This window comes from Ailuropoda melanoleuca, chromosome 2 (genome assembly GCF_002007445.2).
Source record: "Ailuropoda melanoleuca isolate Jingjing chromosome 2, ASM200744v2, whole genome shotgun sequence".
Taxonomy (NCBI): Eukaryota; Metazoa; Chordata; class Mammalia; order Carnivora; family Ursidae; genus Ailuropoda; species Ailuropoda melanoleuca.
Window position 1 is genome coordinate 193,112,964 of NC_048219.1, and position 131,917 is coordinate 193,244,880.

At 46.3% G+C, this 131,917-nt stretch overlaps 1 protein-coding gene across 1 annotated transcript; it reads left to right on the forward strand.

Moving 5' to 3' along the window:
• Window positions 1–40,259: 40,259 nt before the first annotated feature.
• TRPM8 (transient receptor potential cation channel subfamily M member 8) lies at window positions 40,260–117,875 on the forward strand. Its single transcript, XM_011223321.3, has 25 exons — window positions 40,260–40,376; window positions 44,556–44,629; window positions 51,031–51,187; window positions 52,146–52,323; window positions 54,932–55,104; window positions 59,880–60,054; window positions 61,112–61,179; window positions 63,065–63,262; window positions 68,377–68,479; window positions 69,585–69,703; window positions 74,110–74,400; window positions 76,160–76,255; window positions 77,067–77,196; window positions 78,742–78,887; window positions 81,387–81,499; window positions 81,888–82,104; window positions 88,193–88,284; window positions 89,423–89,564; window positions 90,627–90,798; window positions 92,129–92,306; window positions 101,977–102,167; window positions 106,540–106,639; window positions 107,656–107,689; window positions 112,094–112,186; window positions 115,222–117,875. Exons 1-24 carry the CDS (start codon window positions 40,260–40,262, stop codon window positions 112,142–112,144), a joined length of 3,315 nt encoding a protein of 1,104 aa, XP_011221623.1. The 3' UTR covers window positions 112,145–112,186; window positions 115,222–117,875.
• Window positions 117,876–131,917: the final 14,042 nt, after the last annotated feature.

Below are 131,917 nucleotides of genomic sequence, written 5' to 3' on the forward strand. Positions count from 1 at the left end.
TACGCAAACTCCTCCCTCACCTCTCCCGTGTAACGGGAGCGTCACAAGTCAGCTCCTTCCCTGGCAGCAGAAATGGCTGGGTGAAGCACCTAGGATCTCGCAGCGTTTCCATAGCAACAGAGATGAAGTTGTGCTCAGCCCTTAGGTAAGATCTCCACCTCCGGTTGCTTCTGCACAGCGCCCTCTGCTGGCCGGGACAGAATTTTCAAGCTTCTAANCAACTAATGAAGCATCAAACTTTACATCGGAATCTGGGGATGTACTGTATGGTGATTAACATAATATAATAAAATAAAATAAAAACAAAAAAACAAAAAAAANCACCTCCGGTTGCTTCTGCACAGCGCCCTCTGCTGGCCGGGACAGAATTTTCAAGCTTCTAAATGCTGTTTATAATTACGAGCATGGGAAATAATTCTCACTGGAATTATTTTAGGACTGCTCTCNCACCTCCGGTTGCTTCTGCACAGCGCCCTCTGCTGGCCGGGACAGAATTTTCAAGCTTCTAAATGCTGTTTAAAATTACGAGCATGGGAAATAATTCTCACTGGAATTGTTTTAGGACTGCTCTCATAAAATGTGTCTCTTAACCGCTGTGCCACCCAGGCGCCCCAAACTGAAGACTTCAGAGGGGAGGGGGTGGGAGGATCTCGCAGCGTTTCCATAGCAACAGAGATGAAGTTGTGCTCAGCCCTTAGGTAAGATCTCCACCTCCGGTTGCTTCTGCACAGCGCCCTCTGCTGGCCGGGACAGAATTTTCAAGCTTCTAAATGCTGTTTATAATTACGAGCATGGGAAATAATTCTCACTGGAATTATTTTAGGACTGCTCTCATAAAAATGTGTCTCAATTCTATAAAAATTTTAAAAATAGGTGGGTATTTATTCTGCAAAGTTTTCATGCATATCATTCTGTGTTGGAAAGGTGTGGAAATGTCACCACCACCTGTGGTTGGAGGAGCACGGCTTTGGGCTGGTCTCAGAGTTGACATAGCAACTGCTATGTAACAGTGAAAACGTCAGTCCGAGATGAATTATCAACCACAATCATCAAAGCTCCATCCGTTAGGCTGCCAAGAAAAGGGTTCACTCTCTCCCGTGGTTCTGGAGCTGATGGAAAGAGACTGTAATGGCTGACAAGTTGGCTTTCCAAAGGTGTCAAAGTTCACAAGGGGTGTATAGTCTTTGATTTAATGAGTCTACTTTTTGTCGATTTAATGAGTCTACTTTTTGAAATCTATTTTAAGTAATTAAGGATGTTGGCAAAGATTTAGCTGTACGACCTTTAGTGAAGCACTGTTTATAAAGTCCAGTCGTAGAAGGGTGGTTGAATAAACAGTCATAGATATGCAGTGTGTTTCATTCACGACAATTTTGAGAAACTGTATATTGACATCTGAAATGTATATCATTTTTTAAGTATAAAAGGTTATGGGCCCCTATTACATATCTGCATTTAAAATATACATTGTATGTTTTAAAAATTTGACTATGTATGTATCAAAATGTTTCCAGTTATTTCTGGATGATGGGGTTATGGATTATTTTTAATATTCGTTTTCCTTAGCTGCGTTTTCTAAAATGAACAGGTATTCTGCAATTATGAGCGTGCATGTAGTAGAAAACACAGCAGACCCAATCGTATGTTTTTACCTTGGCTCTACAAAATTAAAGAACACTTATCCAAACGAGACATGCATGGCTCCAAACATTCTAAAACTTCTCTCATACAGCTGGACAACGTTTTATCATAATGATACCTCATCTCCCAGCTTTTACCCAGAAATGGTTTTTTTCCCTAGGAAAAGTAGGACTCCAGCTCTCTTTGGTGATGTTCCCTCCGCAGCTTCATGTGGTGGGAAATGGCTTCTTATTCTTCACCTTAGGCTTTTTGCAATTCAAGTACAATTTTAGGGTCATGATTAATGTGTTTTAATGGACTATCCATTTTAAAAATCAATGAAAATAATTTATATTAAAAATAGAAGGCAATTAGATTGATTTGGATGACCTATTTTTAATCAATCCCATTATTTATGGATCTGAAAACTCTGAGGACATCTTTCTCTGAAGCATTCAAGGATCAGCTCATCTGTTATTATGGCTAATAGTTTTAAAACAGGAGGCACCAGGTTAATTGATAATTTGCTAGATACTTAAAATAAAATCACTTACCTTAGAAGTGTTCCAGGATTATCTCTCTTCTTTGACAAGTCTTCGCAATTCTGTCTTTCCTCCCAGGGTTGACTGCGGTCACCCTGGCACAGAAAACACTCTGTTCTGGTTTTTGCAAAGTTTTGGTGCATCCAGTCCTCACTTAAAGCTCACTTTTATGTTCATAGGGTTAGCTCTTCTCTCAACTATTTTTATCTTTTTATATTTAACTACTGTCACCATTTTTGTAAGGTTATTTCTTGCAGGAGATTAGGATTATTTCTGTGTCTCTCTCATTTATCACAATGATTTCTTAACATTGTTGTAAAATGCACAGAATGTAGGCTTTTTAGGAATTCTCACCTGTTTTCTCATCTTCCGTATTTTGAATGTCTTGCTTAATATCCCAGTTTTTTTTTTCCTATTGTTGAGTAGGATGTGTATTTTAGAACTCTTTACGAATTCTCTTAATTCTATTGTTTTGGAAGTATTTAGCAAAAACAATAACTCCTATTTCAATACCTACTCCTTTCCATGGTCCATGAGCAGTGTTTTTTTTTTTAAACCAATGTCTCCTTTATGTAGAACATTTGTTAGTTATTTGTAATAAGTGTCCTTGAGCCTGACTGTTCATCCCTGAAGGAACTGTAAACTCCTCATATCCTAAGCTGTTGACACAAAATGAGCAAGCCTTTTAGAATCTCTAAAAGTAGGAAAGAGAGTTTTATTCGAGGCCAAGTGAGGACAGCTTCCGGGGAAACACGCTCTTCACAGGAGGAAAGTGCTAGAGATGAACAGTTTTGACAGGATTATACACTTTTTACATCTTGTAATATCTCAGAAGATTATAGATTAACACAAGGGCAGTAATCAGGAGTTTTACTGTCAAGGAATGCAGGGAATAGGAGCATTGATCCGTATCTCAAGGACAAGGTGGTTTTCCTTAAGGCTACTCCTTCACAAAGCAGAGGTATTACTCATGCATGGCAGGCCATACACCAGGCTTTTGGTTTGAACAAAGTTTATATATAGTCATGTTGACTTGGAAAGGAATCTAAAGCATCCCTTGTATATGAGAACTTTAGAGAGTTTTTCTGTCATCATTATTTGAAAAATCTTAGTTTTGGTTAGGTATACTTCATATATAGTAGTATTTATTGACTCAGTGTAGGGTCTGTGAGTTTTAACAAATGCATAGTCATGTAAGAGCCCCCACGATCAAGATACAGAAGAATTGCATCAATCCCCAAAATTCCCTCGTGCTGTTGTTGTCAAACCCTTACCCACCCCCAGGCCCGGGCCACCACCTTAGAGTTAATGATTTCAAGTGTAATTCTGTTATTGTCAGAGAATCACACTTCATGTGATTTCTGCTCTTTTAAATTTGTTGACGATTTTTTTTTGGTCCAAAATATAGTCAATCTTGTTGATTGCACACTTGAAAACAGTATCTATTCTGCTGTTGTTGTATGTCAATTAAGTCAAGTGTGATTGTATTATTCAGGTCTTCCATACCCCTATTGATTTTCTGTCAACTTGTTTTGCCCATTATGGAGAGAAGAGTTTTGAATCTTCCAACTAAAATTGTGGAATTGTTTGTTTCTTCCTTCAGTTCTATCAGTTTTCACTCCATGTATTTTGAAACTCTGCTGCTGTCTGCATTTAGGATGGTTATGTCTTCTCAGTGAATTGATCACTTTACCATTTTATAATGTCCCTCTTTATTTGTGGCACGTTCTTGCCCTGAAGTCTAGCTTGTCTGTTACTAATATAACCATCCCATCTTAGTTTTGATTAGTGTTTCAGTGGTATATCCTTTTCCATTCATTTTCTTTTAATTTATTTATGTCCTGATGTTTAAGGTAGATTTCTTATAGACAGCCTGTACTAGGATATTACATTTAAAAAAAATCAATTTGGTATCTCTGCTTATTACTTACTTGGCTTAGATCATTTACATTTAGCGTAATTATTGATATGGTTGGAATGCAATCTACCTTCTTCCTGATTGTTTTCTCTTGTCCCATCTCCTTTTCCTTTATATTCTCTTTTCCTCTAACTCAACTTGCTTTTAGATTAATTATTTTCTACGATTCCATTTTATCTCCAGCTATTGGCTTAAACGTTTTTAAATGGTTGTCCTACGGTTTACAACATAATTTTTGATTTCTCACAGTCTGCCTTCAAATGGTATCACAGCACTTCAAATATAGCATAAGAGCCTTAAAATACTTCCAATTCCTCCATCCCATCCTTTGTGCTATTATTATCATGCATTTTGCTTTTACACATTATAAAGCCTATAATACATTGTTTCTTTTTTTTTGCTTCAGACCGTTAATTATTTTTTAAAGCAAATGAGAATATGAATTTTTTTAATCTGCACTTTCATTTTTACCATTTCTGGAGATCTTCATTTTTCTAAAAAAAATCTGTTGTCATTGTCCTTTTCACTAAAGAATTTCTCTTAACATTTCTTGTAATATGACTGCTGGCGATAACATTTCTTGGCTTTAAAAATATATTTTTTTGGCTTTTTTGTTTTGTTTTGTTTTGGTCTGAAAAGCTCTGCATTTGGTTTTCAGTGTGAAAAATAATTTTGGTGGGGTCTGCAGCATAGTGTAGCAGGTGTGGGACTCTGGGCCAGTCTGCCTGGTTCAGAGCCTGCCTCTGTCACTTCCTAGTTGTGTGAGCTTGGAAAAGTATTTACCCTTTTTGTGCCTCTGCTTTCTCATCTGGGGGTAGGAAAAGCACCCTCCTCATGGGGTCTTTAACAGCTGCTGAGGGTGGCAGAGCACGCACCTATCACCCTTTGTCTAACTGACTCACTACTGATGAGTAGATGGTTCTCATCTTTGATCTCTAACTGTTGGAAAAAACAGAGCTCTGCATTTCCTTGTGCCTGCATGCCACAGACTGAGAAGTGTGTGGAACTGAGCAGAGTTAATTCAGAGATAACAGACCGGTAATTGCACAGAATACTTGATAGGCTTTGCCAAACTGCCTCCTTTCGGGCCTACCAGTTAACAGTCTGACAAGAAATGTGTTCCTCAATGTCCTGTGTTATCAGAATCTTTGACCTTTGCTCCTCTGATCTGCTTACCTAGATAAACTCTTACCTTGTGTTAGTTTTCCTTATTATGTCGAGCATATTTTTATAGGTTTAATGGTCTTTTTTTTTCTTTTTTCTTTTTCTGTAAACTTTTTTTTTTTTTTTTTTTTTTTTTTTTTTTGGTTCTTGGCGGGTGATAGGCTCTGATTAGGGGATCAATGGGCCTCAAGGATGGCCATGAATGAATGAATCTTTGAAAGGGTAATGTCAGGGGATACGGAGGTGGGTCCTGGGGGAATCCATTTCTTATAAATTAGTAGTAACAATAACCCTGTTCAGGGAGCAGACTGTGCTAAGCAGCTTACGTTGTGTCTTTCAAATCAGCTCAGCAATGGAGGGGGACAATCCATGTTGAAGTCCCAATTCTTCAACTTGTGACTAAGGCCACCTTGGGTGATTTATCGGAGCCTCAGTGCTGTCATCTGGAAAATGGGAATAGTGTTTACTGCGTAGAGTTATGGAAATTCAGTAAGATAAACTATGTAAACGCACCTGGTCCAGTGCTTGACTTGAACTGTGATGGTGGCCAAGGAGCAGTTTGCTGACTTGCAAGCATGGGGCTGGGCAACAGGCAGAGGAGAGGGGCTACTTCTAAGAATCCTCGCAATGCCCTGAGTGGCCGTGACAGGATCCTATTGATCCAAGGTATGTAGTTAGAATGGAATCTGGGTGGAGGCGCCATTTTCCAATTAGCATCCCAAATCTCGCCTGGAAAGAACTACCAACTTATTTCAGAGAATAGCTCTTGGATCTAGCTTTAAAGTTTTAGAGAGCCAAATGGAAACCAAGTAATTATTAGTGCAAGTATAGAGACAGGGATTTCTAAATGGCTCTGGAGACGGGGCTTTAGCTCAATTACTTTCCTTCCCCTCTTTTTGGAGGGCAGCCCTTTTGCATTTTCCAGGTATCTGCTTTGTGTTTGCTTTCGTGGCTTTTATAGGACACCTACCCTGTTGCAGATGGAGTCTAATGGACCATTTTGCCTCAAAAAGGTCTGACAATATCACACTTCTTTGCCGCAAACTTGAATGGCTGTGAGCGGGCAGTGTTGCCTTTCAGGCTGTGGCTTTGCTCCTTATCGGAGCGTGAGGGTTGTACTAAGCTTTCTGATGGCTTTAAGGACCATAGCAAGGAAATTTCTAAGCCGTCGTGTTTCCTTGGGTTGCATTTCCTTTAGCAGCTCATCTGTTGGAATGATGGGGTTCAGCTCTGCTCCATTTGTTGGGGATTGTTACATCCATTTGGAGTCCACTTGTTCTTTTATTGAATAGAAGCCCCAGGAAGGGGCAAATGTCCATTAATGTCACAGAGAGGGTCAATTGATGTGAAACTCACATCCTGGAGTTGGGCTCATACACGCCACTGCTGGGAAGAGCAGGTAAGGAGGCCCAATCTCATTATTCATGGAAGCAGGTCAAGAAGGCAGGCATGACTTTGTCAGACCACCTGAAAAAGCCTTCGTTGCTACTCGCCTACACCGTTTCTACTTAAAATTCCTCTCTGTTGGGAAACCTGGAGGCCAATGTTTAGGAACGTAGTTGTCACATAGCAACGGCTACACGTTATATTTACAGGGAAGCCTGAATAAATGGTCTTTCCTTCTTCCTACTTATTGGGGGGGACAGAATCCAGAACAGTGGACAGCACCACAACTAAATGATAACAGTGACAGTAATGATGAAAATAAGTATACTATTTTTGTTGTTAAATCTTTTTTTTTCATGTAGATTTAGCATTACAGAGGACAGCATAAAACATCCATGTATAGTGGAAAGAACACTTGTAAAGCAAACACCACTGGAACCCCACAAAGATTAAGAAATGAGACATCGCCAGCCCCCCAGAAACTCACTGTGTGCCCCCTCCCACTGAGGGGACCTCTGTTCTGATATTGTGATGATAGCACCCTCATCTCCTGCAGTTTTGCAGCCTGTGAATGCACCCCTAAATGATAGATTCTTCTGACCTGTTTCTGAGCTAAAAATATGTAAGTGTCCTTTGTATTGTGCTGCCCTATCCGGTGGAAAGGAGGATTTTTGAGATGGAGTCTGAGACAGGAGGTATATTTGGGGTACTCAGGATTGACCCCTGTGGGAGGGGGGATGGAGATGGAGGTGGGACATGTTGGCTGCCCCCATGGCAATTCTGGTGCTAGATGGGTCTCTGGATTGCCCCAAGTTGGACCAAGATGGCCAGGCCTTTCAACATCCATCAGTTATTGGATCTGGACACCCCCCCCCACCCCCAGGAAGGAGCACAACCTTGGGCCAGGCAGCTGCTTTCTAGAACTGCAGTGAGCCCAGAAGAGGCTGCAGCTAAAGGAGCTTACACACCAGGGAGCTGGAGGGGTAACTTCCCATCAGCACAGGAAGATGCTGCTAAGGGTCACCATACTTTTAAGGGCCACAAAAACGTTTTAATTTCTTTTAAAATCAGAAGAAAAAGAATGGATATAGCCCAGCTTGGATTATATTAGTCTTTATTCCCATGCAGTCATAAAAACATACATTTTAATATATATGCATGTTTTTTGTTTTTTGGGTGGTTTTTTTTTTTTTTTATAGAGGAAGAGGCTCATGAAAGCAACATTACGTAGGGCACATGAAAGTCATAATCCTGCCTTGCTGGGGCCTGTGTTACAGGAGTCTGGGTGGTACAGCACAGCATCCCCTATAGTCACTGAGCGTGGCATTTGCTTTTGGGACCAGAGAATTCTTTTATTTGATTAAGACATTTCCTCACCGCCCCACCCCCCAATTTTGCTGAACATTTTGAGCTTTAATTTTATCAACTGCCATTTTGGTGTCTATCAATATGATTGTGTCCGTTTTCACCTTCACCCACCTAGTATCGTGAATTGTCTTTATTAATTTCCCAATGTTAAGTAATCCCAGAAGATACCCCACTTGGTCAAAGAGCTTTGTTCCTTCTCCTGCTGCTGGACTTTATTTTTATCCATCGTTGTAAATGAGCACCGTCCGTGATTTTCTTTCTTTGTCTTATCCTATTCAGGTTTTTGTTTTCTTAGCAACGGCTTGTTTGGCTGAGTAAATTAGGACCCTTTCCATCTCTTGTGTGTCTGTGTGTATGTTTTGAAAAAGCGTAAATGACATGGGGATTACTTATTTAGCAAAACTGGTAGAACTTTATGATAAAGCTCTGTGAAATTTGAGACATGTTTAGCGTGCAATAAATGTCTCCTGCCTAGTTCTTTTAAGTTATAAATCCCAAACGGTGCTTCATGGAAAACTTGTTTTGCAAGATCTGAAAAAAAAAAAAATTTCCCTGGTAGAAAACACTGGTTTAAGCTAAGTTAAACCACTTTCTTTACAAGATTCTCAGGGCATTTGTACTCTAGTTACATCTTTAAGAGGCACTAACATATTTCTCGCTTCTCACAATTGTAAGACCCTCATGTCCTGCAGAACACAATCTAAGGAATACTAAAATATGTTTGTTTTTTGTCTCTTCCCTAGAAAATTTAGGTTTTACTCCTTGTTGTCGTCAACATGCCAACTTTTGCCTCGCATTTTCAATATGCCACTTTATTATTTTTTTTGGCAGACTGGAAGCCATATATCAAAACTTATTAGAAGTGTGTCAAAAATAATCATACACGGATTCTTTATGATATCCATGAGAGTTTGAGGTAATTTTCCATGGAAGAAGGGTTTTTATACATAAATATTGGAATACCCATTTTGACTGCCAAACAATCACTTCTTCCTGGGTTCTTGCCATGTTCTAGACCTGAGATGTCCAGTGCTCTTGCGTACAGCCATGTGGCTATTAGAATTAAGATTAATATTAAAATTTCAGTGACTCAGTCACACTAGTCACATTTCAAGAGCTTAATAGCCAAACGTGGCCTAGTCACTGGCTACCATATTGGACAGAGCAGATGGGGCCCATCTATCACCACCAAGTTCTGTTGGACAGGCTGTTCCAGATGGTCGATCATGACAGATAACTGATGAGTCTGCATGTTAAACCAGGACGCATCACTTAACTTGGAAGAGTATCTACTAATGGTCTTATATCATAACTAACATTTTAATCTCATTTAGTCTCACTTTTCTGAAATAAATTCTCCAAATAGAAGCAAGCACATTTCTTTATCCAAAAGGGAGGACGGGCTTTCAAGTTTCATAACAATGTTTGATGTGAAGAGTTTCAGACTCAGTGAGAATTTACTTTCTAAATGCCTTAAAGATTAATTTTATCTCCCCATGAGACTGTCAGTGCTTACAGACAAGGACCACATCTTCGTGCCCATGGTACTAATCCCACGGCTGAGCATGTTATGCTAACGATTGATTTTCAGGATGATGGAGTTCACAAAGGCAAGTCATTTCATTTGGGCCAGAGAGAACTTCTCCCGACAGAACTTCAAACGATACTTTAGTAGATGGCTGTATCGATGGCAGCTCTGTTAATGTACACTGGCCCAAGCCATCACACAGATATGGTAGAGCCCATTGCTTTGATAAAAATCCGAAATCCTTAGCACGGTCCATGAGACACTGTGATCTAGATCTGCCTCTGCGTGGAGCCTCATCTCTCAAGACTCTTCCCTTTCTAGAGTGCTCCGTCCATTCTGGCCTTCTTCCAGGTCCTGGAATGCTGACCTCTCCCCTGGCTCTAGTGGATGAGCTCCGCAACACGTTATTTCAGAAGGAATTGTTATTCTGGTGGGGCTGCCGTCATATGGCCTCCCCTCTGCTGCAGAGGTGAGGGTGTGACTTAGGATAGGCAGGGGACATTCCTTTATAGAAAGATGCTGACAGAAGCCTTCTTCCTGCTACAGTTGCCAGCCCCCAAAGCTGTCTGTGGCTCACACGTGCCCAGGCCTTGCCCTCGGGCAGTAGGGGAGAATGAGGGCATCGCTCAGAGAAGCAAAGCTGAGGGGCGAAAGAGGTGAGCGGGCACAGAAGGGCTTCTTAAGCCAAGCACACACACAAAAATATTAACAGTAAAAAGAAATAGATACATTTGACTACATTAAAGGTAAAATACACATGACAAAGCGCTCTGCATAATCGTAGGGAAATATAAGATAAAACGACAATGGGATACCACTATGCACTATTGGGTTGGTAAGAATTTAGAAGTCTGGTGCTAATACCAAGTGCTGCGAGGATATGGAGAAGTAGAATTTGAACACCCTGCTGATAAGAATGTGAACTAAGTCCACTAGTTCAGGAAGCACTTGGGCATTACCTACACGCTTTCAAGCAACGGTTCTGTGCCTCCTGGAGTATATGCCCCAGAGAAGTGTATGTGCCCTTAGGGAAGCTTGCGAACCTGTGCAGCAAAGAACACGTACGAGAACCTTAGTAGCAGCCCCAAACCGGGATCACACTGCATCCATTCGCTCCGGCTGCCACAACAAAGGGCCACAGGCCAGGTACCTAAAACAACAGAAATTTATTTTGTCATAGTTCTGGAGGCTGGAAGTCTGAGATGAAGGTGTTGGCAGGATTGTTTTCTTGGAGCCCCTCTCCTTGGTTTATAGACGGCGGTGTTCTCCCGGTGTCTTCACAGGGTCATCTCTGGGTGTGTCTGCGCCCTAATCTCCTCTTCCTAACTGGATTAGGAACGATCTCATTTTAACTTAATTACCTCTTTGAAGGCCTTATCTCCGAATAGAGTCGCGGTCTGAGGTACTCGAGGTTAGGACTGCAATGTTTGGATTTGGGCAGGGGCAGGGGGGAGGGGGGCACACAATTCATCTCATAACCGCAACCAAAGGTCAATCAACAGTTGACATGTGGCATATTCATACCATGGAAACCTATGACAGTACAAACAGCTGATCTATACATAGTGAAAAACAGAAGAATTTTTACAGAGACAGTGTTGAGCCAAAGGATTTTACAAAACAGTATTTTTTTAATTTTACAGAATTCAAATTTTACAAAAACAGCGTTGAGCCAACGAAGCTGTGTTGCACACTGTGACGTGCCACTTAGAGTCTGTAGTGAAGGGCTCGTGCCTCAGCCACGGGAAGTGCTGCTGGCAGATGCCCCCCCCCACCCCTGCAGGCAAGCAGCTCCTCCAGGGGTCACCTCAGATACCGAAAGCTGCCTCACCCGAGGGCACACCCAACCAGGATGGCCCACACCCATGACTGACCACTGTGGCCATCTTGACCCAATTTGAGTCAACTCCAAGGGTCAGCCAAGGCTGCTGTTGGACCTGAGTTGTGGCTCAACCCTCTGTCCACTCTTGCTTCTGCCCCCGATCGTCTCTTGCACAGATGTCGGTTCCATGGGCAGTCCTTAATAACTATTCTGTGTTCTAAACGCCATCTCAAAGTCTGCCTCCTGGGGAGCCCAATTTGAGATAGTTATTTCTAAGGGTGGTTCTAGAAAGAAGATTATGTTAGTTTCCTAGGGCTTCCCTGACAAATGATCAGGAACTAGATGGATTAAAACAACAGTCTGGAGATTAGAACTCTAAATCAATGTGTTAGCAGGGCTGGCTCCTTTTCTAGGCGCTGGGGCAGAGTGTGGTGGCTGCCGGCAATCCGCTTGGCTTGGCTCCAGTCTCTGTCTCCATCCTCATTACACCTTCTCCTCTGTCTTCTCGCCTTCTCTGATAAAGACACATGTCATTGGCTCTAGGGTCCACTGTAATCCAGGATGATCTCATTTCAAGATCTTCACCTTAATGACAACTGCGAAGATTTTTCCCATACAGTTCACTTACAGGTTCCGGGAGACACAGATGAAGGGGTTTTGGGCTCTGTCCTGATGGGAGCCAGGTACCGGGTGGAGGTCCAATTGTTGCCTCTTTTTCTGGTGGTGAGTGGGGATGGTGCAGTTTTGGAAGGGAATGTGTTAGCTGGTGTAGTGTTTCAGGCAGTCGGGACATATGGGGGAAATAGCAGTCCTAAGAACAATGGAACAGGATGGCTATGATAACTGGACTGATGTTCCAGGCATAGATAATAAGCTGAGAGCAGAGGTCTCCTTGGTAGCATAGAAAGAGGCTCATCTCCTGCAAGAGGGAGGCAGAGAGAGCTGAGGTCCAGGCCCAAGACTGAATGTTCAGTGTGGCTGAGCTCTGGGAAAGGTGAAATCCCCAGACAAAGCAGGTGTGCTGTGCCCAGGTCAGGGTTCTGGTTGGGAAGTTCAGGCTGGTGTCTCCAGCAACCTGGCATTCCCAGAGCCTGGGAAAGAGCTCACTGGTCCTTATGAGTGAGCACCTCCTCCCCTTTTTACTTGGACACGATGCAGAGGCTTCATCCTCTCCAGACAGCACGTGCTCCTGCCGGCACCTTGGCTCTGACTAGGGCTAAGTCAAAGCAAAACCAGCAGGTGCCCAGGCTGGGTATGCCACGGGGTGCAGCACCAAAGCGGCATGTTCCGAAAGGAGCCAGGAGCCCACAGCTGTAACGATGGCAAAATTACAGGGGCTATTACTACTATTTAGATGGAGAAGAGGGCAAGGATGTGTGTTAGTAACATTACAATTATATCCATGCAGCATACAATTATATCAATATTAATATAAAGAACTACCCAGTGTATTACGTGCAAAAAAGAGTTTAAACATCAGGAAAGAATAAACCAATGATTTGCAGATGATATAATTGTCTACTGAGAAAATTCAAGAGAATAAAACAACAGAGAAGCATGTAGAATTAATTGAGGATTTTATCAAGTAACTGAATTTTTCTTTCCTTAGCCTCCCTCCTTTTCTAGGTAACTGAAATTTTAAAAAATTAGTACATAAAATTCTTTAGTTTTCTCACATATCAACTACTAACTATAATATATAATAGAAAAATTGGAATATAAATAATAAGAAATATATAGAGTCTATATGATTGTAACCACAACATTTTTTGAAGGATGTAAAAAATTTTAAAAAAATTGAATGATATACCATGTCCTTGAATGGCTACACAAAATATGGTATACTACAAATGTTAATTTGGGATTAATGAATTAATCGGTCCTTTGGATATTTAACTATATAACTTTTTGTTGTTTAAAAAATGGCTACTTATGGGGCGCCTGGGTGGCACGGTGGTTAAACGTCTGCCTTCGGCTCAGGGCGTGATCCCAGCATTATGGATCGAGCCCCACATCAGGCTCCTCCGCTTTGAGCCTGCTTCTTCCTCTCCCACTCCCCCTGCTTGTGTTCCCTATCTCGCTGGCTGTCTCTATCTGTGTCAAATAAATAAATAAAATCTTTTTAAAAAATGGCTACTTATAAAAAATTAGTCAAGTAATGTAGAAAGTGCAAAAAAAGAGAAGGTGAAGAGAATTATGTAGAAATAATTATAACAGGTTTAATACTCTTTCAGACAGGTGTCTCCGAATATGACATATATAGATGTATGTATTCACGTTCATATCAAGAGAATACTACTAAACTGCATATTTCACAACTTGTAGTCTTCATTCAATAATACATCATGGACATCTTTCCAGATTAAATAAACGCACAACCACATCATCACAGCATTCCCTTGGGATGTACCAAGAGTTACATGAGTGGTTCTCTATTCTTCAGCATTGTTGTTATTCTTTTCCGTTATCAAAAATGCTACAACTAGTTTATATATTTATCATAATTCCAATAAATGTCCTAATGGATTTTTTTTATTTATACAAGGGATAGAAAGTGCATCTGGAATTACAAATGTGCAAGTTTAGGCAGGAAATATTTGAAAGAGAAAACCGATGTGGGATATTTGTCCTACAAGATGTTAAAATACCTTCCAAAGCTAAAATGATTAGAATATGAGTAGACCAGCCAAGTTTCAGAAACAAAGCAATATAACTATTTAGAAAAAAATTGAAATTAGATTCTAATCTCTCACCATGAGCAAAAGATACATTTCAAATTAAGTAAATATTTAAATGTAAAATGTATTAGGACAAATTATAGGCCATCATTAATATAATTGTGGGGTGTGGAGTATATAAACCTGATACTGAAAGCCAAAACCACAAAGGAAACACCAGATAGATTATACTTTAGTAAAGAAAATTAAGAATTTACATACACAAAACATTACATCTTTATCCTATAGAATGGTTCTATTTAACAGAAATACGATGGGAGCCACATATATGAGTTATATATGTAATTGTAAGCTTACTAGCAGATACATTAAGAAAGTGAAAAGCAGGTGACATTATTCCAATGACATATTTCATTTAATTCAATGTGCCTAAAATATTATCATTTCAACATGTAATCAATATGATTTCACTCTTAATGTGTAATTTAAGAAACAAAACAGATGAAATAGGGGAAGAGAAGGAAAAATCAAACAAGATGAAATCAGAGAAGGAGGGAAACCATAAGAGACTTTTAATCATAGGAAATAAACTGAGGGTTGCTGGAGGGGAGGTGGGTGGGGGGATAGGGCAAAAGGGTGATGGGCATTAAGGAGAGCACATGATGTGATGAGCACTGGGTGTTATAGGTGACTGATAAATCACTAAATTCTACCCTTGAAACTAATAATACACTATTTTTTAACAAAACTGAATTTAAATAAAAAATTAAAGAAAACATTATTAATGGAATACTTTATGTTCTTTGTTTTCATGATAAGTCTTCAAAATCTGGTATGTATTTTATACTAACAGCACATCTCACACAGGTCCATCCATATGTGAAGTCTCAATAGCCATAGGCAGCTAGAGGTTACTGTAACAGGTGGCGTAAATACAGGGGCCCCTGGCTGGCTCAGTCGGGAGAGCGTGCTACTCTTGATCTCGGGGTTGTGAGTTTTAGCGCTACGTTGAGTGTAGAGATTACTTAAAAATAAAATCTTAAAAGATAGTACCAGTATAAACTATTAAAAATTAAAAGCCAAATGAAAACTCAAAAAGGTAAGGTGATTTCTTTTTGTGTGTATGAGTCAGTAAGGGCAAATAGACCCACAGAAAAATGGGTAAACGATGGTTGTTCCGATCGTAATTCACATAAGAATCAGTGAACATGTAAGAATGTCCAGGTACTAGTGATCAAAAAATACAACAAAATAGGGTGCCCGGGTGGCTTAGTTGGTTAAGCGTCTGCCTTCGGCTCGGGTCATGATCCCAGCGTCCTGGGATTGAGTCCCGCATTGGGCTCCCTGCTCAGCCTGCTTCTCCCTCTCCTCCCTGCTTGTGCTGTCACTCTCTCTGTCTCTCTCAAATAAATAAAATCTAAAATAAAATAAGATAGTTTTACCTATCGTACTGTGAAACGTTACTAAACAAACTGGGTTAGTAAGAATATGATAAAATAGACCCTCATAGATGCTGCAGTTGGAAATATAAATAGATACAACTCTTTGCGAGAGCAACATGTATCAAAAACCTTAATAGCGGTTTCTATGAAGTAGCAATTCCGCTGTGGGAATTTATCCTAGGGAGGTGGTGTTGGTTGCTAGGGCCGCTGTAACAAAGTGCCACAAACTAGATTTAAACAACGGAAATGTCTTGTCTCCCAGTTCTGGAGTTAGACAGTTCATGTCAGCAGGGTTGGTTCCTTCTGGAGGCTCTGAAGGAAAATCCTGTGTCACACCTCTCTCCTAGCGCCCGGTGATTTGCTAGCAGTCTTTCCCTTGGCTTATAGAAGCATCACCTGCTCTCTGTTTTCATCTATGCATGGTGTCCTCCCTTGTGTACCTCTCTCCCCAAATCTTTCCCTTTTATGGGACATCGGTCATATCGAATGAAAGACCCACCTTACTCCAGTATGACCTCGTCTTAACTAATTATATCTGCGCTGACCCTCTTTCCAAATAGGGCCACATTTTAAGGTACTGGAAGTCAGGGCTTCAACATAGGAATTTGGTGGGGTCAGGGCACAATTCCACCCATCACAGAAGGTAAAGGTGTGAACAAAGATGTGGTTGCAAGAACTTCTCTGCGCGCCCACTTTCCTGGCCTTGGCTAAGCCACCACCATTCTCATTTGGGTTTTTCAATTGCCTCCAACTGGTGATGGTACTTTCATTCTTGCCTTCTGACGGCCCGTTCTCCATAAGCAGCAGCTGTGAAGAACACAACTCAGCCCTGTCCCTCCTCTGTTAGGAACCCTCCACGGCTCCCCTTTTTCTCGGGGTAAAATCCCAAGTACTGACCTGTGTTCTCCAATCTCTTGTGTCATCTACTTCTCCCATCCCCCCGCCCCTTGCCTGCTCTACTCCAGGCACGGGGCCATCTTGGTGTAACTTGAGCACCTCCTTCTGACTGGATGCCCCTCCCCGGGGTACCTGCTTGGCTCCCTCCTTCAGCACATGTATGTCTCTGCTCACATGTCAGTTCTTCACCTGGTCACCCAGTGAACATACCAACCTCCCCTCTGCTCTCATTCGATTTCCCTTGTGGCCCTTGTCACTGTCCCACAGATTATATGTTTGCTTGTTTACTGTCATTCTTCCCCCTTTGGAAGGGATGGAAGGGATTTTTCTTGCTCCTTGCTGTGTCCTTATTGCTTTGAACAATGCTTGGCATAAGGCAGACACTTAGTAGTATTTCTTAAAGAATGAAGAAACACATGAATGAATGTTTACTGCAATGCTATTTATAATATACAGAAACTGGAAACAGGTATTCAAAAAAAGAGAGGGCGTGGCTAAATATATTATGTTAGCTTCTAGAATAGATTAATAAGTCTTAGAAATATATTTACCAACAGGAAAATATTCCTGAAATGTTACAGGAGAACATGTAGATTTTAATAGAGTATACCTCGAATGATCTTTTCTTTTTTTTAACTTGAGAGAGAGAGAGAGGAAAGTGGGAGGGGTAGAGGGAGAGAATCCTGAGGCAGACTTCTTGCTGAGCAGGAAGCCCGATGTGGGGCGAGCCCAGGACCCTGAGATGATGACCTGACCTGAGCTGAAGCCAGGAGCCAGCTGCTCAACGGACTGAGCCACTCAGGCTGCCCTTGAATGTTCCACTAATGGAACATATACCTGGTTACTAAAATCTGGACAAGCATCCAACGACATGGGAACAGTAGTTTTCTCTAGTGTGGGATTATAGGAGATTTAAGGGTGTTTTTATGGACTGCTCTTTTCTAATTTCTAATTACCTATGTGAATTTTAAAAAGTTATAAATAGAAAAAAGAACAAGGGAAAGTATGCAGCATATTTTAAAGAGCTTTCCCGCAAGAATAGCTAAAAGGCCAGGAAAATCAATAATTAAAAGTGGTAGTCAAAAGTCATCGGCAGTCCCGTGGCACGATGATGCAGGTAAACCCGCTGGTGACTGCAGACGTCAAGCCTGGCCTCATGTACTAAACATTATGTAACGTGTGCCAGGCCCTGCACCAGGTGATTTCATCATTTAACTTGGGGGGAGGGGTGTCTCAATGCTGCCTGTGTATTAGAATCACTTGGGGAACTTTAAGAATACTGGTGTCTGGATGGCCAGGCTCCAGCCCAGATATTCTGCTATCATTGGTCCAGGGTGGCCTGGGCATCAGTATTTTAAAAAACCCTCCTGATGGGGACACTGGGTGCCTCAGTCGGTTAAGCAGCTGAATCTTTTTTTTTTTTTTGAAGATTTTATTTGACAGAGAGAGAGAGACAGCCAGCGAGAGAGGGAACGCAAGCAGGGGGAGTGGGAGAGGGAGAAGCAGGTTTCCCACTGAGCAGTGAGCCTGATGTGGGGCTCGATCCCAGGACCCTGGGATCACGACTTGAACTGAAGGCAGATGCTTAATGACAGAGCCACCCAGGCACCCCAAGCAGCTGAATCTTGGTTCTGGCTCAGGTCATGATCTCAGCGTCATGGGATCGGGCCCTGTGTCTGGCTTTACACTCAGCAGGGAGTCTGCTTGAGATTCTCTCTCTCCCTCTGCCCCTCTGCCTGCTTGCTCTCTCTCTCTCTCTCTCTCTCTCTCTCAAATAAATAAATAAATAAATCTTAAAAAAAAAAAAAACCATTCCCGATGGCTCTAATATGCAGTCCAGGTTGAGGAACACAGCATTAACTCATTTTATATCTCACAACAACCCTCAAGGATTCAACTATTGTCTTCATTTTATAGGTGAAGGAACTGAGGTTCAGAGAGATTATGCAACTTGCCTAAGGTCACACAGCTTGTCTGTGATGAATGTGATTGGAACATAAGCAGCCTGGCTTTAAAGCCACCCTCTTAAGCAAGATCTATATGGCCTGTGTGCTATGCTGAAATGCCAGATACCTGGATTTCATTTCATCCAGGCTAGCATTTAGCTGAAATATGGGTAAATAAAAAGGTATAGTATATTCAAAAGTTCTTTATAACTGATAAGGAACTATTTAAATATGAGAAATTATTATTTTAGGTCATGTAATTTCCCATTTGAAATCTTATTCTTTTACTGAATGGAATCTATGATTTGACCAATATCAGGTTTTTCAGTCTTTTTTAGGAATTCAAACCTCTTCTTTTAGTAGATTATTTTTACAAACTATCTAAATTTGAGATGAAACCAAATGGTGAGAATGTTTGGGGAAGGAATCTAGCGTGTGAATTATACAGAAGAAAATCATTCATATCCCAAGCTTTGAAACTGACAAGGCACTTCTAAGTTTGTCGACAAGGATCAGTTTCCCCCTAGGTAAATCCAGAATTGGTTTGTTTGCTAGTTTTTAATGCAGTTCATTAATTACACAACATATACCAAGAACTCTCTGGCTGACTGTCCTGGGCATTCCAGAATGCCTTGAGAATGCCAGAAGACATCAGCCCTGTCCTCACAGAAGTCACAACACAGTGGCAGACAGATGTAGTGGCGGTGATGGTCACATGCGGTTTGACTCAGGGAAGCAAAGGGCGGGAACTGAGAACAAGGTTCTTGACATAGGAAATGCACGAGTTGGGCCCTTTGAGGCTGAGTGTAGGCATTAGCAGGGCAGAGAAGGTGGGAGAGAAAATGCCCTGTAAGAAAGCAAGCTAACATGCAAAGCTTGGAGGAGAGAAGGCATCAGGCCATGGTTGTTCAGCCCAATGGGGCATGAGGTCAAAGGCAGTCATGAAACAAAAGGGAAGGGATGCATTGGTCAGCCTGCTTGCTGGTATTTAAATACTGCCAGAAGGCGGGTTGGGCTTTATCAAGTTGAGCCAGGCTGGCAAAGAGTTTTCCCAATGAGTGGGCACCTGCAGCTGAGTCTGTCTTGGAGTGAAAGTGTCCTCCCCACCATTGCCACTACTTCTATCATGAGTCACCTTCACCACTTTCCCTACTTCTTCCCTGGCACCGGGGAAGTTTCCGTTCTGCATACAGCAGTCACTGTTGTTATCGCTAGGGATCCAAGAACAGGAAACAGCACAAAGGTAAAAAGAGACTAGAACAGCTGTAAGTTAAATACCATTACCTGGACTCGACTTCTGAGTTCATGTTCCCTGGGTGGGGTTGGGGGTTGACCAGATGTCATAAACAAACCTGGGACAAGTCTGATCTCATACTTGTGGGCATGGCCTGGACATCCAATGGGCCATCTAATCAGGACTCTATCTGAGCCAGGACACAGCCTAAGATGCCCATTGTGTCGGACCACCAATTCTTAAGAATAGCATCATCTCTGTAATCAAGGAACCTAATGGCACCCCCCACCCCCAAAAAAGTTGTAAAAATTTTCACCATAACTTTAGGGGGTAGAGGGAAGGAGAAATAACTTCCTTGTAAGGATGAGGTTGATTTTGATCCCAACAGCTTATTCTTTCTTTCCATGCCAGTCACAGGAGAGAAAGCCCATCTTGAAATGGAATCTATATTCTGTCCCTTTAAAGAACACATTAAAGCACCCAGTCCTAAGTGGTTTTAAGCTCACAGCATCACAGGACTTGATAAATAATTGATATAAATTAATGGCCAATGAAAGAAACATATCCGCACTGATCTATAATTACTGGAAGCAACCTCATCTATTTTTCATAAAAGTGTCATTTCATTGCAGTTTTTTTTTCTAAAATTCAGTGTATTTAGAATTTAAATTGCTTTCAACTGCTTTCAAATGGCTGAGCTTCTCTGTCAAAACGGGCATCAGAGAAGCCTGTGATTTGGGTGTTCCTTTCTTATCTTCAGAGTCTGCCTGGCTCTCACCTGGAACAGCAGTACAAAAGAAGGAGCTTGGGTTCCCCAAGAACACCTGTGGGGTGCTTCGCTGCCTGTAGCCCTGAACGCGGCACCCACCGAGCCCCAGGGGGAATGCCGTTGTTTCAGAATTTTGTGGGAGCAGGAGCCGAGTCCAGGGTTGGCACGAGAGCAAGTTTACAGCCTAACTGGCTGACGGTTCCATGGGGTCCATTGTAGACATATCACTTCACAATGAGATGAACCTTTTAAGGAGTGCTTGAGATTTCCACTAGTGTTCTAAATTAACTGCGCCCAAACAATCACTTAGACAAAACTGTAACAACCAACACCCGGTCCCGATCTGGAAATTGACTTTTGTTGTTAAGAGCACGGTCTCTGGAGCTGGACGGACTGCGGTTCGGTTTCTGGCTCTGACACTTGTGGCCCAACGTGGGCACATTACCTCATATTGTTGAGCCTCAATTTCCGCATCTGTGGAATGGAGTAATGATGCCCACTCCATGGGGGGATTCAGAGACCAAATGAACTCACGCAGCCAAAGCTTTTGGTACAATGACTAAAAGCTGGTATTTGACAACCAATCAGGACAATTGAAATTGGTCACTTTGAGAAGAGCTGTCTCCAAAGTGTGCACGTTAAGTATCAGGTGTCATCTCGAGGGCCGCCTGGGCGGCTCAGTCAATTGAGCTTCAGACTCCTGGTTTCGGTTCAGGTCATGATCTCAGGGTCATGGGATCAAGCCCCGAGTCAGAGTCTATGCTCAGCAGGGAGTCTGCTTGAGATCCTCTCCCTCTCCCTCCTGCTTTCTCTCCAATAAATAAATAAATAAATATATCTTTTTTTTTTTTTAAAGTGTCATCTTGAGGGATAAGGGATGTGGAGACTGTGATCCAAGTGAATGAGGCCCTTCCTTTGCATTATAGCTTCTCGAAGATTCTGGGTAGCTGTTCACAGACTCTATTTTCTTTTCTTCCTGGTCACACAGCTAGACTACATTCTCAGCCTCTCTTCAAGGTAGGCGTGTTCACAGACTAGGTTCTGGCTGGTGTAATGTAGCCGGAAGCCATATTTGTCATGTCGAGGACCAGCCTCACGATTTCCCACTTCCCTTTTGTCTGCTGAATTTCACAGATGATCTTACAGAGGACTCCAGGGGCCAGTGGATTCCAGAGCCACAGAATGGTGGAGACTGGTCCTGCATACCGTGTAGGTAGCTGCCTGCTGGATGCCCCCAGGTAACTTAAACATGAGGAAGAAATACATTTTTTAAAAAGTGCTTTTTTTCATTAATCCTCAGAGATAAAACGTGTTGACAAGGGGTTGCTATTGCAGAAAGTCTCCAGGCATTTTTGTACACCATCATTTTATCCCTGCGGGAATCTGCTGGGGCACAGAGATGTGCCCAAGGCCCATGGTTACATCTGGTTAAGTGAACCCAATCCCCAAGTCCTGTAGATTCTTGATTAAGAAGGTAACTTTTGTTTGTTGATTGGTAGATTGATGAGTCTAATTCAATATTTTTACATGCTCTAAAGACATAAGATGAATCGGTGCTCAAAGATCATTAGTTCAGCTACACTGAATTCTCGAGTTCCATCTACAATAGTGCCCAAAATCAACTATCTGCCAGGACCAGGCAATAATGTCAGTGTGTAAGTTAGGCTTATGTAGGAAACCAGAGACTGAGGGAGTCGGCTAAAGATGCCCAAATGGAAGATCTTAAAACTCTGTACTGGCCTAACAAGAAATATATTTGGTTTGGGTTCAGCCCTCCCAGCTGGTGACCGCTGTTCTANCCCCCCCCCCCCCCCCCGCCATGAATGGGCTTGTGATCTGTGCACAAGCCAGCCACTGAACTGCATTTGCTGATAACAGTAATTGGCTAGGGAAGACACGTGACCTCGGTCAGGCCAATCAGAAATCTAAAGATTCAATTTTGAGACCTCTGTTTATGTGGTCTGGGAAGTGGACACTCTTTCCCTCATGTTCTTTGCCCAAGAGATTGATGCAGGTCTCGCTACGTGGCCCATCCTAAAATCATGAGTAGAAAAACATGTCTGAGAACAAAGCCCGGATAGAGAAATACATAGACAGAGGCCGGATCATGGTGATGTTTTCTGACACTTAAGACGGTCTGACCCTGTCACTTTCAGTTTCCTGAGCCAATAAATCCCGTACTTAACATAAGCTAACTTGAGTTTAGGTTGGGTTTTCATTTCCTTGCAGCAGAGAGTCAAACTGATTGGCTGATCTCTTTAGAACATTTGGTGAATAAAATTTCTCCAAGTCTCTAATATAATAGATATGACATGGAGGGTAGAGAACGATCTGGCAACTTTCAAGTCTGAGTATCAGTGGTTGGGCTCAGAGGTGATCCTGGAATGGCCAAGAGTACTGACACATTGGTGAAAGAGAAGGTACAAACTGACGAGTGAAAAAGGCAGAGAGAGACAGAGAGACAGAGAGAGACAGACAGACAGAGACAGAGAGAGACAGAGAGAAGGAAACGTCTCTCGCAGTAAAAGAATCATGGCAGGTAGAGAAGTCCTTGTATGCATTTCCGTTCCATTTTGCAGCCTGAATGGGATGGGCTCGTTCTTCGTCCACAGCTCATGACTTCCTATGACTTGAGCCTAGAAATAGAGTTGTTGGCAAACAAGGGTCTCTTGATGAAGGAGACTTCTTTTTTTTAATTTTTTAAAAGATTTATCTATTTATATTAGAGCAAGCGAGTGAGAGAGAGAGAGAGTGTGCATGGTTGGGGGAGGGGCAGAGGGAGAGAGAGTCTTAAACGAGACTGCAAGCTGAGTTCAGAGTCTGGTGCTGGGCTTGATCTCACGACCCTGAGATCGCAGCCTGAGCCGAAACCAAGAGTTGGCTGCTTAACCAACGGCACCACTCAGGTGCCCCGAGACTTCTTATCTTCAAATGAAGTAGGAAAGGAGCCCATGTTCTGGGGAGGTGGGAGCCCAGGAAGGGACCCTATTGGGCCTTAGTTTCTCTTTAGAGAAATGCCATTCAGAGGAGCTCTGGCAGTGTGCCGAGGAGCCCAGCCTCTGTGTATTGGGCACTGGCCGCACCAGGAGCCATGGGAGGCACAGGTATGATGCCGTTGTCCCCTCTCTAAACTTGAGATGCAGCATCGCACAGCAACCAATTTTCCATTTGTTTGTAGTTTATGAGAAAACGAACAAGAAAGTGTTGAACGTATTTGAGTCTTAAATATTTTATCTTGTTCTAGGATTAGGAAAAAGTCAGTCAGGGGCCAAAAAAGCAGAAACACCCACCAACGCACCTGCAGTTCCCAGGACTCCAGGTCGATGTGTGGCCAGTCTTTGCTGTCACTAGAGTTGTAACCTTCTTTGTGTAAAGGCTGAAGGTGTATGTGTCAGTGTTGATCCTTGATCCACAGCCTGTAATTGATCGAAGATGACGTGTTCAAAAGGAAGTTCGAGGCTTTCTTCTGTGTTTCATGGTAAAGAAGCTAATGTAAGTAGTGATCAACACAATGATGAAAAACAAGACAGGGGATGTGACAGAGTGATGGGGGGAGGGGATCAGGCTAGGCTTCTCGAATGAGGGGATGGTTTCTGAATGCTTACTGTGTGCCAAGTACAATTTAAATGCCTTACATGTGTTAACTAGTGAAATCCTCACAAAATGTCTATGAGGATGGTGTAATTATTACCTCCCTTTTACAAATGGGAAAAGTGGGCACAGAGAGGTCAAGTAACTTGCCCAAGTTCACACAGGTCCAATGGTGGAGCTGGGGTTTTCACCTGGGCAGTCCCCTTCTGAAGCCTGAGCTCTTAACCTTGCTCTAGGCATCCTCAAAGCAGCCACATGCTAGGAGACCTGGGGGAAGAGAGTTCTAGACGTGGCAGATGGAACACACCAAGAGCCTGAGGAGGGACAGGAGGGAGGGTGCTGGGGGAGGAGGTGGCAGGTGGCCGCCGCCACAGTATGGACATGATTTTATCCTGGCTACAATGGGAAGCTACCTGAGGATTCCACAAGGGGGACTGATGCCATCTGACAGGGGCTTTGAGGAGATGGCTTGGGAAGAGGGGTGGAGAGCAGGTCATGGAGCACAGGTAGAAGGGGACAGACCAGTGGATGCCGGGTCAGCTTCCAGGAAAGAGACAGTGGTGCCCTGGGTGGAGGAGGCAGCAGAGGAATGGCTGGATTTGGGGTACACTGAATCAGGACTGGAGGCAGAGCCCACAGGAACTACTGATGGATTGGGTCATGTGGGAAGAGAGAGCCAAGAACCGGTGGAGGGTGGTGGGTGACAATCACCAGCCACGTTGTGGGGGGGCGCAGGGTAGGGATGGGGTGGTGTGGAAGCAAGCGCTCTGGTTGCGACTGGTTAAGTCTGAGATGCTTACGAGACATGGAAGCAAGACATCAAGCAGATTCCTTGGAAATTCCTGAAAACAGAACGTGTGCCACAAAAGTGTGGCTGAAGAGGACAGCTGAACAGCCCTGCCTTTCTTTGATTTTATTACAGCCAATCTGCCTCTCTGTGCCTCTTATCTGAGTAACTGTCAGTGTGTGTGTGTGTGTGTATCTGTGCGCATGTCTCTGTGTGTACATGTGTGTACATGTGTGTACGTGTGTGTGTGTGTGGTGTGCCTGTAGCACGGAAGTTACGCACAAGGACCCTGGAAACAGGCTGGATTTCAAACCTCGCTCTACCACTTGCTAGTTATGTAACTTTGGGCGAGTTCCTTCCCTCTCTGTGCCTCAGTTATACTCCCTGTAAAATGGGGCTGATGATACTAGTGGCACCTCCCTGCAGATTTCTTGGGAGGTTCCATGAGTCGGCACATGGAGAGTACTTAGACCCGTGCTTGGCATAGAACAATAAATGTCAGCCGATATCCAAGGTGCGTGTGGACACGTGCATATGACAGGAGGGGGTTTATGATTGATTGCACACTTGTTAAAAACAGGACTACTTTATTGGGTGAATGGTCCAATACTTTCCATTTGGAGATACCATCGTCATAGGATGGATNCTCTGTGCCTCAGTTATACTCCCTGTAAAATTGGGGCTGATGATACTAGTGGCACCTCCCTGCAGATTTCTTGGGAGGTTCCATGAGTCGGCACATGGAGAGTACTTAGACCCGTGCTTGGCATAGAACAATAAATGTCAGCCGATATCCAAGGTGCGTGTGGACACGTGCATATGACAGGAGGGGGTTTATGATTGATTGCACACTTGTTAAAAACAGGACTACTTTATTGGGTGACTGGTCCAATACTTTCCATTTGGAGATACCATCGTCATAGGATGGACATGAGGGAAGAAGCAGACCGGAAAGCCCATCCTTGGTCTCTGGGTGGCATGCGTCCCTGAAACAGATCAGAATCCCCCACCACAAAAGACTCCTTTTTCTTCATTACCTACCACGATTTTTACTGGCCTGCGTCCCTCGTGTGCCAGGCTTTGCCATCAGCATGTTTGAATTCGCAGCCCCCCGCCCAGGGCCCGGCAGCCAGCCACTCTGGCCTGATGCGCGTGGATGGGGCTTCTAGGGGCCAGCATGCTGTGGTGCCCACTGTCCCCTCAGAAAACCTCTTTTCCGTCACGTGACTTTTGGGGCAAATGCTCAGTTATCATCTGGGGTCTGTTGGCTATTTTTATTTCTGACATTTGAACCCTTCTCCACTCAGGGCCCACTCTGGGGGACGGCAATACTTCTAATAATGCTAATTGTTCACCGCTTTTCACGCTGTCTTTCCATTATCCTCCATCGCCCGTAGCCACCGCGCGCTTTTAAGTAGGGTTCGAGCGTCCTTCCTGTCTTGGGGTGGGTTTCTCACCCCCGGAGCCGAAGGAAGGTGGGACGGTTTCTTCTAACCCAAGCGGGTCTGCTGCTTCTACCCACGCCATTCGTGACCACATAAAAGTGGTCAGAAGTCACTCAGAACTTATTTCGTCTCCTTCAAGCAAAGTTTCGGTAATTTGGAGAAAAGGGAAGAAATGGGTTCTTATTGCCCTGAGCTCTAAAATGGGACAGAGCGGGTCATATAGGCCAACTGACCACTATGAATTTTGCATATGCAAAGTAGTCCTACTTTCTCTGACACGCGGGAACTGAAGCGCCCTGGGGCTGGGGTCAGGGCAGAAGCCGTTCCTCAAAGGACGTACCCTCCCACCTCACCCCGCTGTGGGCTTTGTTCGAATTGCAGAATTTTCAACGCAGTTTCCACAGAGGCTCTTTGAGATGATCTGCTTTAAGTTCTCAAATCCGCTTGCGAACTCCTTGCTCGTCAGTGTCAGGGGCACGCTCGTCGGACAGTCAGGGAATGCCGAGCCTGTGGCCAGAGGGTACCCAGCCCCGGGCACACTCCCTGTTGCTTTGCTCCCATCGTGACGCCCGGGCTGAGAGCTTTACAGGCGATGATGTTAGAGGTGAGGACACAAGGCTCAGAGAGGTCATTTTCGACCCTTGCCCCTGAAATGGGGATGCAGGTGGTCACGGGCCACCCACGGAGGAAGAGCCGTGGAAGCATGTGGGGCTCACTACCGATAGTGGGGCGGCGAGCACCCACCCCTCTCTCAGTGGGGGCTGCGCAACAGGAAGAGAGCCCCATCTCCCTGCCTTAACATGTGGGCGCTGAGTTGGAGGGACAGACGAAATTGAAGGGAGAAAGGACAGTAATAGGGCTGTTCCATCCACCGTGGACTCCTTCCCCCAGTCCTGCCACAGCCTGAGATGCAGGCGTTAGGATCTCACGTGACCGAGGGACTGGGGCTCGGGGCTTGAGTGGGTATCCAAACCCCCACCGTTAGTAAAGGCCCAGAGCCAGTGCTCAGACCCTCAGTGGTTTCCTTCCATATTCTCGAGAATTATTTTTCACTGTGGCGAAGCACACGTAACATGACATTTGCCAACTCAGCCGTTTCTAAGTGTACAGTTCGGTGCCATTAAGTACGTTTACCCCGCGATGGAGACAGCACCCCCAGCCGTCTTGGGTTCGTCCAATGCCGACATGTTTGTTCCCAGCACGGAAAATGGGAAAGCGAAGCTGAAAATCCGGGCCTACGGATCTGGCCGGGAGTGTGCTGACGGGCTTTGCTTATCTGATGGGGCAAGGAAGCGTCTGGAGGGACACGCGTGGCCCATATCATTATTCACCCGTGAAACCGGCTTTGCAGATCCAGGGCCATGAGCCCGGCTCCCCCGCAGCCCCTGATTCGGCTCAGAGAGGCCACCTTCTGGCACTGAACGATAATGCAACCGCATCGCATTTAAAAATTCTTTTAAAAATCTTCCCGCTTGCCTCGGTAGAGGGAATTTGGGCATTTTGTTAAGTCTTGGATAAAATGGCAAATCTGTGGGTTTTATGTCTATCTCTCTCCCTGTACGTGTCCCATACCTATACCCACGGACCTATACCACACCTGTATATCCCTGCCCATTCATCTCTCTGGCTCCGTCGCTCCCGGTGTGTGACAGCATTAGCACTGACTTCCAGCAAGGATCCGTTCACTTAAGACTTTCCAGACGTACTGAAGACATTTGATTAGAACTTGCTGAGGCCAGATGATACTTTGTTTGTTACGGATACAAGTTTGGATCAGGGTGAACATTGGGACAGAACAAAAAACCTGCCGGTTTAAGAATCAGGAAATGAATGAGAAAAGTCCACACTAACTTAATTCATCTCACTTGGAGGGCAGGACTGGGCCACTGGGTTCCCAACATTATAGGAAAAGCCCCTTTTGCGACCCCTCAGAGGAACATGCTGGGCTGGGCCGTGCTGAAGTTGGGGGCTGGGGGTGGTGGTGGGAGTGGAAGTGCCACAGGCTCCCGTGGGAATTCCCTGCTCTTCCCTGGCATATCTGTGGTGGTCCTGGCTGTTCCTAGAGATGGGTCGTCAACCCACACCTGACCTCGGGCGCTCTATTAGTCTGCGAGGGCTGCTGTAACAAAATTCCACAGACTGGGTGATTTCAGTAATCAAAACTTTTCCCTCACCATCCTGGAGTTTCAAGATCGAGCTGACAGGTTTGGTTTCTTCAGAGGCCTCTCTCCTTGGCTTGCAGATGGCTGTCTTCCCCTGTGTCCTCACATGGTCTTCCCTTTTTGTGTGTCCGTGTCCCAATCTCATCTCCTTATAAGGACACCAGTCATATGGGATCAGGGCCCACCCTGAAGACCTCATTTTGACTTGACTACCCCTGTAAGAAAGACCCTGTCTCCAAGTATGGTCACATTCGGAGGGATGGGGGTGAGCGACACAATTCATCCCAGAACAGGGGCTGAATCCAGCCTTCTGGGCCCAGAAGCATACAGTAGGCGCAGCTACCAGGCCTGGAGTTTGGACCTACCCTCTTCATTCTCAGGAGGCACCGGCTTTCCCTGGACCTCACAGGGACTGCGTCCACCTGGAGACTCTCCTCCTTGCCATACCGACTCCTCCAGGCCATGCTGTGTGTGACCTTCAGCACGGGTATGACTCCTGCTGTCACTATTAAGGACCTACAGGCGACTGCCTGTCAAATCAAATCTGAGCCCCCAGCCTTGAACTCAAAGCCCTGTCTTTCTTTTATTCCTCGGTGCCATGACATCCTCGCATGGATTCTCCCAACACCACCCCCCCCCCGCTTCAGTCCCCCCCAGCCTCCTTATCCCTCGGTCCTTCTCTCCAAGGATATTTTAAACTCAAGATGAAATTGTACGCCCAGTTTTGCAACCTATGCCAGTCACTTGACGGCATGTGTTTTGAGTCTTTCCCTGTGAATATGCTCTAAGTCAGAAAGCTCCCTGGCTCTATCATGTGTCATCCAATGAAGGGCCATGCTCCACCCGTCTCTCAGTCCCACAGCATGCTCTTCCCCCTCTGCCACCAGCTTTTTCTCTGCCAGCCGGGGATGCTTGCTTTGTCCCCTCCCACCGGTATTCCTGCAGAGCCCATCGTTGTGCACTTTGTACTTCAGTCGATAATTTTCTAGCTTTCTAGTCCTTTCCACCTCATTTTCTGGTTTTCAAACTAGATTTTAGGTTCCGCCTTCTGATTCCTTTATCTCTGAAAATCCCTGGAAGGATGCCGTGTAGGCTGCAGGCTAAGGCAAGAGAGGACGGGACCTAGGGGCTCTGTCTGTGTGTGGATGTGTGTAGGGGGCAGGAAAGGACATTGTAGGAGTGTGGGAATTCTAGTCCTAGGATCCACATGAAGGGTGATTTTGAGATCTCTTGGATTCTGTCTCTGTTTCCTGCTAGATCTCTTCACAAGGGTCCTTATTCACGCGTGGCACCTGTCATTCCCAATTTCCCAGAGCCCCCACTCTTGCCCATTGCCTTACACTTGGTCACTCCATTCATTTCCATGACCTGCCTGACCCTCGGAGTTTGTGGTCCTATCTGAACTTTTTGTTTCTCTTTGTCAAAGGGGTTTTCTCCCTTTGAACTGGATACGCTCTCCATAGGAGCTGCCACTCTCGCTAATCGCATCTTAATCTTTCCTTTCAGATCTTGCCCAAATCGCTCTGCTCTTACAAAATTGCCCCTTGACATTCCTATGTTTAATCTCTAACCCTTTTTCATTTGTTTGTACTGTATAATCAATTTTAATTTTATTATTTTTTATTAATTAGTTTTTAAAAAATATTTTATTTATTTGAGAGAGAGCAGGAGCAGGGGGAGGGACAGAGGGAGAGTGAGAGGGACAAGCAGACTCCCTGCTGAGAACAGAGCCAGACATGAGGCTCTGTCCATGGTCATGATCCAGGACCCCAGGATCATGACCTGAGCCGAAGCCGGACGCTTAACCCACTGAGTCACGCAGGCACCCCTATATAATCAATTTTTTAATTATACTATCCTCTTTCTTCTTGCCTGTGGCATACAATGCATATATAAATACATAATAGAAAGAATAAGCAGGGTGCCTGGCTGGCTCTGTCGGCAGTGTGTGCGACACTTGATATCAGGGTTGTGAGTTCGAGTTCCACGTTGGGTATGGAGATTACTTAAAAATAAAATCTTAAAAAAAAAAAAAAGAAAGAAACAATAGCTAACACTCCAGGAGCATTGACTGTGAGAAAACCATTGCAATGATAGCTGTAGTACATCATTTAAAGAAAACGACCAAAAATTGCCTCCTGGTGATTATTACGTTGTCTCTGCTAGCAGAGTGTTCATGTAGACAAAGTGTAAGGAAGGCATGGAAATTACTAAAAATTAGGCTTCCTGCCACTCCTCACTACCCCCGCCCAGCTAGCTCAGTGCTGAATATATGTCAGTGTGGAGAAAGTTAAGAGTCTTAAAAAAAGGAAAGTTTATTAAATGTCCTCTATTTATGATTTTTTTCTAATCAATTAAAAGCTTTTACTCTGTTAATTAATCTTGTCATTACCTTCCATCGTGAGCATTTCCTATTTCATTTGTGGTTTTTAAAATGTGCCACAAATTGTAGAAATTAAATTTTAGTATGACTTAATCCTAGGACTGGCAGGCCAAGAGAAGGAAGTTTATGTTTACTTTATTAGCCTTTAAAATACCATGTTCTATAGTTATGCCTTCGTCATTCATATTCAATCACCAAATTGCTGCAGTATGCCATGGCTTTAAGAGTCTTCTCTCAGAGGCTTAAATTTTTTTGTTCCTCCTCTTCAAAGAGCCTCGGGGAGGAGGGCGGGGCTGAGGCAGCTCCCATATAAAAGCCTTCTCCCCCGGCAAGAAGGGGAGGCCAGCAGGATCTTTCCAGGGAAAGCAAATCCTGCCTGACAAACCCAACTGGTATGTTACCAACTTTTGCTTTTTGTGTCTCTATAAATGTTGTAATTGTTGTAACTTGTAGAACTGGTATGAATAGAGTGTGTTGGCAAGGACACCATTTAGATTTTCTATGAAGATTTGAAACTAACAAGACAAGAGGTGAAATTTCTCAAAGAGCTGTTGGGATAAGCAATAAATGCTAGTTCACAGATGCTATAGTACTCGTTTGGACTTATTTAGAGATGTAGGAGCCTGTGCTAGGGTTTTGAATGATTTAAAATACAATGGCAGCTTTTTTCCCCCCTGATTGACAGAGTCAGAAATTTCCTCAAATGAGCTTTATTAAAAAATTCACTGGCATCCGAACTCTGCAACTGACTGTCTAAAGCAATCCTATGTTCTCAAGCCTATCGAGGACATCACAAAACAGGTTTTTCTTAAATCAAGACTATGATGGAGCGTAAATTAGCATCAAGAAAGAATGTATTCAAACAGTCTACAGTGTTGGATAAAGAAGAAAAGTGTATTTGACTTATTTTTCCATACAGCTTCTGAAACATGCTCATGGCTTGTATACTTTAGAGGCGAAAGGGAAATACTGGGGGTTGGATGGATAATTAAAGGTTTTATCTCTATTTAATTTTGAGGCCATGATTGCCAATGCTGACTTCTTCAGAGTTAAGATTCTTAAGCAGAATACAAATACACTCATGGTAGGGGTTTCAGCTCCTCAGTGTCTTGCGAGTGTAAAGAACTTTCTTTCAAGGTTGTGGCTTTTGATTTATAATTCTTTAAAATTTGGAACAAAGTTAGCATCACCCATTATTCATCTTCTTTGTCTCGCTTAAGAATTGACGTTAGTCTTGGCACCTGTGAAGACAAGAGGATCCAGGCACCGAGGGACTCCCCCAGTCGTTCCCCTGATTCTGGGGGGAGAGGAGCTCTCAGCACATAGCACCTTCCAGCTCGTTTGCTGCCAGGACTCACCTCCTGTCTCTCACCTCTAGTCTTTAGGGCAGGAGTCACTGGAATCAATGACGTTAGGAGTTCCCCTGGGCTTTTGCCACTGAGGCAAACTTCAAAACTGTAGCTGACAAAAATAGGGCAATTAGAAAAGCGGGATAATTCCTACAACGAAACGCATCTCGGCTCTCCTGGGTGAACGAGGTGGGGGAGGCGAGGTGCACCTTGACCCTCGCAGGTCCACTGTGGCTCCTGTGCGCACCTCAGGCCGGAATGGGAATCGAGAAGATTTCTCTGATGGTGTCATTTCTATTTGAAGCTTCTGCAAGTGTCACACTTACCATTATAATGAATAATTGATGGGAGCAAAGAGTGGAGATGGCTGGGGTTTGGTACAGGCCCTTTGGAACATTCTTTCAGAGCATGAAGGACACAGCTCCTCTCATTCAGTGTTTTGTAAGGAAAACTAGCCCTGTCTGCTTTACCGTAGGGAGACTTAGATATACATCCTGATTGAAAATGACATCTCAGGACTGGTTTGACTGTGCAGGTAAACTCTAATGTTGAAAACTTGCCACACGCCATTCTTGTTTGGACAATAACAGAACAGATTGATTTTTGATTTTGGTTTTGTTTTTGCAATGGGCTCACAGGATACAAGTATTCTGTTGTGAATGGGTGATTTCTAGATTACTTAAAATTACTTATGAGCATCAGTAATAAAAATAATATTAGGCCAACCGCTCCCCTGGCCCACAAAACCAGGTTTCTAATCCTTGATTTAAATGTTAATGGTGTATTAATATAGTATAAATGACAATCTGTCTCTTTCCAAAGAGGTATTAAAGTAGCACACAATAGCTACTCATTAAATTTACAGCTTCAGTTTTAAGGATTGGGCTCTCAGACCAGCCTGTTTGAGTTTGAGTCCTGTATTGTCTACTGATTTGCTGTGTGACTTTGGGGAAGTTATTTAACCTTTCTGTGCCTTAGTTTCTTCATCCATTTAAGTGGGGAAATAATAATCATATAATTCACGGGAGGGCTGAGGGTTGATAAATGTTAAGAGCTGAATATAGTACCTGGAACATAAGGGGCATTACATGAGACATGGCCTTTATTCACTCCTGGTGTTAGGGTGCCGTTCATGGCCCGCTGAAATGTGTTTCATGGGCTCGCAGGACAAACTGTATTGTCCGTAAGTTCAAGCTATGACCACAGAAGGGCACTAAGCCCACACTGACATGATCTGGTCTCTGAATCATCCCAGTTACGTGCTTTGTGTTTTTAAAAAAGATCCAATGACAAGTTCTGAAGAGCTGGGATTGCAGCTGGGATTGCAGCTGGGATGAGAAGGTCGTTGGTGCTATTGGCAGAGTCCTGGGTGAGCCCTGTGGTTCTCTAAATGGGGGTCTCCTGACCTGCAGTACCAGTCACACCTGGGAACTTGTTAGAGATGCAGGGTCTGTGGGCCACCCCAGAGCTGGGGAGCACTGTGGGGGGCCCAGCAAGTTCAGTTTGTGCAGAGAATATGTGTTTCTCCGGGAGGGAAACTGGAGATGCTGTCCGTCTTTAGGTTGGAACTGCGGTCCCTTCTGATGTGCGTGGGAGTATCTCCACAAGCTTACTATGAAATTGTGAAAATGTGCATAGCAATCCAGAGTCCATTCTGGCTTTATTTTTTACCAAGGAAATCTCCATAGCAAGGTAGTAGGATTCCATTAATTTCATCAGACCCCTCCACGGTCTTTGAGAGTAAGGACCATAAATAAAAAGAATTGAGATATTGATAAAAACATGAAAGCAAACTTCATACACAGGTAAACAAGTAAGTCCTAAATCTGGCCAGACTCTCAGGTATCTGTACCCTGGGGCCCATCCCTTGGCCGACCATGGAATCCCTTCCCCTGAGGTTGACATGACTGATGTACCTTCCACTTGCCTTCAGAACTTTACAGGGAACAGGCATACAGGTTGGTGGTGTAGGCGACATCGGTTCCGTCTAGGATGTCCCCTGCCATGTGGCCCGGTGTTCTTTTTACACAGGAGTTATTTTCCTCTTAAATTATTATTTGGAGATAATGATAGATTCATAGGAGGTGGGAAACTAGTAGGAGAGGTCCCATGTACCCTTCACCCGTTTCCCCCAATGGTGACACCCCACAAAGCTTTAGCGTAATACCCAAACCAGGAAACTGACATTGACCTTATTCACCGTGGCAGCCTTTGCCCCGCTCAGCCTGCGCGCCTGGCTCTCCTCACACACCCCTACCATCTCTCTCCTCCTCCTCCTGTTTCTCCACCTCTGTTCTCCTATGACTGTCTCTGGGTCCTTTTGAATGTAAATCTTTTCAGTGTTTCTAGGCTACCCCCCATTGTCACTCCACTCGGCCCCAGGAGCTCAGCAGATGGAATGGGTTTCCCTGGTGGGCAAGGCAGGGGAGAAGGTGGCGAGGCTTAGGTGTCAGGAATCTTTTCTGCCACTTGGCTTTTCCCGAGACACCTTATTCGCTCTTCTTACGAAGTCCCCACTCTAGGAGTGGTAGTGAGGACAGGAGCGCTGATGTTGATGTCACCCCGCTGTCACGAGCTGCTGTGGGCTCATCCTATGTGACGGTTTCCACGGACAGGGTGACGCTGCTGGTCAGAGGGGCTTTCCGGACCTCAAGCCCTTGAGTCGTGTTGTTGTTTTCTACCACACAGTCATCTTTCCCTCCAAGTTAGGTCCTATAAACGGATAGCTCTCTGTGTGTTGATTTGCATTCCTCTTGACATTGAATTTTTCATTATTAAAGGCAAGTATTTGGACAAGTCTTTTGGTTTTTGTTTTTGTTTTAAAGATTTTACTTATTTATTCGACAGAGATAGAGACAGCCAGCAAGAGAGGGAACACAAGCAGGGGGAGTGGGAGAGGAAGAAGCAGGCTCATAGCAGAAGAGCCTGATGTGGGGCTTGATCCCATAACGCCAGGATCACGCCCTGAGCTGAAGGCAGATGCTTAACGACTGAGCCCCCCAGGCGCCCCCAGACTGTCATTTTCTTGATTTGGTTTTCCAACTTTTAGTTGAGAGTTCTATTAGTTTAGAGAAATACACTCAGAGTTAAAGATAAAATAAGGGGATGGTCCTAGACTTGAAGCTGGTACTTCTAAGCATCATTACTCCAGTGCCTTCCAAATGGGTGGAATGCCGGTGCCTCTTTCATGCGAATGCCAATACTGCAAATCGGATGCACAGAAAGCAGCAGTATCCCAGTAGTAGCTCCGGAGAGGCTTCAAGACCGTATACTTACATATGGCGACTATCGAATGCTGTATTGTGTTACATTGCGTTACGGTTTTGAAGTTATGCAATCATGTTTCCCGAGTCGGGTGTGAAGTTCCAACTCCTGATTGTTGGGGTTGTCATGAATAAATCCACCACCTTTGGAGACTGGTAGACCATCTATAAACTTATTCTTCCTCAAGGGCAGTAGTGTGGCTCTCTTATCCATTCCGAGAGACTGAGGCTGCAGGCATCCCCCATCTGCCTGTTCAGGGGGGTGAAGGGAGCAGGTGTGCAGAGCAGACCTAAGCTCTAGAGAAGATGTTTCAGGCTGCTCTTTGGAAGCCAAAATCTTTCCTCAGAAGGCACCTTCTAGGACCTTGGGCACATGAATGTGATAAAGGCAGGTCTGTGCCCACTGATGTGGGAAGGGGTCCCTGAGCCCCTCTCAGCAGGGAGGCCTTGAAAACCCCCTTTTACTTTTTAAATTTTTGAATTATTTTTTAGGATTTTTTTGAGAGAGAGTGAGAACGAAAGACAGTACGTGGAGGGGAGGAGCAGAAGGAGAGGGAGAGAGAAACTTCAGCAGACTGCCCACTGAGTGTGGAGCCCGACGCAGGGCTCGATCTCACGATTCTGAGATCATGACCTAAGCTGAAACTAAAAGCGAGAGGCTTAACTGACTGAGCCACCCAGGTGCCCCTTGAGGACCCCCATTTTTTAATTTTTAATTTTTACAAAAGATTTATTTATTTATTTTTAGAGAGCAAGAGTGGGGGAAAGGGTAGAGGGAGAGAGAGAATCCCAAGCAGGTTCCACGCCCAGTGCAGAGCCCAACACAAGGCTCCATCTCACGACCCTGAGATCATGACCTGAGCCGAAATCAAGAGCTGGGTGTTCAACTGACTGAGCCACCCAGACGCCCCCAAAACCCCTTTTAAAACCACACTTTAGACTTGACTGTTGAGTGAGGCCCTGAACACTTATGTGTTGTCCCCATTTTTTCTCTGGAGTCAGAATCAGGCAGACCAGGTAGGACCAGGTGGTGTAGGAACATCAATCAATCAGTTCCTTGTCCAGGAAGGATTTCAGACAATATAATGGGAGAGGGAAAAACCATCAAAGTTTATTATCAGTATTTATTATGTTATTGTTGGCTTTCTTTTCTTTTTGATCTTCAATTGGTTATCTATCTTCGATCGATGACTTTAGGGGGGATCTGCCTGCCCCACAAAGCCCTTCTGCTCCTTGCTCTGTTATTCTTACAAGTGTCACATCTGCCCTGTGCTTTTATCTCTTCCTGCCTGCTAGTTCTCTTCTTGCAAGATTGAAACAGTACCCAACAAATCAGCTGTCGGCCCCTCCTCCCATTTGCTCCTGTGGAGGGGAGGTCCACACTGGTTGTTCACACTGGTTGTCTACACACTTTCTCAACCCCCATCGCTGAAATCCCATTGCCATGGTCACTGGTTATCTTCCCCTTGCCCAGCCTCTAGGTGCTCATCCGGTTTATTAAGTATATTTTCCAGATTACACAAGCAATGTATTTAATTTTGGTAAATACAAAAAGTAAAAAAAGAAAAAAAAAAGGAATTACTCACCATCCCACCCCCTACGTTAGTACAAGGTGGTTAGCATTTTGGTGTATTTACTCCCGGGTGCGTTCTATACCTTATCCATGAGGCACTCACCTTCCCTACAGCTGGAGCTGCCTTTCCTGCGGGCGCTGAGCCTCCTTTACAAGGAGCCGGCGGGGGGGGGGGAAGGACTCACTCAAGGTTCACAGCTTAGTGCTTCACCCAAGCCCCAGTCTGTGAAGCCGGAGCTCTTCACTGCCAGGATTCCCCGCCTTCTGCTTTTTCTTTTCCTACTTGAAACACATCATAATAATTTCTACATGCCATTGAATGACACCCTCCTAATGTCACCACCCTTTTATTTCTTTTGGGTGGAATGTTCTATTAATGGAAATTTAGGTTGTTTCCAATTGTCCCTATTAAGAAATAACTCTGCAGGGGCGCCTGGGTGGCACAGCGGTTAAGCGTCTGCCTTCGGCTCAGGGCGTGATCCCGGCGTTGTGGGATCGAGCCACATCAGGCTCTTCTGCTATGAGCCTGCTTCTTCCTCTCCCACTCCCCCCTGCTTGTGTTCCCTCTCTCGCTGGCTGTCTCTATCTCTGTTGAATAAATAAATAAAATCTTTAAAAAAAAAAAAGAATTGCTATAATTTAAAAAAAAAAAGAAATAACTCTGCAATGAATAGCTCTTCAGTACAATTTTTTTGTGTGTTTCTGACTATTTGTTTTATTTAGGGTCTCGAAAGCCAGTTCACGGTCAACAGTATTGAAGTGCTTGCTACATCATTGCCCAGTTGCTTTGCAGGCAGTAAGATGGTTTCCACCCCACCCAGTCAACTGTCTCATCACCCTCTTCCCAACATCAAATACAATCATCTGAAAATACATCCTCTCGGTGTTTCATTGTTGTTGGGCTTTGATGACAAGGGAGGCTTAGTCTGTTTTCGCGTTTGTTAGTGATCCGTGCTCTCTTTAAGGTGGATTTGGATTTTAGCCCTCAGCCTACTTTTCTACCGGGTTTTGTATTGTTCCGCCTGGTGGGACGACTTTGTTACTTTTTCTTAGCACAGGATGCATCAACTGGTTTCTTCCTAGTGTGACTTTCTTTTTTTTTTTCTTTAAAGATTTATTCATTCATTTGAGAGAGAGTGAGCACGCGAGGGGAGGGGCAGAGGGAGAGGGAGAGAGAGAATCTCAAGCAGACTCCCTGTGAGTGCAGAGTGCGATGCAAGGCTCGATCCCGGGACTTGAGCGGAACCCGAGTTGGACACCCCACCGACTGAGCCACCCAGATGCCCCTACCTGGTGTGACTTCCACTCCTTCCTCCCCTTCTGGCCATGGTCCTATCCAATTTACCTGCCCTTTCCAAGGTTCCCTGGGGAGGGGGGCTGTGGATCTTCTCCTTTCTCACTCCAGGCCTTCCTCTGTGGCCTCTTCTGAACTTTGCCCATGGCCCTCGGTCCTCTGTCCCTTCCCCCGATGCCCCAGCTCGTCTCTTACCCATGCCTTAACTCCTGACCACGTCCAGGTGGCAGATGAAGGCCCGCAGGCCCTGTGATGTAAGACGTCCTAAAGCAGGCCCAAACTCATCATCAACCAACCTGACATCAGCTGGGCTCAGGAAAGCCATTGGAAACGAATACCTGATGTAGGCACTTGACGTGTCAGAACAGGGCAGCTCACTTCACATCTCATGTGACTCTTCTATTCTTGTTTGAAGTGTGACTGAAAAGCAAAAACACACCTTTTCCCATTGCAACAAAGAAAGCAGTTTTTCATTGTGAGGCAAATGAAATCATTTCCTGACCCTTGGTGCCCTGCTTGGATGCAATTTGCTGTATGGGGATCACAGTAAATACCTTGCAGGATTGATCTGTGGTTTTACAATAATGTATGTAAAGTACCAATTAATACTAGGAGCCTCTCTTTGAAATGTCTGGGGAGAGAAGGAAAAGAAGCACTTGTTTTAAACAGCCTATACCAGCTGCTCTGAGTGGTTTCAAAGAAGCTTCTAGTCTCTGTGGAGTGGGAGAGTTTGGAGGCTACCTGGGAGGGGCAGTCCCACTGAGAAGTCAGGCTCCCTGGGTTGAGGGTCAGAAACATGTGGCTGAGCGGCGGGTCTAGGCCCTTCCACATCCAGGGGTTATGGGAGGCTATGTGGAAGCAGTTTGAAAGCTGGAAGAGGATTTAGGGTTTGGGAGGAGTGTTATTTATTTGTTTAAATTATTCACTCAATAAAAAAAAATTATTCACTCGATAAATATGTGTACAGATCTACTCTGCACACCTTGCCGGGCCTGGGACTATGGTGCCGAACAAGAGAGCTCCGGGCCAGAGGCCAAACAGATCATTCAACAAATCAGGGCTTCCACGGCTGGGTGGAGGGGGAGGTGTTGCAGGACCAGTGACCGGGACATGCCTTCTGGGGGGGTCACGGAGCACCTCCCCAGAGAAGTGGTGCACACGTGAGGCCTGGAGGAGGAGCAGGAGATGAGCAGACAGGGGGTGTGGGGAAGAGGGTTCCAGACAGAGGGTGGGGCCCCGGGGGCCACTGGAGAGGCTGGTGAGGGGGAAGGAGGGGGGACTGGCTCTTGGACATGGCGTGACTGGAGGGCTGTCACGGGTAACTGGGGGAGCTTGGTGTCAGAGGAGGAGACTCAGGGAGACCGGGAAGGATGATGCTTTCGTTCTAGAAATGTTGTGTCTGCTGTGTCTGCCAGACAACACAGGGATGTGGATGGAGTAGTCACTGGTGGTTTTTGTCTCCAGCCCCCCTGGGCTGACAGTCGGAGCGCCCCTGCAGTTTGGGACGGGAGGGTCTGGGCGTCAGGGGAGCAGGGGCATCCTGAGAAGCCTCCCCGTGGTGGTTGAGGCCTCTGTGTCTCTCGGGCTAACGGCCTGACAGGGAATTGCCTAGTGTCCCTGGGGCCCAAGTGTCGGTTCTGAGTTTCAGGGTGACCCGGACACCCAGGCCCTCGGCCCCTGCCACCACAGGGTGGATCAGGGCCAGGAACCTTCTCACAGTCTGGCCCCTTCCTCCAGCTGACACAAGCCATTGTTAGGGTTTGTTCTTTACGTTCCCTTTACCCCAAATCCCTTAAGTTGGGAGGAGCTATTGCAAACCCCAGAAGTGTGGTGTGTGTGATGCGGGACCCCGCCGTGGAGAGGGGCACCTGGAGGGGCCGGGACCGGTGCTGTAAGGACGGGAACTCAAGCAGCTCCCAGAGGATGAGGAGGGGTGAGTCCAGAAGAGTAGGGCAAGGGTGCAGTTAGTGGTGGGGGTCCTGGGTCGGAGCAGGGGGTGGTGGGGACAGAGGGCACAGAGACAAGGCTTTCTGTGAAGCCCTTTTACTGTTTGCAGCTCAAACTAACCCCCTGCCCTGCCCCATTCTCCACAGACAAGATGTCCTTCGAGGTGGCCAGGCTCAGCATGAGAAACCGAAGGAACGGCACGCTGGACAGCACCCGGACCCTGTACTCCAGCATGTCTCGGAGCACAGACGTGTCCTACAGCGAAAGCGTGAGTCCGCGGCGGGTCATCACGTCACAAGGCAACGCTTTGGCCATGATGTTATTTGGGCACCCACACTGCTGCTTTAAAAAGATCCTCCCTCACTGTATAGTGTTTTGTTCTGTGGATTGTTTTGGTCACTTATGAAAGCATTTTCTCTTCTGTGTTGTTTTTTAAACGTTGTAAACTTGATACGTTGTTATATGATGCCTTTGTTAACTGGCGCTCATGCAATTTACAATACTGAGCTGTTAACACTCGGTTTCCTGCTTAGTGCTTCGTGTTCTTGCTTCCAGTCCGGCGGGTTCGCTGCAAATGAGCCTTGAATCTAAGTCCTCTTTAACTCTACAGCTGGGTCTCCGTTTGGGTCCTCATTTGTTCTTGCAACAGCTTCTAACTGTTCTCCTGGGCACCTTTGTCTCTGTTCCACGCCAGAGCCCATGCTGCCCTGCAGTCGTGGGGACCGGCCAGTCGTGCTTCCTGGGGGCCAGCACGTCGTTAATGGTGCCTTTGTTAACTGGCGCTCATGCAATTTACAATACTGAGCTGTTAAGACTCCTTTTCCTGCTTAGTGCTTTGGTGTTCTTGCTTCCAGTCCCGCGGGTTCACTGCAAATGAGTCTTGAATCTAAGTCCTTCTCTTTAACTCTATGGCTGGGTATCGGTTTTGGCCTCATTTGTTCTTGCAACAGCTTCTTTTTTTTTTTTTTTTTTAAAGATTTTATTTATTTATTTGACAGAGAGACAGCCAGTGAGAGAGGGAACAAGCAGGGGGAGTGGGAGAGGAAGAAGCAGGCTCCCAGTGGAGGAGCCTGATGTGGGGCTCGATCCCAGATCACCGGGATCATGCCCTGAGCCGAAGGCAGACGCCCAACGACTGCGCCACCCAAGCGCCCCAGTTCTTGCAACAGCTTCTAACTGTTCTCCTGGGCACCCGCGTCTCCCGTTCCAAGCCAGCGCCCATGCTGCCCTGCAGACGTGGGGATCGGCCAGTCGTGCTTCCTGGGGGCCAGCAGGGCCCTCTTCCTTCTGTGGCACCGCCTCCCCGGCCCTGTCCCCTGCGCTGCTGCTTGGGCACGTCCCACTGGCTTCGTGGCCCACCCACCCTGCGGGCAGATCCAATCTGTTCGCTTGTCAGGAAATAAAGATAGCATCCAGTCTGATACCAAGGGCCCCCCTCGGCTGCGGTGTTGGAAGTCAGCATGGTGGCTCGCTGTGGAGACGAGGACGGAGGAGGGATTGGGAGGGGTGCTGGGCATGTCAGTGTTTAGGTCTTGCTGGTGGTTACATGGGGCTGGCTTTGCGATTTATCAGTGAGCCCTAAGGCAACAAACGAGGGGGCAAAAGGGACCCCATACCGCGTACATAAGGCAGTGCTGGCTCTCAGGTGCCGCTCCCAACGCAGAGTGCACCCGTAGATTTTACACCTGGTCTCACCTTAGCCCTGGCCCTGCAAGACACAAACGATGGGCAAAGACGGCGGGGGCGGGGGGGCTCTCCTCCAGCCTAAAGCAAGCAGAGGCCTCCAGGAAGGCAGGAAAGGCACTTTCTCGTCTCGCTCTTGGACTCGGGCTGTGATGCCCCTGGGAGATGGGCAAAGGCTGACTCTTTCTCTTGCCACACTCCTTGGCTCCCAAAAGATTTCTGTATGGATTTCCTGCTCACGGCCTCAGAGGTGCTGGCTGCCCCCGGGTAGAAGTTCTGAGACCGCCCAAGATGCCTCAGTTCCAGGGGGTCCTGTTTGCAGCTCTCCCTGCCCCCCCCCCGCAAGAACACACACCTCTGCAAAGTGCATTTTCAGAGGGAATTTTTAGCCACAAAGCAGCGCTTACACAGCCGCTCTTCCGCGATCACTGACCTCATAGACATAGACACCTGTTGAGTTCTCTTCATTTGGTTAACTAGACTTAAAATTAGTTAAGACATTAGAAAATATTACCAGGGAGAAAGGGCATCATAGGCTTTCAAAATTTTTGCATTCAGCTGAGTGTAGAAATTGTGGTTGCTTTCCACATTTTTATTGTGTGTGGAAGAGAATGTCCAAGTGTAAATTTCCAGCTTATGAAAGAAAAATAAAACAAACACTTTTGTACCCACCACCAGGTTAAGGAACAGGATATCACCAGGACGTCAGAAGGTGCCACGTGCCCCCCCATGTCATCCCCTCCCTCCTGCCAGAGGTGACTGAAAGCCTGCATTTTGTGTTACACATTCCTTGCTTTTGTTTATAAGTTTATTATTTGGCTATATATATGGATATATAGATAATAATATATATATGTTATTTGACTTTGCCCATCTCCCAAATAAGATACATATATATATCCCCAAACAATATATTGTTTACTTTTTAAAAAGATTTTATTTATTTATTTGAAACAGAGAGAGCAGGAGCAGGGGGAAGGAGCAGAGGGAGAGGGAGAAGCAGGCTCCCTGGAGCCCGACACACGGGGCTCGATCCCAGGACCCCGGGATCATGACCTGAGCCGAAGGCAGACGCGTCACCTGCTGACCTACTGAGCCACCCAGCCCTCATATTGTGTACTTTTATCTGCTTTTGATACACATGGAATTCTACAAGTATTCTTTGGGAGTTTTGTTGTCCACTGCTGATCCGTTTCACCGCTGTTCAGCGCTCTGTCCTGGGCACGTCTACCCAGCCTGAGGGGAGCATTTGGGGTTTAGGGCTTTGCTGTTAGGAGCAATTCCATGTGAACATTTCTGTATGTGTGAGCTGGGGTTCGCTGGGAAATGTTCTTGGGGTGAAGCCGTGTGGGTGAAGGTAGACACCTCTCCCTCATGGGGTCTGGGTTTAAGATACAGGACTTACGGGATCACGTTTGTTCAAAGGGCCAGGAAGAGGAGGCGTGTGGTCCCTGTTTCTCTGATGTCTGGGAATGAAGGGCGGCGGGCAGCAGGGGGCTGACTGCTGAGTGCACCGTGGACTTCATTCCTGGAGACTGCCTGCCCCCTGCTTTTGTGGGGCTCAGCTGGTGGCAGCCTCGCTGTCAGGGACAGGGAGGCAAGGCTGGCTTTGGTACCAGTGGCCTGGCCTGGGAGGCCAAACCTGCATGAAGTTGTTGGAGAACCCAGTGGCCTGAAGGAGGGGGTTTGGGCTGCCAGCCCCACCTCCCCAGGGCAAGGCATCACCGTGAGGCTGACAACCCATTGCCAGGCCTCCTGAGCTTGCGGGCTGTTCATGGGACAGACCTACCTCTCTCTCCACAGGAGATGATTTCTAGGGGGATAACTTCACTGGCTGTGGTCGATAATTTTCCAGAGTGGTTGTACCAGTTTACTCACCCACCCCTAGTGGACGCGAGGACTCCCCCCACCACCCCCCTACCCCCCATTTGTATTTGGTGTCACCTGCCTTTTTGATTTTTCCAGCCCGGAGGGTTTGCAATGGGAAGTTACTGTGGTTTGCCTTCACACTTGCCTCATTACCGGTGAGGCTGAGCCTCTCTTCACACATTTGTGGGGTATTTTTGTGTCCTCTTTTATTCGATGCATGCTCATGCCTTTTGTCATGTTTCCCTTCGGTTGTCTGTCCTAGGTTAATGATTTCAGATAGTTTATCTACCAATCCTGTGACAATTACTGTGTATTGCAAGTATATTCTCCCACTCAAGGAGCGTAGTTTTTTTCAATGTTTTCTTCATCTCTTTCCAAATAGTTTGCTTTTGCATCTGAAAGGAAGCCTTTGGTGTATAGAAACTTGTGGTTGTTTATCAGAATGAGGTTCCGGATATGCCTTACCACCCTGTCCGTGGGGGAGCAAACATAACCCTTGAAGGAGTCTTTGGAATATGTCTTCTTTTGAAGCAAGTGTAAGAGGAAAGAGTATCTGCCTTGATACATTATTTATGCTAAACTATCAACAAATGCTTACATTCCCTTGGTAGTCCTAGAGACGGAAAAACATAATTTGTGTGTGTATCATGACATTTATTACAAGATAACGCCAAGTTAATTTGTAGAAAAATTTGCATTTAGTCATAAAAATTTAAATGTAAGCCTCTTTTAAAAGCCACTGCGGGACTCTAAAAGCATGAACGATGCTGGTGCTATGAATATGTGGGAAATTCTTGAAACCTTTGAAGTAGGCGTAATCATATTTAGTATTCGTTAATGACGCAGTGTGTGAGAATAAATTAGTGATATGTTGTCCTATGTTCTTTCTCCAAAGGACTTGGTGAATTTTATTCAAGCAAATTTTAAGAAACGGGAGTGTGTCTTCTTTACCAAAGACTCCAAGGCCACGTAAGCAACGATTTTCCCTCCGTTTTTGCTTCCACGTTGGAAAATCAATTATTGACAACCATTACAACAAACAAACGAATGTTCACTAGTTCATTATTAAAGTTGTTTTCATCTTGCAATTCTCAGAAATGGTGTGCGAGCAGGAAGAATTTGGCAAGTAGCTTGGACTTGGTTGCTAGAGCGAGTCCCTAGAGCGGTATCATTTCGTTTTATATTTTTGGCTTTGGCGATAGTTGGTAGAGGCTCCAAGAGAGGCTGTCGCCCCGTTCGGTGTTCCCATGAGCCTGGGAGCCCCCCGAATGGGCAGCAAGGAAGGTTGTGGTGTTAGAGTGGTTGGTGGATGACCCCTAGCGTGAGCGTGCGTGTGGCAACCTGGCTCCTCTGTTAGGCCGTTGGCTTTGGGCCTTTCCATCCGGTCGGGTGTTCATCTACTCCGAGTCTTAAGTGTGTTGGAGCATCAAGGCTGGGCTTCAAAAGCTACGGGGAGCAGCCCCCAGCAGCTGGACACGCAGGGGGTGTTCCATGAGTGTCAGCTAATGAGCGTGTGAGTGAATGGACCGACTGCTGATCTTTCCCATAGAAGATGCGCCTGGACCCAAAGGGATAATTTTAGTGCTGCCCCCCTCTCGTCCTGCCCCTCTGCCTTTTCTCTGTTGCCTGGGGCTGAGAGAAGAAAGGATCTAGCTAGTAATTGGTCGGATAGTCGCTGCTGTAGTTTATAATTAAAGCACTGACCTCCCGCGGAGCGGAGGCAGGCAACAGAGGAAGGATGGAAGAACAAGCAAGAGCAGGTGCGTCAGAACCAGCCCCGGACCCACCTTGGCTCGGCTGCCTGCTCACTGCATGACCTTGAGCCAATTATTCTTTTCTTCTGAACCGAACTCTCTGATGCTAAAACGCTAGCGAAGTGTACGCCTCATGGGTGGTGGTAGGAGTTCAATGCAGTAACACATTAAGTACTTGCTGTAGTTAGTGCCTTAGAGCATAAAAGGGCTTTAATGAAGGCATTTTCTTGCTTTGTGTGAATTAGAAAATGAACATCAGAAAAATGAAGAATCTCTATTTTGTCACTGGTGTAAACTTACTCATCACGAGTCATTTTGACCAAGTACAAACTTCATGAGTCAGCTATTTATTCCCTAAATGGGTTCAATGAAAGACTTTGCTGTTAATCTATTGTTTGGGAGAAAATACAGTTTGGATTCATTCATTCACTCAACAGCTATTTATTGAACATCTACTATGTCATGGGGACTTATATACCTGTTTGCTAATTCTACAACCACCCCCTTTTCAAGGTAGCTGCTCCTTAAAAAAATTTATTTATTTATTTGAGAGAGAAAGAGAGTGTGTGTGAGAGAGAAAGAGAGTGTGTGTGCACGAGCGGGGGGAGGGGCAGAAGGAGAGGGAGAAGCGTGCTCCCCACTGAGCAGGAAGCCTGATGCGGGGCTTGATCCCAGGACCCTTAGATCACAATCTGGGCCGAAGGCAGACATTTAACCAACTGAGCAGCTGTTCTTGTCATTTGACAGACAAGGCATGTGAGCCCCAAGAGTTCAGTATTTTACCCAAGGTCACAGTGCCGGTGGGAGATGGAGGAGGGACTGGACCCAGGTTTTCTGATTCCTAGCTTGTGTGTTCTTTTTATCTCCTGCCCCACCCTTTCTAAGAATGACAGTGCCTCAGGCAGACTGTATTCAGCAGCAATTTCTTGGGTGCAGAAATCCAGTCTAATTGGTTTAAGTGAAAGGGGTATAATGGGAACTTTTGGCTGGAAAGCACAACCAGAGCCAGGGCTTGATGGCACAGAGCTTGTCTCTTCCCACCTGTCATTTCTGTTGTCCTCTGGGTGGGCAGGCTCTTCACAAGTGGTGGCAAAGCGGTCACCATATCTGACACGGTATCAGCTTACCACTTTACCAGTGGGGGAAAGAGGGCCTCATTCTTAGCAAATCCTCCAAAAATTCTGGAGCGATGTTCCTGGCTCTTCTTGGCCTTAGTGGGCCATGCACACACCTCTAAACTCAGCCCTGGGGCTGGGGAGTAGGATATGTTGACTGGCCAGGCTTGGTTATTGTGTCCACGTGGACCCCGTGTGGAAAGGAAGGATTCCTCAAAGGAAAATTGGGTGTTCCTACTAGCAGAACAGGAAATGGATGCAAGGTAAGGAAACCTATAGCTGTCCACCTTAAAGTGCTTGATTATAGCTTGGGTCTGGCCCAAAACAAAGGGGGATGTGGTGAGCAGCCCCCATCTTCAACAACGCAAGCAGAGGACAGGAACCCCTCAGGGTCTTCCGGTTCCCTTCTAGAAGGGCACAAGGTTATAGACCAGGGTCAGGACTCTATAGTCTTTGAAATTCCCCATATTTAGTACTGTTATCTCTCCATAGGTGGTAGGAATCCTCTGTGTCATCCAAATTACCCATCGGACAAGGAAATCAAATGAAGTGACTAATAATATTGATACCCTGAATTTGCTTGCTTGCCACACAAGCTGACATAGGCTGTCCAAGTCTCCCTAGAGAATCCCTGGGGTTGCTTGTATGTGGGAGGCCCAGAGAGCTCAAGTCTCTCTGCTCTACCCCTTGTGGCTGTCTGTTTCTTGAGTAGTCACCGGAGAGTGACGCCCAACCACTGCCCCTACTGTCGAGGGCCCTCTGAAACATTGCTACCCAGCTTAGGGGCTGAGTTCTGGCACTTCTGAGGCTGTAAGCCCTGATCTGGGTTTGTTCTCTTCTGTTCTCACTGCCTCGGCCATGCTGCATGCATTAGGTAGAAATAGAGAGGACTCTACTTTCTCCCTAGCTGCTCTGTGCGATGGAACTTTCTGCCATGATGGAAATATTCTATCTGCACTGTCCAATCCGGTAGTCACTAGCCACAGGTGGCTGTTGAGCATTTGAAATGTGGCTGGTACAATCAAGGAATTGAATTTATGTAATTTTAATTTTAACTAATTTAAACATAAAATGACATTGCCACATGTGGCTAAGGGCTACCTTATTGACAGTGTAGCCCTGTAAGACTCAGATTTGATCTGAGAGGGTCCTGATGTCCTTCTGTCTGCTCCATCTCTCTTTTCTGTCACCCCTATCCCTCCCGTAGGTATCTGCACTCCTAGTGCCTTCCCGACCTCCTCTCCATTTGTAAATCAATTCACGCAAATTGGTGTTTAGAGGGCTACCAGCCTGCAGCCCATCAAGATGGAGCCGGACAACTCCTTCAGCCGGGTCACCTGAGGCACACCCCACCCCTACCTTAGAAGGGAAAGGGGCTTAAGAGTCTATCTTCAGTTATAGTAAGGACAGGTGGGGCAGAGACTTCTCTTCCCCATCCTGCAATGAGCTTTGGTGGGTGTGCACAGACCCCAGTGGGTAGCAGGGTGGTAACAGCTGAAGAGAGAGGAGAGGAAGCCAACTTGGACCCTAGTAGGGAGGACTCTGAGACGACTGGGGAGCAGCCTTGGCTCAGTAAGAGAGCTGAATAAGTACCCCAAGTAAGGCACCGAGTAAGAGAAAGGACTGAGGAAGTTGAGATAAATTCTGCTTGCCTTTCTTTTCTTGGCCAAACTGCGTGATGCCCTGAATACTCTTCCAGAAAGGATATGAGATTGCTGCTAAAGGTGGGATTTTGGATCCAGGCTTTACCTCAGTATTTATAGCCCTGGAAAATACTGAAAGTCTGATGTATTTTGAACACAGATCATTTCCATACTCTTTGGTAATTGAGACTTTGAGTTACAAGGAACTCAAGCCAGCTTCGCCTGAAAGGGTTGATTTACTATAAGGAAACAGTAATGCCACGCAGAACCCCAGAAAAGGCTTGTCTCCATTCAGCCGTGTAGATGGGATCGTAGAGCAGGGACAGCCTCACGGGGGTCCATGTCACACATGTCCCCTCCAGCAGGAACCCACACTATGTATCATTCACAGCCTCACCCTTAGGAGGAAAATTCCTGCCGGGATGTATATTCCTTACGATAGACGGGCTTCGTTGTGTGGCTTTGGCAGTTACCCGGGGCTTCCGGCACTTAAAACAATCTCCGTTAGCAGACTAACTCATTTCATGTCACACAGGTGAGGCCACCTGCTTCCAGATAGCAGGATCTCGGTCACAATTAGAATCTGTCTGCTTCTGGAGCTTTCATAAAACCTCCTCCCCAAACTCGTTTTTGCTCCATTGTAGTTTTAGAGGCCGCCACAGAAAAGCACACCACTATTATTATTTTGTAAAATGAAAATGTCATCTAGTACGAGTGTTTTTAGAATTAATTCTACGTTTTGCCATCTGTCAAATAAGCTCATCCGTGAAGACCTTGAGAACATAGCCCTTCCTATGACAGCTATATAACAGCTATGTATGCTTAAGCCCACCTTCCAGAAGGAAAAAGAAATTACACAAATTGCCGGGGAACGATGAAGATTCGAACTATTTACAAGATGACTAATCAATGTATTCATTCACTCATTTATGCCTTCATCATTTGGATGATATCATCAGAATGCCCTTATGCACCAAGGACAGAGAAGCGAAGATAAACAGAGTCCAGGTAGAAGCAAGCCCTAACAGAGTTTCCCAGCTTGCATGCCCTCATTTGACCCAGGCTGCACAGGGAATCCTTGCTTCAGAGTCACCACAAATAGTTACCCAGGCTGTGCACTGCACAAGTGTGCCACGGGTCACAGGTGTAGGTCTGCCAGAGGGGGCATCTTCTCTAGCATCTTGGTGGTTAGGGTGACTCCATACCTTGTTTTGAGACCTGGAACCCTGACAAGCGTGATGGAGGCTCTGACCCTACTCGGGCTTGGGAAGCAGGTACAAACTGGGATTGTCTGGCCAGGTGAGGATGTTTGGCTTCTCACTGGTGGTGGCTCTGTCTTGCCCCATTATTCCTTTGCTCTCTCTCTCTTCTATCTTATTTCAGTGGCCTAATATGTCTCTCCCTTTGCTATTCTCCAGCCTCTTGGGACAGAATGTTCTTCTGTTTCTCCACCGGCCATGGCTCTCTTGAATTCTTAGCACCTTCTGACTCTTGTCCAAAGACTGGTGGGAGAGAGACTAGGGGGAGCCAGACAGAAAGAAACCGGGAGAAGGGTGAGCAGTGTGGTTCTTGTTCATCTGTCTCTCTTTTTAAAAAAGATTTTATTTATTTATTTGAGAGAGACAGACTGAGCAGGGGGAGGGGCAGAGGGAGAAGCAGACACCCCGCTGAGCAGGGAACCCCACGGGGCTCCATCCCAGGACCCTGGGACCACAGCCCGAGCCGAAGGCAGACGCTCAACCGACCGAGCCACCCAGGCGCCCCTTGTTGATCTCTTTGGAGACCTGATGGTCAGGATGCAACACAGCTCTGGATGGGGGAGCCAAGTAGCCATGGCATGTATTTTTAGAGTTTTTTTTAAACTGCATTTTTCTTCTTTTCTGTTGCCATTGCCTCTGCTACTCCGTGATTTGCACATACGGCACAGCCTCGATGGAGGGTGTGTCGTTTCCAACCCTCTCAGCAACCCCGAGAGGAGCGGGGCTGTGCTGGGCGAAGGGAGGGGTTGGCTCGTTCGGTACTGCACTGTGCTGCCAGGTGTCATACTGACTGTTCCCGAGAAGGTCCCCAAAACTGGAGAGCAGGCGTCCCATCCAGCTAATCCCTGGGTGCGATGAGCGCAGCCCAGGCCTGCCTCGGAGCAGATTTTCAATCCTTTACTTCTTACCGCCTATCTTTTCATCCTCCTCCAACTTTGTATACGCACACGTGTCCCTTAACAAGCACATACATTTTAGTCCTGTGGCATTTTTCATGGGAAGAACTAGTGTTCGTTTCTTGCCGTTTGTCCTTGTCTAGCCCAAATGATTGAAAGTCTCCCAAGCAGCTGATGTTCAGTTCGGACAGCATAGTCTCTCTAATCTCTGGATCGCTTTGGATCCCTGCCAGGGGACCCACTGTCGCCAGTGAGTACCGTCCCTGGGAAGGAGGGCTCACCTCACCTCAGGAGAGCATTACTGGCCGGGCACACTAGGAGGGCTGGCACTCGGAGCTCCTGCGTGTTATGAACCATGTGGGAAGCCATATAAATGGTCCCCAGATTTCTACAGCTTAATCCCATAATAACCCCATGGCTACGTTTGCAGAGAGAGACTCCATGAAGGCACTCCCATATCCCCGCTCTCAATACAGAGCCAGCTTTTTGGCGGATGGACAAGAGACAACAGGGATAAAACACCAAGATAGCTTTTAAACAATCCACTGAGATGATGAATATAGTCTGAAAATAAGACTTGATGGTCAGATCTCTTTTTGTGTTTATTTAAGCTAATGACGTGTAGTTTATTCTAAAAATGTGACTAACGATTCAAGTCGGCTTAATGAGCTCTGTTCCTTCCTGTCAATATCATCCCGCTCAGGGACAACGTGTGCAAGTGTGGCTATGCCCAGAGCCAGCACATAGAAGGCACCCAGACCAACCCAAACGAGAAATGGAGTTACAAGAAACACACCAAAGAATTTCCAACCGATGCCTTTGGGGATATTCAGTTTGAGACTCTGGGGAAGAAAGGGAAGGTGAGCAGAGGTTTTGTACTTCAGCTGATTTATATATTCACACGGCCCGGACTACCCCCGAGCTACCTTGAATGGGCCCCTCGTGTGGAGGCAGGAGAGATGGGCAGTCAGTGCAAAAACGATGGCAGCAAAAGACAAACCTTGTAAACGTCAAAAAGCCGTGATTAGATTCTGCGCAGCTGGAAAACTCAGCTCAGGACCGGCTGCCGCACAGAGGCCCTTCCCTGAGCGCGCAGCAGGCGCCTTACATCTGCGCTGACCCCCTCTGCTACAAAAGGGGGTCTGCTACAAAAGGCCCGTGAACATCTCTGTGCGCTGTCCCGTATAGTTTAGCGTACGGCCTTCTTGAGAATACAGATGGCCCTGAATAAAGTGACATTTCCCTCTACGCACCGACATTTCAGGCTTGTCCACCGGGTGTTACAACAAGGTTTAGTGACTGGGAAGCGGCATCCTCAGATGCGCCGGGGTCTTCTGTCTCCGTGGCAGCCCCATCCCCAGGCAGCTGGAAGCCGGGGCCTGTACTCCTCGCATCCCCAAGCCCTGTGTTGGCAGCCCCAGAAGGTGGCCCACTGCTGTCTCTTGCCAGGGCCCCTGCCCCAGGACGGGCCACCACCAGCTCTTGCCTGCCCACAGCTCCCCTACCTTTCAGTCTTGGCCCTCCGTCCGCAGTCAGCCCCGGCGCTGGAGGGCTCCTGACGTGGAATCCCATCCCGTTTCTACTCTGCTTCAAACACCTCACCGGTGCCCCACGGCCCTTAGGATAAATTCCCGAGTTCTCCAGCTGGGTGGGATGGCCTGTCGGTGGCACCCCTCTCCCCTCCCCCAGCCTACTGCTTTCCTTCCGTGACCGGTGGGGACCCGCCTTAGCTGCTGGCCCAGGCGTCTCGCCCCTCCCACAGGAGCAGGTGTTTGCGAGGACAGGTGCCGACCCTGACACTTTCCCTCTTCCCCGCAGTATATCCGCTTGTCCTGTGACACGGACGCGGAGACCCTCTATGAGCTGCTGACGCAGCACTGGCACCTGAAAACGCCCAACCTTGTCATTTCCGTGACCGGCGGCGCCAAGAACTTCGCCCTGAAGCCGCGCATGCGCAAGATCTTCAGCCGCCTCATCTACATCGCGCAGTCCAAAGGTGCGCGCGGTCCCTGCGGGGCGGGGACACTGGGCCTCGACGGGGCGGGGACACTGGGCCTCGTCGTCGTCTTCGGAGACGGAACCAAGTCCNGGCGGGGACACTGGGCCTCGTCGTCGTCTTCGGAGACGGAACCAAGTCCCCAATTGCAGTTCATGCGCACAATCTAGACGCTCTAGAAGTACACGACTAATCACGATCTATTTGAAAGCAAGGTCCTTAACTGAATGGACAGACAGGGAGTTCTGGCTGGTGGTGGTGGTGGCTGGGGGNGGTCCTTAACTGAATGGACAGACAGGGAGCTCTGGCTGCTGGTGGTGGTGGCTGGGGGAGGGGTCACAAGGTAAAATCAGCGTCAAGGCGCTTCCTTGTGGGTACTTTCGTTTCCTTGAATCGTCTAAGGGTTTCATTGTGTGGTTTCTACATATAAAATTTTACCCAGAAAATACTCAGGCGAATCAAAAAGGAAAGTTTCATTTCTTTGCTCTTTAATTTTGAGATCAATAATGTGCCTTTGGAAAGAGCGATAATGCTTGGCAGGTTGTAAGCTCCAGCTAAGTGATTGATTAAGATCAAGACGAATAACTGTGGCTTTGTTACTGGAAATATTCAGCTTACTGCTGCCTTTCTTTTATTTTTTTTTTATTATGAAAAATGTCAAACCTACAGAAGAGTTGAAAGAATCATATACACTCTTCACTGGGAATCACAGATTATTAACATTTCCCCACACCTGTCTTATTGTTTTCCAAAAACAGTCACATGTTATGATTTTTAAGGACTCATTTGAGAATGAATTGCAGGCATCGGGACCCTTGGCCCATAAGTATGCCAGCATGAATCTCTCGAGAACAGGGGTGTTCTCTCACATACTCCAGTACAATTTTCAAACCTGAGCAAGTTAGGACCAATGCTGTTATCTAAAAAACAGCGCATATTTTAATTTTGCCAATTATTCCAACGTTGTCCTTTTAAGCAAAACAAAAACAAAACAAAACCCCAAACAAAACAAAGCCCCAAACAAAAAACACCCCCCCAAAACCAAAAAACAAACAACCCACCCATTTTTTTCTTCAGTGGACTCCATTGAATTTAGCTTTTCATGTCATAGCAAACTAAAAAGCTTTTTTTCATCTGGGCTTGCTCTGTGGAGTTTCTTGGTCTTTCAGGACATTTTGAAGAATATAGACGAATTGTTTTTGCAGACTGTCCCTTCATTTGATTGGATGTTTTCTTACGACTAGGTTCAGCTTATCAAAGCCTAATATTTTAAGAACTTTTTCATTAAGAAAAACGCACATGTCTTATTTTAGGTAAGAGTTTTCTTTTAATGTCAAGAAGCCTGGATGTTGTTCCCATTTATTCTCCATTTCCTGACCCACCAGAGGGAGCGTGGTAGGCGGTTACTTTGTTATGGAACTGAGCAGCTCGGTTTCTTTACTACTAAATCCTGAACACACATCGTTCATTCAGAATACTTACTAAATGCCTACTGTGTGTCAGGAGTTGTTTTCATTGCTCTAAGTATCACAGAACAAGACGGATAAAAGTCCCTGGCCTGAGTACCTCCAGTCAGACGGAGGGAGGGGCTGGCACGGGATCTTAACAGGATCTTAACAGTCTCGTGTCCTCTGTGTTGGCTTCACTTCCCCCTGCCTGGTGTGAAACGGGGACGTTGACAATTAAAATCTGGAGAAAGGAGACCGGGTGCTGAGGGTCTGCAATTCATGCCCTGTGAGAAATGGTTGCAGGAATCGGGTAGGACCACATTGCATTTACCTTAAAATACTGGAAGGGCTTTTATCTAGGAGATGACTAAACTCATTCGTTATTGCTGAAGACAGTAGTACAATTACAGAATGGAGACAAATAGTGAACAAAGGGACTTTCTAACAACCAGGGGAGAGGGCTGCCTGGAGACTCTTGAGCCTTCCATCACCAGAGCTCATCTAGACTCGCCAGGGACCATCCTCGGGCTGGACGCCTGCCCGCGTTGTGCATTAGATCAGGGTCGCTTCCAAATTTCGACTCTATTATTATGCTAAATAATATTTTATAACTATTTTCTTTACTTCATCTCTGAAAAAAAATGTGCAAAGCCCTTGACATTGTGAAGATCATCAAATATACACCTTAAATCCCGGTGTGCAAATGTGTGTAATTATGAAGTAAAGCTACACTGTAGGCACCAGGGTCATGGCTGCGGGGTAGGGGGCTGGCAGCGGAGGGCTCTGCTTTTCATGGCGACACCGCCTTAACTTGCTCGCGAACTTGCGCCCGGCGCTTATCATCCATAGCGAGATTTACCTGTAAGGCTGGTTAAAGATGCAGATTCCCTGGCTTCACCCCCCTGGAGGATCTGATGACTTAGATCCTAAGAGTGGGGCCCAGAATCTATATCTTTTTTAAACCAACATCTCTTAGAAATGCCTCCAAAGAGCCTCTTCTTTCTCTTTATAGGGTCCATGGCAAGGCCCATGGTAAGGTGTGCCTGGCAGTGCTGCGTCCTAGTGCTCACACGGTGGGGGCTTCTTCAGGGGTCTGTGAGCACAGGACAGGAGCCTTACTCAGAACCAGCTGAGCGTTCACTCTCCTCCCTCATTGACAGGTGCCTGGATTCTCACAGGAGGCACCCATTATGGCCTGATGAAGTACATCGGGGAGGTGGTGAGAGACAACACCATCAGCAGGAATTCAGAGGAGAACATCGTAGCCATTGGCATAGCGGCTTGGGGCATGGTCTCCAACAGGGACACCCTCCTCAGGAATTGCGATGCTGAGGTATGGGACAGGAGGAGGGATGGGGCAGGAGGAGGTCTGCGAGGTCACGTGGGAGACAGACCATGGCATGGGGCTGTGGCCTGAACACTGTGGCTCTGTGATGCAGCCAGCTCATGGGGAAGTTGGCCTTTTGTGCCCCTTTCACATTTTTGAGGTGTATAAGGGACAGAGGAGAGTGGGGAGACATTTCCAAGCATCTCCCAGGGGGCAGCATGATGGGGGTGGGAGGAGGAGGGCTTTGCAGAGAGAGTAGACTAGGCGTGAGGAACTTTTCTAGCTATATAGTCTAGAGCAAGTTCTCTCAGTTTTTATAATGACAACCTTTTATTCTCATGGGATGGATTAATTATGCAGAGTGAATGGCAGCTTTTATTGTTATTTCTAGATGCTCAGTCAGGGATGGCAAAATCATCTCACACCAAATGCCAAGTTCTGGGGTGAGAAGGGCCTGGGGTAAGTAAGATTCTGAGGACAGTGGCAGGCTGAGTGGGAAAGAGTGCAGTGTTTGTCTCTTAGCCATGCTTGTCCTGGGCATTGGCTTAGTGTTGCGTAGTCACCGTTGCTGCGGTGGATCCATTCCATATATGAATGCATAAAATCACAAGAGCAACCCTGTAAAGTAGGTACTTTCCCCCCTGGATTGGAACAGCAACAACAAAAGACTTCAGTATTTCCCTGGTGGCATCCTCTATCAACAAGTAAAACGTGAAATGAATATGTAGAGATTAAATAAAGAGTTCCAAACACTTGGAAATTAAGAAAGAAACAAATGAACAACATCTTGTTAAATAACTATTGGGTCAGAAATGAATTTTCAAAAATATAATTGCAGATCACTTAGAAAGCAATGGAAAGGAAAACCTTATTATGTTAGGACTGACAATATATGGCCAAAGCTGCACTCAGAGTGAAGTGCATAGTCCGATACCTTTATTAGCAAAAATCAAGAAAATAATGCAATAATAATAATAATAATAATAATATCTAACATTATTTAATCTTCACAACAATGAAGTTAACAGTGAGTTAAGTGCTATTATTACCTTCTTATTACAGATGAGAAAACTAAGTCATAGAGAAAGTAAAAAGCTTTCTTTATTCACTTGGCTAGTAAGTGGCAGAGCCATGGTTCATGCTCTTTTAACCACCACTTTTAACCACCCTCAAATTAATAGGTTTGAAAAATAACACCACTAACAACACTCGAGAAGGAGGAAAAGAATTATAGTTCATCAGAAATAAATTAATTAGAAAATAAAAAAGAGAAAGTAGAAATATTCTTTGTTCTCTGAAATCATTTTAACAATTTAATTAAGGAATAAATAGAACTAAGAAACCAAATATAATAATAAATACTGAGAAAAATTGTACAGATGCGACATATAACTGTATGTCAAATAAATTTGAAAATATCATGGAAATGTATTTTTTCTGTAAAAGTATAATTTCCAAAAGCTGATTCAACAAGGAGAATTAGAAAATCCTACCAGAAGAATTATCAGTGAATGAGCTTAAAGGGAAATAAAAGTCTTCAAAATTGCTCTGGGCTAGATGATTTCACCCAGAAAATTTTTTAAAAGTCTAAGTGTTAATTTAAAAATGTCTGTAGTCTCCAACACATACAGAAGCATGAGATCCTTATAAATTTGCTACAGAAAGAACAAATCTTCACCCTTTCTGGAAAACCATTTCAAAATTTGTATCAAGTGCATGAAAACTGTTCACACCATACTTATAAATATATCACTAGAGAATTTAATATTTAGACAAACATTATTAAAGTAGTTCTGATAATATCGAGAATCAACATAAGCGTAAATGTCTAGTAATATCAGTAACAGAGGGATCTTCAGTAGATCACTGTATAAACATGAAGGAAAATTGTGCAAAGTAATATTTCCAAAGATTTTCTGATAGTATGGAAAACATTTGCAGTTTCAAATAGAAAATTATGAGAACTACCTTAATTCATCTACATGCCTAGGAAAGACGTAAGTCCACTAAAATCTTGGTGGTGACTATCATTGTGTTATGGAATTAAGCATGATTTTAATGTTTCTAGTACTTTTCTGCATTTTCCATGTTTCCTACAATGAGTATGTATTATTTTTTAGATATTCAAATTATAGCACTGGTTTTTATTCCTTTTATGTGTCTGTTGATGATAATCTCAAGTGACTTAGTAGTTTCATAGCAAATCCATATGATCTTGTGGTCAACTTCTTTGTTTCTTTTCTGTCTTCCCTGGAAAATAATGCTTGGTCTTTTGCATAAGTTGAACCCAGTAATTGTTCACAGTAACTTTGTCGACCATATCTTCCCAGGTGGTTTCTATTCATGGCTTCATTTCAAACCCCACTACTAGTAGATAGCCTCCTGCAGGACCCAGATTTAGCTGACCTGGAACAATACCAGGTTTCACAAACACTGAAGTTTTATTCATCTGGAATCAGGGCTACACTGTCAAAAGTATTGTTGCATTACATATGCACACACACAAAAAAAAGAGTTCATGCCTCTCCTTATTCTTGTTATTAAACTTTAAAATCCCTTTGTCAAAGTATAAGCACAAAGGCAAACCACAAGGCAAAACAACACAATAAAATTTCACATTCACTGGGTGGGATCATGTAAAAACCTATAAACTGATGCAGGAAAATTGAAATTTTTGTAATATCAAGTCTTCTTCCAGTGATAGGATATGTCTCTCAATTTATGCACGTCTGTGCCATTGAGGAAAATTTTGCAGTTTTCCTCTTAGGACCTACATATTTCTTCTTAATGTCATTTCCAGAGATTATGTATTTTTGTTATTATTGTGAATAGGGTCTTTATTCAATGTAATTTTGGAAGCAATTTTTATGTAAAAAGGGATTTATTTGTTGTTTTGAATCACATGTTTTCTGAACTCTTTTTTTTGTTTGTTCTAATAGTTTTTCAGTAGATTCACTGGGTATTCTGTTTGCAACCATATCACTGATAAATAGTGTTACTTTTAAACATAACTCGTCCATTTAATTATACCTTGCATTTTTTGCTTATCTTGATGCCTGGGCTAAAATGTCCATAGTAGTGGTAAATAACAGTGATGATAACAGGTATCCCAACAGGCATCCAAAATACCTGGTATCATAGTGGTGGGAATGAGACTAGTATTTTCACTATGAATAGGATTTGGTGAAAGCTTCAATAAACATATATTTTAAGAAAGTACCATAAGGCATCATCCTTTTATTTTTAGTTTATAATTTTTTAAATCAAGAATGAATATTGAGTACCAAATGTCTTTTTGCATCTGTTGGGTTGCTATTTTTTCTCTTTAAATCATAATCTAATGGGCTGAGTCCTGGAAACAATGCTAATTATTCCTTAATAATCCTATGGGTTTAATTAGCCAATGTTAGGAGTTTTATATCCTCATTCATGAGAGAGTATGGTCTTTGGCTTTTCCTTTTGTGATTCTTTCCTTGTTAAGGTTTTGGAATTCGTGTTATGTTCTGGAAGAGTGTAAATGCAATAGGAATGCTTTGTTCCAGGCAAGTTTGTGGGGCTCCTCTGTAATTGTCTGGATGCCTGCCCTGCCAATATTATCCTATCGGTCATTTCCAGGACTCTCCCGATTAGAGCTCCTGGCTGGGCGAGGACCACTTTGAGAAGAGAACTGTAATATTTGGATTTTTTTCATGCTTCCTTTGTTCTGATTGAATATATATGCCATTAATAGAGTCAGCAACCTTCCTCTCCTCGTTGAATTTTCAACTTCACTTGTATTCTTAGAATTCAGATTGAACATCTTTTAATGCAGCCGTAAAACTTCAAGAACTAAACACCTTTGAATGGGACAGGGGGTCAGGAGCTCCTTTGTTTATGCTCCCCCACCTGTTGTTTATTCTATGGTATTAAGTATTAAGACAAAGTATCTGTTTAATTGTTTCTTTTTCTGGTCCTGTGACTATGGGCTTCTTTCTAAAAGGCAAAGACCCCATCTTGTTCATTTTCTTATTCATAGACCCTGGCAAAGGTCTTGGTGTATGATAGATTCCAGACAAATATATGTGTGTCTGTATCAATGCCTCTCTCTACCTGTATCCAGACACACACATGCACAAACGTGTCTACGTATGTATGTGTATGTGTACAAAAATACATGCACGCACACATATATGTGTATGTATCTGGATACACACACATACACACATAAAAACACATACACACACACTTCCTTGAATGCTGTCAGTTTCAATGAATTTATACAAATGAGCACAGGGCAATGGAATAAGAACTGAATTGGGAATCTGATCCCTACACAGTCACTGGCCATTTATGTGACAATGGGCAAGCGACCCAACCATTTCGAACCTTCATTTCTTCATATTTAAAATGAAGTCCTCGGGGCGCCTGGGTGGCACAGCGGTTAAGCGTCTGCCTTCGGCTCAGGGCGTGATCCCGGCGTTACGGGATCGAGCCCCACATCAGGCTCCTCTGCTGTGAGCCTGCTTCTTCCTCTCCCACTCCCCCTGCTTGTGTTCCCTCTCTCGCTGGCTGTCTCTATTTCTGTNAAAAAAAAAAAAAAAAACTTTAAAAAAAAAAAAAAAAAAAAAATAAAATGAAGTCCTGCACTATGAGATCTCTAAGACCCTTCTGAACTTAGGACTCTGGGACGAGGCATCAATCTAGTTGAACCTGAAGGGTTAGCCTTAATATTAACATACAAAAATGTTATGCATGTTGGCCAACAAATAAATCTCGAAGACAAGATTCCCTGTCCTTTTCAGGGATATTTTTCAGCTCAATACATAATGGATGACTTCAAGAGAGACCCTCTGTATATCCTGGACAACAATCACACCCATTTGCTGCTTGTGGACAACGGCTGCCACGGACATCCTACAGTTGAAGCGAAACTCCGGAATCAGCTGGAGAAGTACATCTCCGAGCGCACTATTCAAGGTCAGGATTTAGGACGTGGATCTTAGACAGACATGGTATAAAGAGCGGCAGCAGCAGGACCAACCACAGTAGCCACCAATCATTGAGTGAAGCATGGAGAACCCACCCAGTTAGTTGTCCTATGGCCAAAGAGGAGCTGTTATTTCTCTTTCTTTGGCATCCTAGGAGTGTTTCTGCCAAGCTTCCTGTGCATGTACCTTCAACGTGCTGCGGCATGAATGCTGCCTTGTCGCACTCTGGTTTGTCAGTATAGAAAACTTGCTGTCCCTTCTTCTGCTAGACAGTATTTAAGAACAAATAAAACCCATAATGGCAAATCTAAGCTTATGAGGCCACGCAGTTACTTAGGGTAAAAACGATAAAAACCAACCCGTTAGCTCAACAGCTGGATGGGTTCCTTGTTTGAATCTTGGCTGTTTCTATATAATAGAACCACCTAAAACATAAGTTTCAAGGGAAGAATGCAGCCATTGAGTGAAAGCCTTTATTTGCCTTGGAAGTGACAAATTCTCTCTCTCTTACCACTGCTGAAATGTTGGTGTTGAGATATGTCCTGTGATGGAACCGGAGTATCTCACCATGTAGTGACAGCCTCCGGAACAGGGACATTTTGGAGATGTTTTCAACCTTTTTCCTTTTTCAGCGGGACATACATGAAGGAAGACATTTATATATGTAATACTCTTTCTTGAGAGAATGCATAGTCATGCAAATTTTTCACCCACTCAAGAAAGCATAGGATTATGCAAATTAGCGAGAGTGTATTATTATAAGGATAAACTTGAACCTGGCCTAATATATGTTAGCAAAAGTAAATCATTCACAAACTTTAGCATTTTAAATATCAGTAACGAATCACAACATGGCCTGTGTCGTACTGGTTTGGGGTGCAGACGCACATCCGTCATGATCAACAGGGAGATAGTCAAGTCTGAGATCTGCAGCCATCACCCCACACCCTGGGCTTATGGAGCAGAAGCTCCTGGTCTGCTTCTTTTTGAGGTAGGTCAGTATTTCTAATGAGCCCAGAGTAAGTTTTACATTTTATGCCTTACAGATTCCAACTATGGTGGCAAGATCCCCATTGTGTGTTTTGCCCAAGGAGGTGGCAAAGAGACTTTGAAGGTGAGTCTTGGTTTGGTTTTCTAGAAAACTGATCAAAAAACTAACCCATCAAATTTGCATTTTCAGGGCTTTGGAACTCATGTAACCTAACCTGGCTAATTTCTTTTACTACAGCAAGTAGGTAGGAGTATTTTCACCCCACAATGTTCCCTAACAGTCCAGAGGAGACTTCGGAAGAACGTGAATAGCTGGTATACCTTAATGTTGGCTTTGGCCATCAGCCCACCAAAGAGAAGGGTTGACATTAACTCCTAAGACTTACGGATCACGACCAGCATGTGTATTGGAAAACCATGGCCACCCCATCGGCATGGAGATGAGCTGTGATCATGCACAGACAGGCTACCTTCAAATTGGGGTTCCCAGACCACTGAAGGCCCATCCATGTGCTTAGTGGGCCTGCAAGGACTCCACCCGTAAGAAGGAACCCCGAGCCCTAACTGACTCTGGGATTACAGACAGCTTTCTGGACGGTTCTTCACCTGCAGGGTTGAGCAGTGGAGCAAGAATTCTGTTTCCCACCCCCTCCGTGTTACTCGGATGTTTCTGAGTTCCTCTCATCAGCAGCCAGGCTTCTGCCTGACCTTTTAGAAAGCATCTGTGTGATTGCGTTCTTACCAGTATTTGAAGGCATGTGCGTCATGTTAAAGATCTCACTGTTTTAGCCGTAGGGTTTCACTAGAAAGTGATTTTTGACTCCTCCTTTTAACTAATTTCCATGTTGATTTGCCTACCCTTTTTTCTCCCCTATCCTGTATGGACACCACGATTCTGGATCCTTTCCCCTCCCTCCCAGAGTCCCCTCCTGGAGTGACAAGTAATTCCTGGTGAAGTTATTTGGAATTGTAATCCAGCACTTTGATTATTCTTTTATATAACAATGGCCTTTTCATTCATTCATTCACTCACTCACTCACTCACTCACTCACTCACTCACACGTATTTATTGAGCCCCTGCTGTGAGATCTACTGCTGAGACCATTGTTAAATGAAAAGTTTTCAGGGAAAGGCTTTTCAGGGAAAAATTAAAGATTTTTTTGAAATTGTCAGTACGTGAATGCTTGAAGAGCAGAAGAGGAAGAGAGGAAGAGACACGGGGAGAAAGGAATTGAAAGATGGTAATGTTTACTAGCTCTCTTTCAAATTTTAGATTTGGAATTCTTTGATTTCCAGAGAACCACTGTGGGCCCAGGCACTGCCGTTGTGTGGCATTTTCCCCAGGTGCCTGTGCAGCCGGTTACCACGCCCAGGACAGGGGACAGGAGGGGGGGGGGCAGCTCCCTGTCTGGTCACCCTGCTCCGGCCCCAGCATGTGGACCCCCGTCCGCGGGGCAGGTGGTGGGGAGCAGAGCTGGAAACACACCCCTCCACCCGCCAGGGTGAAGTGCCACACGCTCTATGGGCAATGTGTTCTCAGAAAGGCGCTCAGTCTTCGCTAAAGGCAGGGGCTCCACAGTTTCTTCTGTGCATATGGATAACCGTATCTTGCTGTCAAGTGATTTACAATTCTTAAGACCTATAATAGCCTCTGCGGTTTTTATAAAGGAAATAATAAAAGTGTGGTGTGTATCTATCTGTGAAACAATTTGGAATGATAGATTTTGTATATAGAGGTATTTTAAGCACTTATTTCTGGAGAACTTAAGCGCATCACGCATGTCCTTATTTTGGGAATTGACATTAGCACAGGATATAATACAACTGGCTTTTGCTGCTCATTCATCGACAGTTGCAAACATTTGGTTTGCTTCTGATTGAAATAAAACCCCAAAAGAAAAAGTGCAGAGATGTGTCAGGGTGTCTGGTTGGCCAGCGTGGTTCCGAACACGTTCGGTCAATCATCAGTGTGTCTTCCGTCTGGCCAGCTCTGTCTCTCCTCTCCCAGGCCATCAACACCTCCATCAAAAGTAAAATCCCCTGTGTGGTGGTGGAAGGTTCAGGGCAGATTGCGGACGTGATCGCGAGCCTGGTGGAGGTGGAGGACGCCCTGACATCTTCCGTGGTCAAGGAGAAGCTGGTGCGTTTCTTACCCCGCACGGTGTCCCGGCTGCCTGAGGAAGAGACTGAGAGTTGGATCAAATGGGTGAGCTGTAGGGGGTTTCTGGGGGCTGAGAAGAGAGCAGCCAAGTTCATGGGGAGGGAGGATGCCTTAAGTGCCCAAATACACTAGAGTTGCCGCTGTTTTATACATACTCAGTGACACCGAAGCGACTCTCTGGCCCAAACCAGGTTTCTTGCTGGACATTGAAGCTCACATGAGTTAAATAAGTCGCCAGGTCTCCACACCTGGTAAGGGGTAGCATTCAGGTTCAGACTCAGGTCTGTTTGCAAAGCTGGTAATCCTTTTACACCATGACTTCAACAACCGTTGAGCTTCTCAGTTTTGTGTGTGTCCGTGGAGCAGAGGAAAGAAATCCCTGGTAATGATGTTTCAGAACTGCAGACACTTAACTGAGTCTACATTCATCGGAGAAGTTGTTATGGCGGAATAATTGCCTTTCTAAATGAACTGGCCCATGATTCAATTCAGAACTTCTCACCTTTCTCATCAGATCATATAAGAAACATGGACTTTTCAGAATCTCTATTACACTTCTTCTGGCTAAGCCTATAGAACTATTTTGACGTAGTACCATGGCTTCTAACTACTGTTTTGTGACTGCTGTTGACTTGAGCTCATTTCCATTTCTTGACTGCTCAGTTCATTAGAAAGCCCACATTAATATCAGTGGGTGCATTCACATCAGCTCATTCCAGAATGGCCTTCGATGTTTGGATATTTTTAGGAGTATGTGCTGCCACTTGGGCATTTTTCCATAAAGGAAATAACACGCTATAGACAATGATAGAGTTATTTTTTTTAAAGATTTTATCTATTTATTTGACAGAGAGAGACAGCGGGAGAGGGAACATCAGCAGCGGGAGTGGGAGAGCGAGAAGCAGGCTTCCCGCTGAGCAGGGAGCCCAGTGCGGGGCTCAATCCCAGGACCCTGGGATCATGAACTGAGCCAAAGGCAGACGCTTAACGACTGAGCCACCCAGATGCCCCAATGATAGAGTCATTTTAGTCATAGAGCCCATTTCGTTATGAAAGTTCAAGGTTGAATTTAGCATAAAAAATACTCTTTAACTAGACTGGCATTTTGACAGTATTTAGTTGTGAAAGCACCCCAAAAAGTCCAGTGCGGCAGACTGCGGCCCTGGTACGTGGAGGTAGTCTCGTTCGTGGTAGCCCCTGCCGTTGTTTAAGGCATGCCGAGATGAACCAAATCCTTGTAAATCATGAGAAAAATCGACCCCTTCTAGGCTGCCCGGTTCTCTGTGGTAAATTAACACACAGTGGGACCTACTGGTCTTATTTAACTTCAGATAAATGGACAGTTAGCTGACAATCCTGGTGGGGTGCAGTGGGGTCGAGGTGATTGGGAAGCACGTCCTTTCTGGATTAAGCCTTATTACCTAAAATTCAGAATTTAAAAACTCAGGTATATCTTCTTCCAGAGTCAGTGTTGGTGCTGAATGATGGCCTGCCCCACAAATGCTTGTGTGATATTCCTACTTGAATTATTGCATTTTCCAGATTTTACTAACAATACAAAGCTGGGGGTTTTATATGGAAGTTCATGCTGGGATTTTCTTGTATCTTGGCCAAGTCCAGTTGAGAGTCAGACACAAGAACCACGCAAATAGAGATCAAGTTTTATCAGCTTCATTGATGATGAAGGCAAAGTTGACAGATGCGGCTTAGGGGCGGAGTCGTCATGGGCTTCCTTGTGCCGAGCCCCGGAATGAGACGAGTGAGCCCGCCCAGACCCAGGCAGCCAGGGAGAGCGGCTGCCTCCCCTCAGGCTAGGTGTGCGGCTGATGGCAGACCAGAGACTAGCGCTCTGCAAGGAGCAGATCCCAATGGAGAAGCAGAAAATGGCTGGCCGAGTAAAGTGAAAATCACCAATCAGACATGTCACTCCCCGACCCTGAGTAGGAGTAAATGAAGGGGTGGAGAATATCAAGGGGCTTAATTCGGATGGAGCCTGCTCTGCATGGAAATATGTGGGTAAAGAAAAGTATTCCTCCCTCCCCAAAACGGTTATACAGTTTTGATTCTCCACATACGGAGACCTAAATGGTCTGCGTCAATTCCGAGCATATCAGCAGAGCAATCCCAGAGACATTGTGTGCTGAGCTGTACTTAGGGTGCTTTCCAGTGATGGATGGAAGAAATTCAGTGGTTGGTTCAAGGATATCCACAGAGAAAGGAATAGACAACTCTTAGCTTACCCACCAAAGACGGCCCCGAACCCTCTCCAGTGGCTTTCCTCTCACTTGCGCTGGCTTGAAGAGTCTGAGCCAGGTCGTGTGCAAAGAACGGAGGCTGTCTAATGGTCCCCCACCCTCAATGAGGGATTTTGATTTCTGCTTTCAGGAAACTGTTACAGATAATCCGAAACAAGCTAAAAATCAGACACATCTCACTTATCCTTTCTGGGATTCATACCTCATTCATATTCATATCTAATATGCTAATGATGCATCATAATTGTAATCGTGTCAGAAGACATCCATCAATAATAAAAATTAGTCCGGCATTTTAATTATGCACTTATATGAAGTTTTGCATTGGGTACAGATTTCCCCAAAGACCAAGCTCAAGAGAGGAATTATTGATTAATGAATATATACAGCCAGTCAGATATTAATTGAGCACCGCCCCCAAAGATAATTAGAGGTGATCTCACTGACCTTGTAGACAACCAGCGCCCAACTCTGAACTCATGGTTTCCTGACCTTTCCAGGAGACTCAGTTTACCTCTCCACTGGGATCATGCTTTCTCTTTCCACCAGTCCACCCGGAGTTGTTCCCCTCTGCCTACTCACCTTCTCAAGAGCCTGACTCTCCAGTCTGCCGGTCAGCCTGGGTGCCATTCATTTATTTCAAACTCTTTCATCTACTCATTTATTCAGTTGATATTTATTGAGCATATACCATATGCCAGGTTCTGGAATAGGCATTTCAGAAAGAATGGTATACACGATAGGAAGAGTCCTTGTCCTCCTAGAGAAAACAGAAATTGGAAAAAACAGTGTATGTTCAGTGATTATAATATATAGCATTGTATAATATCACACTAAAATGGAAAGGTACCATGGATTCTGAAGGGCATGAGCCAAGGGAGCCCAGCCTGGTATGAAGGGCCTCTCAGGGGAAGACTTCTGACAGGAGTGTGATGTGGGAGCTGTGATCTGAAGGCTGGGTAGTCAGGGAGGTGAGGACTGGGATTGTAGTGGTGAGAACAGCATGTGCAAAGGTCCTGAGACGCAAGGCAAGCATGGCCTACTGAGGACCTGGAATACGTCAGTGAAGGTAGAAGTTTCGCGTGGAAGCTGGAGAGCTTACGAGGGGCCAGGCCAGACAGCTTCTTGAACACTATTTTGAGGTTTGGGTCTTGTTCAAGTGGAATGGGAAGTCACTGCTAGGTTGAAGCAGGGTGAGAATGTGCTGAGTTGTGTTTAGGAAAACTCATACTGGCTGTGGTGCAGGGATAGGGCTGAAGGAGGCAAGAGGGAGGTGTCAGGGAGGAAGACCAGATAGGATGCCCCACAGCTGTCCCTGGGCCCCATTAGTTGGCTCTGTGTCCATATTCACTTTCTCCTTCTTCCTTTTTGTTTGGAAGGAAAAGATGTCTCAGCCCCTCTGTGCTGCCCACCCCCACTTGTGCCGAGAATCTTGGGACCTGGACCCCTCCTGCCTGTCATTTCTTTTCTTTCTTGCTTTTTTTTCATAGATTTTTCTTTCTTTATTTGAGAGACAGAGTGAGAGAGAGAGAGAGAGAGAGAGAGAATGTGCACAAGGGGAGGGGAGGGGCAGAGACAGAAGCAGACTCCCTGCTGAGTGGGGAGCCTGACACAGGGCTGGATGCAGGACTGGATGCCGCCTGATGCCAGGCTGGAGCCCAGGACCCCAGGGTCACAGCCTGAACCAAAGGCAGACGCTTAACTGACTGAGCCACCCAGGCGCCCCCACCTCTGCCTGTCGTTTCTAGTTGGACTCCTTTCCTTCTGCCTGAGCTAGGGCTGCCCACGTGGAGAGAGGGCCCCCGTGGTTTTCCTTTCTTTCCTGGTCACACCTGGACTCTGCATCCTCGGAACTAAGGCCTCCAGCACCGCCTTCCCGGGAGACTGCAGCCCGAACCGTCCCTCCTAACATTCAAATCCAAGGTCCTGTCTGCTGCACGGCTTCCACCCTCCCACGCTGGCCCGAGACCTCCCCCTCCCTGCCCAGGAGAGACTCTCTGCAGTTCCAGATCCTCACTTCCAAATGTTACCGGACTCCTATCCCCAACCCGGAGGATAGCTTCCACCTCCAGAGGAGCTCTGCCTCAGCCAGCTCTGGCCAAGCTCGACGAGCCTGAAGCCTTGGGATCGGGTTTTAAAATTAAATACTAGAGAGAAATCACAAAGCATAACGGCAAATTCCTTATCTCTTTATCCAATCACCAAGTCCTCTGGGCTATTGTTCACATTGGACTTTTCCTTCCCATGGGTTAAGCACTTACGACCACACTTGCATGGTCTCTGTGGCTTTCTGTTGTTCTTTTCTCCTTTATTCACTCATCCAGCAATTGAGTGTCTACCATGTGCCTGGCTTAGGGACATGCGTGTGTGCGTGTGTGCACACACACATTCATGCAGTTCACACTCGTGCACACTCACACACACTCATGCACACCCACGCATACGCACACGCAACTCACACATATGCACACGCATGCACACATTTGCACACACGTGCACATACTTACAATATGCACTCTCATAGATATGCACACTCACACATGTGCACTCTCACACACTCACTTGCACACGCTCGCGTGCACGCACACTCGTGCACACTCACACACGCACACACACACTCACACACCCCAGTCCCTGAGTCTCAGCTCTTTAATGGGGACTTTTTCCCAGGTGTTGCCCTTGTAAAACCAGCACTTTGTTCTCACCGGTTAAGGACTCGTTATTCCAATTTAGAGGTTAGGCGCTATGGGGAGAGGTGCTGTAGGTGAGGGAAGGGGGTCTGGATCACCCCTATAGGCGGTCTTCAAAAAAGAGTGGAATAAAAGGTTCTTCACCAAAAGAGAGAAATTTTTGCTCCTTATGCCTGAAATCAATTGCCTAACTGTGCTCTTTAAATCTTGCCAGCTCAAAGAAATTCTGGAAAGTTCTCACCTATTAACAGTTATTAAAATGGAAGAAGCTGGGGATGAAATTGTGAGCAATGCGATTTCCTATGCTTTGTACAAAGGTGAGTTAAAATAGCTCCTCTGGAATTTCAGCTTTGTGCTGCTTTCTGTGGTTTCTAGCGGCCCGCCTTTATTTTTTGAACAGCGTTGTCGAAATATAATCTTGTACTTAATTTTGGTTATCACAGATTGGAAGCCCAAATAACTACAATTGGCCTGCTGAGTTAAATCTCCTTGGTTGAATGTATTTAATAGAACAAGAATTTTTATGTCATTAAGATACTGGCCAAATACGATCCCAGCACTCTCCAGAGCGCTGTTTGTAACAGTGGTTTAAAATTTTCATCTGAGTCTCGGGAGCTGGTAAAAGCTTTGGGCCTTTGTCCTAGGGTTTCACATGTATGTACACACAGGCACATGCACTTCACATGCATAAATAATTTGGCATTCAGTTTCAGGAGTTTAGAAGTCCCCTGAAGCTTATGAATGAACCTGTTTTAAAATTCTCATCTGTGATCGTTGTTATCTTAGAACTGCATCAAAGTGGATGTTTGAAGTAAATCGATCTGTGGCCAAGACCATGTAGAGTTGAGCCACCTGCTTAGTATACGCAAGGTATGCAGAGTAGGGTAAGGTGCCTAGGAAGTGCGATTTAAGCATTGACTATTTATTAACATTATTATTGTGTTTGCCAGAAATCTGGTTGTAAGGGTATTTATTAAAATGGGATGATATTTGTAGAGATACATAGATACAGAATCTATTTGCTCTGGTAAAGACATTAGAACATTGCTGTAAGATGGCTCATTATTCCGTAGATTTAGATAGGGTATAAGTCAGATATGATCCTTGACATGTAACATTCATGGAATCTGAATCTATGGAAAATATCAATAGAGCATAATTACACCATTAGGATATGAAATGGAAAGATATTATTATGGTTTGAATTGATCCTCATTATATGCTTTAGGACTTGCAGAATATAGACAAGAGTGAGTAAAATAAAGAATATGTGTAAGAATGGGTGAAATGACAGTTCGGAGTCTCTGATTTAAAGAGAATGTGCTTAGAATCTGCTTTATAAATGGCTCGGGTAATTGGCTGTGGGATGACTCCAGCTCTCTTTTTTCTGGTGAGCTGATTTTTTCCCTCGTCCTCCTACAGCCTTTAGCACCAATGAACAAGATAAGGATAACTGGAACGGGCAGCTGAAGCTTCTGCTGGAATGGAACCAGCTGGACCTCGCCAATGACGAGATCTTCACCAACGACCGCCGATGGGAGGTAAAACGAAGCTCTTCCGGGTTAGTCCAGGGTCGGGTCGGGCCCACTTCTCGCAAGGTCTTCAATACCGGATGTTGCCGAGGACGGTCTGCCCTGGTGCCAACTGCCGCTTTCCTCATCCGTAGTATGTATGGGATGATTGCATGGACTTAGGATGTTTGTAGTCAAGAGATAATAAAAACAGAAGCGCTCATGTAAGAAAATATCAATCCACTGACGCCATCCAACATTCACAGCCCACAGCCCCAACACGAGGGGCGCTTCTCCATCTGGGCGCAGAGGTGCAGACCCCGTCCTGGGAGTGGATGGGGGATGTATGGGGACAATATGCACAAGGGGTTGAAGGGGGTTTATCAAGAGTAGCTCGACTGAAGATCAAGACAGCGGTTCTCATTTTGCCCCCTCTCCCACCTGCCCAGCCGAGCTGCGGTGAGAGGGTGGTCAGCAGCGAGACGCAGGAGGACGAACTTGACTGAAGACACACAAGGAACGTCTTAGAGCTGGAGACCCTGGACTCTCGGCCAAACAAGCCTCCAATGAGGAAGTTGGATGTCTGATAAAAACTATTTTTTTCCCCAGTAGACGGATTCTTTTCACTTTTAATTTGATCCGAGGTATATAGGACTGCGTTTTTTTTTAGCCGTGTCCTCTCGTGTTCAGCTTAAGTTAAATCAGCCGTAGGAACTCTCTTCAGGAGGAACAAGTACAACCCGTCACCCTTGGATCTGCCAGGCTGTGTGCTGCTTTGTTTTCTGCTCTTCTTTCTGGATCAATCTAAGTCATTAGCGGGCCGTGAGAATCTAGTGTACGTGGAGATCGGAAGGTTCGTGTATCTGTTCACCCTGCATAGTCAGGTTCAGCAAACACTTCTAGGCCCATTGTCGCAGAATCAGATGAAGACTTGGTTTATATTAATACGCTATCAATTTTAATAATGTAATGCAAAAAAAGGAATGGCTTATGGATTTTTAAATTATTCATTCCCTTAGCAAACATTATCTTGTGTTTGGTCTTTGCAGTAGAATGAACCTTCTGGCACGCTGCAAAGCTTTAGTAAGTTGAGAGAAGGTAGAATTGTAAGTAGATCGAGTTAATTGATTCGTAAATTAATCCCTGTGTGTGAGATGTTCTATTTAAGTAAGGTCAGATGGTGCAAATAAACATAAACTTAGGCATATATTGAATGGTACATTTAATTGTATTAACTCTGCTAAAGATAGTTCAGGGTGGAGGGCAAAATGGCTAAGAGAACGGACCCTGGAGTCTGCCCATCTGCGTGACTTAGCCTCTGCAAGTCACTTAACCTCTCCGTACCTCAATTTCCCCATAGATGGAGCGTTGGAGTCAGGTCACGCTGGCTTGCAGAGCTGACTGCTAAGGGCTCGGAGATTTTGTGAGTCTGTTGTTAAATACAAATTAAATCATATAAATCAGAATTAAATTTTTTAATTAACAACAAAGGCAATAAATAATCAAAACTCATCACTTTCTAACTACTTTACTGCATTTGCTATTACGTGTGCTCTGGAAGCTGTTTATATCTGTTGTATCTTCATGCTGGGAACGCCAGAGAGTGGGGTGCTTCTCCACGTCTGTTCCCAAGTCTACAGTGGGTGAGGTCACACTGAAAACTGGGCACAGTGGGAGCATTTGCACCACAGAAATTGGCAGGTACCACAAATCAGGGCTTATTATTTTCTCTCAGAGATGCGGTTGTTTACCATGTCCCCGCACATGACCTGTTGTCTGACAGTGGAGGTGATGATCATAGAATCAGAACAGGACCTACCTCATTGGATTGTTGTCATGATTAAATCAGATCATGTTTCTGAAGCGCTTAGAACATCGGCGCGTATTAAACACTATATAAGTGTGTGTTGAAAAATAAGTTAAAGTCTTTGGAATAATGGTAGTATTTGTGTAAGCTTTTACGGTGCACAAAGCAGTTTCGTGGTGTTGGTTTCCTTCCCCCCGCACTGGGATGGTCTCATTCTGCCGGTTAATAATCCAGGGCTCCATGGGTGCCCCTGGATCAAGAGTTACTGATATTTCTTTGAAGGCCTGCTCTGACCTCAAGTCTCTGAAAAGCTCTTGACCTGTATTAGCTCACTTCACCCCGGCAAGCACCTGTTTTATGGACGAGCAAACTGAGGCTCAGAGACACAGTCTTGTTCTAGGTCACACAGCTAGGTAATGGTAGAACCAGGATTTGAAAACAAAGATGTGTCTGACTGCAAAGTTTTCTCTTTCCCCGTATGCCAGTGGTTCTCACGATGTGGTCCCCGGACCAGCGGCAGCAGGGGCATAACTGGGAACTTGTGAGCAACACGAATTGTCAGACTTTACCTCAACTTGCTAAAGCAGAGATTCTAAGATAGTCTCTGTGTTTTAATAAGCCGTCCAGGTGACTCTGATTGAAGTTTGGGGACCACTGCCCTATCACGTGTGTGACCAAGGGAAAGGCAAATGATCTAGAAGTATATGGGAAATGCTGGGCAAAGGGACACGTGCCTTGAGGACAGGGGAAAAGGTTGCAGCTGCCTCCTGCTGCCCCAGGGCAGCCACCCCTTCCTTTTCCTATCCCACCTGGAGCCACAGTGTGCGGACTTAAGGGACACTTGACAGTTCCCTCTCTAAGCAATGTATGATCCCCAGGAGTCCATCATGAGACAGAGACAGAAACAGTGAATGTTGCCCTTCGTAGAGGATTTTCACCGAAACCAAGGGTCAGGCAAGCATCGAGAGTGGAGTGGGCTGTGCGGACAGTAATGAGGAGTGTGTGTGTGTGTGGGGGGGACTTTGGGGACTAGAGACTCCAGGTCCTGGAAGCAGCTGCCCCTCGGCTCCAGCTGATAGTTCTCCGTGTTGTCAGAGTTTCTGGTTTTCCCTTCTAAATCCGGATTTTAATGCTGAGAATGTGGGGATTTTTTGAACCTTCTAAATGGTAATGTTGGCAACTGAACTGAATTGTGAAGAATATTCTGGCAGATGAGTGGAACATATCTGAAAGCTGGTGTGGCCTGTTGCCCGCTTGTTTGTGTTCGAGGTAAACACTAATCACCTTTAATAAGATTCTCAATGAGCTCCTATGGGATAGGTTTATCAGGGAGCCCGGAAAGTGGAGGTAAAGATGAATAATACCCGGGTCTAATTCTCACGTGTTCCAGTGACTTACCACGATGCGATGTGACCAGCCCTTTGCCCGGTGGTGAGTGGCTGGAAGGGCAGCTCCCAAGGTGCAGAGCAAAGAGGAGTCTGTTCACAGTCAGTGTCTACTCTAGACGTCAGAGAGATGGCATGAGCCGCACTGCCCCTGGGTACTTCTTACATGCCAGGTGCTGGGATAAATTCCTGACCGACGTTCTCCCCACGTAATTATCTCTCCTCTGCAATAGCAACATGCCAGGTCACCTCCAAGCCCACATCTGGCTCACTCCAAACAAGGCAGGAAGCAACAAATATTGGCGAGGATGTGGAGAAAGGGGAACCCTCTTACACTGTTGGTGGGAATGCAAGTTGGTACAGCCACTTGGAAAACAGAATGGAGGTTCCTCAGAAAGTTAAAAATAGAGCTACCCTATGACCCAGCAATTGAACCACTGGGTATTTACCCCAGAGATACAGATGTAAGGGAAAGAAGGGGCACATGCACCCCAATGTTCATAGCAGCAATGTCTACAATAGCCAAACTATGGAAGGAGCCTAGATGCCCTTCAACAGATGAATGGATAAAGAAGATGTGGTCCATATATACAATGGAATATTACTCAGCCATCAGAAAGGATGAATACCCACCATTTGCATTGACATGGATGGAACTGGAGGGGATTATGCAAGTGAAGTAAGTCAAGCAGAGAAAGACAATTATCATATGGTTTCACTTACATGTGGAACGTAAGGAATAGCATGGATGACGTTAGGAGAAGGAAGGAAAAACTGAAGGGGGGTGGAAATCAGAGGGAGAGAAGAACCATGAAAGACTATGGACTCCGGGAATCAAACTGAGGGCTTCAGAGGGGAGCAGGGTGGGAGATTGGGATAGGCCGGTGATGGGTATTAAGGAGGGCACGTATTGCATGGACCACTGGGTGTTATACGCAAACAATGAATTGTGGAACATTACATCAAAAACTAATGAAGTGCTGTATGGTGACTAACACAGTGTAATCAATAAAACAAAACAAAACACAACAACATTCCGCCTTACCACTTCCCTGTCTGTTTCAACTATGATCCAACATTGTGTTAGAGTGAAAAGATAAAATTTATTCCCGAAACAGTATTAAAAGAGAAGTTGAAGGTAATCTTACCTTGTGACTGGAAATGCGATACGATTGAGAAAGAAAACACTTTGTGTTTCCTTTGTTGGCTGTGGGGTCTGAGTCCCCTCTCTGCTTTCTCTGCAGTCTGCTGACCTTCAAGAAGTCATGTTTACGGCTCTCATAAAGGACAGACCCAAGTTCGTCCGCCTCTTTCTGGAGAATGGGTTGAACCTGCGGAAGTTTCTCACCAACGACGTCCTCACTGAACTCTTCTCCAACCACTTCAGCACCCTTGTCTACCGGAACCTTCAGATTGCCAAGAATTCCTATAATGACGCCCTCCTCACATTTGTCTGGAAGCTGGTGGCTAACTTCCGGAGAGGCTTCCGGAAGGAAGACAGAAACAGCAGGGACGACATAGACGTAGAATTTCACGTATGTACCGGGGCGGTTGTCTGCTTTTGAGTCTTCCTACAAAAATATCTCGACCTCCATCTTTCCCACTTCTTCCTTTATTGCCATAAAGTAGCTAGCATGTTGGCATTGTTAATTTTTGCTACTGCCTTTACTCAAGATAATGAGTCTACTTGGGGAGTTGTCTGGTATCTTGCTTTAAGCTCTGTGCTATACTTCAAATTATTGTCGCAGTTTTTCTTGATTGCAAAGCTTGGTGTAGCATACACACTTTCTGAACACATCTAACAAAGAAGAGGGACAAACGAATGGCTCTCTGTTCATGTCTCAGCCTTTTGGGTGTGATCAATTGTCCATGTAAAGGACTGCCAAGTTTTCCTTTGTAGAGAAAAGGGGCAGTGAATATTTCCAAAGCGATAACCCAGGTTCCCATCTGGGAGGCTGGTGTGACGGTACCACCTGAATTATCTCAGGCTTTCTTGTTTCAGCCACAGGCAGGCCCAGTTTCCAACTGCTTGCACCTGCAGCTCTTTGCTGAAGGTTTGCTCTGGTCGGAGCCCCATGACTGCCAGCAGCTGGTATATAAATACCCCAGATCCCTCCCCACTTGGAGGAGCTAATTCTGAGGCATGCATTCTACACTGGCTTCCAGGATTCCCTAGTGGTAGTCATCTCTAGTTACCTATAGTGACGACTTCTTGATAACACACCTTTTCATTGGTTCCTTCTTTCCCAAACTTAATTCCTCACTATCCTATGGGCTTTGCTGGGATCGCATCTCAAATTGACTACTTGTCCTAAATTCTTGGTTGCTTCTGCAAAAACTCAAACAAGGTCATTGTCTCTAATTCTAGGTTTTATTTTATTTATTTATTTTTTATTTTTTTAAAGATTTTATTTATTTATTTGACAGAGACAGCCAGCAAGAGAGGGAACACAAGCAGGGGGAGTGGGAGAGGAAGAAGCAGGCTCATAGCGGAGGAGCCTGATGTGGGGCTCGATCCCAGAACGCTGGGATCATGCCCTGAGCCGAAGGCAGATGCTTAACGACTGAGCCACCCAGGCGCCCCTCTAGGATTTTAATACATGTATGTGTATGCACTGCAAAAATCCAAATGAGCTAGGTGTTTGAAGGAATTGGAACTGTTTAGAAAGCTTCTGTTTGGTGCTAAAACCCTTTGCAGTATCCATAATTCTGCCTGACGCATTTTGGATCCTGGTAAAACCCATAGGGAAGTTTAAAAGGAATAGAGATGTTTAGTTGTTTCGATCTGAAAAGTTTCCATTGGAAGATAGGGAATTCTGAATAGGAGCTGGCAAATGTATTAGGAATTGAAAGTATGAACAATGCTCCGAAGAAAGAGGCAAGGTTTTACATTATAATAATTGAACTTAAACTGTAGGAAAGGTAGAATTTAGTTGGAGAGACTTTTCCAGATGAGAAACAGATTTATGTGACGAGAGGAATTCTTCAGCCTGCCAGAAGTTGTTTAGTTTTTTAAATTGCCGTCAGCACATGTTTCTACCCTTTGTGCCTTTCTGTCTAGTCATACATCCTCTTTTATGATAGGTAAGAGATTTTGTGTCAAATTGTCCTACCTGGTGAGTTGCGCTGATGAAAATCACATCACCGTGCTGTTGGAATGGCTTCATATACTAACCCACAGAACCCGCCACACATGGGAGGGGCATCCGGGTACCTGCTTTCATTCTTATGGCAGTGCCTCTACTAAAGGGATATTCCATTCGCATGCTGACCTCATGCTCTAATTCGTCCCAGGACGTGTCTCCAATCACTCGGCACCCGCTGCAAGCACTCTTCATCTGGGCCATTCTGCAGAACAAGAAGGAACTCTCCAAGGTCATTTGGGAGCAGGTAAATGTCTAGGCCCGTGCCACATTTACCCCAAACGCACACTTTGTTGTCGTTGTTCTGACCTCAGAATGCACATGCCTAATCTAGACATCATCATTAAAATGGAATGTCTTACATCAAGTGAATATGGTTGTGCCCGTTTCCATGTCCATGGAGGTGCGTGGGAGGGAATATCCCTGGAAAGTGACTGTGCTTGGTGGGCAACCCCGTAGACACTTGCTTCTCAGGTGTGTGTAGGTGTGGGATTGTTTTTCAAGTGGATGCAGTTTTTAAGTTTAATTAAAAAAATAATTTCTAGCTTTATTGCATTAGAGGTAGGAAGTAGGGCTGTATAAATTCTGCTTTGGGGAATTTACTGAGCTTTTCCCTGTCATTTAGCACATAATGGTTTATGTTCAGCTGTGGAGAAGCTACCTTCTCCATTATTAGGACATAAAGTTGGATACCGAGTATAGAGTTCATACGCAGTCTTACTAACTACATCATCGGCTGTCCCGTATCCTCCTCCACTCTTGCCCTCTCTGAGCTGCTCCAGTGTGGTGCTGGGCGGTCAGGCCTCATGCTGTCAGTTTCTAGTGGCATTTATCTTGATATTTTCTTTTTATATGCTAATTGCACTTTCAAGACTGTGAGTGTCTTCAGAGTCAAGACTGTTTTGTGGACATTGCAAATTTTACTCTGACTCATTATGAACAGTTCAAATTTCACCACTTCCTGCTTTTGCCATGAGTTTGTCCTTATCTGACATTAATGTTGACTTGACCACTTCAAGGGATTGTGAATTAACTAACATTATCCATCCCTCTAAAAGACCAGGGGCTGCACTCTGGCGGCCCTGGGAGCCAGCAAGCTTCTGAAGACTCTGGCCAAGGTGAAGAATGACATCAATGCCGCAGGGGAGTCCGAGGAGCTGGCAAATGAGTACGAGACCCGTGCAGTTGGTGAGTCTCCAGGAATGGGCCACCCCGGTGGACGCCCGTGGGGCAGGAGGCATGCATGCACCTGTGGCACTCACAGGACAGGTGGTAGAGGTCAGCGGCATGTCTAGGCTCCCCTCTCTGGCCTGATTTAGGGGTTGCAGACCACATGGTCAGGGGTGTGCGTGCTGTGGCAGAAGCCAGAGGCCCCTTGGCCCTGCCACTTGCTGATGTTTCCAAGAATGGACGCAGGATAACGTGGGTGTCTTATCTCACAACCGCCAGCGCCACAAGCAGGCTAGGTCTAAGAAACTCAGCGCCACAGTCTGGGGACAGGGCAGGGGAGGAGTGTTTTTGGATGCTGACTAGAAACTGTTACAGATCTGATACTTTTACCTGACTTGCAAGTTATGAAGTTAGATGTCCATTTCATATAGAGAAGACCCCACCCCCCTGGGTCAGGGACACAGATGATTTATTACTAATGGCCCAGGCAGCAGCTGGGGCAGCATCTTGGGGTGGTTCCCCAGGCCTTCATTCTCCTGGAGTGACATGACTGAGAGATGCTGTTGCCTGCCCTGCAGCTCCCTCCAAGTTTAGGAGACTAGGGGATTTTCCTGGGCTGCAGGTGACCCGCCCATGCTCCCCTCCAGGGCGTGATTGCTCATTACCTGGAATGGAATGGGGGAGAGGCATTGCTAAGTATTACCCTTCTGGAATGTGGGTCTTCTGTTTGCTGTTCAGTCATCCTTGAACAAAGCTTGTCAGTGTTGTTTGCTCAGAAGGTCTGGACCATGCAGGAGTGTGAGAAACCCAGAACAATTGCTTCCCAACGACAGAGTTTGGGCCTGCTCAGTTTTTACTTTTTCACTTGGAAGTTTTCAGTTTGCAATGGGGCACGTTGCAAAATGCACACACCTTTGTCTGTTGTCTTACGTAATGAAAAAAAATGCTCGTGCGTTTGGCTTCTCTGCCTTGGCAAAAGGGGGTCCAATCGTTTCTTTTAATATATTAACATTTCAAAGGTATTTTGTTCATTTCTGATTAATTTCAGAACATGGATCCCAGTATTTTGACTTTTAAAAAATTTCCCATGAGGGTTTATACTCCCATTTCTAGCATTAGGTCTCGAAATGTAAGCACACCTTTAATGCAATAGGTCAGTGTTTCTTACGCTTGTTTATTGGTCGGTCGGTGGGTTGGTTTGAGTGGTGGCTTATCAGGCAAAGAGCCCTCACCAAGAACACAGAGAATGTAAAGGAAGGGAGGTGGGGCTGCTCTGGTAGATGAAGCAGAGCTGCATCCCTCCCCGGTGCTGAGACCCACCAAAGAGGGGGGCTCCGGTGTTCCATGCCACGCAATTCAGTGGGCATTTATCATCGACACCTGCTGCGGTCAGGAGCTGCGTTGGGTGTGGTGCGCCTCAGGGGCCCCTTTGTTCAGTGAAGGATTATGGGCGCCAGCTTTAGAAAGCAGGCTTTTCACGAAGCCAGGGCTCGGTTGTGGGGGGCGGGGCAGGCCAGTTCTGTGTACCTGGCAGCCCCGCCTCTGGTGATGACGTCCCCGCAGAGCTGTTCACGGAGTGCTACAGCAGCGATGAGGACCTGGCCGAGCAGCTGTTGGTCTACTCGTGTGAAGCCTGGGGCGGAAGCAACTGCCTGGAGCTGGCGGTGGAGGCGACGGACCAGCACTTCATCGCCCAGCCCGGGGTCCAGGTACACGGCGTGCCGTCACCAAACGTCACATCCAGAAATGGGCCTTTTCCATCGATGCTGTTGGTGGCGCTAAACAAGGCAGTATTAAAAGCCAGGCTTCACCTCTGATATAAAAGGCGTAGCAGGGAAAATTGAGGGATGTTCCAGGAGATGGCAGCAGATAGGCGCAGGTAGAGACCCTGCTTCAAGAGCCGGTATAGGAGAAAGAATATTCTTGGAGTTTCCACAAAGCACACAGCACAGCACCGTAATTAAGGGCTGGGTCTCTGGATTTCATGCCCGGGTCTCAATCCATTGTACCCCCAGTTATGTGTGTGGTGATGGGCGAAGGCACACAAGCTCTCTGAGCCTCAGTTCCCTCGTCTGTAAAGAAGGGTTGCTGTGGGGGTTTGGGGGGATAGGATGGGACAGGTGCCAGCCCTCGACTTCAGTGCGTGCTGTTATAGTTATTATTATGGGTAGTAACGGTAGTCGAGGAACCAGCACGAAATGGGTAAAGCCAGCCCAGAGGTTTCCTGCACTGAGTTAAAGTAATGGTGGTTTGCACTTGGTGTCTCAGCTTGCAGAGGGGAGATTTTGCCACCCATAATCCCAGCTGGAGGGGTCTGGGTGTGAAGGGGGGGTTAGGAAGATGTGGGCAAACAGACACCTATCTGTCACACACATGATGTACATGATTGTGTTTTATCTTCATAACGTGTGGAGGTGGAGGTCATCTCATTTTACTGATAAGGACTCAGCTATTCAGAGAGGTTCTGGAACATTCTCCAGGTTGCCCTGCTAGGAAGTAGCAGAACTGAGATTTGATTCCATGTTGATTGTCCGTTTTGTGGATTTTCCATTACTTTTCCACCATGTAGCCAATAATTAGCAAAATTAGCAAGGTGTTTGTGAAAAAAATCCATTTGCTGCTACAGCTAAGCTAGAGTAAATGGCAACAGTCATCGATGACAAGGGACATGCAAAGAAAGACTTGTTATTGTTGTTTTAGCCTCGGCGCCATAGCATGTTGGAGTGAGGCTGGCAAGGGGGTCAGGGTTCCCCGGGGGCTGAGCTGGAGGCCAAGATGGGCCACATACTGCTCATAGCTCCTTTGGCTCCAAGCCCCATCTTGCTGGTGCCCCAGAGCTTGGGCCTGGGGGAGGGGAGGCTGACTCTCGATCTTGCCTCCTTGGTGGGAGGCCCTGTTCCATCTCACTGGTCCCAAGGGTTTCAGCCAGATGCCAATTCATTAATATTCATGAGAAATCTCACAGCTAGACACATAGGACCAGGGGCCTGGCTTCTTGTGTGCAGGTCGCTGCCTGCGGTCAGAGGTTGCTGGCGGCCGTGGAACATGAGCTAGGGGAGAACCTTCTATGACTTGGGGGGGGGCTAGTGATGTCGCTCGATGTGCTCATCACCTCGGCAGGAATATAAGAGTGAGGAAGGCTGGATGTTACCTGTCTTTGTTTGGCTCCCCGAGAAGCAGGCCCCAAAGCAAGGATTTAAATGCAAGTTGTTTGTTCTGGAGGTGAGCCTGGGAAGTGCATGTGGGTGGTGGGGACAGGGAGAGGGGCAAGGGAAGAAAGCAGACATGGGTGTGCTGAGAAGCAGGTCGCCACCGTGCTCAGCAGGGCTCAACCCCATGGAGACTTCCGAGGACCGCATGGAACCTTCCCTGGTGTGGCAAACAAGCTGGCATTGACCCACAAGTGCAGTTTGTCCTTTGTTAGGGCTGCCCCTCCTGGGCCAAACACACGCCTGGCCACGGTCGCCTAGGCAGAGCCTGGCAGGCTCCCTGGAAGAAGTGGCTTCTGCGAGAGGGAAGGTCTAGCGGGGTACGCGGGCCCTAGCTCTCCCAGCCAGTGCGTGCATGCCAATCCTCTTCTACTAACAGGGAGTTTTTGAGAGCTGTGGGTTCCTTTGGTGTGAACCGGTCTATGCTCACCCGTTTGTGTTGCCATGACATGCAGGTCTCAGAGGCAACCTGAGTTTTCTAATTCCCACCTTCGTGGGAGGCCCTGTTCCACCTCTCAGGGCTTGGTAGTCTGGGAAGAGCTTTTTCATGCATTTGATTTTGAGATGCTAGCTGTTGCCCCATTCCTGTTGCCTGTCTGCCTCTAGCAATGAACCCTGGGGGTCCTGCAAGTAGTGCTGGACGGGTGTGTGAATTTGCAATCATGGAGGCGGAAGGAGCCAGAAGGACGCTTGTTTAAACTTACATAAGAAGAATTAGAGGTGGTTAAAATTCATAGCTTTAGGGAATTTGGACTCATACAACCTCTATTTTAAAGTTCACAGAGCCCAAGTTAGGAAAGGACTGAAAATCAAACAGACTTGTAAACGGTTTTATCATAGTCCCTCAGAGTGCAGGTAACTCATATCAAAGGAGAGGACCTTAATTTGGAGAGTTATTTATTTTGAGGGGGTGCAGGGGCCGGGAAAAGCGGTTGCATACCGTCCTGCATTTCGTTGCATTAATGAGGACCCGTGTCCTTTGTCTTTGTCTCCCTGTAGAATTTTCTTTCCAAGCAATGGTATGGAGAGATTTCCCGAGACACCAAGAACTGGAAGATTATCCTGTGTTTATTCATGATCCCCTTGGTTGGCTGTGGCTTTGTATCCTTCAGGTATGAAACTGAGACACGTGATCGTGTGCGTGTGTGTGTGCACGCGCACGTGCACACGCTCTTATGTAAAGGGTTATAAAGCCTGGAATTTATGACGTTCACAGGATGCCTACACAGTAGGGCTGGGGATCTTCTCTGGCTTCTCTTGGGTTTGATTTCAAATAGGTAATGGTGGAGGGATGTCGTCCATATCCAGGGCAGAATTCGGATTTGTTGATCCTGGAAAGCCAGGGGCTGAGTTTTGGCTGGGTGGGTCTTAGAAGGCAGTTCTGGCTCCCCTGCCCCCGGCCATGGGTCTGGGTTCATCTGTGTTCGGGAGGAGGGCAGCAGCCCCTGCAGGAGGCGAGGCTCCACAGGGCGATGACGGTGCTGTCACCTGTCGGTCCAGGAAGAAGCCCATCGACAAGCACAAGAAAGTCCTGTGGTACTACGTGGCCTTCTTCACCTCCCCCTTCGTGGTCTTCGCCTGGAACGTGGTCTTTTACATCGCCTTCCTCCTGCTCTTTGCCTACGTGCTGCTCATGGATTTTCACTCGGTGCCGCACTCCCCCGAGCTGGTCCTCTACGCCCTGGTCTTTGTCCTGTTCTGCGATGAAGTGAGGCAGGTAGGACGGGCCCCTCGTGAGGCACCTCGTCCTGTCCTCAGCAGGTGGCATCTTCCTGGAGCCGACGAGGAGCAGAAGTTGCTTCTGAAGCTCCAAAGTCATGATTTTTCCAAAGTAAAGGATGCATTTTCAACATCTTAACACTCCAGCGAGGTTTCTTAGCACCAAGCTCGCTCCTTGCTGATTAATGCTAATTGATGGAAATGAATTACTCAGGATTGGGAATGTGTTCAAAGAGAAGATTGACCTTGGACTGTAAACCCACTCCTGCCATTACCGTCACCAGGGGAGGCAGGGGAGCTGGGGGGGACTTTCAAGCTAAGAGCATCTTAATGCCCCTTGTAGAGTGACAGTGTTGGAAAGTCATGTAAGTCCCTGCGGGTTTCAGGGAGTGCGCGTGAATTATTCATGGTGCTTTTCTGCAGTTTCTTCGGGATCCGTGTTTTCTGGCAGCCTTTCCTCGCCATTGAACTCAAAACTTTAGCCCAGGCCTGGCACGTAGCAGGTGCTCGGTTAGTCCTTGTTAGATGGGTAAATGTTGATGGTGAAGGAGAATGCTGTCTTGAAACCACTATGAAAAGTCATCCCAGAAAATCTTTTCAGACTTAGTGATTATTTGAGCATGGCTGTCACTGTCACTTCTGTTGTCCCTCCTACGCCCCAACCCAACATCATACCCATTCGATAAGTATGCTGATGTTTCCACGATATTATGACAGGAGCTATGAGAGATTTGGAGGGGCACAGAACGCTGTTCTTGACCTCATGGAATCACTGCCTAGTGTAGGAATCCAACGTCACTTTCAGCTACCCTGCCAAGTCTGATAGACTTATTTTGTGGCTTCCAGGGGCCCTGGATTGAAGTGATTCTGACTTTTTCTGTGCTCAGCAGGAGAGTATCTGGCTCGGTTATCAATGTGTGCTGTGGGCAGGAGGGCTGGGAGGACACCTGGCACGAGGGCCCTGCATCTGCCTTCCCCTGCAGACTAGGTGCAGACGGGGTTAGAGACGAGGTAGAGACGGAGAAAGAACAAGACAAATGACACAAGTCAGAGCTGAGCATGGACCGATACAGGCTTTCCGTCTACCAGCAACTCTCCCCCGGGACAGGGCCTTGTTGATGTGTGGAGGACTCTGTAAATTCATGTCGGCCTCTTGAGAAACCCCACCATGTACTGGCCATGAGGTCACAGCACACGGGGCTTGGGACTTGAGTGTATGAATTTTGGGGGGTGCAGTTCACCCCATAACTTTTCCCTATAGGCTCTTTCTCCCAGCTATCATCCTCTGCTGGTTCTCCTTTGACTTTTGTGTGTCAGCAGCCGGGGGTGGGGGTTGGATATCATGCTGGAGAGAAGCAAAGATGGAAGGAGATGCAACATTTAAGGCAGGAATGGGCCCAGGCCAACGTGGGGAAGTAAAGGAACAGCACCCTTTTACTGGGGGTCTCCCGAACACCGTCACAGGAGCGGGCTCTGCATGAGGTCAGGCAAGTTCCTTCTCCTAACCCGGTGCGGCTCCCTCCCGGGCTCCTGCCTTCCTCCTCATCCTCCACTCCTGGGTGTGGTTGACGGCGTTTCACAGGCACATTAAAGAGAGAAAGGCAGCATTCCCAGTGCGGCTTTTGCAGAGGAAGGGGGTAAACGGTGAGGTTGGAAGGCTTTGTTGTGCGGGAGCGGTGGTCCGTCCTCTGTGGACCAGGGAGGGGGATTCTTCCAGCTGCCGTGTCCATCCTGTAGTGAGGCTGTTTCCAGAGCCTTGGTGGGCCTGTGGAGGCAGGTGGAGCTGGAGTGGCCACCCAGGAAGCCCTGCAGGACTCTGAAGGGCCCCTGGTGGTTTGAGTCACACACGTGAACCCGGAGATTCTGTGGGCTTTGGCGCACATTCCGGGGAGCAGTGCAGGTGCCAGGAGAGGCACGGAGTTGTAGAGACTAGAGCAGCACACTCAACGGTTCTGGTTTCTTCACATCCGGTGACCAGCCCGACACCTTAAATGCAGTCACTGAATAGGATCTTGTAACAGTGAAGTCATAGCCCGGGGGGGAAAAGTCATGGGAGAGAGAGAGAGAAAAAGAGGGAATGGGGATGGGCACAAAAAGCAGCAGAAATTGCGCATAGACAGTATGGTAAGAATTTACTTAATTTCTTTGATCTTTCGGTTCCTCATCCCCAAACGGGCATCTCCCTACTGTGAGAGGTGACCGCGAGGAGCAGGCAGCCCCAACGTCTCACATGGCAGCCTCGTGGGTCTCGTCCGGCAGCAGCTCTGCCACGTGGTCCCTGGGCACTTCTCCAGCTGCTCACGCACACGCCGCTCTTACCCAGCAGAGGGTGGCAGGGAAATGGCCCAGTGCAGGTGTTTGTTTCTGATTCATATCTGACCCTTCGGGGCCAGCACATGGGATGCCGTTGATGTATTTCTGGCAGGTGTGTGTATGTTTTTTAAGAAATGAGCTGACGAGCCAGGGTCTTCCTAATTCACTTCCAGAGCTGTGCTGTGACTGAGAGCGTGCAGGGAGCCACGGTGGTGGCTCGCGAGGCCAGAGTGAGGGAGATGCGGGAAGCCCAGCGTGCAGGGGCTCGGAGGTCCCCTTTGGAGCAGAGGTGCTGTGGGGGGCTCCCTCTTGCAATAGCTGGTAAAAAGTAAAAAGTTCTTTTTGTGCTTTTCCCACTCCTCATTCATGCTCCCTGTTATTTCTCTGTGAGTCTCGGACCTGACCGTGTCTCCCTCACCGTGCTAAGGCACAGAAGCTGCTGTGAAAGTCCAGACATGGTTTGGTTCCTCCAGGCATCAAAAGAAGTCATGAAGCCTGGAGACAGGACTTATTCTGGGTTGCTTTAGAGGACAGGGCTTGGCATGGAGGGATGATGCAGGGAGACACATCTTGGTGTACGCCAAACTCTTCATGCATTCTGCCTTTTAATTATTTAATGAGCACCTACTAGGTGCCAGGCTCTGTTCTAGACACTGGAGATACAGCAATGAATCAAACACGCAAATACCTCTGTCCTCATGGAGCTTTCTGCCAGTTAAAGAGGATTGGTAGGGTCATTTCTGGGAGCTTCCAAGGAGAGAACAGCACTGCACAATCAGTTGTATGTTTACTGGGGGCTTGGCCTACAGGATTTGAAATGTGAAATTTGAAGACCTTAGGTCACAAACATCTCCATACAATATTGTATGTGCATTTAACTAGTGAGTCATTTACTCAAAGGAGACTCAGGACAAGTGCATGTTGCTTGGAGAAGGACCCTGGGCAGGTGCAGTGTGATGTGTTTCCCAGGGCCAGTGTGAAGTGCTGCCCAGGGCCAGTGTGAGGTGCTGCCCAGGGCCAGTGTCAAGTGCTGCCCTGGAACAGTGTGAAGTGCTGCCCAGGGCCAGTGTGAAGTGCTGCCCAGGAGCAGTGCGAAGTGCATCCCAGGAGCAGTGTGAGGTGCTGCCCAGGAGCAGTGTGAGGTGCTGCCCGGGGCCAGTGTGAAGTGCTGCCCAGAGCAGGAACACTGAGTAGAGGGAACGGTGGGTAGGTGGGCAGGCCCCTCGCGAGGGAAGTGGGCTGCAGAGGTGCCTGGGTAAGGTAATGCACGTCCCAGTCATTCCAGGGGCCTGCCGGGAGGAGGTGACACCCACAGGTTCTGGCTGAGTCCCCCTATTCTGTCTACGTTTATAACAAATGGGTGTTGTGTGATTGGGAGGGTAATAATGCAGGCGTTAGCTTTGGGCAAATGTTTCTTCTCTTTCCTTTTAAACATCACTTTTGAACGGACTGGTTTAATGCAGCAATCCTGTGTATTAAGGCCATGAGACAGGAGCACCTTGGGCTGAGGGCTGGGAGCCGGGATTCAAGTCCAGTGCTGCGGCGGGAGAGCCGATCCTGCAGTCTGTGAGCCGGGCTGCGGGACATGGCCTCCCAAGATTCTCCTCCTGTAAGGAATCCGACGCTCGGGGTCGCTGTTTCTCTTCTGGCTGCAGGCTCCTGCGGCTGGAATCTTGTTTGTTTTCTCCAGGAACCGCCTCTGCTGACCTGGGGCTGTCTTAATGAACCTAGTTCACGCTTGTTAGGAGAGAAAGAGAACTGAGCAGGATGTTACCTGTTTTAGGTGGTGTCTGGGTGTCACAAAGCGTACTTTCCTTACATCTCCTTCCCTGGGGCAGATGTAATATATGAGGTTGAAATTTTCAAGCAGCGCGGTCCATAAGTACAAATGTCCAGTAATCAGATCGTGGATGTTTATGTAACAGGAGATGAGTTCCACCATCCCTTCGTGAAAAGCACTGTTCAGTCTTAAGGCTCATTGAATCCCCAAATCCTGAAAGATGCTGTGAAATGTGGTTCTGGCATTTTATGAATATAGCCCACCTCTGTCATTCCATTCAGAAAAGAGGCCTCTATTCATTAAAAAAAAAAAATGCTTTCTCACTGCAGGGGTGCCTCCAAGCCCCAGAATCAATCTATTTAAGGTTTTTCCCATTGCTCAGGCCAGGATTCGGAGAGGCTGAGCGGGGCTGGGGCTGCAGCTTGCCCTGTACGTATCTGCCTCCCAGACCAGGGTTTTAGAGGGGGAATAGGTAGCAGGTAGGTCCTGTCCACCCCCTTTCATTTTGCAGATGGTTCTTGGTGGGTAATCAGTGAGACTGGGACCACCCCAAGGGATGGTGAGGGATGCAGACTCCGTTTCTCGACCCACCCGTTCAGCCATCCCCCAGAGGAGCATGGTTGCCTTGGGGCTGGGAGATTTTATTTCCTTGGTGCTTGATTGCATAAGGCCCTCCTCACCCTTGTCCACCAAAGCTGCTGTTTGCATTTATAAATGAAGAAAAGGACATACTTCTTGAGAAACGGATGATGTGTCTTGAATCCCTTCCAAGTCTAAAGTTGTAGGATGTCTGCGGGATGTAATGAAGCACTGTGATGTTGACAAGATGAAACTCTCTGAGACCCAGTACCCCTGAGGCTGCCACTTGCTGGCCGTCTGCCTCAGGCAAGTTCCTTAGCTTTTCCCCCCATGCCTTGTTTCCGGGGACAGAATAGGAAACGCGATATCTGAGTATCCGATGGACCATAGTGGTGAGTTCATTTAGGGAAATCAAAAGGTTTGAGTTGATGACGCTTCCCTGGCTTTGGTTCCCTGCCTCCCAAAAGGCAGTCCGCTGGTTTCCTAACCTGAGCTCGCTTGGGCCCTGTCCCACCTCCCCTCCAGGCCTGACCACGTTTCATTTTAAGGATGTCTAATGACTGCCTTTGCCCCGGGGCCAGTAGCTTCCTTGAAAATTCGTGTCACACCTGATCTGATGTCCTGTGTGCCGGGAGTCCAGCAGTGGTGCTTGGAATCCTGTGGGCTCTCAGTCAATGTGTTTGAAATGGATGGACGAATGAGAGGGTCTGAGGTCCACCCTGGAAGCCCCCAGACCCAGCAGGCAGATCACCGAGAGGCTGTCCAGATGTGGTCTTCTACTGGATCATTCTTTCTGTTTATCTCCTGACATGCTTTTTTCCGAGAAATCAGGCCGATATGCACAAGTGATGAAAGGATCACTGAGGCACATTGTTCTCGTCAGTCATTTCTGTGACCACATCTGCCCTCACAGGCACCACATAGAATACCTGTGTGCAAATTAAAAAAAAAATCCTTTTATCATGATGCTTTATTGCCATGTGCCAAAAAGTATTAATGATAAAGGATTTACGATAAAGTATGAAAGTATTTATAAATCTGTGATGACGACAGTATGGATAGTACCCTCTAGAGTTGTGCAGTGCACAACTTATATCACTGCACTGGGTGGCCTGGGTATTCCACATTTGCCCATACAGGTTGGGCCCACTGTCTGTGGGTTCATCTCTAAAGAACAGTAAGGATGCACGAGTCCCTCTTCTGACTTTGTCAGCAACACATGCAGAATGGAACAGTGAGCATGCAACCTACTTTCTGATTTCCCTGGAATATCATGGGGCACGTGGTAGGGCATGCTGTTGGCTCAAAAAGGATCTGGGACAAAAATGCGTGAACATTTAAAAAAAACAAACCTGGAAGCACTCGATGTTTCCCAGCTGCTGATGTTCTCTCTCTGTCCCTTTCCATGCTGCAGTGGTACATGAATGGGGTGAATTATTTCACCGACCTGTGGAATGTCATGGACACGCTTGGGCTTTTTTACTTCATAGCAGGCATTGTGTTTCGGTAAGTAGGTCTCACCACCTTTCCCAGTTTCAGGTGTTTTTGGATTTTCTTGGGTGGAGGGGTGAAGAAGAGATCTTTGATATTTCAAGCCCAAGATGAGCCTGTTTTCTCTTTGCCTCCATTTTGAAATTGTTGCAAACTCCATTGTCTCGGCCTCTTCAAGACACAGCTTGGCTGGCCAGTTGCAACTCCTCTCTTCCCCCTCCTGGTGATCTCTGCTTGAGAAGTTCTTTACAGTGTTTCTCTTGGCACGGACAGAATTTGCGGGAGATGATTAGAAATCCAGGAAAGACATATTATCTTTGAAAATGCACTTCTGCTTAGATGCTGGCTATGGAACCTGTCCTCCCAAAGCCAGAGTATAGGAGGAGAAAAACCAATCTAGAATCACTGTTGAAAGGCAATGTGTACTCCGCGTGGTAGAGAAATTGAGGCATGCCCAGACTGTGGCTTACACTGCCCATGCGCGCCTCCCCCCAGGCCTGCCTTCCCCAGGCAGCTTCAAGGTCAAGCTCATGGTCATACTTGAGCTGCATGCACGGTGTCCCCTCTCAGAGAAGCCTGGCTCTTCATATTTACACCTACCCATGCTCACTCTGCAATTTGAAGTGAGTAAAAACTCAGTTTCCCCCTCCAATGATTTTCCTTTCTACTTGGGTTCAGCATTTGAACCACATGATTTCTAGAGAATTCCAGGTAGAAGGCGTATGTGGTTTTCACGAACACTTTACTGGGGGGTCAGTTAATCAAATGATCTGGTGTGAATGAGAGAAGTCTCCTTAGGGGAAGCCTGGCAGAGCCCCTTCCCGGGTGGCTGGGCAGGGATGGAGACTGGGATCATTGCAGGGGCTGCGGGGACCAGGGCGTTAGCGATAATGTGACTGGGTTCTCGAAGTAGTGGTGTTGGATGATGAAGGATTCAAGGGCAGGAACTTCTGAAACTCTGTCTTATGCAATGTCATTGCTCTCCTGGAGGCCGCGGGAGCAGAAGACCAGTGACTGACAGGTGGTGTCCTTGGCCTGTTTCCACTCAGTCCCAGGGCCCTGACTCTTTTTGTATTTGCTTTTTTTTAAAATAAAAAACAAAATTTTGAACTGTTTTGTCAGTATCTCACACGTTCTCCCCTTCCTTCCATAGGCTCCACCCTTCTAATAAAACCTCTTTGTATTCCGGACGAGTCATCTTTTGCCTGGATTACATTATATTCACTCTAAGGTTGATCCACATTTTCACCGTAAGCAGAAATTTAGGACCCAAGATTATAATGTTGCAGAGGATGGTAAGAATGGAGAATATTTGTGGTTGCCATTCTGCTTGCTAGACCCAAAGTTTCTTCCGTGGTCGGTAGATGGGTTTTGCCCGTAGACATGTCACAGTTGGTAAGGTTTGCTTTCCTTGATGTGTTTCTCATCAGGGGCCTCTCCCAGCTTAAAATTTAACAGAAAATGACTAGTAGGAGTAAGAGGTTAGTTAAGCGCATTGCCAAGAAAGGTATCTATTCAGATTTTCCTCTTTACCAGGTGCTTTCATTTGAGTCACGAGCCAAACTGAGTCACAGCTCAGTGAGAGCATAGACAGGATAGAGATGTTTATACCCATTTTACAGATGTGGACCATGGAGGTTAGTATGTTTGTCTGGTGGTGTGCAGCAGATTAGGGCTTCAATTCTACAGCCACGTAGTATAGATGTTGGACAAACGCTACCAGCCCTCTTTCATAGGGACGTCCAAGGGAAAGATAATTACACACTGACGATGTTGGTTTCCTAAGCTTGTTTTCCAGATGACCCAAACCTCCCGTGCTTCTGTCTTTAAATCAGATGGGCGTTTGAATTAGCTCATCTGGAGGTTGCTTTCCAACACTGGGGTTCTTTTGAGTTTGTGGTTTTAATTCAAAGCATATCTGAGGCATCAAGTCACCATGAAGTCATGCTGTGTGTGCAAAAATTTAAAAAAATGAAACTGTGCATTCTTGTCTCATAAAGATAGTTTTTATTTTCTTTAAAAAAAAAGTACTGAGGACCCAATGGAGGGATTTCAGGAATGTGAACGTGATGAGACGGAGAGAAGGACAGGTACTCTGAGTTGGGTCCCTCTTCTGCTCTCAAGCTGGTCCCTCATTCGAAAGTTTCTGTTGCTGAGCTGGTTTGGAGACCTACGAGCAAAAATGCATCAGTTTTAATTCCAGAAGATAGACGTCCCAAGACCCCAAGGTGGCTGTGGCCATTTTTAAAATTAGAGAGAACACTGGGTGACTAGAATCTCCGCCCTTCCCTGTGGTCAAATGAGCAGACGAGCCACCCCGGCACAGACCTGACTCCCTTCTCCTGTCCCCCTGACAGCTGATCGACGTGTTCTTCTTCCTGTTCCTTTTTGCGGTGTGGATGGTGGCCTTTGGCGTGGCCAGGCAAGGGATCCTCAGGCAAAATGAACATCGCTGGCGGTGGATATTCCGCTCTGTTATCTACGAGCCCTACCTGGCCATGTTCGGCCAGGTGCCCAGCGACGTGGATGGTGAGCCTGACCTGGCCTGGGAGGGGACATCTGGGAGTTGGTGGTTGCTTCTAGAACCAGCCCCCAGGGCTCCCCACTCTGACCCACAGCAGGAGTTGGGCCAATACCAGGGAGTAAACGCTGACCCTCTCAACCTTTTCTTTGTGTCTGAGTGGGATTTTTTTTTTAAAGATTTTATTTATTTATTCGACAGAGATAGAGATAGCCAGTGAGAGAGGGAACACAAGCAGGGGGAGAGGGAGAGGAAGAAGCAGGCTCATAGCAGAGGAGCCTGACGTGGGGCTCGATCCCACAACGCCAGGATCACTCCCTGAGCCAAAGGCAGATGCTTAACCGCTGTGCCACCCAGGCGCCCCCTGAGCGGGATTTTTAGGTCTGCCTTGCCGATGCATCCAACAGTGTTAGTCAGCGATTATGAATCTTCTTGAAAATAGCGTTTCTTATGTTTTCAACAGCGATGTGGCAATTGGCAGAAACGAAACTCACTAGTGTAAAAGTGGCGGTTGTGAGTTGTACTCTCTTAAGTAACTGGGTGCCCATTTATTTCCGAAAGAGCAATATTGAAAATTTTGCTCAGGAACCTGACATTTCAACTTCCGGCCTTAGCCCGTGCCGGGCGTGTTTTAGAGGCAGGATGGTGGTGGCCCAGATGGCAATAATGTGCACACTCCGGCTTGCGTGAGGAAAGTGCGGGGCATGTGCAGACCAGCGTGCATCTTGAATGAGCTGCCTAAAGCATCTTTATGATGCTGACAATAGCCTGGGCTTGTCGTGTTCTGTCCTGCCGGGACACGATGATCCCAATGTTCCCCCTGCCTTACTGGTCACATTTCTCAGCTCCCTGGTGTTTTCTCCATTATCCCTGTAGCCTCAGGCTGTCCTGGCCTCTTCAGCCGCAGCCTCTCCCAAGACCTTAGCTCTTTTCCCGAGCGCTGCTGGGAAGGCACCTCGTTAACATTATTTCCCTTCTGCACACGTACTCACCATTTTACCTAAGGGAGCGCATGTCATCCTTGGGACAGCCCTACAGCCCAGTGGCTTTAGTCCTATGCGGGGACGTGGACGTTCTCCAAGGCCCCCAATCTAGGGTCTGTCGCGGATCCCGTCCTTGACATCTCTGATTTCATCCCTCGTCTCCAGTTCCTCAGCCCGTTTGGTTGATTTTATCTCCTCAACGTCGATGAAACCCGACCACTTGTTACCATCCCCCCCTTCCCACCGTCCTCACTACGTCGTCATTGTCTGGCGCCCCCTGCCCCCACCCCACGGTGCTGTAGTTCTCCCCCCTCCAGAGGGTCCTCGCTTTGCCTTTTGGTTTCTCCGTCCTCAGGCACCACGTACGACTTTGCCCACTGCACCTTCACTGGGAATGAGTCCAAGCCACTGTGCGTGGAGCTGGACGAGCACAACCTGCCTCGGTTCCCTGAGTGGATCACCATCCCCCTCGTATGCATCTACATGCTCTCCACCAACATCCTGCTGGTCAACCTGCTCGTGGCCATGTTTGGGTACGTGCCCTGTCACGCGTGTCTCGGGTGATCGCGGTGTGGCAGGCCGTGCGCCAGGCGGGGCTGCAGGAGCCAGGAGCGAGGCCATGAAGGTCCACCCTTAGCAGCTTGTGTGAGAGCTTGGGGGCGGGTGGTCCGCAGGGGCTGCGGTCTTAAAGGGACTATGTTAAAAATACAGTATGTCCCGGTTAGCTGTGCTGTAAGTTTATATGACATCACAGCCAGGTACCTGTGACACCCGCCAGCGCGTTCAGCCCCCGTGTGGCTGGCAGGCATCCGGCCGTCTGCTTGAGTGCTACGACGTGGGTGTGGTGCTGACGCAGCGCGGCGTGGCTTCTCCCCAGCCTCCTTGTTTCCTGGGGACTCGGTGGCCTGGATCCTGGGGTTTAAAGGACTCAGCCTCTAGTTAGTTGCTGCTGTGACATTTTTCAGTTTTTTTTAAATAAATTTTTTAAAGGATTTTATTCATTTATTTGAGAGCAAACAAGAGAGTCAGTGAGAGAGAGAGAAAGCACGAGCAGAGGGAAGGGGCAGAGGGAGGAGAGGAAGCAGGCTCCCCGATGAGCAGGGAGCCCAACGCGGGACTCCATCCCAGGACCCTGAGATCATGACCTGAGCCGAAGGCATCCGCTTCACCGACTGAGCCACTCAGGCACCCGAAATTTTTCAGTTTAAATACAGATCACAAGAGCAGAGTCGTAAGAGTGACTTTCCTTTGGGGCTCATGTCTAATGAGGTAGAGAGAGAAGACGACGGTGACTGTAGGAAACGTTCATTGCCTTTGGTGGTTCTCCTTACTCCTGTGAGAAAATCATGATTTTCGTTTCCCTTCATCCTTCTTCGGAGGGTTCCAGGGGTTCCAGGGGTTCCAGGGGTAGTTAAAGTGAGAGAACCATTGTATGTTGTTGCTTTAAGGTAGGTACCTATTTTGAGTACGTGACCCCAGCACAGACAGACAGACAGACAACTTAGCAATGAAATACCCTTGTTAAACCTTGGGGTGGAAGAGAAACACTCAGTCAGCATCAGAAACCAAGAAACTAGGAAAGACAAGGTAAGACTTTTGATTTCGTAAAGCAAGGGTTGAAGGTAAGGGTTTGATCTCAGACAAAGTTCCCTGATAGATGGGAATGTGTGGTGGCCAAAGACTTTTGATTCCTAATGTAGAAAGAGCTTCTGCAGATTCGTAGCAGAAAGAGGACCCAATAGGAAATTGGCGGAGACAGTGCTGTTCGCAGAGGAAAATTCAAATGGCAGAAAATCACATGAGAAGGGGCACCATCTTGTTGATTGGAAGGGCCCGATGAAGCCGACAAGATGCTGGTCTAGGACCCATCAGATGAAGAGAAATTTTAAAAAGCTGTTTCTGTTGGGGATGAGGCTGGGAAATGGGCATTACTCCCAGCAACATGAATTGCTTCTAAGTCTGTGGAAAGTGATATGAAAAGAGTCATCAGGAGAAAAAAACACACAAATCATTGACCCAACTTTGTCGCATCTGGGATTCTACCCTAAAGACATATATACAAGGATGCTTGTTGGGTCATTGTTTGATGCCTGTTGATGGGGGTCGAATAAAGCTTGCTATAGATGACCGAGTTTTGTGCAGGTCTTACAAAAGCCAGACCTCTATTTACTGACTTGAAAGAATGATATTTTGTTAAATATAAGAAACAAATTGCAGACTAATTTTTATATTTTTATAAAATATATAAAAATATTTTATAAAAATATTTATATGTTATAATCTCATTTCCTTCCAGTAAAAAATAAGAAATGAAAAGAATTGAATATGTATTGCACTTGTTCAGTGATCGTATATTGCCTTCAGAATTTAGAAGAAAAATAAGAAAAAGACAGTTGTCACATAGAGCACTGGGCTCCTGAGAGACACAAGGATTGCGCATGAGGGTCAGTGGCCTCACTTTGCCCAGGGCTGGGTGGGAGCACGTGCCTCTGGGGATGTCACCCCCCTATCAGGCTGAGCAGTGAGTGGCCTTCTGGTTTTCGGTGTACAAAGAAGCCCTCCCCCCGTCCAGCCTCTACACTGTCAGGTTTCTAAAATGTCACTGCTCTACTTAAAATTCTGGAAGGATTTCAGTATTTCCCCATAGCTTTCAGGGTAAATTTCAGGCTCTTCAGCTTTTTCCCAAGGCCATCCATGACCTGGCTTTTGAACACACCCAGGCCTCTCACTCTCTGTCCCTGCGAGGTACCCAGGTGTCTGTCCCGAAACAGGGTGATCTGTCAGATCCGACACTCTGTAAGTGCCGGGCCCTCTGCCGGGACTACTACTCCATCTTGACGGTCTCTCGCCCCAGTCCCGCTGCCTTCTAAGGAGCATCATCCTTTGGCCAAGTGGTCCCTGATGCCCCCCCACCTTTGTGTAGAGATGCCTAGCACCCCTTGTGCAGCGACAACCTTCTCTCCTTCTGTGGATGTTAAGTTCTAGAGGATGGCGATTGGGGCAGTCTCAGCACCTGGCACCTTGTGGGTTGGATGGATGAAAAGAACAGGGCTTTTCCGTGTTGAGTTCATCAGTCAGTTATTGCTCAGGAGGCTGGCTTCCGGGTCTAACACTCCCTGAGAAACACCAGTGGGGAATAACAGACCAGCACGGGCGTCATCACATAGATGTATAATGTCTGATCCGTGGCAGATGCCGGGCCACGGAGATCCTGTGGCTGTTGTTTCCACATGGACTTAAAGAGGGAATAGGCTACCTTCCCCATCACCACTCCCAGCTGGTGGCCAGGGAGGGACTCAGGAGTCCGGAAGCTAGACAGTGTCCCGGTCTGGGCTGCAGAGACGGGTGGCAGAGGCTGGGTGATCACGTGTCCGCGTGAGAGCAGAAGGGAGGGCAGCTCCCACAGGGGAAGCTAGGGCAGAGAGGGTGGTGTGGGCTCCCATTTTACAGTGATGATGCATCCTCACGACCTTTACATTGAACACTGGCTGGGCCCTGTGACATCTGACCACGGAGACAATTTCCACGGAAATTAAACTAAAGGGCCGACAGCTCCCGTGCCAGACAGGCGAGCTACACTAATCCGGTAAATCTCAGAGAGGCGGCGAGGAGAGGGCTCCTTAGAGCTGTTCTGAGTCTGCGTGTTGTGAGAGATTCACAAAAGCCCTTCCTGAGGACCATGCCACATGGTAATCCATTATCCGCATTATAATCGTGAACTTGGAGTGAGGAGGGACTGGAACCCAGCCGGTCATTTTCATGTTGAAGACGTGGATGCCGGGCAGCTCTGCGTCCTCGGCTCTGGCCACACTGCTTAGTGGTGCCCATTCGAGGCTGGATGCAGTTCTCTTCCTCAGGAGACCCCAGCCATGGCAGGGTACCTTACTGTCGCCCTATTCGGTGCTTAGGTGTGACAACTTGGGGGCATCCCTTCCCTGGGAGGGGCTTCTAGAATAGTCCTGGGTTCACCCGGGGGTCTTTTCTTCATTAATGTCTGTCCTGGGAACTTGTGAGCAGCTGGAGCCCCTCCCTTACCATCCTTGGGTTAAATCATCGGAACGCTGTTTCTGAGGGTGGTGGCCGTTGTTCTGGGCTTTGCAAGCCCACGGCCCCGGGCTGCGAGCCCTGTCTGGCACCACATGCAAATATTCATGTAAAAGCGTCGCCATACACAGTGGCAACCTTATGAACTGTAGCATAAATGTGCACTTGGGAATTTTAAAGCAATGTTGGAGTGCTCTCCAGATGGTATTCAACGGGAGAGGTAATGGATGTAAACCTCTGTGATTATTCTGCATTAAAGTTATCGATCCCAGGCCCTGTGTGGCTTATCAGAGCATGAAGTGAACTTGAAGTCAGTAGATGATTCTGGGTCATCTTGACACGCAGCTCTGACGCTTGCGGGCACCGTGTCCTGGAGATAAATCCACCCTATGCATTTCTTCCAAAGAGGACTGGTCAAACATGCCCTGATTGAGGATAATTTCTGTGACCCAAATATGTTTTAACCTTAGGAAAAATGTATGTTCATTATGAATATGCAGAAAAATAGAAAAAAGGAGATAATCACCCGGCACCAACTAAAGGTTTGGTGCCTCTTCACCCGGCTAAGGAGGGCTCTCGAAATGGATGGAAAAAAGAAAAGAGCCGATAATGTGATTGTAAGAAGAGCCCATGTTTACTGAAACTCCTCTGGGCCCGGCCGTCCAAGTGCCCGTCATGGGTTACCCCACTTAATTATCGATCATTGTTGTGTAGGTGTGGCTTGCTTATCATTTAACAAATGAGGAGTTGGAGGCAGAAAGAGGTTAAGTCTCTGCCATTAAGGAGTTGATGGGCACATAAACAGATACATAGAATATAATATAATAAATACTACAGTGTAACAATATAATCTAATAGACTAGAACACAGTATCATAGAAGCAGCACTGAAAAGGCTGTTACAGGGACTCTGGATACAGGAGGCAGTTAGGGAGCGAGACAGGGACTCTGGATACAGGAGGCAGTTAGGGAGGGAGACAGAACATTGGGGGCAGGGCTCGGGTGAGCAGCCCTGAGCAGAGGGGACATTTACTCAGAGAATCCCTTGCCGGGAGCCCAGAGCCCAGAGCCCATCCCGGGGCAGGAGAGGGGAGGCAGAGCAGGGGGAGATGAAGCTGGTCTGGGGAGAATCAGCCACTGAGGAAGGTGGAAAGGTAGGCAGCGGCTGTGTTGGGTGTCATTTATGCCATGTTTAAAGAAATTGGATGTTTTCTTGAAGGTGACGGGAGATCTCTGGGTCTTTAGACAGGTACACGGCATGGTCTTAATTGTGTTACCCATAGCAAAATACTAAACCGAGTTAGCCCTTCAAAGCTCAGTGCAGTGCAATCTCTGTCTCTTACTGTTGACGTTGTTGCCTGTTTTTTGATGCTGTGGAAGGAGAGGGGAACCAGGATGTGCACNCCATAGCAAAATACTAAACCGAGTTAGCCCTTCAAAGCTCAGTGCAGTGCAATCTCTGTCTGTCTCTTACTGTTGACGTTGTTGCCTGTTTTTTGATGCTGTGGAAGGAGAGGGGAACCAGGATGTGCACGATGGGGCAGTGGGAGGCCGCAGAAGTCAGGGTCCCCAGGGTCACAGGGCAGCTCTGGCCGGATATTGCTGGCGTGTCGGGGAAGGAGGAACAGATGGAAAACGTATGAAATCTGTGAAAAGCTGACAGGAGGTGTTTCCTGATTGAGATCTAGCTGGCAAGTCTCTCGTCTTTCAATTTATTCTAAAATTCTGCCATTGTTTTAGCAACTACTTTTCCTTTGTGATTTTTTTTTTTTTGCAGACTTGACATTCTGTTCTGTTGATTAGTCTATTTTGGTTTTTACTACCAAATGGCTTTAATTACTGACTTTAAAAAAATTATTTTCGCATCTGTTGTACAAGTTCCTCTTGTTCTTCTGATGCAAAACTCCTTTTGGCTTTTCTCGTGTATTTAATAATATGGAGGCGTCTAAGGCTCGTCTTCTGAAATCCTTTTTTCTTTCCCCTCTGGAAGAAAAAAAAAGTCTTGTCAATTTTATTGTGATGCTGTGAACTTTGCAGAATTGTTCCACAGAAGCTGGAATCTTTAAAAAACGGTATCTTACCATCCAGAAAAAAATGGTGTGATTTTCCATTTACTCAAATGTACATCATTTGCTGGTGACGTTTAATGGTTTTATTCCTATGGCTCTGGAAGATTTTTGGTTACCTTTTTCCCTAGCCATTTGTGATTGTGAGAAAGATATTTTTTCTATTTTTTTTTCAACAAGTAATTTTTGATACGTAGGAAGGCCATTAAAGTTTTGCTTATTTATTTTGGAACAAGTCTCCTTACTAAATTCTTTTTTTTCCCCTCCTTTTTTCTTATCATGTCATGGAAGGTTCCTCATATTTCTTATTTATTAACCTCCTTTCTTTTTCTCCTACTTCTTTTTTTTTTCTAATCAGAAATGGATGTTGACTTTGCCAGAAGACTTTCTAGCAACTATTGAAATGACATTTTCCCTTTTGATCTACGATGTATTATGAAAATGATGAATTATATAAATGATCTTAATACTTAGTCATCCTCTGTTCTCTGGTCATGGCATATTATTCTTTGAACGTACTGCTGGATTTCATTTACGTTCAAGGCTATCTGAGTCCTGAACATCTGTTATCTCTTGGTAACATTTTCAGTGTCAGCAAATTTCAGAAACTTTGTCTCCCTGTGGGGGGGCTCCTGCTTCCTCCTGTCCTGCTCAGAAGAGGGCACTAGGTGGTCTTAGGGGACCGAGCTCAGTCATCACAGAGCATCTCCCACCAGCTGGTTAGCAGAGGGCACAAGATATCACTGGAATTGTAGGGTCCGAGGGGACATTGTGTTATCTCTCTCAGAGAAGACTCTGGATGGTCAGGGGCTGGCAGGGAGACTCCCAGAGCCCGTTGGGAGAGATGGTCTCTGAGCTGCTCTGGACATTGGGGTTTGCTCAGGGGGGTGGACATGTACTGGTGCCAGGGTGCTGCCTGTCCCCTGCAGACATGGAAGACAGTGTCTAAAGAATATAAAAACGATTTTAACAAAGCAGCTTGAGGCAGTGCTCAGTTATCAGCCTTCCCTGGGGAACCCTCATGTGTCTTTGTCTGAGTCCAGACCTAATTTGGGGAAAAAAAGACAGAATGATTTGGAAGCTGCTATCATATGGGGAAGGTGGGCCTCAGTATATGTCAACCTCAGCATGGCCAGCCCTGGAAATGTGTTATTTATGCAAAGCGGCTTTGGGGTATTAATGTCCAGTAATCAGCCCGCTCCCTCTCAGCCCCTGGGATGTAGATGAGGATTTCTACTGTTTGCCCAGGAAAGGAAGGCAGCTCGCTGGATCCGCCTGTGCCCCGTGGTACAGAGGAAGTGGAGTTTCCAACGGGAGCCCACTGGGTTGTCCCGACGGACATAGGAAGCAATGGTAGGAGGCAGAGCTTTTCAGACTAGCAAATGCTACCCAGAATGGCCTGAGTTTGTGGGCCTTGGCCCCAATCCATTCTAGACTGGGGATTGGCCGGTGACTTTTTCTGCGAGGGCCAGCTAGGGTCTTCGCTTTGGCTAGACACCAAGCACCCATCCCTCCCTCTCTGCTTTGGAAAGACCATTCTAAGCTGGCGATTCCTGCAAAACCATGGGGCTGGGCTGGAGTTGGCCCCCAGTCCCAGTTTGCCAATCCCTTTTCTACATGACCTGGAAGATATGAGATGTTTTCACTGCCTCTGAGTGACCAGCTAAGCCAAGATGCAAATCTCTTCCCACTGGAACTCTTCTCAACCATAGTGCCACGCTGAGCTCCCAAGGAAGGGAGGGAGGCCCACCGGCCGGCCGGAGAAGTTGGCTCCCCCTGCTCTTAGCATGCTAATGTCCCTCCCTCCAATAGGAGCTGTTAGTTCCTGAGAAGACAACATTTGATGCATTAAATTGGATGCTGTTGCTTTTTTGCGTTGGCCTATTAATTTGTAGGCATGGAAGGGGCAGTCAGTAGCTATGTTAGCAGACATGATAGTATTTTAAGCTACTCTCAGGGGTGATAATTCGAATGGTGAATTTGTTCTGTCAGCAAAGCAATAGACTGATTCTGGCAAGTTGTTAGTCCCGACTTCATGAATCTGGGGCGTGCCCACCATCGTCCCCATTGTGGTGAGGGGCCTGCAGTGTCCTTTTCAGGCGGAACCAGCGGGGACTAGCGAGGACAGACAAAGATGTCGGAATTAGCCTCAAAGCAACTTGACCTACATTTGGAAGACGCTGCAGGCTCACTGCTGGGTTCACTCTGCTGCGTTCTCATTACATACAGTCCTGTGTTTCACCTCAAAAAATCTACCACATAGAACTGACATGAGAATCAGTCAAGCAGCCACTTGGCGTGCAACAGATAGATGTTCAAGAAACATGAATTCCCTTCCCTGCAAAGACTGCACCCCGTGGTTGAGTTGTAGGTGTTCAAGGGGCACTGGCTGCTAACACCCGCCCCCCTCAGAATCCAGGATCCGGGGTGTCCCATTCATCAGTCAGGTCCCACAGGAGCAAAGCCATGCTGAGGAGCAAAGCCACAATCGTGATGTGTATAGGTTAGTGTTTTGCTTGTGTGTATGATCTTTGCTTAAAGGTCTTTAAGTCTTCGATCGTAATGTACCATGGGGCAAGCATGAGGTCTCACAACAAACAGATCCGCTTCCTCTGCCCGGTCACCTCCTTCAGGTCTGGCCTGTGAAGCTTCTACCCAGAACTGGGAGAACTGAATGCATCCCCAATCAGGATTTGCTTATAGGAGATTTCAAATGTTGATTGCTCCTTCTTTGGCTCTCAAAGGGGTGATTTGATACCAGCAATAAAAGTATCTTGGATGGTTGAACTTACACAAATGGTAAAATGCGTCATTGTTTTCTTTAATTGAGTATCCGACCGAATCCTTTGGAAATGGAGCGTAGCTCAAAACATTTCATTCTCCACTCTGTAAGGGGGCTGTGCAAACAGATGCTGGGCTGGATGGCAGGGTCCAGGTCCTGGCATCATCATTTTCTAGTTGGGAGCCTCAGATGATATTCCTGCGCTTGCCATGCCTCAGTGTCCTGATCTGTTCACCGTAGATGATAATAGGACTTACATCCTCTAGACAGTTGTTTGCAGATCACGTCATTAATATAAGTTCGCTGCTTAGAACGGTGTCTGGTACGTAATGAGCGCTAGCTCTGCTGTAGTCGGTTTGATTTGTAACTGATAAATCAGGGGCGCAATCAGATATTTTTCTGATCAATGGACAGTTTTTCTAATTATGTAAGTAAGTAATGCCCACTGCATAATGCTTGGAAAGCAGACAGCAGGGAATAAAGAGCATCCACGAGGCGTGCCAGGGATGACCGCTGCTAATGATGGACTTATGATTTATGTACTGAGATTATGTTGTACGTATGAGTTTGAGCCTAATTATTTCACTTAGCATGTGTCATAAGCATTTCCCCAAAGTATAAAAATTATTCATAATCATTATTTTTAATGACTGTGTAATGCAATCTTATTGATTAGCCATGATGGGTGATACCTTTTCTTAATGTTGAACATTTCCGTTGTCCTGGAGCAGCTGTAACTTTCAGGACTGTGACAGACAGCTGTGTCTGTGTATCCGTTTATGTATATGTTTTTCTCAGTACCTCCTAGTTTTAGATTTCCAGAAGTAAAGTCATTGGATCAAAGGGATGAACATTTTTAAGGCCCTTGATAAGTATTAACAAACTTCCTCCACAGATTATTTACAATTAAACTCCAAATTGTTCCTAAGAGAGTCGACACCTTCGGCCTGGTTGTGGCTAACACAGTAACAGACTAACGAGAAGAGGGAATCCTTGGAAGGTCTTGAAGTAAAACGTTTTTTTGAAGTTCACTAGGCAGATTTTTTTTTTTTTTTTTTTTTTTTTTTTTTTTTGGTGATAAAAACAAAAACCCCAAACCGCAAAAGCCAGACCCAATCCTGGCTCAGCACGAGTGGAAGAGTGTTCGGGGCTGAGTTGTCCTGGCCCCGGGCTCCGTGTGGCTCCTCCTCTCCTAGTCGGGACCCAAGCGATCACAGGAATACCTTGTTATCAATACCGCTGTGCTTGCGGGGTGGGGGGGTGGGGAGGCGCGTGGAAGGCTGAGGCTTGCCCTTCTCTCCCCTCCTGCCAGCTACACTGTGGGCACGGTCCAGGAGAACAACGACCAGGTCTGGAAGTTCCAAAGGTACTTTCTGGTGCAGGAGTACTGCAACCGGCTGAACATCCCCTTCCCCTTCGTGGTCTTTGCCTACTTCTACATGGTGGTCAAGAAGTGCTTCGGGTGCTGCTGCAGGGAGAAAAACGCCGAGCCTTCCGCCTGCTGTGAGTGGCTTATCCGTCTGTGCCGGGGATCAAAAGCAGTGACTTATCCCAGGGAAGCGCGCCCGGTCCGCGGGGCCGCAGGAAGGAATTATTCACGGTTATGCCGCCCCGCGTGTCTGTGGGTCTGGAGAGATCAGGCACCAGGCCAGCCCGTGAATGACGCGAGGGGAAGGAGTAGATTAAGGGAGGGTGGCAGATCTGCCGGGACGGTCCTACTCCAGGGGAATGATTTTCGGGCAAGCATCATCATAACGTAAATAGGACATGGAACAAGCATGATTCATGGGAGGGTGTCAAAACGTGACTTTGTGTTTGCTTCTGGGAGCTGTTAGCCCTGCTGCAGCAGAGCTCATGGCTTCTCTGGCTGCTCCAAAGGAAATAGGAAATCTTACAGTCACTTTACTATAAATACAGTCCAGTCTATTAACCAGCTGCTTAATTGCCATTCGGGCTGGCGGGGGTGAGGGGGAGACTTCCCTTTTTGCTGCACCCCCTCTCTGCTGGCACAGTGGTCAGGAAGTGTGGGCCGTTGGCTTTTTCCTCTCTTACTCCCCTTCTCTCCCACCCACCAGCTGCCGTCACTGACCCGCCATGGGCTGGAACACGTGGGGGAGGGGGGGAAGAAACAGAAAGTCTTTTCCAGAAACGGGTACTGTTCTAGGCTGGCTCCATACTCTCTGACCTGGCACATGTGTAAAACTGATCCTTTACTGTGTGGGCACTTGGTGGGCCCTTCAGGTGTTCCCTGGCCGGCTCCTCACCTTCTTTCTCTGGCGCTGCTTCCCCTGAGCCTCCGAATGCCGGGGGTCCACACTGTGCACACTCTCCCTGATGGGGACCCACTTCCTTCCAGAAGGCAGGAATGTTCACAGCTCGGTGGGTTCTCTCTGTCCTGTGGCCCCCCAACCTCCTTAGCTCCGACAAGGACCAGGGTGCAGGAGGGACCCCACCCAGCTCCCTCTTCTTACCCCCAGCAGGAGCCAGAATCTGTCACTGTGGGATCTCTGTCACACTCGGGTACCCCGTTCCCAGGTACAGCTGTCTTCCCTTTACCAGGCTAGGTTTTCTTAACACCCGATCCTGGAGCCACTGAGCCAGACGGATCGTCCTAGCGCACAGACATGTTTGAACCACATTAAGCAGGAAAGCAGGGAGAGGCCTATTTTTATTCATTTGGATGTTGGACACAGAGAAAAAGATAGAAAGAGTACCACCAACCCATTCACTTTGCCTTCTAACCTCGGATTTATGCCGGGGGGTCTGGCTCTGGGGTGGGCTGGGGTGGCTTCTCCATCAAGCCCAGCACCGGAGCTCATGCACTGCAGGGACTACGGACATCTTTACATTTCTTTTAAAAATCAGGAAAAAAAGAGTGAACTTTTAGGTCACAAACTTTTAATCAAGGAAAGCAAAGCATGTAAAGGGATATACCCTATAACACATAGAGAAGAAACAGCGTAAGAACAGTCGTCTTGCTCAAGGCCTGCCTTCCTTTGCAAATACGAACTTGCTTCTGGGGGTAGAGTTACAAAGTCACGTGACAGCTGGGCTGCTCAGGCCATATTATTACCTGAATGGTTCTAGAGAAAAAACAAGCGATGGCTAAAAGTTGCAGGGAGGAAGATTTTGACTTGGTGTAAGCACAATTTGTGGTATCAGGAAGTGAAACGAATAGCTCTGTGGGTCATGAATCCCCACCACTGGTTGGATTCCGACTGGGCATGGCTGGGTGGAAGGGCTATAGGGGATGAAGGTCCACTAACTAAAGGTACTCTGTGCTCAGTCCAGGATCAGAGGAACCAGAAAACTCAGTCTATAATTAAGGACAAATCTGTTTTTTGAATATGGGGTGGAGAAGGCAGGACATAATGCATTACATCCCCCTCCCAAACTTATTTAATGGTTAAGCCCAATAGGAACATAAAAATGGGGACAGATTCCCCAGTTTGGCCATCAAGTGGACAGAAGCTTCAGTTTCCAGAGGCAAACAGGTCAGAAATGAACTCTGAATCTGCACCTGTTTCCCTGATGGGCCCCTGGGAGTATGACGATCTTACAATCATTTGGAGAAAAAGATAATGTAAGCTGTTGACGCTCTCTCTCTTCAAACAGTTCTTAGTCTCAGGAAGGAATAAAGAAACAGAGAGAATGGGAGACCAAAGCAGGGCAGGTCCTTCTCCACCCAGCGAGCAGTGATGACGGAGATGGGGAGTTGAGGGCCCCATTTACTCCTTAGAGATTCCGAAGGTGCCTGCTCACCACCCATTCATTTCTTCTTCCTGAAGATTGCTAATTCCAGAAACCACAGCACGCTGTGGTTGGCAGAACCTCTCGTGATAATTCATTTCCCAAATTCCACTTTGCATTTGCCTGCAAGTGAGGGGGACGTCATGGGATTTAAGCCTGAAATTGTCCTTCTTTGGAGAAGAATACAAGATTTTTCAAATAACTTTTCAGAAAAGGTAGAATCTAAGCTTCCATTTTGGACACTTTCTGGTGACATCCTAAAGAAACCATGAAAAGGTATGCTACCCAGTAACCCACTTTTATATAATATGTGGCTTTCTGTGATTAAAGAGTAATCCATATTCATTATAGGACATTTGAAAACTATAGAAAAATACGAATAAGAAAGAGCAAGAGCACACGTGACCCACCACTCAGAGATAAATACTGCTAACACAATGGTATCCAGTCTATTATTTTTGTGTGGGTGTGTAATAATTAGGTCGTTCTGTAAAGACACATTCATAATCTAATGTGTTCGTTTGGCTAACGATACATCATGAATATTTTCCATATTTCAAAACATAAATCTATGTGACAGTTTCGAACTGTTGAGTATCCCAGCCTATAGATGCGCCATATTTAATGTAACCAGTCCCTTCCTGCTAAACATGTAGGTCATTTCGATTCTTTCAGTGTCACATAGTGTTACAATAAACAGTTAGATGCTTTCATTTTTTAGCACATCAATTACTTTTTCCTTGGAGTTATTTATAGGAGAGAAATTTCTAGATAAAGGTATGTATAGGTTTAAGTCTTCGGGTATGGTTGGCCCCCTTCCTCCTCCAACTTCTTATCCATCACGTGCCCAAAGGCTGTAACAGATTTACAGATTTTCCCCCCAGTATATGGGAAGCCTGTTTATTCACATCTTTGCCCACACAGGCTATAGTTATTACTGTAGACTGCTAATTTTCCACTTTGGTTGGTGAAAATGCCATGTCATCATCTCAACAGCATTGTTTTGACTGCTAAAGAAGTTGGCCATTTTTTCTTGGTCATGAGTCATTATTGCTCTTTGGCTGTCTGTGTTCAGGAGCGTGAGCCTGTCTGTGATTTGGTTTTTAAGTACTCCTGTTGGGCTTCTGCAGACATTTTAGTCTGAGGAAGAGACATTGGAAATTACTTGGCTAGGAAAAATACAGTTAAAAGAAATTCAACCAGGGATTATTTTCTATAAATCTGTATTTGCTATCTAAGATTTGCTTCAATCCTGTCACAGAGACATGGCTCTTTGATTCCCAATTAATTCTTTTTAAATCCAGGAAGATCTTATAATTTAAAGGCAGTTTAGAAACAAACCTCGATAGATTTTTTTCCCCAAGTGGACACCTGCATGAACATATGTGCTTTTCTTTGCCCATGAGTTCATTTGGAGGATTGCTGCCCAACCCATCAGAATCTGAAACACACATGCCATGTTGATCTGTTACTTTGTTTGCTTGCCTTCTGAAAGGCCCAAGTACTGTAAGAAACTGAACTGAGAAATCTTGCTGGAACATGCCCCCTGGGCCAATTTTATAGCAAGCCCTGTCTTAAATGAAAGGAAAAGACGAGACGTAAGAATTTTCCTGGAGGTCCACACCCAGACTGCATATTTCACAAGGGGAGGAATGATGTCCAAGGCTTATTTTCCTCTTCTCCAAAGCTCCTAGCCCGGTTTTAGACTTAGAGTAACAATCCATCAGGAATTTTCCAACTGAGTGGCTCATTTAGCATTTTTATGTCATCCAAATGAAAGAGGAGCACACATAAAACGTGAGGACAAAATTCATTAGTGAAATGATTTTGCTAAGTCACAAAACACACAGATAGGCTTTAGATTGATCTCTATTTAGAATAAAGATTACATTCCTATTTCATTCAGGCAGCTCCAATTCCTCATTGTTACCAAGAAATTCATTAACACTCCATTGCTCTGCTGCTGTCACTAGGAGGTAACATTACTCAGATCAGCCTGTGCGGGACGAATCTAATTCTTCTGGCACCTGGGTATCACAAAATGACTAGCAGGTGGTGATTTAAGAGGTAAGGGGCAAATGAAACAATTTGAATGTGTTTTTTTTTTTTTGTCTCATTATTCAAGGTTTCAGAAATGAAGACAACGAGACTCTGGCGTGGGAGGGTGTCATGAAAGAAAATTACCTTGTCAAGATCAACACGAAAGCCAATGACACCTCAGAAGAGTATGTCAGTAGTTCACTCCTGCTTTGCAAGGCTCCCCTTGTATACATAAGTTGGCAGAACATACGTAGCTTATTCGTGTAAACTCTGTAAAGAGAATTTACAGCAGAAAGAAATAGCACCAAAAAGATATTACCCAGGCAATGAAGATGACCAGAAGGGCAGAACCACCCACCTACCATCCTGATTGTCCTCCAAGGCCCTGGGGAAGAAAGAGGTATTTGGGGACTGCAGGACAGGGCCTGGGAACCAGGTAACAGGAGCGTGGGTCCCTCTGCCATGGCCACAGGGATGGAATCCAGGGAGACCCACAGATCATGGGCAATTGGCATGATCTTGCAGGTGCCACACACACGTCTCTGTGATGGAGAAATAGCGAAAACCATTTGGCAGCTCTGTTACAGACTGTCCTTAAGAAGTCCTGACCATCATTTATGAATCACGTGGAGTTGTTATAAACACCCCATAGAACTAGATAAGTTCCAGCTAAATCCAGAGATGGTCCCCAGGTAATGTGTCATGCATGGCTTCTAGGTGCGTGCCCTTCTTATTATGCACGTTAACGTGGTTCACGGACTGACGTCACTCTTACTGAGAACTCCTTAGAATTTACTCTAACAAAGAAAGAGTCAGCGTAAGCACACCCAATCCCTGTGCTAAGTTCAACACAGCTACGGGGACACATGGGATGGATGGCGTGCTCTTTCTCTTTGAGTAACAAGGTAGACTCCCTAAGTTTTTCTCCATTCCTAGACTCCCGAGAGCTTGATTTTGGAAAGGAGGGATGGACCTTACGGCCCTCTCAGCAGAGCCATCACGTACTTGCTGTACTGCTAACCGGGGTGAGGGTGGGATTCCACTTCATTTGGGTGTCATGGAGAAAATTGCAGCCGACATGGTTTTAGTTGAAAATGAAGCTGGTCTGTGTTTTTTTCTTTAAAAGACTGTAAAATGGAGTCTAATAGCCTTTTCTCTCCCCCCTCCCTCTTCTCTTATTCTCTCTCTCTTTTCTTTGAAGAATGAGGCATCGGTTTAGACAGCTGGATACAAAGGTATAGTTCTGATAATAGTCTGGGAAACATTTTTTTAGAAGTCTGTGTTATCTGGGGCGCCTGGGTGGCTCAGTCGGTTAAGCGTCCGACTCTTGGTTTCAGCTCAGGTCACAATCTCAGGGTTGTGAGATGGAGCCCTGGGTCGGGCTCTGCACTTAGGGTGGAGTCAGCTTGAGATTCTCTCTCTCCCTCTCCCACTGGCCCTCTGCCTTCCCGCCTCACCCCTCTGCTCATGTGCACTTTCTCTCTCTCTCAAAAAAAAAAAAAAAAATATGTGTTATCTTTGAGCTTTCAGCTGGAGGCCAGTGGTTGTGGTCTGAAAACAAAAGAAGTTAATTAAAAAAAAAAAAAAAAGAAGTGACCCTGTTCCATATTCATCTTTCTTCATTCACGGAGGAAGGTCTGGGTGTTGGAACAGAGCAGCTTCTCCGATGCTCCCGGCCCCTCTGGGCAATAATGCTGGAGTCCCATTCCCATGATCTCTGAACTCTTTCCTGTCTCTGTTTGACCCAGGGCCCCTTCTCTTTCTCTCAGCTGTGAAAGCAGGTGTAAGATGCTTGTAGTTACAGAAACACCAGCAAGGCTCAGAAGAGCGATCGGGGAGCCTCCGAGCCTCCGTGCTTGTCTTCGCTGCCGCTCTGATTTGCTAGCTATTTCATTTGAAGGGCGCTGCAGATGCACGAATCACACGTGAACGTTGGTGTAGGGAGAGCGTGCCCACATCCACCCTGAGCTGGCCGGCCGGAAATTATGATTAGGTTTAGCAGAAGTTAAATGGACTCATGAATACTGGATCCCTGCTAGGCTCTGTGGAGGAGATGATACCTGGTCTGTTATCACGGTATTTTGAGAAGAGCCTCCTGGGGGATGATATTTACACTCCCCCCCAGTGCGGTGCCGTTTGGTGGCTGGATGGCACCCCACCAGGTAAGGCAGAATCTTGGGCACCCAGCGCCTTGCCCGGGCCAGTAAGGTCTCAGTGAATGTTTGCTGAGTGAATACATGACCCAAAGGTGCCCCTCATGGAGCTCTTACATAAGAATTTATCCAGCTCAAAATTTCTTGGTTATTTATGTGTGATTTACCACCAGCATTCTTAAAAACCAAGGCCGTGTTTTCCTGGGCCTCACCTCCTGAAGTCTGGTCCTCACGGGACGGTATGCCTTCCTGGTCCCCCCAGAGTAGCTCTCCTCTTCCTTCTGGGTCGTCTTCTCCTTCCCTTTGTCTGGAACGACCAGCTCTATACATTGGAATCATCCACTCAGGGTGATGGTGCAAACGCTTTGCTGCGTAGCAAACAACCTGACACTTCCACGACGTCGACCAACCATCTTATCTTGCTCATGCTTTTTTTGTGGGTCAGGAGTTTGGGAAGAGCTCATCCGGGGAGTGGACTCAGCCGGGTTGCTTGGGCTGGATTCAGCTGGTGGCCAGGCCAGGGTCTGGCACCTTGGTGCTTCTCCATACGGCTTCTCTCTCACCCATGACATGGGGTCCTTGTGGCTTGGGCTTGTCACCGCATGGCGGTCTCAAGGCAGTCCCCCTTCTTCCAAGAGTGAGGAAGCAGACACTGCCATTACTCCTGAGGGCTAGGCCTGGACCTGGCGTGATGCCGCTTGCACCAGACTCACTCCATTGATCAGGGCAGCCACAGGCCAGCTGTGTCATCCAGGCCATTCAGTCACCCACCTCTTGAGGCGGGAGTGGTGGTTGCGGACGGACGCAAAGGAACCAGTGGCAGCCATCTTTGGGTACTCGCTGTCACACAATAGTGTATCTCGTGACAGCTGCTCTCATTCTGATGTGTTGTCGATCATTCACTGAGGGGCTGGGAAGATTCCTATTTGATTGGAGTTGAGCGCTGTACAGAAATGATCACGCTAGGATGTATACCACGATTATAATCAGTGGAGAGGGGAAAGGAAAGTGCTAGGTATGTTTAAAGATTACAGAAAATTTAGCGAATATTAAGAGAATATATGAAAGGAGCAATAGGAGACAATAGTCTAAGATTGAGTATTAATATTAGACATACATAATATGTAATAAATAATATATATCCCTACATGATACATTCACTTTTCCACCTCCTGTATTTGCATTCAGATATATTGTCTGCTGCTTCTGTGCCTAGGCCACGCAGTACATACTATTTACCGAGCACCCGCGATGTGCCAGGCATGGGGCTAAGTGCCATCAAAGCAGACGTGGCCCCGCACGTCCTGAATGGAGCCTTTGTGAAGCGGTGTGGATAGAAGAGCTGAATCGTGCAGGATTTGTCGGCAACAGTGATTTTCAGCGCAGTATCTGGCACGCATGCCACAGATGGCCTGTGTCTGCGTCAGCAGGGAGCAGGGTCAGCAGCTGTGCAGGCCCTGAGTCCAGAGGGGCCGGGAGAGTTCCAGGCAGCGAACGAGGGGCAGCGTGACCCAGGGGAGCTCCGAGTGGGAGGAAGTGGGGGGGGGCTGGGCTGCCCCGTGTGGGAACTTGGCTTCTGTCAAGTTGGGTTTTATTCCCATGCAGGGAAGCCTCTGCAGAGTTCTAGCCCGAGAGGGGCTCATCTCATGGACTCTTTCAAAGACCCTCAGAGCCATCAGGTAGCCACGTAAGAGCAGCTTAGACCGTCTGGTGTGAGAGCAGAGGCACTCCGGACTCGTCCAGGTGTGTGTGTGCAGCAAGCAGGTTGTTTTCGTTGTTGTGTTGTGTTGTTTCTACTCATGGTCTCACTTGGGGTGGCTTTGGAGGGACAGAGGGGCAGGGCTGGAGCCTCTCTGGGTCGTGGGTCAGAGGTCATCGGGTGAACCAGGGCACTGGACAAGCTCACCTGACTCCCAGGGGCCAGGCTGTTTGTGGACCGAGACCTCCTGACCATGGAGGGTCTGGCGGTGACCCTGGCGGTGACACTGTCGGTGACACTGTTGGTGGCCTGAGCTGTGGGGGTTGTGGGAGGTCGGGGCTGAGGAAGTCGCTTGTCACTGGAAGCACAGTGGAAGGCCGTCCACACGCATGTGCAGGCCCGGAGTCCTCAGGGCCCTCAGAGAAGAGCGTCCAGGTTCCGTCCCCTTTGCATGCGCCGGCTGTGGCGCTCAGCCCCTTTGCTCGCTCCTACCGGAAGCCCACCGACGCCATGTGTTTTGTGGGTTTGGGGAGAATCTGGGCGGGTCCCAGGGAAGCCTCACACTGTGCAGGGTCTCGCTGCTGCCTCTCTCCCTGCTTCTCATCCTGCTCCCCTGCCCCCCTCCTCTTTATTCCCTCCCGGATCCTGTACCCCTCCCCCCTGAGCAACAAAACAGCCTCTCCTTTCCATCCACAGAGAACTTTAGGGATCATCACCTGTTTCTTGAGCAGGCTCGCAGAATCTCACATCTGCTTTTAACAGCTGACTGAAGTCATTCTACCATCCACAAATCAGGGCTCTCCCCAGGCCTCCCTAGCAAATAAGAAATTTCTCCAACGCATTATACCAAAAAAATGAAGTCATTCACCATTGACCTTAGGTCTGTAAGTAGGAATCTTACCAGACTTTATTTTAGGCAGCTATTAGCCATTATGGATTCTTTCTGTTGTTAGAAAATAAAAGAAAAAGTTAAATGAAGAGATTATTACTAGAAATAAGCCCAGGATAAACACAGGTTTTTTTCCTTGAGCAAGAGTTATGGCAAGTTAGAAACCAACTGTATTGAGATCGCACTATGTCCATGAGCTTTTATCAAATATACAGATAAGGTGTGTAATTTAGAACGAGCTTCATTCATCTTGTGTCATAAGCTTGTGAAAGACGCACGTATCAAAAATAATTTTATTATAGCTCTTACTTAAATTGTTTTATTATTTATACTTTTTTTGTGGGAGTAGACATTTTATTTGCGAACAGTTGTTTTATTAGTCTTGTATCATTATTATTTTTTTTTAAAGATTTTGTTTAAATAAATAAACCTGGGATCATGCCTGAGCTGAAGACAGACACTTAACCAACTGAGCCATCCAGGTGCCCCGGTATCATATTTTTATTAGTATTATATACTTCTGCTGAAGTGAAACTTTGTTGGTATCTTATAATTTTATTAGTGTTAATTACATATGCCATGATTATTTCTACATATTATTTCTCTGTGTGGTTAAAACCTGTCATTTCTATGTGAGAACCATTATTGATTTGCCTTCGAGAAAAGCTCACAGTCCTTGGTGCTGATGAGTATTTGCTAGTGACATGATTTTGGAAAGTAAGCAGTGAACAGGGTCCATATCACCTGCCACGCGTTCTGCCCTGTTCCAGGATGTGCCATACTTTCTGTTTAGTATTTACATCTGTTTCATGGAAAAGCCATAGAGTAATCATTTAAATCATTAAAAGTTGGAAAATTTATGTTAAGACCAGTTCTATTTTTTTTTCCCCTTTCCAAGATTAATGATCTCAAGGGTCTTCTGAAAGAGATTGCTAATAAAATCAAATAGAACTTCATGGACTGTAATGGAGAAAAATCTAATTATAGCAAGGTAAGTCATGTTAATGGGCTATACTTTTGCTCTGAAAATTTACATATTTCAAGACTAATTTAAAATCATGGTATTTTTTTCTTGGTCATTTTATTTTCCTGTATTACCAGATTTGAAAATAATGCATTATTTAAAAAATTCAAACAATATAGGAAGGAACAAGTAGAAGCCTCTGATGATGCCACCAATTTTGCTCCCCGGGGGAGGTTAGCACCGCCAGCAAGAGGGTACAAGTATCCTTTTGAATCTTTTAAAGGCACTCACAAACTGTATAGCTATTTTGGCATTAATTGAATCAAGGTCACACTGCTCAAAGACTTGACATTTTTTTCTTCCTTAACTCTCTTTTATGGATATTTTTATAGATCGGTGCCTAAAACATGTACCTTATTCTCATGATACAATATACACTATGCATGTTTATTGCTCTGGGGTGTATAAATGTACGTTGATCATCTTTTTTGTACCAGAAAATGTTTTAGTCAGACATTCAAGGCTTTTCAGCAATAGCTCATTTGTACAGTAGAAATGTAATTCAGTTAACTAGCAGCTGAACCCAAGACTTGGCTCCATGATCTTACCATTTGCCTTAATTATAATTTTTTTTTCATTACCTATCCAAATTCTGAACCTAAATGTTTAAATGTAAACATGTAGATTTAGGGAAAAACAGAAATGGGGGTTCCATTTGACTAGAATTTTTAAAGAAAGTGAACTGCAAGGAATGCAAGTACAATTAAGACTCTCTCCCTCTCTCCTACCTTCTCCTACCTTCTCCTTCCTTCCTTCCTTCCTTCCTTCCTTCCTTCCTTCCTTCCTTCCTTCCTTCCTCCTTCCACTTCCCTCCCTTCCCTTAATCTTTACTGAATGCCTACTCACTTCTCAGAGAAGTCCCGTGTCAGGACCTATGCTGAGGCTCAGACAGCGATCATGGGCTAGGCACTAATGTCTCTTCATGGGTTGATTGGGGGTCATGGGGAGAGTTATGTTGCGTTAGGTTCCTTTCAGTGTTTCTGGTCACTCGATACACTTTTCCTTGGGTTCTGACAATTACAGCTCATTTATGGGGGACTTTGTTAGAGCAAGAGTGATTCATGTTTTATATAATCTGAAAGGCAGGCACGAACTCCTGATGGGCTCAAGACAACAAGCCTTACATATTCGGGACACATGTATTTCAGCTCTTTCATAATGGTGTTTAGTGAAAAGAATATCAGACCTTAAAATAAATTATAGTTTGACTTTTGAAACATTTGTCATTTTGTTTAATTTACGAGCTGAAATATATAAAAAAAAGAGATAAAAAATTAAACATGATTTTTAAAAAACCATGAAAGATAGAAATGATCAGAAAGGATCCCAAATGAGACGCACACCCACCTCTCACAGCTCCAGTGTCCACACCTCTTGCTCTGATTCAGATGTGTTGATTCAGATGTGAGTTAAATGAACAAATGCACTCGTTTTTTATCGACTTGCCTTTTGCTAAAACTTAATTTTCTATTCATGTACGTAGAGTTAATGAATTGGTAAATGAAAGTTAATTGGGAGGACGTTCCTCCATTTCTGTTCAGGCCACCCATGAGAAAAAGAGGATGAGAAAACAGATACCCCATAAATTTGTAACTACTGATATCTTTAGAAACAATGACTTTGTGTATAACACCCAGTGCTCCATGCAGTATGTGCCCGGAACCCTGGGTGTTGTATGCAAATGATGAACCATGGAACACTAGATCAAAAACTAGCATGTACTGTATGGTGACTAACATAACATAATAAAAAATTATTATAAAAAAAGTAAAAAAAGAAAAGAAAAGAAAAAAGAAAATGTATATCTTAGAAATGAGAAAATATGGTATTCATCCATTTTGGAAATTATATACCTTTTGAAAAATATCTTTTAATATTTTTGATATTGGCTTATCTAATCTATGTGTAAATTTTGCCTTTAGTTTGTGAATTTTGAGGGCAGAATCCATTCCAGCCATGGTGTATAAAAGGCACTCAATAAATGTTTGTGGGTGGAAAAAAAAAAAAAAATAATNAAAAAAAAAGAAATAATACAGATTGTTTAAAATGAAAAAAAAAAAGAAAAGAAACAATGAATTTGGCATGCCCTGTTTTTTAATATATTTTTTTCTTCTCAATATAAGACCCATTTTCTTTTTCTTTTTCTTTTCTTTTTTTCATGTTGTCTGTCTGGTATATCCTTTAGAAGTTCACAGAAAATGAAATTTTATAGGCAACTACCTACATGTTGCTACTTCTGTCTTCAGTGGGGTGAAGGAAATCCTTTTGGGGTAGGGGCAAGTAAAGAATGCCAGCTGTAAGTGGGAGTGAACTGGTGTTGGTAGGGGCAGGTCTTCACCGATTTGCCCATCTGGGCTCTCCATCCCTAAATCAGCCTTTGATTCAGTGACTTGGGATAAAACAGGTGGTTGTACATATATTTTCCTTTCTCCCACACTAAGGTTGAAAGGAATTAAGAACTGAGGACAGAACAAAGCCATTTGTTTTCTCATACCTTTATACTTAGAGTGGACCTGAGGACCCGAGGGCTGTTGGGGAAAGACAGTCACTGGAAATGGCTTGATCCCTACATAATAACCCATTGATTCCTGCATTTGCTACACTGAAACTCTAGTTCAGTGAAAGAACTTGGAGTTCTTTTGAGTGTCATAATAAAACTTTATTTCAATAAATCACTGCAGTTCTCAGCTTTATTTTCAACTCACCCTTTTATTAATGGGAAGCCACTCAGCAAATCAAGCACTCGGAAACTTTCTGGGCCTTCACCTGGCCTGAGCCGAGCCTCTGTCCCTCACCTGTAGTCATTGTGTTCTCCTGGCAAACTGGTCAGAACTCACATCTTTAAGAGAAAAAAGTCTCATAGCGACTTCAATACTGAAAGAAAATCAATTTTTGGAAGTGTATTTGGACTCACGACTAGTGTATTACCAATATATTTAGAAGCAAATCATCTCCTGAGCATGGACGTGGTTTTAAAACAGTGCTTTTTCTCTGTTTCACAGGTGACATCAGAAATCTAAGTGGGAAGGCGTCAAGAAAGGCTGAAGAACAGTTTGGTTACTGACTGCTCAGTAAGAAGTGTTCAGGCCCTGGTGTGTCCGGCAGATGGCTTTCATCACCCGGTGTGCTCAAATCTGAGAAACAGACACGTGATGGGTTTTACACGAGAAGATGGACGTGAAGGGAGAGCCTCCCCGGACGGCTGCCCTGTGACTTCCCTGAGTCTTGATCACTCCGACTTGCTGTGGATCACTTTAGAGTGTGTTCCTGCACCCCCTTTCCTCCTTCACTTCCCCTCCTTCCGACCCGTGCACATTACATCTCTCCTGGGAAGAAGAGCCGGGTGGTGCCTCCCCCCATACCGTTGTTGTTTAGCTCAATCCACTCTCTGCTGCTTCCCTTTCTGGAGTGTGTGACTAGTTAGTCGGCATGTTGTTAAAAGTATCCCCAATCAGGGCAGATTCTAAAACACGGTGGAGCAAGAGGACCCTGCTCTTCTCAGGAAAGACAATTCTCGCTTCTCATGATGCTTTTTATCTATCGAAGGAGGTGACAAAGCCGCATCCTACCCTCTCACACTTCACCAGGAGCTCTCCATTCTTAAAGATGTGAAGAATCACCTGGAAATGGGACCTTGAGAGGCACCCTTGATTTTGTTTTCAGTGGGTGCTCCTTTCTTCTCTTATTCCTCCTTTCCCCAGTAAAAATAAACCACGGATATTATAGAAAATTCAGACTACATGGAAAAGTAGAAGGAATATAAATAGTCCCGCTAGTGGTTAAAGATAATCACTGCTAACATTTTAGGGTGTGTTTCCAAATCTATTTCTTATCTATGCATATTTTATTTCTCTTATAAAATTTTACATGATGTCATCATACCACACATACAATTTTGTATAAGCTTTTTCACTTAGTATTTTATCAAAGATGTTTTTGTTATATTCATGGTCTCCTTAAACATTATATTAATGATTCAACCTCTAATGATTTCCAAAATGCTGGTCATTGAAGGCTGGTTCTGATTGGTTGGTGAGATGAGCATCTTGGTGCATGAATCTTTTTCTGCATTTGGGAAATTTTCCCACAGCTAGACTCCTGGGCGTATTTAATGATTATCAAATCATTTACAAGGCTTTTTCATAAATGTATAGCAAATAGGAATTATTAACTCTAGTCTAAGATATGAGATATGTGAACTTAGAACTCTTAACATAAGGTATTATATTTAATCCTTAGTTTAGGCAGAAATCAACACACTTATTTAAATATTGCAGATGGTGAAGATATGGGTGTAGAATTGGGGGGGGGTCACCTTTCTGAACACTTCTAGTGCCAGCTTTCTCTGGAAGTGGTGGTGGCTTTGCCCAAAAGATGTGCTGGAAGAACAGAAGGCACTTCAAGTGTCCATAATTAGTTTTTCCAGCCTTGAATAGACTATAAACTCAGTGGCTGAAGAAGGAAATCTTGGAAGGAAGCTATTAAAAGATCATCCAATTAAAAAAACTACAAAAGCATGAACCAAAGAAAGTGTTTTATCATTTTGTCTGGGCTTTAGTTAAAATGATTACTCACAACATTCATAATGTTGGGAGGGAATGAATACATGGGAATGAATGGGTTTTTTTTTTTCTTTTTACTTAAACCTTATTAATGGCTTAAGGGGAATCCTCTTCAGTAGGGCTGTTGAGCTCATGGTTTCAGATACTAAAAGTAGGTGGAATAAAATTTGTATGACAAAAATTGCCAATGAGTGGAATTTTCAAAACTTCTCTGTTCGTGGGAGAATGTTACTTTTTTTTTTTAAAGATTTTATTTATTTATTCGACAGAGATAGAGACAGCCAGCTAGAGAGGGAACACAAGCAGGAGAGTGGGAGAGGAAGAAACAGGCTTCCAGCAGAGGAGCCTGATGTGGGGCTCGATCCCGGAACGCTGGGATTACGCCCTGAGCCGAAGGCAGACGCTTAACCGCTGTGCCACCCAGGCGCCCCGAGAATGTTACTTTTGTTTCAACTAGAGTATCTGCCTTTTCCGAAGCCACCAAGAGGAGGCTTAGGTCCTCTTGGTGGTGCCGGGCAAAGGGAAAGTGTGTGGCAACGTGTGTGAGGTTGGCCCGGGAGAAACAGCGGTCTCAACCCCATACCCTCCTTCAAGTAGTGAATGTGAATTAAAATCAGTAAATCAACTGAAAACCTCTTCTAAGACAAAATTTAGCGTAACTGTTGGCTGGTCCCCCTCAATGCATTTGTCCATATACTCCTATTTCTGCTGCCCGTGTTTTTGATCAGTGTGAGAAAGAGGCCTACGCGCCCCATAGTATCAGAGGCAAAAAGTTCTCTTTTTGACAATAATGACAGAGAGCCTGGACCACACCCAGAATTCACTGGTCCTGGAGAAGAAAGTGTTTTCAACTCAGCTTATCTGGTAGATGTTTTTGCAAGGCTATGCCATGTGATTTTTGCATATGCAAACTTGTTATTTGAAGTGTAGCTCACAGAAACAGCACAGGTGTGGCTGGGCACCTCTAACCGGAGCCGCTGTGCCTTCGTGGGTGGGGCTGTCTCTGGGTCCTGTGCGCCCTGTGCCACGGGTAACCCTGCAACTTGGTTTCAGTGAGTGTGTTAGTGAATTAAATACAAGGAAGAACTGTCTGGTATTACTTTGGTCATTTTATTGACAGTGGAAATAAAATAATTTTTTTTGAGATAGCAGTAAGGATTTTTATTGTCAACACAAATAAAAGATACAAGCATAACAGAAGACACAAGTAAATTAATTATCCTGATCATTTTAGACGCCAGAGCCTCTCTATGGAAAGGTTAGCTCACTTCTTGTGTAGACACAATACTCTCCAAAACGGACAGAAAAACCGGGGAATTTTGAGACCATGTTTATGATAATGACCAAACATGTACATGGTGAGAGGAAAAATGAAAAGGTGGCTTCCCTAGTTCTTGTCCTCAGTAAGTTATATATTTATAAAAATAGGTGGCTCTTTCTGGGGGCTTTTTTAATGATTTCATCTAGAAAAATCTAAAATTCTGCCACCTCCCAGAAAAAAAAAAAAAAAAAGCTTTATGCCTAGCCTGAACAAGAAAATCAAAATAGGGTGATGCCAGTTTCTCAAGTTTCTTCTTCTTTGCTTTAAAAAGGCTTAGCTAACATCCATGTATCTATACCAAAACAGTAGACTGAATTTCCTCCCTTGGGAAGTTCTCAACCAAACTGGAGTTAAATTGATCTCACTTGAAAAGTGCGAAAAGAGATATGCAAGACCAGAGTCTGTGAGTCTGTCTGGGACACGTATAAGAGAAGCATTCCTCCAAGAGCGCTGGCCAAAGAGCTGCTCTGGTGAGAAGTGGCTGCAGGAAGAAGTGATCTGTCAGGACCACCAAAGTGGGAGGACACTCCGGTTTCGGCACAGGAAGAGGGGTCCCTTCCCGGTCTGGCTGTGAGCGGTACCCAGGGCTCAAACAGATGTCAGGTCCCCCAACTGGCAAGGCTGGAGCACACGGAAGAGCGCCGTCAACAGGGTCAAAGTCTAAACCAGACCGTGAACGCCTCCATTCCATGATTTGTCCACTCTCCCATTGACAGTGGTCAGGAAACCAAGAAACCCCAGTTCTGGAACAACACAAACATTAGTTAGCTAGTAAGCAACGGGCAAAGTTCTTGTCTACAGTAAACAATACAAAAATGGGTGATGAGGCCCCCCTACTACACTGCTGGGATTCCTCAGTTTCACCGTTAAAGAACCAGTGCAAAATGGCTTCTTCCGCACAAGGACAAGCTTTGCACTAACGTCTCTCCAAAGCCAGTTAGGTCTCTAGCTCTAGCCCTGGTTTAAGAGGACTAAGAAAACCAAGCAACAACCCTTCCCACGTCAGAGCCAAGGTAAAGGGGGAGTTAGGCCCAAGATACGCTCCATCCAGAGTCCCTGGGATACAAAGAGCTCTGGGAGCCTGGGTGTGAGCACATTCAAGTCGCGGGCTTTGAGATTATGGGTCCGGGGTGGTTGTTTCTTCCCTTCTATCACTGGCACGTCCATCTTGGGCGGCTTGACGATTGCTGGATCTTTGGCCATTCGGGAGGCCTGGACAAGAATCGGTTCCACTGGAGAAGGTTTCAAATTCCTTAGTTTAGTCAGATTTATTTCTACAGGAATTTCGTTCCCAGGGTTATTTACATGAGCTGACTTCTCTAAATAGAATTCCCCCACATGTCACCACCCCTCAGACATGCTTAGCTATTTTTGAGGTTAGAGAGATCCCCTGTGAGCTCACCAGAGGGTCTCAGGATCTGTCTTGGGGCCAACATGGATGTCCATTGTCCACAACCCCATGTGATCATGGAGACTCAGGCCCAGCCTGGAGCATGGTTTCCTTGCTGAAGGCAGGGTCCTCTTGCTCCAAAGCCTCCACATTTGTTCCAGGGAGAACTGAGGGAGTGTGTGTCCCCCTACCCCTCTCACCCCTCTCAGCTTCTTCTGGGTCTAGTGGGCACTAAGCTGCTGGTCGCCATGGAGACAGCCTCTGCCCACAGTCTCTGTCTCAAAGATAAAAGGCTAAGAAGTCGGGGCCCTCAGCTGAGCTGGGGCTGATATCAGAGATGAACATCCCACCGGCCTCTCCACCCACCCCGCTGGCCCTGGGTCTTTATTCTCCTGAAGATGGAAATCTTTAGGGGAAAAGCAACCTTTGGTGGCCTGCCCCATTCGTCGATCAGACCAGACTGCCCCAAAACCCCGGCTTGATCCTAGACATCTGTGGTTCAGAAATGTGCCCTCTGCTCTGATTGACACATTTATAACCTCAATTTTTAAAAATCAGTTTCTTCCCCCTACAGAAGTCCTGTTTGACAAGGAGAAATCTCCTTTGTCCCCTTCTATGTACAATGTGTTGTCATTAACTGTCCACTGTGAGCACTTCTTGGGTAATAAGAATGGTTCAGAATAAATGGAAGCATTTGGAAGCCCCTGCCCCCACTGTCTCACCGTCTCCCAGAGGAGAGGGGATCGATTTAAGAAACGGAAGTAACACCACAAGGCAGCATGCCCAGGGCAGGGACAGATGCAAGGACGGTGGGATACAGGCTAAGCAGGGATCGCACAATGCTTGTGAACTAGATGGAGGAAATTAGCTTCCCCCAAATTCTTCTCAAGGAGATCCCTTCTGCCCATATTTGCACAAACACGGGAGAAGCTCCTTGGGGTAGACAGTGAAGCCCGAGTGGCTAAAGATGGCCACTAACTGCTGTGCACAGACAGGAGCGAGGCATTTGAAGTTGCCGGGGGAAATCGAGGAGGACCCACCAAAAAGGGGACACAGGAAAAAGGGCAGGTTAGCAGGGGTGTGTTAACGGGGGAGCCAAGTGCAGTGTTTGGGACCCCCTCCCTGCCACAGTGCAAATCTTCAGAAAAAGAATATACAAGCCACGAAGCAATCACGGCAGCAAATCACACGTAATCTAGACCACGGGCCGCGTCGTGCCCGTGAGCCCCTGTGGCCTTCCCCACCCCGGATTACAGCAGTACCCTCTGATGCATGTTTCCACCAAAGTCTTATCTCCCCTCGTGACTCCTGATGCTGCTTGAGAGTTGCCTTCCTGACATCATGATGCAGGGTATCAGCCCCTGCTCATGAGTCTTCCATGGCTCCCTATTAAGTCCTGCTCAGCTCCCTGAAATGGGAGCTCAGCAGCCTGGCCCTTACCCACACACGCTTGTTCTGACTTTCCTGCCTAGTTCCCAAACCCCAGGACTAGCTGCCTTGCACAGATCCCAGGCCACTGGCTGTGTGGCCCTCCTGGCCTGGGCTGAACGCCGTGTCCTCCTCCCAGCCCGATTCTCACTTCTGACTGCTCAGCACTCCTCGGCCTGGGAAAGCCATGCGGCTTGTGGTGCCCTCCCTTCCCCATGGCAACCCCCCAATCTGGTTTCACGTCCCAGTGGATTCTCGAATAGATGACGGCGTAGTGCCATAGCTCAGAACAGGTGTGTTGGCTGTGAATCCCAAACTCACTGCTGGCCAGCTGTACTCTGTGCCTTGGTTTGCTCATCTGTAAAATGACCTCAAACCACCACCCCCTCACCTCAGAGGGTTGAGAGGATTAAACGAGCTAGCTTGGGAGTGTCTCAGGGCTGGCTGGCCCTTGGTAAACTGCTCAGTGAACTTAGCAGCTCTATGGTCAGCACTTTCAGCTGTTCCTTTGCCCAAAGTGTCTCCCACCTGCCCTTCTGGTGAGCTCTTTCTTTACTGCTAGTGCCCAACGCGGGAATCACCTCCTCCAGAAAGCCTGCCTTGATTTTTTGCTCCCAGAGTTTCCTGACTCTTCGAATTCATGGCCCAGGTATAGAAGAGAAGCGTCTTTGGGTCCCCTGGGTGCTCGATGAGGACTTCAGGGGGCCACAGGCCCTGGCCAGGCCCCCACCTAACCACCCAGCCTGGAGGATCGGCCCTCGGCACACTTGTACTCCATTTCTGGTCCGGAATCCTGGTCGGGAAATTGTGGTTATCAGTTCTCATCGTGATCTGTTTTTGTGTCTTCCTTCTCCCTCTCTGGGAAGTTCTGGAGTGAAGAGACTTTGTCCTACTGGCTTGTTTTAGTCACCATACCTAGACAATGCTGGGCTATTGAGGAAGCCCCGTTAGGTATGTGTGTCATTGAATTGGACTATTCTTCACTGTTCTCCAACGTGCCCTGAGGTTTCTTCATTCACGTTGTCTCTTCTCCCTTCTTGGCTGGTTAAAGTATTACTCATCCCTAATTAAACACCATCCAGTTCTTTCCTGGTTTCCCTGGGCAGAGGTCACCGATCCTTCCCCATGTGGGTTTGGAACCTGGCTTGACTGCAGCCTGTCTGCAGTGTCATTCATGGTCATGGTACAACGATCTGTTCCCCACTGGAACAGCAGCTCTCTTAGGACAAAAACCCGGTCTTTTCCATCGTTTCATTAACCTGAGCATTCAGACACATTCTTCGTGTGCCTTGCAGTGCTGGTTATAATCCCAGCCCTGACCTCAGAGACCTCGCCATCTATAGGAAGAAGCAAGTCCAACGGCATTTCAGTCCTGCGTCTTGCACTGTGATGGAAACTTCAGTACAGGGCTCCCCGGGCGCAGATAGAAAGGGGACCCAACCCAGCTCTGGGGAGCAGGAAGATATGCCCTGGAACGTGTTAAGGGCTAAAAAGCATTAATTCAGGGAGGAACGTTTGAGGTGGAGGGAATATGTGCAGGCGGGTGGTTAAGAGCACAGACTTGAACCAGCTTGCCTGGGTTCAAATCCCGACGCTGAAATTTGCTGAGCCCAGTGCCTGGCAAACAGTCCGTACCCACATATGTTAGCTATTGTCTCTGCCTGTCATTTATTAACTCAGCTTAACTTCTGTGTTCTGGGCAAATGTTTGACCATTTGGTTATCCTGTTACATTCGCCCTCAGGAAAGATTTTCGCCAGGGAAAATGAAAACTGAATGGCTCCAGGGACCCGTACCTGTACAGATAAAGAGGTGGGGGCCTTCCTGCAGGGTCTCGGACCGGACCCGGGTGGATGCAGGCCTTGAGGCACATCTTCAATCGCTCCTTCTCACCTCGGCCCCAAGGTGCATTCTTCACATAGCAGAGGCTTTGTTTTTATTTTTAAAATAAGCAAAAAAAGGACACAGCTCCCAAATTAAGAGTATTAGTAGGCTTTTTTTCCCTGGGTTTTGAGGTGGGGGAATAGTGTTTGCAGTAATGTCGCATGGACAGAAATCGTACGCTGTCATCCTGCCGTAGTGCTTTTAAGGAAAGTCCCGAAGAAGGAGCAGCGGGTCCGAGCCCTGACTCGCCAGGACGGCCAGGACTCTCTGGCTTGGTGCAAGGTTAAGGGCGAGGTGTTCTGTCCTGGTTTCCTGCCTCCCCTCCCTGTCCCTCCAAGCTTCCTCTCCTCTCTCATGTCAGCGCTGACAAATGGCTCTGAGGTCTAGTTCGTTTTTCTGAGATGTGTGACAGATAAAAGAGAACCCACTCTTTTTTTCCAGGTTGATGGAGAGGGCTTCTGGATAAATCTCCCACTGCAAAATGAAGCCCTCCCCTCACCCGGCCCCCCAGGCTCCCTGATTTTTCTTCAGTCTGCTCAGCAGAACCTGCAGCAGTCTCGGATTATTCCAGAAATGCTTTCCTTTCAAGCCCTGCTGTCAGTTTTCTTTAGGCAGATTAGGTGGTTCATGGATGCTTTCCTCTGAGCCGTGTGCCTTCAGTGACCCAGAACTGAAGACACCCCGGGGCAGCTTCGGCAACCACCCCCCTTCCCTGCAAATTTCTCTGCCTGCGCCCTCCCCGGGGACAGCCCAGGGCTGACACCATCAGCAGAACACCCCCCCCTCTACCCACCTGCCCGCCAGCCCTTCGAAGCCCCAGGCTCTGAGCCTACTGTCCTCGGAAGCAGGAAACTCATTCCAAGTGAGGGTTGTTTCCAGGTCAGGAGAACAATTTCCTCCCGCTCCTGACAGCACTCTGCGGTCCAGCGCCAGAATTCTGGATTTAAGTCCCTTCTTTGTGAGCTTTCCTTTTCAGATCTTTCTGTAAGTAAAGGACACCGTTTCTGCCCCTATTAAAAAGAGAGGAGGCTTTCATTTTCAGAGCGAAGTGCATCTGACTTGGATGGAGCATTTAACGCTCGGAGAAGGGAAGATAAATTCACCTGCATGGAGCGTGCACGCCTGCCTCTGGATCCAGTGCCCCTGAGTTCATTCTCCCGTCTTTCACTTTCTCAAAGAGTAAGGATGACCTGAGAGGGTAGGAAAGGAGAGGCTGAGCTGAACCATGCATGACCTGGGCTCCTCGCTCTCTGAAACACTTGGGATCTGCCACTCCCCAGATAATCGATAGTAGAAACCTCTTTGGTCAGAACACTGACGGGCCTTCTCTTCTTCGTCATTTCGGTTGTTTTGAATTCATTTCTGTAGATGTGGCAGGGGTGAAGGACAGGTGTGGAGTGCTGAGTGTCGGCAGTTTCCCTCCCCCCGGCTGGCTCCCCCAGCCCTCTGAGGAGCAGACATTCTTGCTGGGTTCATCAGGCCACCCCGCGTTGCGGGGACGATCCTGGTGAGGGATAGTTCAGGAACAGACATCAGGCTGGCAAGTGGGCAGAAGGAAGGAGGTCTAGCTGGCTGGATTTGACACCCAGTGGAGACTGGGTCGCGTCCTGTGGATGTGTGCATGCATGTGCGTGTGTTCATGCACACTCACACTCCGTCTGAACCTCCTTGCTTCCCTTGCCCCCCTTTCTCTGCAGCGGCCACGCCAGACCTGCACCACCCGCACCAGCTCCGGCTTCCCCTCCCCTGTCTCTTTCTTGGCAAACAGCCTTGCACGCTACTGCCCCATCACCATGGGTGCTCACTCAACCTTCCTCCTCCAGATTTAGAGACCTCCCTACACCCAGACCTGGGGTTTTCTCCTCCTTTCCACTGCCACCCGGGCCTTGTCCTTTGTCTTTTCGAAGTCAGTCCTTCCTCCTGCGTGTCAGATGCCACCCGCTCCCCTCCTTGCATCTCAGGAACCTAGGAACCCACTTTTATTTAACCTCTTCCTTTCTCAAGTGACTATCTCCCATTGGAAGTATTTCCATCTGCTCTAACCTTCCCTAGCCTCAAAATTCCAAGCCTCTGCTCCCCATCTTTCCATTGGCCTTTCTGTCCCATTCTTTTTAGTCTGGGTTGTCACAGATGACTTCCAACTTCCTTCTTCTCTGGAAACCATAGTCGGTGGGTTTTCTTCAAACCTCTGATGGCACCTTCCCAGTTGCCTCTGGAAACCCTTCCAAGCTACTTATCCATTAATGATGGCTTTCTTACGGCTCTGTCCTGGGTGCTTTCCTCATGCCACCCTGGGGACTCTCGTTCACGCTCATGACCTCGGTTACTGTCTACATGGTGTCAACTTCATAACTTCCAGCCCGGGTCTCCCACCTGGGCTCCATGCCTGCTTATCCAACGGCCTCTCTGCCTCTCTGCTCACGCTGTCCAATGTTTCCACCAGCCGTGCCAGGTGGAAATCCTGGGGTCCTCCTTGGTGCCCTCTCTACCCTAGCAACTGTACCCCTAAATGTCTCTGAAATCTAACTACTCTCTCCTTCTCCATGGCTACTACCTTCGTTCCAGCCACAGAAATGGACTCTGACCCTCCCTGTTCACTACTCACTTCCTCTAGACTCTGCATCTGGGCCAAAGTGCCCTCTTCAATGCGAAAACCTGATCATGCGACACTCTTGTTTAGAACCTTCAATAGCTTTTTGGTGCTCTGGGGATAATGACCTTGGTTATTCACAGAGACAGCAAGGCTCTGCGTGCTCCGGTCCTATTTACATTTTCAACTGACCTGACCCCCCCCCCGCTTCCCCGAGCTCTGCCCCCTCGGTTCCTCCAGGGCACCCCGGAGAGGGGCAGCGATGCTATGAACAGTGAGTCTGGGACAATAGAACTGTGGTGGGGAAGCTGTGTGATTCCCCTACTCGGAGGTGACTCTGCTTCCTGCTGCCTGGGCGTGTGTTCATTCTACCCCTTCTGCCTGGGACTCTCTTCCTTGCCTTATGGGTTCCAGCTCAGCCTTCTGCCCTCACCCCAAGCTCAGACTCACTTTCATAGCACCCCACAGACTGCCTCTACGGTGCCCCGAGCCTCCTCTGACGTTCCTCGTCACTATCCTCATTTTGCATGTACTTATGGAATCTTGGGGAGATGAATCTTCCCCCCTAAAGTGTAAGCTCCCCGAAGTCAGAAACCACGTCAGGTTTGCTTCCCAGAGTACAACCGGCGAGCAGCGCAGTGCCTGCTGTATGACTGCTGGGAGTGTTCAGTAGGTGAGCAAATGCCTACGTCGGGTGTTTGCTGAGAGGCCATCGTCGCTGGTTTCCCATGTTTCTGCACATCTATCTTTGTTGCTGACTCTTTATTCAAGGGTTTTCATATGATGAACAGCCTTGGAAGATCGAGACAAGGTCTTTCTTCAAAACCAAGGACGGGTGTGCCAACTTTCTGATAGGAAGGTATCATTTCTGTCTGGAGGGAAGTGTTGGCACCCTACTGCCTGCTAGGAAAGTTCTGGGTTCTCAAGGAGCAGGGACCTTCTCCTGTAGCACAGTTGACTGTGTGTGTGGGTAGAATCTGGCTCTTCTCTTGTCGCCCGGGGGGACCCAGGCTCAGATAACCAACACGAGCCTCCCTGATCCCCTGACTGCTGCTGTCACTAACAAGCCGCCCTTCATCTCTGACACGGGAGTGGTGGGTCTTCTCCCAGCTTCCATGCCCATCCCCAGCTGGGTGAAATCACAGACTTCCAGAATTCTTGACGTTAATTACACTGATTCTATTTTAGTCATTCTGCATGTTTCTTGGACTTTGGTGTCAAGATGTGGAGAAATGAAGCATGAGAACATCGTGGGTCCCAGGCCCTGTTGGTGCTTCCATGAGACAAACTGCATCCTGGGATCACTGCTGTGTGTTGCTGATGGAAGCCATGGCTTTGGTGACCATCTCTCTTCTTTTCTCTCATTTTTGTATGTTCTCCTTTTTCTTCTTCTGATTTGTAGTTTTTTTTCCCGTCTGAGTTCTTTAATCTTTGCTCTATTCCCTTTCAAGTGGTTAAACTAATTTCTCCCATAGTGTTAGCTAAATCATAGAGGGGACTTCTGAAGAAGGAAAACATTCCAGGTGCGGAAAAGGATGGTGGGAAAAGCCTTGGCTAAAAGTTAGGAGACATAACTTTTAGATCTGTTCTGGCATAACTAGTTATGTGAGCTGGGGCAGGTCATGAAATTCTGGCTTCCTCATCTGAACTCATGTGTGCATTCATTCATGTGTGCATTCATTCATGCGTGCACTCATTCATTCATGCACTCATTCATTCAACAATCACTTTTTAAATTACTTGAGACAGAGAGAGAGTGGGAGAAAGAGAGAACAAGCAGGGAGGAGGGTCAGAGAGAGAGGGAGAAGCAGACACTCTGCTGAGCAGGGAACCTGATGTGGGGCTCGATCCCAGGACCCTGAGATCACGACCTGAGCCGAAGGCAGACGTTTAACCGACTGAGCCACCCAGGCGCCCCTTCAGTTACTTGAAATAAATGACTCCATTGCTTCCTTCAAAGGACTCACACTCTAAGGAGACAGATGAGAGAATTCAAGATCCTAATAGGATGTGAAAGGCACGATCACAAGGAAGTCCCGGGGACCCACCCCAGGGCCCATGTGGGTAGGCAGAGCAGCAAGAGGGAGTCACCGTGAACCGTGCAGGCAGCTGGCATCTGAGCCGAGTCTGGGAGGGCAAGTGCTTGGCCAGGACGAAGGCCAGGAAGGAGGTTTTAGTCAAACGAAGGAGAAAGTCCCAACGATTCCTGTTGAGCCTTTACTTACCAGGTTGTGGCTCTACCAGTAGATGGCCCCAAGCCTCCCATGGTGTCCCCAGGGCCATGAAAAGTGTGCCTGGCAGAAGACGGCAGGACAACACACTGAACTCTGCCATTAGCCCTACATCTAGGCCCTGCCATCTTGCCTGCCCGAAGGGGGTGGCATCAGTATCCTTCAGCGGGTGGTTGTGGGATGTGCATGCTCGGCAGGGCACTGGCACATGGCAAACATCCAAGCGACTGCATCAAAACCAGGGGAACATGTTGGAAATTATTCATGACTTTGTTTTTGTCTCTTTGAGAACATGACCTTCTCCCTAGTTGGCCCAGGATCTCCATCTGCCTGGTCTGGGAGGAGGGAAAGCGATGAGACTCCTGCAGGGAACTAGAGGGAATTCTCGGTTTCCAATGGGCGTCATAGGATTAGGCAGCAAGAAGTTAGGCTTGAGAAGAAGGACACTGTCCTGAGGTGGCTTTACAGATTCTTTATTCCCTTACCTTGCGTCTTCTCCACCATCACCTTCATCACGGTTGTCCGAAGGAAGACAGGGCTGTGCAGGGCGTCTGGCGACAAGATGCCAGACTCTCACCATTATTCACATCTATGCGAGCCAATGAAAAGAGCTGAGCAGCCTCAGTCCCCAGGGGCTGGCTGCCCTTCCAGAAGCCTGGAGGAGGACGGAGCGAAGCTGGCCCCCAAAGAGTTCCCACTCCCCATGTTCTTCAGACAAGCATATGCTTGAGAAATGACTGGTCTGAAAGTAGCCTTAACTCACCAGGTAGGAAAAAATATTCAGTATCTCTTGTTAATTGCAGGACGGCACAAAGCCATCCCAAGAATTTGGAAGCATCAAGGAAGCTTTTCGATAAATCCTTGGCGTGCATTCAGTGGTGGAGCCCGCAAATGTCCACTGATTTACATTTTTAAAAGGGAAGAGTGTTGTTTTAGAATTCTCTGGATTCCTGTCTCTTAGAAACGCTGTTGTGCTTCCAGGGGTGAGCACGGGATTAGACAGGGTGACTGGAAGTATAAAAGTCTGCAAATTACCCTTCCTTTGGGGGCTGTTGAGTTCTGCAGTTTGCTTTGCTCTCCAATGCTGCTTATTTGCTGCTTGTGGAAATGGAAACAAATACAGGATTTGTTCCAGATCTGAGCACCCGGAGTCGAGGGGCAAAGACACCCATAAGGCTTCTCATTGTGATCCTCGCTTTTGTTCCTGAGAGGATGACATGTGGTGTTGTGCGTTCAACAGATAAAGAGACAATTGCTATCAAATATTTGAGGCATTTCCTCCCACTCTCGAAATTTGAAATTTAATTTCTTTCCCTTCCAAAATAATATTTGACATATTTTAAAAAGCCAAAAAGCGCCGCGAGGCTTAGAGTGGAAAATAACAGTCTGTGCCTAATGAAGAACGGAGACAAACCCTCGGAAGTCTTTTGCCTGTTTGTTCTGCTTTTTTACGTTCATATTTCTAAATGATAGGCTTATACTGCTGTTTGCGGATGGTTTGATTCCTGTGACTTCCTACTGTGGAAGATGAGGATTCCTTTTTTTAATGCCCCATCCCCACCCCCACCTCCACGCAGTAAACACTTCCCAGAGCTGCTGCCATCCTCCCAGCCGTCACCGTTCAGTGCTCATGGGATCACGACCATATCTATTTTTCACAGCAACGCGGCATATCCTTTTGTCGTTGCCACTGTTGCTCTATGTCAAGTATTCGGGAGTCTACCTTCAGGGTGGGCTTCTGAAGTGAGGCGGGGTCATGTGACAGATCTGACCAACAAGCCACAGAGCATTTCATTACTGATGTGAAATTCTCCAGGGCTCTCTTTGCATCTGGCATTGCTAGTCACCCATGTTCCAGAAGATGATTGCTCCATCAGTCTGGGTCCTTTTGTGACCGTGATGACCAGAGTCCCTTTTTCAACTGGCAGTGAGCATGTAGCATAAGGCAAGGATAAGATTCGATTGTTTTAAGCTACTGTGGTTTGGGGGATGATGTCGGTTACCACACTGTAACCAAAGTTTTCCTAAGTGAATCCTTTTCTGAGCAAATGTTTATTTTTCCTGGAAATAGCAATGTGTCATTTAAAAACGTTTGCTTAATTTTCTCCGTACTAATCAGAAACGCAACTCCAAAGTCTACACGAAGGGTCCGAATCTCAGTATTCTTTATCTTTATTTAATTCTTTATTACTATTATCCTTTCTCTATTCCAGGGTGGCCTTCTAGCCTCCTGCATAATTGTCTTCCTGGAGATTCTCGTCACCTCTCTACTGTGGAGCATAAATCTCTCAGTAACTTATTTTTGGCCAATGAGATGTAAGCAGCAATGTTGTGTGTGACCTTTGGAAAGTGTCCTTAAGGAGAAGAGGCTCATCTTTCTCTTTCCTTCTTCAAGCTACATGGAAGAGAATGTGATGGCTGGAGCTCTGGCTGCCATTTTGGACCATAAGGATAGGATATCCTGAAGAAGTCCAGGTCCCTGATAATTGTGGAATCTCCAAAAAAGCGCTGGGTTGCCTATCATTACACCTTTTTTTTTTTTAATGTGAAAAATAAACTTAACTGTCATTTAATCTGGTTTTGAATTTCTGGTCAGATGAAGTTGAAACTGATTCAAACTGAACCTTCCTTGTGCTTTTCTAATTCCTTTGTTTTGGTGAAGCACATCCTCTTATCTGTCATGGTTTGGTTAAGAAATAGAAGTGACTGTACACCGTAGATACGAGGGGTTTTATACCAAAAAAGTTGTTAAATCGTTACTTCACAACTTTTATCAAAATTCATTCCAAATGAATTAAATAATTAAAATGTAAAACAGGAAATTATAACATATAGGTAAACAATTATGACTTTAACCTGAAGACTTTCTAAAGATGACACTAGTAGAAACCAAAAACAAGTTGAGTAGGATATAAAACAAACAAAAAAATCTTTCATAGGACACATCCCACCAAAATCAAAATAAGTGAGAATTTATAGGAAGCCATAGTTAAAATGCTACAATAATATTGACGTTTCCAGGACATGGAAATGTTGTGGTCTTGGAAATGTTGTGACCGTAGGTAATCAAGGTACATCTTGACAGTGGAGCTCAGGAGTTGAGAAACCATGTTCTTATATGAAATTGCAAGACAGAGGCAAAACTTGTCATTTACAGACCAGATGAAGATTTGGCTTACATTTGCTCTAAACTTCATGATTTTTCTGAAGTGTAATATTACTAGAGAGATGAAGAATGAAAGAAACAATCTCAAGAGAAAGGATAAAGATGATAGTCTGTGATATGGATGTCCACTCGTCTTTTCCCAAACTTTTCCCAATTGCCCATTAAGCTTCCTGTGATAAACACAAATGTCCAGGGGCTATGTAAAAAAAAAAAAAAAAATCTATGCAAACTTCTTCACTTATTGCCACATCACTTTTAATAGTTCACCTAAATAATTTTTATTGGAAGAGCAGAAAACTGCTGGAATTAATGCTGTATGCCTTTCTGCAGATGGGCAAAACAAAACAAAACAAAACAAAACACCAACATCATTATGGCCTGGATTTCAACAAGAAAACTGCTGGAATTAATGCTGTATGCCTTTCTGCAGATGGGCAAAACAAAACAAAACAAAACAAAACAAAACACCAACATCATTATGGCCTGGATTTCAACATCTGGCTTATATATACTATTCTGGGTTTATTTAGCAGCCATGATGCAGTTTTAGATCATCACTTCTGAGCACCAACCAGCACGTGCTCTGCCAACCGCCCCGTGTGTTGTGTATTTCAGCCACGGGAATCCAGCCCTGCAATGATCTATCCCGCCCCAGCCAGCGACAGACCAAACCAACAGCCCTGCGCTGGCAACATTAGTTTATTGTTGTCTCCTTAATCTCCTCTATTCTTTTGCAATTACTTTTATTGGTAATTGCTCATGTAACGAGACCTTGGAGTTCGGAGACAGATGGTACCGCTAGTTAAATCTGGAAGACTCTAATGGAATTGAGTTCAAACCAGGTGAAGAGTAGGAGAACTACAAATCTCTTAGTGTACGGCCTTGTGTACCTTTGTCACCCCAGAAATTCGTGCAGGCTCCAAACGGGAAGACCCGGATTAAGGTTCAGAGAGACCGCGTGTGCTCCTGTTTGGGATGTGGTGTCGAACAAACGAGACAGGTCACGCTCCCTGCCTTGCGGAGACCGTAGTCTCCTAGAGGTGAAGGACAATAACAAGCAAGCAAGCGAGACCACCAGGCATTGTGATGAGTGGTGGGAAGGGGGGAAGCGGAGATGATGCGGGGGG

Excerpts from the sequence above, each read along its gene's own strand:
- TRPM8 (XM_011223321.3), top strand. The coding sequence starts at position 40,260 with ATGTCCTTCGAGGTGGCCAGGCTCAGCATGAGAAACCGAAGGAACGGC. Across the intron at positions 40,377-44,555 it reads ACGTGTCCTACAGCGAAAGC|GACTTGGTGAATTTTATTCA; the intron begins GTGAGTCCGCGG and ends CTTTCTCCAAAG. Across the intron at positions 63,263-68,376 it reads CTGAGAGTTGGATCAAATGG|CTCAAAGAAATTCTGGAAAG; the intron begins GTGAGCTGTAGG and ends AAATCTTGCCAG.